General features: G+C 43.5%; 2 protein-coding genes across 2 annotated transcripts; one reads left to right on the plus strand and one right to left on the minus strand.

Annotated features, from left to right (window-relative positions):
- Positions 1-40,221: 40,221 nt before the first annotated feature.
- cramp1 (cramped chromatin regulator homolog 1) lies at positions 40,222-85,454 on the minus strand. The gene is made up of 20 exons (XM_038979895.1): positions 85,153-85,454; positions 84,410-84,780; positions 81,434-81,639; positions 67,891-68,044; positions 67,343-67,426; positions 66,938-66,986; positions 65,135-65,220; positions 64,753-64,876; positions 61,978-62,059; positions 60,567-61,718; positions 59,929-60,103; positions 59,557-59,720; positions 55,858-55,932; positions 55,655-55,736; positions 55,247-55,357; positions 51,533-51,702; positions 51,121-51,313; positions 50,833-50,997; positions 47,769-47,914; positions 40,222-43,205 (listed from the first exon to the last, which is right to left on the minus strand). Exons 1-20 carry the CDS (start codon positions 85,200-85,202, stop codon positions 43,092-43,094), a joined length of 3,753 nt encoding a protein of 1,250 aa, XP_038835823.1. The 5' UTR covers positions 85,203-85,454; the 3' UTR covers positions 40,222-43,091.
- A 2,584-nt stretch (positions 85,455-88,038) lies between these two features.
- Positions 88,039-98,403, plus strand: jpt2 (Jupiter microtubule associated homolog 2). The gene is made up of 5 exons (XM_038979908.1): positions 88,039-88,195; positions 92,600-92,748; positions 95,462-95,607; positions 95,728-95,776; positions 96,014-98,403. Exons 1-5 carry the CDS (start codon positions 88,140-88,142, stop codon positions 96,256-96,258), a joined length of 645 nt encoding a protein of 214 aa, XP_038835836.1. The 5' UTR covers positions 88,039-88,139; the 3' UTR covers positions 96,259-98,403.
- The last annotated feature ends 4,951 nt before the right edge of the window (positions 98,404-103,354 follow it).

Here is a 103,354-nt window from a genome sequence, read left to right on the forward strand (position 1 = left end):
TGCACAGAAGGACAAGTTGATCAATAGAATAGGTCAACTTTTGTACTATGGGGGATATTAGATTGACATAGGCTAGTGCTTTTGCTGTTTGTTAGAACTGTCCACATAAGATGAGTAGGCCTAACATCTTCAAAATGCTCCTCGGAATTCGATGAAGGACGCACGCTGTTGCATCCCCAATGTGTCTGTATTCACTTGTAGCCTACTGCAGTCGAGATGAGATGCCTGTGAGAAGGACCTGATCACATGAAGGGCATTGGCTAATAAGAATTGAGACATCTGAGAGAGCCATGTGAGTGAGAGGTGCTTCGGAGCAAGGCTGCTGTGAGAAGGGAATTCTAATTATTATATTCAGCCCATGGGCACAACAGCCACTTTGGCTGCAAAAGCCATGGGTTTTTTAGGGGGCATTATGGCCACACAAGGGGGAAGCCGCCAGGGAATTCAAGGCCTGTTGAGAATATTATCAAGTGCTTGTCAAATTGTGAATGAGAGACTGATGAAGTGTGTGCAGCCTGCACAAGAAACAATGCAGAGCTCATGCCTTTCATGCATATTTTTAAAAAATCATCATTAGAGGTACATCATGTAGCCTTAGAATGTATCAATATATAGCTCAATGTTTGTATCACAACTAAAGTTGCATAAATAACTGTTTCTCATAGCCGCATGTGCGCACTCCTTCGGAATTATTTTGGAGAAAATATACTTTATTTTATTCAGCTATGTTCAATTGTATTCTTCATACTATAAAATAGTGCCACAGAATTCTAAGCAAATCTTGTCTGTGCGGGATGTTCCCCAATGCTGGAAGTGGGGCCATGAGTAAAAACATTTGGGAAGCCCTGCTTTAAGGGTTATAAATTAAATACTCACCAAGAGGAAGGGCTTGCTCAAAGTTTTTATCGTCATTTATCTCCACTACAAGAGAGATATCGAAGAGGATATTTGTAACGTATACGCAGGGAGTCAGGAAGCAGGTGCAGAAGGTGAGTTTAATAATAAGAAACATGAAGATAATCAAAACAAGAGTAGCGTACTGAACGTTAACAAAACCAATACTGCCTGAAGACTGGGGCCTCCTGAGTGGCGCAGCGGTCTAAGGCACTGCATCACAGTGCTAGTGGTGCCACTACAGACCTGGGCGCATGCACGCTGACACGGTCGCTAGTTGTACGGTGTTTCCTCCGAAACATTGGTGCGGCTGGCTTCCGGGTAAAGCGAGCAGCGTGTCAAGAAGCAGTGCGGCTTGGCAGCGTCGTGTTTCGGATGAAGCATGGCTCTTGACCTTCACCTCTCACGAGTCCTGACTGTAACTACCAATAGGGGAGGAAAAAAAGGGAGAGTAATCAGGGTGATGATGAAGTCCAGGTATGCATAACAATGTGGAGCAGGTGTGCGCGCAATGTGGGTTGCCAGGACCGGTGGTTAGTAGACCGCTGAGCGCCAGAGCAGGAGTAGGCATGACAGTACCCCCCTCCTGACGTGCGGCTCGGAGCGGGCCGGTCCGGAAGACGTCCTGGATGATGATGGGATCCAGGATCTCGTCCACCGGGACCCAACAGTGCTCCTCTGGACCGTACCCCTCCCAGTCCACCAGGTACTGGAGCCGACCCCCACGACGTTGGGAGTCCAGAAGGGACCTGACAGCATAGGCGGGGCTCCCATCAATGTCCAGAGCAGGTGGAGGGGTGTTCAGGGGACGGCCCCAGCCAGGGGACCAGGAACCACCGGCCTGAGAAGGGAAACATGAAAAGAGGGTAAGATTCGGTACTTAGTGGGGAGTTGTAATCTATAGGTTACCTCGCTGACTCTCCGAAGGACCTTGAAGGGCCCCACAAACCGGGGGCTCAGCTTCCTTCTGACGGCGCGCTGGAGCCTCACATGGGCATAGTTCCAAACCTCCTCTGCACGCCTGAATCACTCGTCCACAGCAGAAGCGTCGGTCTGGCTCTGGGTCCACAGAGCCAGGGCAGGCTGGAAGAGGGTCAGCCCGGTGGAGGAGTGACGCAGTGAATTCTGTTCGTACTCCGCCCAGGGAAGGAACCGGGCCCACTCCCCCTGCAAGAGTCACTGCCAGGACCTAAGGAACCTCCCCGGCTCCTGGTTCATCCTATCCACCTGCCCGTTGGACTGACGCCGGTACACGGAAGTGAGGCTGACCGTGACCCCCAGCTTCTCCTTGAAGGCTTTTCATACCCGTGACGTGAATTGGGGGACACTATGACCTTCCTCCGGAAGACCTGCTGGAACAGTGCCTCAGTGACCCGGAGAGCGATAGGAAGACCAGAGAGAAGGATAAAAACAGCAGTATTTAGAGAATCTGTCCACAACAACCATAATAGTAGTGAAAGCATCAGAAGAGGGGAGATCAGTGACGAAATGAATGGACAGGCCAAGGACGCTGAGGCACGGGGAGGGGAAGGAGTTTCCCTGCTGGAGCGTGCCAGGGAGATTTAGTTTGGGCCCATACGGAGCAGGAGTTGACATAGCGAGTGATGTCCTGTGCCAAGTCGGGCCACCAGTACCAGATTGAATAGTGCAGGTGATACCTGGGTGTCCAGCGTCGAGAGATGTGTGCGCCCAGGTCAACAGCTGATCCCTTGTCCCTGTGGGAACGTAGGTGCGCTCTAGAGGACAGGTAGCAGGTGTGGGTTCTCTCTCCAGAGCCTGGCGTATGTCCACATATATGTCCCAAAGCATGGTGGCAACAACTCGGGAGGGCGGAATGATGGGTGCACTCAGAACAGGAACCTCTCCTGAATCATAGAGACGTGACAGGGTATCAGCTTTGATGTTCTTTGAACCTGGGTGATATTACAAGGTGAACTCAAATCTAATGAAGAAAAGGGCCCACCTTGCTTGAAGCGGGTTCAGCCGCCTCGCTGTCCGTATGTACTCCAGGTTCCGATGGTTGGTGAGGATGAGAAATGAGTCCTTAGCACCCTCCAGTCAGTGTCTCCACTCCTCTAATGCCAACTTCACAGCCAAGAGCTCCCAGTTGCAGACGTCATAGTTCCTCTCTGCAGGAGACAGTTTGAGTAGTGTGATGGAAAATGTTATGTTGGTGCTTTTCTATTAATACATTTCTGTGTTCTATGTTTGTGCTTTTCTAAAAACCCATTTCTCTGTTTATGCAAGTGACTGATTTAACGAATCCTCATTATCAGTATCTGCAATTTGGCAGTACGCCCAAAACCTTGTTTAGAGAAAGAGATATCTCAGTTTCAAGGTCTCAGCTTAGAGAGAATCCTTGTGAGATATTGGTCTGTCACATGCATGAAGCAAACATTAATTATGAATTAAGAATAATATGAATCATGCAAATATAACTTGTTAGTATATAAGGGGACTAACGGGACTGCCCCGTTAGAGCTTCTGATCAACATGTGTACATATGGTGCATTGAGTTGGTTGGAACCTCTCCAGTGCACTGACAATAAACAATGATTCATACAAGATTGACTTTGAGTGTCCCTGTGGAAGAATTTCCACAACAATTTGGTGTCAACGAACAGGATGATTGATTCTGCCTGCGGAGCTTTCCAGTGGAGGTCTGCGAGAAAAACTGGTGGCGCATTTTATGAAGCGTGAGGGAAATTTCTGTCTTACCAAAAGACGACGAGACCCACCCAGACCAGACCCTTACTGTGAGCTGCCCAGAAGGAGACACATAATCTGCGAACAATTGAGAGACGGCAACTGATTTCAGTAAGTCAATTTTGTTTGAATCTGTATAAAAATCAAAAATGATAAAAAATAAAATCAAGGCGAGTAACACCTAAAAATGTACCCATAATCTTATAGAGAGAAGGCTATTCACTAATTTTATGAGAAGACTAGAGCGAGGGCGTAACGGTACCATGGAAAGCCCCGCTGACCACTGTCTGTAGGCATTCATAAGAAATGTCTACGTGGTCTGCAGCCACTACAAATAACAGTGTTTTTGAATATGTGGTGTTATTAAATATGTACAGGAGATACATATGGAGCATAGCAAGTAACAAGAGAATCGTTGAAGATGCATATGGGTAATAAGTTAGATTACCAAGTGTGTTTGGGAATAGTACTAAGTGAATGTGGATGTGAAAGTTGTGTGATATGACATATTAAGCTGATTGAAATTTGGACAATACATTTTTTGAAATTAGTACTATTAAGATTGAAATTTGGATATTAAACTGATTGAAATTTGGATAACATTGAAATATGGCTTATTGAAAATCTGATAATAAGATTGAAATGTAGCTATAAATTACTGAGTGAATGAGAGCTGTCAGGAGACTAGCTCCGGTGTGAAAGAGGATTACTGAGTGGGTGAAAGAATGGATACCCCAGCCAGTTCTATGAGCTTAGTTTTTAGATCTATAACGTTATCTAGGGTTTCTGTCCACCACCGCCCATCGATCTACAGGTAGTGAGCACTGACAGGAGAAGCCATTGAGGGTAACAGCTGAGATGGGAAAGGGCTGAACAATGAAGTTCATTGATGCCCCCGGACACTGATATTTCCTTGAGAACATGATATGTGTACCTCTCGTGCAGCTACGTTGTGATTGTTGCTGCGGTGTAGATGTGAAAACCGAAAGATTTATAACGTTATACAGGGATTCTGTATGAAGACATGAAAGAAGTATTATTCCTGAATATGCTGTTAAAAAGAACTAGTGTAAATATCTAAACCCCTGTATGAAAAGAACACTAGTCTAAAGGAAAAATGTGTGATGTAACACAAATGTGTAATGGGTTACTAGAGATAAAATAACATAATATTGAGTATAATGGGTTATTATGATGATCTGATGAAGTAACAATTAAAAAAATTACAATATACAACTTGCACACCCACACGTAGATGTATGTAAATGGTGTAAAAAGTATTCTGAGGAATGGTCAGAGTTGTCACCTTTATGGATCATTTGAGAAAGATAAGGTTAAAGCATTGTATTGGACTTGACTTACCCCTAACCAATAAAACTATAAACACTTATGAGATTTCTTCCACCCTGTTAATACATTTTTAAATAACCCCCATACCCTGCTAAATAGAACCAATGATTTTCTTTATTCATCTACTCAACCGTTTAACTTGCTAGGTAGACTTACTATGTACAGAGCACCATGACATCTACAGTGAATACATATTGATCCCTCCAAAGCAGGATAATAGACATTTAATGAGTATTGAAGTAGAAAGTGAGAATCCAACAGAGATTGTTAATAATATAGAGTAACTTTTTGAAGGTATACTAAAATGAAAACAATGCCTTCCAATATGGAGAAAGTTATCATGTTTGTTTTGTTTTCAACCTTGCAATGGGGGAAAAGCAGAATGTTGTTTGAGAGTGATCCATGTGTATTAGTAGTAGTAGATTGAGAAGGTCTTGCTATTGGAAAGAAGGGAGTCCTGGTTGAAGGAAACAGATATGGAGACTAGTGAAATTAACAAAGTGAATAGTAATTGGTTTTCACATAGCATTCGAATAATGCAATATCTTAGTAATTGGAAGAAGATTGATATTAAATTAGAGGCCGCTCACTCTTCAAAGCTTGGTCCACTGCTCTCGTGTTTGTCATCTGTTGTTTGGGTTAGAAAAGCTTCCTGTGGAACAATAGATAACCACCAGTACACACTGAACTCAATCAGTGGGGAAATTTGGGACAGAGGTATGAATAATTCAATAAGACTTTTTTTAAATGTATTACTCAATTCCATAGTTTGGATAGCACCAGGGATTTAAGTAAGGAGGTAATGTCATCGAAAACAATAATCTGTTTCCATTATATGGAACTGTGTCCAGAATTTAAGTAGATCCAAGTAAATGTTTTTAATACCGAATATTGAGCTGATAAGTCAGCACTGACTTTGAAGGTCCTAGTAGATTTGCTCAACAGGTTTTATATTTTGACTAAGTTTATGTCCCTCGGACAGTTTGTACAGAATTGTATGTCAATGCAACAGGTCAAAATGACAATGATTACAAGAGAGGGTCTCTGGGATTGTTTACTTTAGAAGGTGCCTATTCAGCTTGACGGGACACTATCATCTGATGTGTCTGAAGTATATTTCTATATACGACTGATGGAATGTCCGCTACCAAGTTTTTTTTTTCATGTTTATCAATGATTATGTATCTCTCCCTTTGAAAGGATTTTTAAGCCAAGTGCCTTGGGAGAGCAGCTAAAGGTACCCGGATCCAGCTGTTAAGGGAGCTCCAAAATTAAGTAAGGCCTGGTCATTTTGTTTGTTTTTATTCTACAATTTTCACTATATACACGCCAGCAGCCACACACAACCCACCTGTTAAATAATATTTGTTATTGGTTAATACTCATTCATTGTGTGGGGTCTTTTTATTTTGGTTTTAGGAGGCTGTACACAAATTAAGTTTCTATTGCCAGAGTTTTGGGTGCACACATAAATTCTCTTGATTAGCGGCATTTTATTGCAAAGTCCATCCTCCTGGATGTTCATGACAAATCACAGATGAGAGAATTTATACAAAGGTACATTGTGCTCTCATGCAACAGACATCAACATTACATCGCAACAGGTTTCTGTCTCTTGGTCATTTACACAGAAATACTAATATAACAGACACTAGGTCATTCCCTCAAATGATTAAGTTCAGTGTTCATCTGCCATATGGGAGAGGAAAAGGAGATTAGGTCTCCCTGGCACCGACAGACAGGCACACAGACACCAATCATGGAATGGAATGTTGTCTTATCACCAAGCCATCGTAAATCTACTGTCAGTGTTAAAATCTCAGCGGCTCCTTTCAATTCACACAGACACAGAGTTCTATGAACACTATTCTGTTGCCTATTAGATATAACAGACAGTGTGAATGTACTAATATAGGGATACATTCTAATATAAAAGTAATGTGATTAACATAATGTTGTAATTCCATGACACAGTTTAGAGAGAAGAAACCTTGTGAGGTTCTGGTCTGTCACATATATGACCCAGGATTGGTCGTCACATGAGTGAAGCCAACTTTAATTATGAATGATGAATAAGCTAAATCATGCAAATATAACTTGTTAGTATATAAGGGAACTAACGGGACTGCCCCGTTAGAGTTCCTGATCGACATGTGTACATATGGTGCATTAAGTTGGTTGGAACCTCTCCAGCGTGATGACAAACAATGATTCATACAAGATTGACTTTGAGTGTCCCTGTGTATGACTTTACACGACAGTAGTATGCACATGGATAAAATTTCTGTGGGTTACCTTGACGTTGGGACAGCCCCCACACCCACTTCTGAAGCGTCCACCTCCACCACGAAGGGCAGTGTAGAATCTGGGTGTTTCAGCAACGGGGCGGAGGTGAAACGCCCCTTTAGTTTACGGAAGGCCTCGTCACCTGCAGGACCCCACACAAACTTACGGGGACCACCCTTGAGGAGAGGCGATGGAAGGAGTTGAGGGCCTTGTCGATTAAATTCCTGTGGCACCAGAGTCCACTAGAGCTGTAGAGACAACACGAGGGACAGCCAGCCAGTGAAATGGAAACCAAAAAGGGTTTGGCGGAAAGTGATGATGGAATACTCATGCATAACCCGGGAGACGGATGATCACGGGGCCGCCCCTCTGCCCTCGTGGACTCCGGGTTGGAAAGCACCGGACTTCGCTGAAGCATGTGCCCCTCCTGACCACAATAGGAACAGAGCCCCAGCTGTCTCCGACGACGACGCTCTGCCGCAGGGAGGTGTGTGGCCCCTACCTCCATGGGTTCAGGCTCTGTTTCAGGACAGCCAAAGGAGGAAGGCGAAAGAGGGGGTGCCGGCGCTCTCAAAGAAGATCGCCATGAACCTCTCATAGGAACCCAGCTCCTCCTCTCCCAGATAGCCGTAGCCCACTCCAAATCCCGTCCGGTCAGTCGGGAAATGACCGTGGCAACCTTGGACCTCTCTCGTGGTGGGGACTCCTATCTGATGGGCGAAATAGAGAGTGCACTGGAGTAGGAAGCCACGGAATTTCGATGGAGTCCCGTCATATTTGTCCAGGCAGGACAATAGGGCATGGGGGACTGGCTCGCTGGGACGGCTCGTGGTAGAGGATCCTCCACTAGTTGGAGAGGTGGTGGAGAACGCGGTGGACCTTATCCATTACCGTACCCAGTTGAGGCAGCTGGTCGTGGTGTTGACGGAGTAGGTGTTCCTGTTCGTCGACCATCTGGGAGAAATCCTTCTGCTGCTTCCATATCTTGTGAGGCAGTATTCTGTAACGTATATGGAGCCAGGAAGCAGGTGCAGAAGGTGAGTTTAATAATAAGAAACATGAAGATAATCAAAACAGGAGTAGCGTACTGAACGTAAACAAAACCAATACTGACTGAAGACTGAGGCTACTGAGGGCTAAATAAAGAGAGAGTAATCAGGGTGTTGATGAAGTCCAGGTGTGCGTAACAATGGGGACAGGTGTGCGCAATGATGGTTGCCAGGTGTGCTTAGTGTGGTTTGCCAGGACAGTGGTTAGTAGGATGGGAGTGGGAGTAGGCGTGACAATATTACAACAGTGTGCAGGTATTTAACTATTACTTTCATATAATATTTTGTTCCCTTTACCTGCATGGGTAATTGCTAGATGTGTAGATAAAATATGAACACATTTCATTACAAAACATAACACACTTACCCAGAGAAGCAACCTGTTCCACAGCAGTTACCAGGACAGGCTCTGCAACTTTGAAGATACAACCCTCGAGCACAATGTTCCTGTCGTAGAAAACTTTGAGGAGACAACCCTTGTTCCTCTCGGTAAGTGTTTGATTAAAATTTTAAATCCCCTCTATAGGGTCAGTCTTTTAGACTGACCTCAATTTTGAGTCTCATAGCAAAGGGTCTGAATACTTCTGTAAATACGATATTTCTGTTCTAAAAACTTGTTTCCGCTTCGTCATTATGGGATATTGTGTGTAGATTGCTGAGGAACGTATTTATTTTAATCAATTTTAGTATAAAGGTTGTAACGTAACAAAATTTGGGAAAAGTGGGGTCTAAATACTTTCCGAAGGAAAGCATAATGCAGTAGGGCTGAGCTCAGGGCAGTCATAGTTGCTATGTCCCTCCGTCCCCACTCAGGGAGACGGAGGCAACACCCAGCACAGCAATTCTGACCTCATTAGTTCGGGCAACAATAACTCGATAGTACATAGAAAAAGGTGATAGACGATGCCCAACTGGCTGAGGCTACTCCTCTAGTAGAATGCGTCACTACATCAGACGGCAGAGGCCGGCTGTCCAGCCGATATGCTATAGTAATAGTGTCCACAATCCAATGTGAGATTCTTTTTTATCAATAGGCTCTGGCCCAGAAGTATCTCACCATAGCAAACAAATAGCCGATCAGACTGTCGTATTGCCTGTGTCTGAGTAATGTAAGTGTCCAAGGCCCTGACCCGGGCAGAGCACACTTGGGGAAAAAACACCCAGCTCACCCGCAGCCATGGGAGGAGCATATACAGACAAATGTAAGGGCCGGTTCACATGTCTGTCAAAAAGGACCTTCGGCAAGAATGAGGGGTTAAGACTAGAGGTCGACCAATTAATCGGAATGGCCGATTTCATTTTTTTTTTTTACACCTTTATTTAATCTTTATTTAACTAGGCAAGTCAGTTAAGAACACATTCTTATTTTCAATGACGGCCTAGGAACGTTCTGCCTTCAGGGGCAGAACGACAGATTTTTAACCTTGTCAGCTCGGGGGATCCAATCTTGCAACCTTACAGTTAACTAGTCCAATGCTCTAACACTGATTACATTGCACTCCACGAGGAGCCTGCCTGTGCCGCGAATGCAGTAAGCTAAGGTAAATTGCTAGCTAGCGTTAAACTTGTCTTATAAAAAACAATCAATCAATGACTGTCATTGCTCCAATGTGTACTTAACCATAAACATCAATGCCTTTCTTAAAATCAATACACAAGTATATATTTTTAAACCTGCATATTTAGCTAAAAGAAATTCAGGTTAGCAGGCAATATTAACCAGGTGAAATTGTGTCATTTCTCTTGCATCCATTGCACGCAGAGTCAGGGTATATGCAACAGTTTGGGCCGCCTGGCTCTTTGCGAACTAATTTGTCAGAATTTTACGTAATTATACATAACATTGAAGGTTGTGCAATGTAACAGGAATATTTAGACTCATGGATGCCACCCGTTAGATAAAATACGGAACGGAATAAACGTTTTGTTTTCGAGGTGATAGTTTCCGGATTAGTCAAAGGTATATGGTTTAGAGAGAAATAGTCGACGCGTTATAATTCCTGTAAAAACTTGCGGCTGAACTTGAAAGGGGTTTCTTCGTTATTTTACCGTGCATGTCTTCCATAGAGAATGTCTTGATCTACTTCAAATAAGGTCTGTGTTTCGTGCAGGCTTAAACCGCCTCGGCGTTTTGATACCCGTGTAAATCTCACTAGGATAAGGTAACGTTTGTCAACATATTTTCATAAATCCACTCTACAAAAAAAATGATCTTCGCTTATATTTAGCCAATATTGATCAGAGTTACCTTGTCCTATGGATATCTACACAGTTATAAAATTGGCAAGGTGGTGTAAGCCTACACGAAACACAGACCTTATTTTAAGTGAATCTAAAAATATCCTATGGAATAAATGAAGGAACCCGCTTTTCAGATTTTGCTAGAAGGTGTCATGGCAATTATGACTCGCACTTTGGTCGTCAATTCTTACCATGCCCATTATTAAAATAGGATTTCCTGCATACAGAAATGACAGTTTTTGTTTTCAACATTCATCACAGGTAACTTAAACTCTATTTTTATTCAAACAGTTGAGAGTATTTGTCTCCTAAGCAGACTCTTCAGTATCATTGTCACTTCAGAGCTGTGTGTGTGTGTATTTATGTATTATATTAAGTTAAAATAAAAGTGTTCATTGTTCATTCAGTATTGTTGCAATTGTCATTATTACAAAAATGTGTGTGTGTGTATGATATATATATATATATATAAAAACATTTTTTTTTTAATAAATCGGACGATTAATCGGTATCGGCTTTTTTGCCCTCCAATAATCGGTATCGGCGTTGAAAAATCATAATCGGTCGACCTCTAGTTAAGACGAGGGTGACACTCCTCTTGTCTGGACCAATTCGGAAAAACATAAGGTGCTCACTGAAAAAGCATGTTACCTACACTCACCCTCTTAGTGTAGGTAACAGCCAACAGGAATGCCCCCTTCATGGATAGGTACTTTAACGTCATTGACTCTAGGGGCTCGAGGGCGGCTTAGCAAGCGCTGACAGCACCACGTTACCGTTTCAGTTCGGCACCGAGCAGGCCATCGCTGGACACAGACGTCGAACTCCATAAATTTGGAGAGCAATGAATGGCCACCCTTGGGTCCCTCTTGGCCTTGGTCATGGCATTCCAAGATGGTGGCTAAATACACTATCAATGTGGATGCCACTCGGCCTGCATCGAGCACTGACTGAAAACCGTAAAACCGTTTGCACAAATGGCTCTCAAACCAGGTACAGAAATGCCACACCACATTCAATATGACGCATTGGTGAAAAACATTGGCGCTCCGCAACGTGTTCACCAAATTGTCCTGAAGGCCTAGACTGGTCCGGGTTTGGATGCCACAGTGTCAGTGGTGGAAAAAGTACCCAACTGTCATACTTGAGTAAAAGTAAAGATACCTTAATAGAAAATTACTCAAGTAAAAGACACCCAGTAAAATTCTACTTGAGAAAAAGTCTAAAAGTATTTGGTTTAAAATATATCAAAAGTAAAAGCATAAATAATTTCACATTTCTTATATTAAGAAAACCAGATGGAACCATTTTCTTGTATTTTTTTTATTTACAGAAAGCCAGACCCCTTTACTTTTTCCACATTTGTGACTCCCAACCTGGATTTGGTCTTATGTAGCAAAATTTGAATTTTTTTTTTTTTTTTTTACATTGGATAAAAATAGAGACTCAGAGCTACAAAATGGTATATCATACACTGCATTTGAGGGAACAATGGGAAAGTAATTATGCTTTGAAAGTTGAACAATAGTTGTTGGTACAACTATTGGAGAGCCCTTTGTCTTGTGGTGGAATTATTGTAATCAAAAAGGAGAGACTTTTTAGATTTCTTCAAAACAATCAAACTTTATTATTTAATTACTGCAGTAATGGAGCTGGTCGGTAATCACCCCTGGAGGTGATCACTGAGAACTCAACGAGCGGATTTGAGCCACAGCCCTTTATAGCAAAGTCCATCCTCCTGGATGTTCATGACAACCAACAGATGTATGGAATGGGTCACAAGGTTAAGATTTGTATGAAATATACTTATAATTCACAGCAGACAGTATCTCATTGTGTAAAGACCAGAGTCTGACCCTGGAGTCATCTCTCCCTGGTACCATATAGAACAGAAACATTAACTCATGCTCTGGAATGCGATATCCCCAAAGACATTGTAAATCTCCTGTCAGTGTTCTCACAGAGGCCCACTTTCAGTTCACACAGACACAATAGAGTTATAAGAACAAACAAATACACCATGACAGCGCAATACACAAGGGGTGGAACAGTGGCAAAGGTACCCACAGGACAAACAGAATAATATTAGTCTGAGGAGAGATTAAATAGCATTAATACAACAAAAATTATTCTAAACACACCTCTAGTTTACAAAGTTAAACAGATGTATTTTTTCTTCATAATAAGCAGGAGTAATATTCTTAGATCAGAATGACAGCAGACTGTACTTCTATCCGTGTCACTAAAGACTAACAGAAACAAAAGACAAATTTAACTAGAATGGCTTATCTTTTCTCCCCAACCCACCAAGAGGTAACATGTAGATATACACATTTACTTTCAAAGCATACACACGAAACACACCATAGTAGCAATAAAAACAAAAAATAAACTGAGGTACACTTGCGACATGTACTGAGAGTAATATTGCTTGTACTGGCAACCACACAGAAGAGTTATTGCAGCATATATATCAATGAGTTTGTTTTTTTGTTGCATAAAACAACCATTTGACGCAATAAAAGTATTATAACAATCTTGCAATTTTGCTCTCACAGTCCACACCCATTCAACATTGTTCACACCCTCTTAAGCCTTAGCCCCACCCATCTCTTTAAGGGTTGATCCGAGCGTTCTGTACTAACTTGCCAGCTACTTCCAGACATCTGAGAGACAGAACAGCTCACTGAACATTACTCGCCCTAGCAGAGCTGGTTAGGCTGTTATGTTATACAGAGCGTTGGTGACTGCAACTGTGCTGTCTGATTGTCCGCACCCTGAACGCTCTGGCCAATAAGAAGAGTTGATCCGAAAGCTCTGACCTCACAACGACAGTCAAGCACCCAAGTTAACTGGCTAACATTGGCTAGCTACTTCCAGACAAATGAGGGAACACCCCACTCTGACCATTTTACTCACCCTAGCAGAGCTGGTTCAGGCTGTGTTCATGTTGGTAACTAACTGTGCTGCTGGCAACAATTTAATTACGCTTTGTAACTGACATTTACTGACACCGGACATATTCAACAGGTGTTGAGCATTTAAAAATGCAACAGTTATTCTGCGATCTGGCACACTAAGATGAGTCTTGTTAAGAAATGTAGCTAAATAGCTAGCTAGGTAAACAATTAATTCCAACGCATGATGTAACGTTAGTTAGCTAACAGTACACTAACTTGAAATTAAAATATTGTCAAAATTAGAAACGCGTAATATCTGAATATGTAGCTAGCTACACTATCTTACCCGTGGTCTGAAATTGGAGTAACGTTAGATAGCCAGAGCGAATTTACCAGCTAGTACGTCTCAACAGTTGCAGTGACATTCTATTGAAATGTAACAGTATAGCTTCCGTCCCTCTCCTCGCCCCTACCTGGGCTTGAACCAGGGACCCTCTGCACACATCAACAACTGACACCCACGAAGCATCGTTACCCATCGCGGCCCTTTGCAAGGGGAACAACTACTTCAAGGTCTCAGAGCGAGTGACGTCACCGATTGAAATGCTATTAGCGCACACCCTGCTAACTAGCTAGCCATTTCATATCGGTTACACTTGCATAGTGGACTCTTTTGTTAAGACATGTAGCTAGCTAGCTAGCTAAACAATGGACCATAATCCCAACTCATGACGTTACTACCCTGCATGAATCTGCAGGTAGCTAGCCAACCAGATTCAATGGCTATAACTAGTCAAACAAATGTTTATGAGATATGAAGATTAAGATCATACACATTACGTTAGCTATCAACCCAGCCAGCTAACGTTAGCTAGCTAACAGTACACTTGAAATGAAACCACTTTCTGTCAAAATTAGAAACGTGTAATATCTGAAAATGTAGCTAGCTAGACTCTTACCCATATACATCTTTGGACACGTCTCCTGTCTGAAGCCATGCATGGTTGCCCTTAGTTTGAAGATGTAATCCAGACAGGTGTTTTCTCCATCTCCTTAGCTATCATACTCGAATTCCACTGACTTCAAAACTCGGTTCTCCAGAAAGTGGAGAGCATACATATAACGTTAGCTAGCTAACAGTACACTTTAACTTGACATTAGGTTTATGGCAGTTTGACTACACGATACATTAAAAAAAGCTGCATTCGACATACTGACCAGCTCCAAAAGACAGATGCGCGCTATATGGCACACCAATCCAAACTCTTTTCTAGGCATGTCCAGCCCACTCATTGTCTTAGCCAATCATGGCTAGCGATAAGGTTGCTGTCCTTTTCTCTGGCTAAACCAACTAGGCTCATAATTTAACAATTTTATTCGTATTTACAGATGACATACAAGTTTGATATTAAAAGGCACATGAAAGTTCACATGTTCGAGAAGGCATTTCTGCCAAAAAGAAAACTAAAAAAAAAAAATCTAAATGCGTTAACGTTCAAATGGCTCTCCTGTGAAGTCATGACTTGCAACATATGCCTAGATTTTTCCTGAATTGGGTCACATTTTGTTACTTTAGTCTTATTTTAAAATGGATTACATAACAATAATCCTCAGCAATCTACACACAATACCCCATAATGACAAAGCGAAAACAGGCTTTTACTTTTTACGCTTTGCTTGTTTGATTGCCTTGTGGAGGGAATAGCTGCACGGTTTGTAATCTGTAATGTTTCCAGTCGCCTTGCCATGATTAAAAGCGGTGGTTCGCACTTTCAGTTTTGCGCGAATGCTGCCATCAATCCACGGTTTTTGGTTAGGAAAGGTTTTAATAGTTACAGGTATGACAGCTCCGATGCACTTGCTAATGAACTCGCTCACCGAACATATCCCAGTCCACGTGATCGAAGCAATCTTGAAGCGTGGAATCCGATTGGTCAGACCAGCGTTGGATAGACCTGAGCACGAGCGTTTCCTGTTTTAGTTTCTGTCTATAAGCAACAAAATGAAGTCATGGTCATATTTGCCAAAGGCAGGGCGGGGGAGGGCTTTGTATGCATCGCGGAATTTAGAGTAGCAATGATCCAGAATACTACCAGCTCATGTCGCGCATTAGATATGCTGATAGAATTTAGAAAGTCTTGTTCTCAGGTTAGCTTTGTTAAAATCCCCAGCTACAATACATGCAGTCTCCGGCCTGTTGGTAACCAGTTTATAATAGCAATAAGGCTCCTCAGGGGTTTGTGATATATGGCCAATATACCACAGCTAAGGGCTGTGTCCAGGCACTCTGCGCACCTCCTCTGGCCTTATTGCTTAATAAGACGTCAAAATGACGTTGTGTGCCCGTTGGGAGACAACCACTGATAAATATCCAACCAATTGTGCTCAGCCTCAGAGCTCGTGCACAACCTTTTCTGTTTGCATTTCAAAACACCCCTAATTAACCATATATGGTATATATTATCCCTTTAACCTGTGGGGAATATATAACGCCGTACCATAAAATACAACGGATCAACCAAAAAAAGCTAAGAAAAAAATACTTTCCCGAGACTGAAATAGGTGCTAGTGTCAGAGATTGAGTAGAACCAAAACATTTTATTTGGCTCGCTCTGTTTTGGCTTGCCCAGTAAAAAAAATTAATAAACATAGCTACAAAGAGGACCATTAGGACAATTCAAATTGCTTTAGCAATGGAAAATATACTACAGATGAGTAGGCAACACTGACCAATAAGCCATTCATCCTCAACAGCTCCGGCCTGTATAGGCCAACATTGCTGTTCTGCAGAGTGAACAAGTTGTGCATTCCACCAGGCCACCTTGAAACCACATTCAGCAGCGTATTTTACGCATCACAAACTACAGTATCACCTGCACATAAGGAGTGGAAGCCTTTTCTGTTCACATAGTTGAAATCGTTTTGGGATGGTTATTTTATGGCAATGTGGTTGGTGCTGTCTATTGCTCCGTTCGTATTTGGGAACAAATTGATGGCATCATGGCAAAGGAAAAACCCCTCAAGTTCAACCTGTTGCGTGATGGTGTATGGAAATTGTGTTACTGTTCATTTTGCTGATGACTGCATCCAAAATATTGGATCATCAAGTGCTGTGAGATGCAGATAGGCAAGCTCCTGCTGAAAAGTGTCCATTGACAGAAACCTGAGAGAGGATAGCACTAAGACGTGCACTGTAATGGCATGCATTTGCCTTTTTAAACTAGGTCTTCAATCCTCGCAAAAATAGTATATGATTGGTTTTGGGAAACGTGATCTGATGAGCCAATCTGTACTTTCTGCAGACAAAGTCCCACCTTTCTCTAAAATCTCACTCTCTGTATAATGCAGCGCATGCCAAATCTTCCGACAGAGCAACATCAGCCATCTCTCATTAAAATTCCCATTATCTCAGGCTTTTATAGCATTTCAACAATGGTTTCACCTTCACACTTAGGCCTACCTCAAATTTAACAAATTACCTATACTTTATATGGATTGTTATCGTAACAAATGCACTGATGTGGTCAAATTATATAGCATATATGTTGCATGAATTCACAATGGAGATACAATAAAATGTAAAAATGATTACTCAAACAATTTCACACATTTTCAACATATACTGAGTATTCCCAATATTCCTCGGGGCATGGACTCTACAAGGTGTGGAAAGTGTTCCACGGGAATGCTAGCCTATGTTCACTCTAATGCTTCCCACAGTTGTGTCAAATTGGCTGAATGTCCTTTGGGTGGCGATAGATGAGACAAACTGTTGAGCATGAAAATTCCAGCAGTGTTGCAGTTCCTGACACAAACCGGTGCGCCTGGCACCAACTACCATACCCTGTTCTAAGGCACTTAATTATTTTGTCTTGCCCATTCACCCTCTGAATGGCACACATACACAATCCATGTCTCAATTGTCTCAAGGCTTAAAAAACCTGTCTCCTACCCTTTATCTACACTGATCGAAGTGGATTTAACTGACATCAATAAAGGATCATAGCTTTCACCTGGATTAACCTAGTCAGTCTGTCATGCAAAGAGCAGGTGTTCTTGATGTTTTTTATTCTGTGTATTTTCCCCATTCTACACATCACAAGCAGTTCCCTTATTCCACCACTTGGCAGTGTACATACGCATGGTCATGGCTGTGCGTCAATTTATGCACACTCTCAAGCCAACGTTCATATTGATAAATCTCACACTTAGTTAATGCACAGATTTGTGCCTAAGCATGGTTAATAAATGAGGCTCAAGGTGCGTAATTGCGCAACGGAACAAAGACAGACAGGCTCGAGATGTAGCCTACAGCCTAAGTTAGAAGCATATGCATATTAGCCCATAATTCATAAGGTCAATATTAGGCTTAATACTGCAGCGAATATTTCCAGTCAATTTACACAGCGAAATAAAAAAAGTTGATCAGATAACGAATTCATAGGTAGCCTACACTGTGCACTCCTGAGGCTGCCCTGAGTGCGCTCCCTACCAAGCCCTGGGTACCAGATCGAAAAGCTACCTTATTGTTTCAGTTTTTTAGGGACAAAAAATGGAGCCTACACCTAGGCTACAACAACACAATGTAATGAATGTTATTGTTTTCAAGTGAGTACAAAACTCTAGTCTAGGCTGTAAACTGCAGTGAATAACCTATGTCGTTTGAATAACTGCTCAAAAGCCTGCCGTTTTTGAATGTATATTCATTTTGAAATAACTGCATCTAGCCTGCCTGATTGGGCAACCATTTACAGTTATGGTTTTTTTCTCTGCAATTTAGCATACAAGGTCCAGGCAGATTAGCAGGCCAGTAATATGGTGTATTTTTTCAGGATGTATCGGCTATGTCACGTCTACTCCCGCTCCCCCTCTCTGGCGCTCGACGTTTACTAATCACTGGCTCTGACAACCATCATTACGCACACCTGGCACCATCGTTACGCGCACCTGCGCATCATTATGAGACTCACCTGGACTTCATCACTTCACTGATTAACTCCTGTATATCTGTCACTCCCTTAGGTTCATTCCCCAGGCAGTATTGATTATGTTTCATGTCCAGACGCTACTCTTGTTTTGTATCGGTCCCTGTTCATTGTATTATTAAACAGCAGGAAATCAGCAGGAAATTCATCTCCCAGACGGTCGACGAACAGGGATACCTACTTCGCCAACACCACAACCAGCTGGAGCAACTGGGGATGGCTATGGAAGAGGTTCTTCAGTCTTCAACATCTCAAACATACCCAAGAGGTGTTGCCTTCAACTAGCGGAGGATACTCTGCCACCAGTCGATCCAGCGAGCCAGCACACCAGTCCATTCAGCAGTCCGCCCAGGTCAGCGATGCCTGTTTTGTCCCTCCCGGATAAATATGACGGAACCCCATCTAAATGCCATGGCTTCCTACTCCAGTGCTCCCTCTATTTTGCACACCAGATGGGAGTCCCCATCACCGAGAGGTACAGAGTTGCCACGGTTATTTCTCTGCTGACTGGGCGGGCGTTGGAGTTGGCAACGGAAGTCTGGGAGAGGAGGAGCTGGCTTTGTATGAGGGGGTCATGGCTCTGTTCAGAGGTATCTTCGATCATCCACTGGAGGGCAGAGAGGGGGGTGAGCGCCTACTCCAACTACAGCAGGATGACCAGACCACTGCCGAGTACGCGCTCACCTTCCAGACAGTAGCAGCATCCAGAGGATGGAATGAGCCGTACATTATTCAGAAGACTGCGCGAGGAGGTCCAGACGGAACTGGCATGTCGAGGCGACAACCTCTCTATGGACGCACACATTGAGATGGCCATCCGTCTGGATAACCTACTTCAGGAGCATCGGTACCCTCATCGCTTCTCTCCCTCCCTCAGTGAATACTGTATAAGAGCCTGAACCCATGGAGGTAGGGGACACACGCCTCCCCGCGGCGGAGCGACGCAGATGGAAACAGCTGGGTCTCTATTGTGGTCAAGGAGGGCACCAGCATCAGCAGTGTCTGATACGTGCCAACTCAGGATCCACAAGAGCAGAGGGACGGTCATGTGACCTTAAACCTCCTGGGGCAGGTGTGTATCCCATCTACATCACTTTCTGCCCAACCCTTTTTAGTGTCGATCACACTAGCAGACTGTCCTTCGTGTACTGTTTCTACAGTGCTAGTGAATTCTGGTGTCGCGAGGAACTTTATTGACCAGACCCTTGCCTCCTCTCTTAACATCACCTCATACCCGCTCTCCTCTCTGTTTCCGGTTCAAGCCCTTGATAATCGGCCACTAGGATCCAGGACCATCACACACATCACCACACCACTCACCCTCACCGTGGAGTCCATCCATCAGGAAAACATTCCCTTCATCATTAGTGCACCAGCTCACATGATCATCCTCGGCCTCCCATGGCTCCAACTCCATAACCCCACCATCTCATGGTCGAAGATGAAAATCAGACTGGGCAACCGAATGCCGGAGGACCTGCTTTCCCGTCCCCTGTGGTTCCACGTCAGTTGAGAGTCCTGTGGTTGCCTCTCAGCCCAACATACCGGAGGTATACCTGGACCTGCGGGAGCTATTTTCCAAAACCCGCACCACCTGTCTCCCTCCTCGTCGCCCCTGGGACTGTGCCATCGACCTGCTTGAAGGCTCTGCGCTCCATGCAGATGCATCTACCCTCTGTTGGTGGCTGAAACCAATGCCATGGGGGAGTACATCCATGAGGCGCTCCAACAAGGTTTCATCCGCACTTCCACCTCTCCTGCGTCTGCAGGCTTCTTCTTCGTGGCGAAGGATGGAGGATTACACCTTGTGTATTGATTACAGAGGACTGAATGAGATGACCACCAAGTACCGATACCTTCTCACGTTGGTGCCAGCAGCCATCGAACAGCTCTGCGGGGCCCGATTCTTTACCAAATTGGACCTGCGGAGTACATACAATCTCATCCGCATCCGGGAGGGGGGTGACTGTTAGACAGCTTTCAGCACAATGTCTGGTCACTACGAGTACTTAGTGATGCCTTTCGGCTTAGCCAATGCTCCGTCAGTGTTCCAGGCATTCGCCAACGAGGTGTTCCGGGACATGCTCGGATGCCAGGTGGTCGTGTATATCGACGACATCCTGGTCTACTCGGCTACCTTGAAGGATCGCATCGCTCATGTCCGAGTAGTCCTGGAACGCCTTCTGGCCAACCAACTATACAGTGGCAAGAAAAAGTATGTGAACCCTTTGGAAATACCTGGATTTCTGCATAAATTGGTCATCACTTTCTGATCTTCATCTAGGTCACAACAATAGACAAACACAGTCTGCTTAAACGAATAACACAAACGATTATGTGTTCATGTATTTATTGAACACACCGTGTAAACATTCACAGTGTAGGGTGGGAAAAGTATGTGAACCCTTGAATTTAATAACTGGTTGACCCTCCTTTGGCAGCAATAACCTCAACCAAATGTTTTCTGTAGTTGCGGATCAGACCTGCACAACGGTCAGGAGAAATGTTCTACCTTTCCTCTTCACAAAACTGTTTCAGTTCAGAAATATTCTTGGGATGTCTGGTGTGAACTGCTCTCGAGGTCATGCCACAGCATCTCAATCGGGTTGAGGTCAGGACTCTGACTGGGCCACTCCAAAGGCGTATTTTCTTCTGTTGAAGCCATTCTGTTGTTGATTTACTTCTGTGTTTTGGGTTGTTGTCCTGTTGCATCACCCAACTTCTGCTGAGCTTCATTTGGCGGACAGATAGCCTTACATTCTGCTGCAAAATGTCTTGATAAACATGGGAATTCATTTTTCCGTCGATGATAGCAAGCTGTCCAGGCCCTGAGGCAGCAAAGCAGCCCCAAACCGTGATGCTCCCTCCACCATACTTTACAGTTGGGATGAGGTCTTGATGTTGGTGTTCTGTGCCTTTTTTCTCCACACATAGTGTTGTGTGTTCCTTCCAAATAACTCAACTGTAGTTTCATCTGTCCACAGAATATTTTGCCAGTAGCCCTGTGGAACATCCAGCTGCACTTTTGCAAACCTCAGACGTTCAGCAATGGGGTTTTTTGGACAGCAGTGGCTTCTTCCGTGGTGTCCTCCCATGAACACCGTTCTTGTTTAGTGTTTTACGTATCATAGACTCGTCAGAGATGTTAGCATGTTCCAGAGATTTCTGTAAGTCTTTAGCTGACACTAGGATTCTTCTTAACCTCATTGAGCATTCTGCTCTATGCTCTGCAGTCATCTTTGCAGGACGGCCACTCCTAGTGAGAGTAGCAACAGTGCTGAACTTTCTCCATTTATAGACAATTTGTCTTACCATGGACTGATACTTTTGTAACCCTTTCCAGTTTTATGCAAGTCAACTATTCTTAATCTTAGGTCCTCTGAGATCTCTTTCGTTCGAGGCATGGTTCACATCAGGCAATGCCTCTTGTGAATAGCAAACTCGCATGTTGTGAGTTTTTTATAGGGCAAGGCAGCTCTAACCAACATCTCCAATTTCGTATCATTGATTGGACTCCAGATTTGCTGACTCCAATTAGCTTTTGGGGAAGTTCACATACTTTTCCCAACCTACACTGTGAATGTTTAAATTATGTATTCAATATAGACAAGACAAATTCAATAATTTGTGTTATTAGTTCAAGCACACCGTCTATTGTTGTGACTACTTAGATGTAGATCAGATCAAATTTGCTGACAAATTTATGCAGAAATCCAGGTAATTCCAAAGGGTTCACATACTTTTTCTTGCCACTCTACTTTATGTTGTGGCAGAAGAATCGGAATTAGTTGGATAACATAGATAATTAAGATGTCTTATCTGCAGACTTGTTATTAGAATGTATCCCTTCGGACTCTGGTGTTGGCAGTTGCACTTCTTCCCTCAGCTGGGGCTCAGTCACCTGGGGCCCAGAGGGGGGAGGTCAGGCTTGTCTTACACATGTCCCTGGTGCTATGCAGAATATCAGAAAGGGAAGAGGACAGGTGGGAACATTGTCTTCGTCTATTCTTAAAATGTGAAGGGATGATGTGATTAATGGGGAACCAATTACTTGTCTCCACAATGTCTGTGTGCCAGTCACTCCCTCCTTTGGCGTTGGGGGAGATAAGGTTTGAGACAACAGATGTGTGTGGTAGTGTCTGGAACCATTGTATGTCATCACTGATGTTGCTCATATCCCGGGATAGTGTATGACCTAGAGGCTCACTCCCCTCAGTGAGCTTGTCCAGGTGTGTGGTCAAGAAGGGGTTTTACTTGAGATGGGAGTATCTGGAGTTGACAATTGATTAATGCCATTGGATGAGTTAGTATTTTTGTGCTATGAAGTACCAGGAACGAGATCGGAACCTTGTCTTAGGGGCCAAACTGAACGATAATTTATAGCGAATGCTATCTGACTACGGGATACTCCTTTCTCATTTAAAAAGTCTCACCTTGTGACCCGTTCCAAACATCTGTGGTTTGTTATGTAGACTAGGGGGTGGATCTTTGCTATAAAAGATCTCAGTAGCCTTTGTGTTGTCGCTCTCAACGAATCATCTGAGGGTGATTCGTCGACCGGCCATCGCTATTGCAAAGCTCTCACTAATAAATATTCAGTTTAAGTATAACTCTGACTTGTGTGATTAGTTGTCTCTCCTCATTTGATAATAAAGAAATTAACCACCACATTGTCAAGGCAGAGAAGTGACAATTTCATCAGAAAGCTGTCTCCTTTCTAGGCTACCAGATCAGCCCGCAAGGAGTGGTGATGGACATTAAGGTAGATGCGGTCAGGTCATGGCCAGTCCCAACTACCATAAAGGGCTTACAACAGTTTTTGGTATTTGCCTCTCCTCTCTCATCAAGGGTGGTCCCCGTAGGTTGGGCTGGAGTCCAGCAGCTGACAAGGCCTTCCGCCTACTGAAGGGACGTTTCACCTTCGCCCCAATGCTCAAACATCCAGATCTTACACTACCCTTTCTGGTGGAGGTGGATGCTTCAGAGGTGGGCGTGGGGCTGTCCTGTCTCAACGACAAGGTAATTCACAAAAGATTTATCCTTGTGCGTATTACTCTAAGAAACTGTCTCCTGCAGAGGAATTATGACGTCGGCGATCGAGAGCTCCTGGCGGTGAAGTTGGCATTAGAGGAGTGGAGACACTGGCTGGAGGGTGCCAAGGACCCATTCATCATCTTCACCGACCATCGGAATCTGGTGAACATATGGACAGGACAGCGAGGTAGCTGAACCCGTGGCAAGCAAGTTTGGCCCTTTTTTCTTTACTAGATTTAACTTCACGCTGACCTATCGCCCAGGTTGAAAGAACACCAAAGCCGATGCCCTGTCCCATCTCTACGATTCGGGAGAGGTTCCTGTCCTTAATACACCTATAATTCCTTCCTCTCAAGGATTTTGGTGGTTGTGGATAGATTCTCCAATTCCTGTCGTTTTATCCCTCTCTCTGGTCTCCCTACTGCTCTCCAGGTCGCCGAGGCACTGTTCCAGCAGGTCTTTGGCATTATGGCCTTCCGGAGGACAGTCTCCGACCGTGTCCCCGAATTCATCACGGGTATGGAGAGCCTTCATGGAGAAGCTTGGGTTCACGGTCAGCCTCACTTCCGGGTATAGGTCTCAGTCTAACGGGCAGGTGGAGAGGATGAACCAGGAGCTGGGGAGGTTCCTGAGGAGGCACTGCCAGGACAGGCAGGGGGAGTGGGCCCGATTCCTTCCATGGGCGTAGTATTCCCAGAATTTGTTACGTTACTCCTCCACCGGGCTGACTCCCATCCAGTATGTTCTGGGTTATCAGCCGGCCCTGGCTCCGTGGACCCCGGGCCAGCCTGAAGCTCCTGCGGTGGATGAGTAGTTCAGGCACGCAGAAGTGTAGAGCGATACCCACGTGAGACTCCAGTGTGCCGTCCACCGTCAGAAGGAGCAGGCGGACCGCCACCGCAGTGAGACTCCCGTGTTCCATCCTGGTGATCGTGTCTGGCTCTCTACCAGGAACCTCCCACTCTGCCTGCCCTGCAAGAAGCTGAGCCCCCAGTTTGTGGGGCCGTTCAAGGTTCTCTAGAGGGTCAACTATAGATTACAGCTCCCCAGTGACTACCGTATCTTCTTTTCATGTCTCCCTTCTCAGGCCAGTGGTTCCTGGTCCCCTGGCTGAGGCTGTCCCCCATGACACCCCTCCGCCACACCTGGATGTCGAGGAAGGTCCTGCCTATGCCGTCAGATCCCTAATGGACTCCCAATGTTGTGGGGGTTGGCTCCAGTACCTGGTGGACTGGGAGGGGTAAAGTCCAAAGGAGCGGTGTTGGGTTCCGGTGGAGGACATTCTGGATTCCAACATCATCCGCGATTTCCACCTTCACCGTCCGGACCGGCCCGCTCCTCTCCAGCGTCATCCTGCGGCTAGAGCCGCGCGTCAGGGATTCTGTCACGTCTACTCCCGCTCCCTCTCCGGTACTCAACGTTGCTGGTTTAAACCATCATTACGCACACCTGGCACCATCGTTACGCGCACCTGCGCCTCATTGAGACTCACTTGGACGCCATCACTTCACTGATTACCTCCCCTATATCTGTCACTCCCTTATAATCAATACTGCCTGGGGAATGAACCTGTGTTTCATGTCCAGACGCTGCTCTTGTTTTGTATTGTTCCATGTTCATTGTATTATTAAACTTACCACCTGCTTCTCGACTCCCAGGGTCTCCATTACAGGCTAACAGAAACATGTTAATTCAGGGATTTCTGGTGGTGCACATATGAATTATGATAATGCGCAAGCACAGAGGAAGTTGTATCCATAATTTCCGCATTTGGCTTCCGTGTTTTAAAAGGGTTCGAAAATATAGTAGGTTCGCCAGCTTGTAGTCCTAAAACCCGGGAAATCTTTCAGCCATTCCTATGGCAAAAATACATTTGGGAAATGATTGGGTTTTCAGAATGCCAAAAATAAGGTCTGATAACACGCGCTCAGGAGATCATATACGTTTTGTTTTATGGGATAATATCAGTCAGTTATATCATGACCTTTATGAATTATGAAGCCTTTGTCCTTTTTTTCAAATTACATAAATGCTTCAAAATTCACTAAAAGTGATGTTAGCTGGTGAAGATTCTCATAGAATAAAACATATGATCTCATAAGCCTGTGTTTACCACGGACCTTATTTTCGACGTTTATACAAAAACACCATTAATTTCCGCATAGGCGTTGTACAAAGAACCATGGCGGAGTTAGTGCCTACAAAAAGACTGAGGTGGATGGGGTACCGACGAGCGGTTCTAGGAAGTGAATTCTCAATGCAATCCACCATTGTGATAATAAATATTAGCAAAAGCGGTATTACAGTGCAACGTAGACGTTCTATTTTCTACCGCGATTGCAAGACAATTCGTATGTTGATGTAGTTCCCATCGGTTATAAACATTTCAACCTCTGCTGAGACAGCGTGTTTTACCATCAGTTTCTAGTGCAAAGAGCACCAAAAACGACACTAACCACGAGCCTTGCGGATTTATGGTCCAATCACAGAGCAGATACAAGTCACGTGATCCGCAAGCGAACACAAGCATGTTCGCCAACAGATCAAATCAAATGTATTTATATAGCCCGTCTTACATCAGCTGATATATCAAAGTGCTGTACAGAAACCCAGCCTAAAACCCCAAACGGCAAGCAATGCAGGTGTAGAAGCACGTGCAGGTGTAGATCAAGTCACTTGCATCTGCTCTGTGACTGGACGACACAGGCCTCAATGCTGTATGGGATGAGTAGTTTGTTTGCCTCCTAACTCAGGTATGTACCTAGTCTTGTACCATAGATTTTTTTCCCCCTATATGTTTTTTTTAATGCAATTTCTAATCTTTTGAATGAATGGTTCACCCCAGAGATTTTTTTGGGGCCACGGCTGGAACCCCAACCAGAATGTTGTTGAAATGTGTATGCAAAAAATGTGTGCCCATGTCAGTTCTGAGCCCTAATGCTTGCAGTAGCAGAGCTAGGGAGTTGACCCCCCTCTGGTGCTGTAAGTAGCAAGCAAAGATATAAAATGTTCTTTCATCTGCAATTTCACCTTCTTTCATGACCATGTTTAGTCTAATATTTAATTTTTGCATGTAAATATGCTCAAAGGCTCACAATAGCCTCCCTAGTTTCTTTGTTTAGTTCTGGCTATACTCAAACCCTACACGCCAACCCTGAGCACTCCGTTCTGCCACCTCTGGTCTCTTGGTCCTCCCACCCCTATGGGAGGAGAGCTCCCACTCAGCCCAGTCCAAGCCCATCTTCCGCAAACATCTGAAACCCTACCTCTTCAAAGAGTATCTTAAATAATCCTACAGGAGCCCCCCTTCTCACCCCGACACCCCCACAAAAAGAATGTCCTTCATGAACACTCACACTTGACTTTTTCCCCCCTTACTAACTCTGACTTTGCTGATAGCTACTTAATGGAAAGATGTACTTACCATGACTGTGATATGTGGCTGTCCCTCCTAGCTATTTTAAGATGAATGCACTAAGTCGCTCTGGATAAGAGCGTCTGCTAAATGACTAAAATGTAAATGTATTTTATTCATCACGGCATTCAGTTCAATGGTATTCTGCCATGTGAATGAGTTAAATAAACTTGTTTAGGTGAACATTTGAGTCTTGGTGATCTGTCCTGTACAGGACGTTACTTGGTGCTGGACTGACAGGTCTACTTACGACTACAGCAACTGTAGGCTTTATATTTATATTATATAGCACAAAAAAGGTGTTCATAAGCACTAATGGTTGCTTCACAGAGCAACCTAGATCTAAAAACTGTATGGAGATGAACTATAAAGGTACGTTAATTTCGGTAGTCCCACAACCTACTCTTATATAAACAAATTGTTTGTTTATTTGCATCCCTAGATGATCACCGCTGGAATGACGCGCCGATGCTAGTATAGACTACTTTTCGTATGTTTCAGGAAACTCCCGACCTTTTGAATGAAGATGTTTAAGATCTTTTCTGACCACTATGTTCATTCCAAGCGTTCTGTGAAGATGCACTGCTGGTGTTACTATGTTAATGTTAGCATGTCCTTGTTTTTATATTTTGAAACTACAGCAATTAATAATCTGTACTTACATTCGTATAATGTTGTGTAGGTATTTATTTATTTTCCTGTCAACATTGTGTTTAATGTTAATCATTATTTTGTATACATTTTCATTATTTTGTTTATAATGTCAATAGTGCTGTCGTTTGGTCAAACCAGCTCAACCTGTCATTCTACACTGAACAAATATATAAACGCAACATGTAACAATTATAAAGATAATACTGAGTTACTGTTAATATAAAGAAATCAGTCAATTTAAATAAATTCATTAGGCCCTAATCTATGGATTTCGCATGACTGGGAATACAGATATGCATCTGTTGGTCACAGATATCTTAAACTGTTAGTATCTGGTGTGACCACCATTTGCCTCATGCAGCGCGACACATCTCCTTCGCATAGAATTGACCAGATCGTTGATTGTGGCCTGTGGAATGTTTTCCCACTGCTGGATATTTGCGGGAACTGGAACACGCTGTCGTACACGTCGATTCAGAGCATCCCAAACATGCTCAACGGGTGACATGTCTGTTAAGTATACAGGCCATGGAAGAACTGGGACATTTTCAGCTTCCAAGAATTGTGTACAGATCCTTTTGACATGGGCCGTGCATTATCATGCTGAAACATGAGGTGATGGCAGTGGATGAATGGCACGACAATGGGCCTCAGGATCCAGTCACAGTATCTCTGTGCATGCAAATTGCCATCGATAAAATGCAATTGTGTTCGTTGTCCGTAGCTTATGCCTGCCCATGCCATAACCCCACTGCCACCATGGGGCACTCTGTTCACAACGTTGGCTTCAGCAAACCCCTCGCCCACACTATCTGCCCGGTACAGTTGAAACCGGGATTTATCCATGAAGAGCAGCGTGCCAAAGGCCATCGAAGGTGAACATTTACCCACTGAAGTCGGTTACGACGCCGAACTGCAGTCAGGTCAAGACCCTGGTGAGGATGACGAGCACACAGATTAGCTTCCCTGAGGCGGTTTCTGACAGTTTATGCAGAAATTCTTGGGTTGTGCAAACCTACAGTTTCATCAGCTGTCCGAGTGCCTGGTCACAGACTATCCCACAGGTGAAGAACCTGGATGTGGAGGTCCTGGGCTGGCGTGGTTACACATGGTCTGTGGTTGTGAGGACGGTTGGACGTACTGCCAAATTCTCTTAAACGAGGTTGGAGGCGGCTTATGATAAACATTTACATTAAATTCTCTGGCAACAGCTCTGGTGGGCATTCCTGCAGTCAGCATGACAATTGCACGTTTTGGGTGCTCCCACTTCTCCAGGTCTGACGAAGTTGATGTGGTGGCCTTTGTTGGTGGAAGTTCTCTTTTTGCTCCGATCCTTCGACGATGTCGGCCAGTTCCCTCAAAACCTGACATCTGTGGCATTGTGTTGTGTGACAAAACTGCACATTTTAGAGTGGCCTTTTATTGTCCCCAGCACAAGGTGCACCTGTGTAATGATCATGCTGTTTAATCAGCTTCTTGATATGCCACACCTGTCAGGTGGATGGATTATCTTGGCAAATTAGAAATTCTCATTAACAGGGGACAATGCTCACAAAATTTGAGAGAAATAAGCTTTTTGTGCATATGGAACATTTCTGTGATCTTTTATTTCAGCTCGAGAAACATGGGACCACACTTTACATGTTGCATTTATATTTTTGCTCAGTATAAATAAGACCTAAGTCAGTGTGTCAAGTCAATGGCTGTGTCCGAAATCTTTGCCTATTACTCAAACTGCATACTAGTCGTACTATATACTATTTAGAACATTATGTTTAGTAAAAACGAATGCAGTAAACAACAAAAATTAGCATACTAGGCTCATCTTTTTGGTATAGCGCGTCCCCTCGGCTGATTATCAGCTGTTGTCAAACACACATGGGTCTCAAGACAATTCTCTTCCTCATTAGTGTGCAGCAATTCTACTAGATGAAAAGCCGAAATTAGTATGACATCCTAGCATTTAAAACATATGTTTTAGAAATTTCACATACTTTAGTTGTCCTGAGTTTGCACAGAACTCAGACCAATTTTTTATCCTGTATCTCTCGACACATTCACGAAAATAGTCCTGGCCTCTAAACCTTCCAGCTGTCTACTGGACACTATTCCAACTAAACTACTGAAAGAGCTACTTCCTGTGCTTGGCCAATAATAAACGTTTCCCTATCCTCCGGATGTGTAAAAATTGTAAAAGCTGTTGCTCAGCAATTCACTACCTTCCTGAAGACAAATAATGTATACGAAACGATCCAGTCTGGTTATGTACGCCATCATAGTACTGAGACCGCACTCGTGAAGGTGGTAAATTACCTTTTAATGATGTCAGACCAAGGCTCTGCATCTGTCCTCCTGCTCCTAGACCTTAATGCCACTTGACACATTCAAGTGGCACATTCTTTTGGAGAGATGGCAAACCCTAAATTGGTCTAGTTCTTGCCTGGTTTAGATCTGTCGGAAAGATATCAGTTCATCTCTGTGGATGGTTTATCCTCTGACAAATCATTGGTAAGTTTCTGTGTTTCTCACAGTTTCGTTCTAGGACCACTATTGTTTTCAATATACACTATATGCTACCTCTTGGTTATGTCATTCGGAAACACAATGTCAACTTTTACTGCTATCCAGACGACACACAGCTGTACATTTCTATGAAACATGGTGAAGCCCCAAAATTGCCTATGCTGGAAGCCTATGTTTCAGACAATGAAGTGGAAGGCGGCAAAGGTTTTTCTTTTAAACTCGGACAAAACTCGGACAAAACTACTAAGCGCAAAACAGAGATGCTAGCTACTACTCGGACAAAACAGAGATGCTAGCTCTAGGTCCCAAAAAACAAAGATCTGTTGTCAGATCTGACAATTAATCTCGATGGTAATACACTTGTCTCAAATAAAACTGTAGGACCTCGGCGTTACTCTGGACCCTGAACTCTCTTTTGACGAACACATCAAAAATATTTAAAGAGCATTTTTCCCCCATCTTTGTAACATTGCAAAAATCAGAAACTGTTTGTCAAAAAATTATGCAGAAAAGCTTTTGTCACTTCAAGATTAGACTACTGCAATGCTCTACTCTTCGGGTTACCCAGATAAGGCACTAAATAAAACTTCAACTAGTGCTAAATAGGGCTGCTAGAATCTTGACTGAAACCTACAAATTTGAACATATTGCTGGCCTCTCTACACTGGCTTCCTGTTAAGGGTAGGGCTCATTTCAAGGTTTTACTGCTAACCTACAAAGCATTACATGGACAAAGCATTACATGGCTCCTACCTACAGTATATCTCCGATTTGGTTCTGCCGTACATACTTACACCTACGGTCACGAAGCAGTCCTCTATTGTTCTTAGAATTTCTAAGCAAACAGCTGGAAGCAGGGCTTTCTACCATGGAGCTCAATTTTTATGGAATGGTCTGCCGATATATGTCAGAGACACAGACTGTCTCAACCTTTTAAGTCTTTACTGAAGACTCATCTCTTCAGTAGGTCCTATGATTGAGTGTAGTCTGGCCCAGGGGTACGAAGGTGAACAGCAAGGCACTGCAGTGACGACCACCCTTGCTGTCTCTGCCTGGCCCGCTCCCCTCTCTCCATTGGGATTCTCTGCCTCTGATCCTATTACGAAGGCTGAGTCAATGGCTCGCTCGTGCTCTCCCATGCCGTCTCTAGAAGGGGTGCATCACATCGTGCCAGGCTTTTTTCACTATACTCGACTTGAATGGGTTGAGTCACTGGCGTGAACTTCTTGTCCGGTTTTGGGGCTTGTGCGGTGGGGGGAGATCTTCATGGGCTATACTTGGCCATGTCTCAGGGTAGTAAGTTAGTGGTCTGTTGATATCCCTTTGATGGTGTGGGGGCTGTGCTTTGGCAAAGTGGGTGGGGTTATATCCTGCCTGGTTTGCCCTGTCCGGAGGTAACTTCAGACTGGGCCACAGTGTCCCCCCTCCTCTCAGTCTCCAGTAGACCTGTTGCACTCTCTATAACCACTAACGCTGGTGGTCATTTATGAACATCTGAACATCTTGAAGAAAAATCTGTGCTTAACGTTCATGTACTCTTATAATCTCCAACCAGCACAGCCAGAAGAGGACTGGCCACCCTTCAGAACCAGGTTTCTCTCTAGGTTTCATCCTTTCTAGGGAGGTTTTCCTAGGCACTGTCAAATCAATCAAATCAAATCAAATTTTATTTGTCACATACACATGGTTAGCAGATGTTAATGCGAGTGTAGCGAAATGCTTGTGCTTCTAGTTCCGACAATGCAGTAATAACCAACAAGTAATCTAACCTAACAATTCCACAACTACTACCTTATACACACAAGTGTAAAGGGATAAAGAATATGTACATAAAGATATATGAATGAGTGATGGTACAGAACGGCATAGGCAAGATGCAGTAGATGGTATAGAGTACAGTATATACATATGAGATGAGTAATGTAGGGTATGTAAACATAAAGTGGCATAGTTTAAAGTGGCTAGTGATACATGTATTACATAGAGATGGCAAGATGCAGTAGATGATATAGAGTACAGTATATACATATACATATGAGATGAGTAATGTAGGGTATGTAAACATTATATTAAGTGGCATTGTTTAAAGTGGCTAGTGGTACATTTTTACATAATTTCCATCAATTCCCATTATTAAAGTGGCTGGAGTTGAGTCAGTATGTTGGCAGCGGCCGCTAAATGTTAGTGGTGGCTGTTTAACAGTCTGATGGCCTTGAGGTAGAAGCTGTTTTTCAGTCTCTCGGTCCCTGCTTTGATGCACCTGTACTGACCTCGCCTTCTGGATGATAGCGGGGTGAACAGGCAATGGCTTGGGTGGTTGTTGTCCATGATGATCTTTATGGCCTTCCTGTGACATCGGGTGGTGTAGGTGTCCTGGAGGGCAGGTAGTTTGCCCCCGGTGATGCGTTGTGCAGACCTCACTACCCTCTGGAGAGCCTTACGGTTGTGGGCGGAGCAGTTGCCGTACCAGGCGGTGATACAGCCCGACAGGATGCTCTCGATTGTGCATCTGTAGAAGTTTGTGAGTGCTTTTGGTGACAAGCCGAATTTCTTCAGCCTCCTGAGGTTGAAGAGGCGCTGCTGCGCCTTCTTCACAACGCTGTCTGTGTGGGTGGACCAATTCAGTTTGTCCGTGATGTGTACACCGAGGAACTTAAAACTTTCCACCTTCTCCACTACTGACCCGTCGATGTGGATAGGGGGGTGCTCCCTCTGCTGTTTCCTGAAGTCCACAATCATCTCCTTTGTTTTGTTGACGTTGAGTGTGAGGTTATTTTCCTGACACCACACTCCGAGGGCCCTCACCTCCTCCCTGTAGGCCGTCTCGTCGTTGTTGGTAATCAAGCCTACCACTGTAGTGTCATCCGCAAACTTGATGATTGAGTTGGAGGCGTGCATGGCCACGCAGTCGTGGGTGAACAGGGAGTACAGGAGAGGGCTCAGAACGCACCCTTGTGGGGCCCCAGTGTTGAGGATCAGCGGGGTGGAGATGTTGTTACCTACCCTCACCACCTGGGGGCGGCCCGTCAGGAAGTCCAGGACCCAGTTGCACAGGGTGGGGTCGAGACCCAGGGTCTCGAGCTTGATGACGAGTTTGGAGGGTACTATGGTGTTAAATGCAGAGCTGTAGTCGATGAACAGCATTCTCACATAGGTATTCCTCTTGTCCAGATGGGTTAGGGCAGTGTGCAGTGTGGTTGCGATTGCGTCGTCTGTGGACCTATTGGGTCGGTAAGCAAATTGGAGTGGGTCTAGGGTGTCCGGTAGGGTGGAGGTGATATGGTCCTTGACTAGTCTCTCAAAGCACTTCATGATGACGGAAGTGAGTGCTACGGGGCGGTAGTCGTTTAGCTCAGTTACCTTAGCTTTCTTGGGAACAGGAACAATGGTTGCCCTCTTGAAGCATGTGGGAACAGCAGACTGGGATAAGGATTGATTGAATATGTCCGTAAACACACCAGCCAGCTGGTCTGCGCATGCTCTGAGGACGCGGCTGGGAATGCCGTCTGGGCCTGCAGCCTTGCGAGGGTTAACACGTTTAAATGTTTTACTCACCTCGGCTGCAGTGAAGGAGAGCCCGCAGGTTTTGGTAGCGGGCCGTGTCAGTGGCACTGTATTGTCCTCAAAGCGAGCAAAAAAGTTATTAAGCCTGTCTGGGAGCAAGACATCCTGGTCCGCGACGGGGCTGGTTTTCTTTTTGTAATCCGTGATTGACTGTAGACCCTGCCACATACCTCTTGTGTCTGAGCTGTTGAATTGCGACTCAATTTTGTCTCTGTACTGGGACTTAGCTAGTTTGATTGCCTTGCGGAGAGAATAGCTACACTGTTTGTATTCGGTCATGTTTCCGGTCACCTTGCTCTGGTTAAAAGCAGTGGTTCGCGCTTTCAGTTTCACGCGAATGCTGCCGTCAATCCACGGTTTCTGGTTTGGGAATGTTTTAATCGTTGCTGTGGGTACGACATCGTCAATGCACTTTCTAATGAACTCGCTCACCGAATCAGCATATTCGTCAATGTTGTTGTTGGACGCAATGCGGAACATATTCCAATCCGCGTGATCGAAGCAGTCTTGAAACGTGGAATCAGATTGGTCGGACCAGCGTTGAACAGACCTGAGCGAGGGAGCTTGTTGTTTTAGTTTCTGTTTGTAGGCTGGAAGCAACAAAATGGAGTCGTGGTCAGCTTTTCCGAAAGGAGGGCGAGGGAGGGCCTTATATGCGTCGCGGAAGTTAGTGTAGCAGTGATCCAAGGTTTTACCAGCCCTGGTAGCACAATCGATATGCTGATAGAATTTAGGGAGTTTTGTTTTCAGATTGGCCTTGTTAAAATCCCCAGCTACGATGAATGCAGCCTCAGGGTGTGTGGTTTCCAGTTTACAAAGAGTCAGATAAAGTTCTTTCAGGGCCATCGTTGTGTCTGCTTGGGGGGGAATATATACGGCTGTGATTATAATCGAAGAGAATTCCCTTGGTAGATAATGCGGTCGACATTTGATTGTGAGGAGTTCTAGATCAGGTGAACAGAATGACTTGAGTTCCTGTATGTTGTTATGATCACACCACGTCTCGTTAATCATAAGGCATACCCCCCCACCCCTCTTCTTACCAGAAAGATGTATGTTTCTGTCGGCGCGATGCGTGAAGAAACCAGCTGGCTGCACCGACTCCGTTAGCGTCTCTTGAGTTAGCCATGTTTCCGTGAAGCAGAGAACGTTACAATCTCTGATGTCCCTCTGGAATGTTACCTGTGCTCGGATTTCATCAACCTTATTGTCAAGAGACTGGACATTGGCGAGTAGTATGCTAGGGAGTGGAGCGCGATGTGCCCGTCTCCGAAGCCTGACCAGGAGACCGCTACGTTTGCCCCTTTTTCGGCGTCGCATAGGGTCGCCGGCTGGGATCAGATCCATTGTATTGGGTGGAAGGCAAAACACTGGATCCGTTTCGGGAAAGTCATATTCCTGGTTGGAACGATGGTGAGTTGACGTTGCTCTTATATTCAGTAGTTCCTCCCGACTGTATGTAATGAAACCTAAGATTACCTGGGGTACCAATGTAAGGAATAACACATAAAAAAACAAAATACTGCATATTTTCCAAGGAACGCGAAGCGAGGCGGCCATCTTGGTCGGCGCCGGAAGTAGAGAAGCTGTGCTTCTACTACTGCATTGCTTGCTCTTAGGGTTTTAGGTTGGTTTTCTGTATAAGCACTTTGACAACTACTGACGTAAAAAGGGCTTTATAAATACATTTCATTTGTTGATTGCTAATATACAACTTTTTTTACATACCCAAAATGCCTACGATTTAGAACGCAAGTACGGGTATTCGGACACAGCGGCAGCCGACTTCAACCGGGTAAACGCAGACACTCCATCCCTTTCCTCGCACCTCATTTGCCAGGATTGCATATTTTGCCATCTTGCGCTGGTATACCTCTTCGCACCTCTACTCGCAGCTTTTTCGCCATCTCTGCCGATATCATGATGTGTGGACGGAGAGTAGTGACAACAATGTCAGGGGGAAGCTTAGCCGTCTGTCCAGGTCAGCATGCATCTCCCACGTCCTGGCTTGTTCTAGGATGCCATCTTTCTTGGCTCTGCCTGCTCCCAGTTCTCCAAGCCTGACGAAGTTGATGTGGTGGCCTTTGTTGGTGGGTCATCTTTTTCCTCCTCTCCATCGAGGATATCGGCCAGTTACCTCAACTTGGTCATGCCTCCATCTGTTTTTTAACCTTTATTTAACTAGGCAAGTCAGTTAAGAACAAATTCTTATTTACAATGACGGCCTACACCGGCCAAAATCAGACGACGCTGGGCCAATTGTGCGCCGTCCTATGGGACTCCCAATCACGTCCTGGTGGTGATACAGTCTGGATTCGAACCAGGTTGTCTGTAGTGACGCCTCTAGCTGAGATGCAGTGCCTTAGACCACTGCGCCACTTGGGAGCCCTGTAGCGGCCTTGGGAGAGGGTGACAGGTTTGTTACAGAGGAGCCTCACTAAAAACCCTATGTATGTTAGTGGAGGATGGGAGCACGTCATTGACGGATCTTAACAGGAAGTGGATTCTGGCAGGCTTCATCCTACCTTGTCCAGGCTCACTGTGCTCCCAACCATACTGCTTTAGCCCTTTTCTGTTCCTCCCCCACTTTCCTGACTTCCTGCTGCCTCCTTTTGGTGATGTTGGCTTTGGCCCAGCATGTGGTTTGTGCTGTTCCAAAGCCCTGTCTTCCTTGGCAGATGTTCCCCACTATGTCACTGTGCTGCAGCCTGCTCTCGGACTGGTTGACGGCATTGGTGGCAGACCATTTTCCTTCCTGTTCTGACCTCAAACATGGCACCTTGTATCATCAGGTCTTTGGCAGAGGGTCTCAGCCAGCATGTTGGTATCTCTCCCTTCCTCCAAACATTCTGATCAGCTTCCATAGCCTGCATAGGAGTTTAGGGCACATTTTGTAGACCTTGTATGGAAATCCATTTGGACCAGGTGCCGATCTTGCTCTGGCCTTTTTCACCACGACTTCCCTCCATGTTGGAACTCAGGTTGGTCGATTGGTGAAATTCTCAGGCACGGCCCAAAAGGTTAGTTCCTTCCCTGGTCGGAGTATGTTTCTTTGAGGTAGGTACCCTTCTATCGCCACCTTAGTTGCCTGAAGATTGCCAGATCTCTCCCCTTCCAGTGTAAATTAAATTAAGTGGAAGGGGTTGGAGATAAACTTGGCCCTCTCCTTTGCTGTCTCCCGTCTCCTTGTTCTTGCCATTTCCGCATTCAGGAGTGACTTCACGGTTACTCTGTGTCCTGCAGCTCCTGTAGCGCTTTGCGTTGTGTGGCATCTGCCTCCCTGAAGCGCTTCACGAGTGACTGCAGTTCTTTGCAAAGCCTTAAAACCTCCACTTTCTGTCTGTTGGGTTGATTGTTGCCCGTTGCTCTCTTGGCTTCTTCGTTGTCAAATATTTCACTGCTCACCGCGGGCACAAGCTTGCACAAGCTTGAACAAGGAAGTGAGTGTCTTTTCCACATTTCCCACCAGTGTTGTTTCTAAGATGTTGTCCATGTCATCATCCAGCTGTTGCCAGGCTGCTTTGTTGTTAATCTGTGGCTGCTTTGTTGTTAATCTGTGGCCACTTGACATTCCTTGCTCTGGGTTCCACATTCTCTGGGGTCTCTGACTTTCTCCTCCTCTGAAGGCGTAACAGCCTCCAAGTTTTTCAGCTGCGTAGAAGTCTTCAGCACTGTGGTGCGTTTCCTGGCTGGAAACCTCCTGCGTCTCACCAGATACCAAGTCTGTGCACTGCTGCTTTGTTGGCTCAGGTCGGAACTTCGCCTTTGTTTAGTAGATTTGTAGTCCTTTTGTTCCTACAGTTTTATGCAGTGGCATCTTGTTCCACAAGCCTTGTCGTTAGTGTTATCCGTCCACGTAAACCCCTCTCGGAAGGCCCTGGGGGTATGGTTCCTTTTGGTTTGCTTGGGGTTGCCCCCTTGCAGAGGACTGTGGTGGGGTGCTAGCCCATCTCACCCCGCACTAGACTTTCCTATTACTCATCGGTCTCTCCAGCATCGCCATTCTCTAAAATGGATTGAATTGTTTTTCTCTCTCTCAATCTACACACAACACCCCCTAACGACAAGGAAAAAAACAGTTTAGAAATATTTGCACATTTATTACAAATAAACTGAAATATCACATTTACTTAAGTATTCAGACCATTTACGCAGTACTTTTTTGAATCACCTTTGGCAGCGATTACAGCCTTGAGTCTTCTTGGGTATGACGCTACAAGCATGGCACACCTGTATTTGGGGAGTTTCTCCCATTCTTCTCTGCAGAGCCTCTCAAGCTTTGTCAAGTTGGATGGGGAGCATCACTGCACAGCTATTTTCAGGTCTCTCCAGAGATGGTCGATTGAGTTCAAGTCCGGGACACTCAAGGACATTCAGAGACTTGACCTGTTGGAAGGTGAACCTTCACCCCAGTCTGAGGTCCTGCGTGCTCTGGAGCAAGTTCTCATCAAGGATCTCTGTTCTTTGCTCCGTTCATCTATTCCTCATTCTGACTAGTCTCCTAGTCCCTGCTGCTGAAAAACATCCCCACAGCATGATGCTGCCACCACCATGATTCACCGTAGGGATGGTGCAAGGTTTCCTCCAGAACGTGACGCTTGGCATTCAGGCCAGAGTTCAATCAAATAATAACAAATAATTTTGTTTCTCATGGACTGAGAGTCCTTTAGGTGCCCTTTGGCAAACTCCAAGCGGGCTGTCATGTGCCTTTTACTGAGGAGTGGCTTTTGTCTGCCCACTCTACCATAAAGGCATTATTGGTGGAGTGCAGCAGAGATGGGAGAAACTTCCAAAAGGACAACCATCTCCACAGAGGAACTCTGGAGCTCTGTCAGAGTGACCCTTGGGTTCTTGGTCACCTCTCTGTGCCTCGACACAATCCTGTCTCAGAGCTCTACGGACAATTCCTTTGACCTCATGGCTTGGTTTTTGCTCTGACATGCATTGTCAACTGTGTGACCTTGTATAGACAGGTGTATGCCTTTCCAAATAATTTCCAATCAATTGATATTTACCACAGCTGGACTCCAATCAAGTTGTAGAAACATCTTAAGGATGATCAATTGAAACAGGATGCACCTGAGCTAAATTGAGTCTCATAGCAAAGGGTGTGAATACTTATGTAATTTGTTATAAATTTGCAAAAATGTCTAAAAACCTGTTTTTGCTTTGTCATTATGGGGTATTGTGTAGATTGATGAGCAAAAAACAATTTAATACATTTTAGAATAAGGCTGTAATGTAACAAAATTTGGAAAAAGGTGTCTGAATACTTTCCGAATGCACTGTACGTGTAGAATGTCTCACCCATGTGGAAGCTAGGTGAATTGCAATACTTAGGCTGAATATAAACAACTTACAGCATTTTAGCAACTAGGTAATGTCAGGGCAATTTCTGCCATTGATGATTCTGCTTGTGAAATAACCACGCCTCTGAGTGACGCTGATGGAATAGAAAAGAGCGGGAGGCCTCATCTGTTGCCCTTCAGATGCACAGCCTTTGGAACGGAAAAAAAACTTGGTTGAGAGAGTAAAAGTCTCCCATTCAAATGTGTTCCGTTTCAAGTTGTGGGAACAAAGACATATGAATGCCACCAGGGGAAAGTCAAACAAAAGCCAAAGAGAAATATTTTGCTGAAATTAGCAAGAAGGCAGTCAGTTCAAAGACAGATCTTTGTCATTTATACCATGTACTTTTAATAATATTGAAGTACTAACTAACAAACAATGGAATGTTCCTCAGTCCCATCTTCAATTTTATTGACTGACTTTAAAAACGAGTGCCCCAACTCTGGTCACTAAAGATCCTATGGCACTTATTGCAAGAGTATGTCATGATATCAAACTGTATTCTTATCATGTAATACTGTGTATAAAAAAAAGTACCATGTACATTTGTCATTTAGCGGACGCTCTTATCCAGTGCGAGAGCATTCATTTCATACTGTATGTAATACTGTATGAACAATGTATAAAACAATATCAAACAGCATGGTGAAGAAGGAGCAACAGCACCTCGAACAACCTCAGGAAGCTGAAGAAATTCGGCTTGTCACCTAAAACACTCAAACTTTTACAGGTGCACAATCGAGAGCATCCTGTCGGGCTGTATCACTGCCTGGTTTGGCAACTGCACCACCGCAAGACTCTCCAGAGGGTAGTGAGGTCTGCACAACGCATCACCGGGGGAAAACTACCTGCTATTCCAAGGCACATCTAGAGCACCCGATGTCACAGGAAGGCCAAAAAGATAATCAAGAACAACAACCACCCGAGCCACTGCCTGTTCTCCCCGCTATCATCCAGAAGGCGAGGTCAGTACAGGTGCATCAAAGTTGGGACCGAGAGACTGAAAAACAGCTTCTATCTCAAGGCCATCAGACTGTTAAACAGCCATCACTAACAGAAAGGCTGTTGCCAACATAGACTCAAATCTCTTGCCACTTTAATAAATGGATCACTAGTCACTTTAAATAACGCCACTTTAATAAATGTTAACATATCCTACATTACTCATCTCATATTTATATACTGTATTCTATACCATCTACTGCATCTTGCATATGCCGCACAGCCATCACTCATCCATATATTTATATGTACATATTCTTATTCATCCCTTTACATTTGGGTGTATAAGGTAGTCATTGTGAATTTGTTAGATTGTTATATATTATTGCACTGTCGGAATTAGAAGCATAAGCATTTTGCTACACTCGCAATAACATCTGCTAACCATGTGTATGTGACCAATAAGATTTGATATCTAAAAACCACATGTAAAACTAATTAACTTTTGTCCTCTGAAGAACCTGGATGGGCTAATAATTACTATTATTTTTGTAATTGAGTATGTAATTGCACATTTCCATACAGCATTTCCCCCAAAAGGCTCAGATTTTTCTGTTTTCAACTATGCAGACCGGCATCTGTCTCACTGGGCCATGGCTCCGGCGGACCTGCTCTCACTTAGGGCCAAAGCCAGGCCACTTGTACTTTTTAGATTCACATAATAGCTAACTGTGAACTTAACACCTTCTCACGAAGCAAATGTTATGATTATGCAGAGGTTGTTGATTCTGCTCTTCACAAGTCCTCACCATCAGCCCTAGCTACATAAATACAATTTCCCTCGTATAACATAAGATTGTATATACTAGTGAGGACCTGAGCTCCGCCGTACCCCTTACACTGTAAAGAGCTTTGGGTGTCTAGAAATGTGCCATGTAAGTCGAATTATAATTATGAAAGTGTTTTGGCATATTCTATGCCTTTGTACAAATGGAAACTGGTACAAAATACCAAAAAGGTGGACTGCAAGGCTATGTTAAGTGGCTAAAACAAATCTAAAATCAAGATATCAATTTGTTTGTCTACATGCCATTTTAAAAATACAGATATTGAAGTAAACCTATTTTGGCTTAAGAAAAGTAACTATGAGTAAGGGAAAAAATGATAAGCTTGCAAGCGGACTTTGAATAAGACATCTGATTACCCTTTTGCATTTAGTTGGTTTTATTATAGCAAAAAAAAAAAAAACGAATCATTGATGGAACACTAGATAAAAGAAATGCATGGCTCTCGTCTCCCCCGCAAGCCGGTTGGCATACACACACACACCACCTCATCTGATTGGTCATTGCCCACGAACCATAAACCGGAATACATACAATATCACACTAACTCTGACATTGTGGCTAAAGTAACTAATGACGACGAATTTTGTATGGGCCCAATTTTTAAATCGTTTTTTTTTTATTAAACATGGTTAAACACTCCAATATTACTGCTGATATATTATGGTATTTGTCTGAAATTACAATGCAAAAATATTACATATAGCTCATTTTAAAACAAATTTCTCAACCGGTTTACAATAAATAGTCCAAATAAGAATAATTTACAGTATAATGTTACAAAAGCGCAGTGAATACTGGAACTGTTAAAGATTACATTTACACACAAAGAGAAAGGACTCCATGCCCCAATTTAAAAGACACCCGCTATAGAAGTCTTTAGACATAATCCACATTTGTAGCTTGAACATTTCTTTTAGTGTGTTAAATTAAATAAAAATCGGACATTTAGTATTTGAACATTGTGTCAATGTGATTACTCATATCAAAATCCTTAGCTGACATCTAGGCATTGGGTGTGTCCGAATTGGCAACCTATTCCCTACATAGCATACTCCTTTTGACCTTGGCCCTATAGGTTCTGGTCAAAAGCAGTGCACTATATAGGAAATAGGGTGCCATTTTGGACAGTTAGTCCTGGAAACAAGCTTCATCAGTTCTGACATTTGCTGCAATGTAGTCAGGCAGGAACTCGAGCGTAGTAATCTGATGCCGGACTGCATAGTCGATGATACAAACATTGGTTGATGCAACATCTCCAATTTAGTCATCCTGGAGCGTGACCATATTTCTGTGTCTAAAAACCCTCATAATATGATTGATCCTTTAGTCAGCTGGGGACCTCTAAAACACACCCCTCGACTGACAACCAACCAGGCATCATAGGATAGAGTGCTGTGGTGTTAAACAAAAGCACACACGGGTTGCATTCAGTAGGGCGCAACGTTACAAAACATTTTGCTACAGAAAACTGAAATGAGGTTTTAGGTAGTTTCAAAGCATTGGTTGAGAAGAAAAAACAGAGACTAACACAGATATGTTGCTGGGTGAGTTGGAGTAGATGTTCAAGTGGAGTGTCAAACTTTTTTGCATTGATATGGAGGGAGAGACACACGTATGCTTGGCCTGGGATACAAATTCATATCAGTTCCACTCATATGGCTTGTTCAGTTTCAACAGATTAAATTATTAAGTGGTGTTAGTTCATGTGGACGTATTAAACTGACAAGACGGAGAAGGACACGCAGTTCAGAAGTTCATCAGTAGTTATTTTTAAGTTTGTCTGACATTTACATTTTGCATTCAAATGTCTTCGGTTTGATATTTCTCAGAGGGAAGAGGGAGACAAGAGGACAAGGACAGACCCAGTCTTTTGTTCATATATGGCATTGTTTTTTTCTTTACATGAGGTTGTGTTTTGTAAACGGGTGGCTCGCTAGGCAGAACAGACAGAATGGTCCAAACAAACAAGCCAGCTGGAACCCATAAGAACCAGTTGAAATCAGTCAGAACTATCTGAAACTGTTTCCGAACCCATCAGAATCAGTTGAAATCGATTCCAAACCAATCAGAACCAGTTAAAACTGGTCCACAGGCCTTCAGAACCAGAGGAAACCATTTCAGAACCCATTAGAAACCATCAGAAAGAGTTTAAACCTGTTCCAGTTGGACTGTGCCAAGGTAGATCTGAGCGCTTCTTCTGTTCAGGCCAATGGCCTTGGTTATTGCACTTTCTTTCACAAACTATATAGGTGAAGGAGTGTCTCTCCACCCCCTACATCCTTGCACTTCTGAAGGAGTGGGAGGGGCAACTGACAGACAGATCCTAAACCCTGCCCCAGATTATTTCAAATTTATGAGGGTGTGAGGTGCGGCTCTGTGACAGCCAGCTCCTGTGCCAAATCGTTGAAGCGGGCGATGTAATCCACGCTGCTCTCACTCATCATGCAGGCCAGCTGGGTGTCTACCTGCAGGGATGAAGATAACCACATATTAGATAGTCACGGAATAACTGAAGAACATGCTTCCAGAGTATTGACAAGGGAGTGACCAACATTTGAATCTTGTTTTTGATAAATATGCCCAAAAATAATGAATTTGTTGTTGCTCTAAAAAAATACAATATAACGGATTCAAACTCAAAACAAGCTGCCCAGTGACACAAGCCTACCAGACGTTCTAAGTGACTTGCGCTCTTCGAGGCAAGCAACACTGAAGCATGTATGAGAGCACCAACTGTTCCGGACGACTGATCACACTCACCGTAGCCGATGTGAGTAAGACCTTTAAACAGGTCAACATTCACAAGGCCAGACGGATTGCCTGGACGTGTACTCCGAGCATGCGCTGACCAACTGGCAAGTGTCTTCACTGACATTTGCAACCTGTCCCTGGCTGAGTCTGTAATACCTATATGTTTCAAGCAGACCAAGGTAACCTGCCTAAATGACTACTGACCCGTAGCACTCATGCCGGTAGCCATGAAGTGCCATGAAAGGCTGGTCATGGCTCACAACACCATCATACCAGAAACCCTAGACCCACTCCAATTTGCAATCCGCCCCAACAGATCCACAGATGGCACAATCTCTATTGCACTTAACACTGCCCTTTCACACCCGGACAAAAGGAACACCTACTTGAGAACGCTGTTCATTGACTACAGCTCAGCGTTCAACACAATAGTGCCCTCAAAGCTCATCACTAAGCTAAGGACTCTGGGACTAAACACCTCCCTCTGGAACTGGATCCTGGACTTCCTGAAGGGTCGTGGTAAGGGTAGGCAACAACATCTGCCATGCCGATCCTTAACACGTGGGCCCCTCAGGGGTGGTGCTTAGTCCCCTCCTGCGCTCCCTGTTCACCCATGACTGCGTGGCCAAGCACACCTCCAACACCATCATTAAGCTTGCCTGCACCGGAAACAGCCTATAGGGAGGTGGTCAGAGACCTGGAAGTGTGGCAAAAACCTTTCCCTCAACGTGATCAAGACAAAAGGAGATGATCGTGGACTACAGGAAAAGGAGGTCGAGCACACCCCCATTCTCATCAATGGGGCTGTAGTGGAGCAGGTTGAGAGCTTCTGTCCACATCACCAACAAAACTATCATGGTCCAAACTAGGGCTGGGCGGTATACCGTATTTTTCTATATACCGTTATTGATGCACGGACCGGTTTGGATTTTTACTTTACCGTCTATAACGGCATTTGAATGTTTGGTTTGTTAAATGTGATACGGCGTGTGTAACGTCCATTTGTATAGTTTACGCCGCTACTTGACTCATCCCTCTCCGCTCTCTTCCCATGCCGCTTTCCACACAGACCTAGTCCCAACCCGTCACTCAAAGAGCGCATTTGTTGTCGCTTGACCACGAGACACTTTCGTTCAGTTTGCATGGTCAATGCAGCACATGCAACAATGTTGTTTCCAATTTGATCTTAATATAAATCCACAAGTGTTCTATAATTACAATATTAGTTCGTGTTAGCCACTAATGCTAATCGCTAGTTAGCTGGCTAGCTAACGAGCTAAGCTAACAAAAGTACTGAGAAGGGGCAAACGTAGCTAGCTAATACAGCCTGATACCAATGTTGGCGGAGGCCTAAATCAGCATGTTGTTTGTGTAACAGTATTTTCTAAATCAATGAGGAATAGGTGAAGCATGAATATGTTGGCTACATGAATAAAGATTTAATGTAGCCAAAGATTATAGGGTCCACGGAACATCACTTTGGATCCTACCCTGTCACATTAACTCGTCCATGGCATCTTCATTCGTTGTCATGTCAAACACTGCATTCAAAGTGCCCCCTATTATTTATATTCTAACTATAGAATTAGAATAAATATTCTATTTCCATGATTCCAAAAGTTCACCCAACTGTTTTGATCTAAAATCGCAACATTTGGTAAAATTAAGGCCTAGATTTTTTGCCCATATCGTGGCAATGATCTCAAATGAGTGCAGGAAATGCAGAAATTTATGGAAATGCAGGAAATGTTAGGTTGAAGTTGAATTGAGCAGTATAAAACAATCAGAATGTAGAAAGCCAGACTGAAATAAATAAATAAGTGTGTGTGTGGCCACACTTTTATTAAATCAAAAACATACCGTCAAATTTGAAAAATACCATATATGATATTATATTTTGGCAATATCGCCCAGCCCTAGTCCAAACACAACAAGACGGTTGTGAAGAGGGCACGACAACGCCTATTCCCCCTCAGGAGACTTCAAAGATTTGAAATGGGTCCTTGAGATCCTCAAAAAGTTATTCAGCTGCACCATTGAGAGCATCCTGACCGGTTGCATCCCCGCCTGGTATGGTAACTGCTAGACCTCTGACCGCAAGGCGCTACGAAGGGTAGTGCATACGGCCCAATACATCTCTGGGGCAAAGCTTCCTGCCACCTAGGACCTCTATACCAGGCGGTGTCAGAGGACGGCCATAAAAATTGCCAAAGACTCCAGCCACCCTAGTCAGACTGTTCTCTCTGCTCCTGCACGGCAAGCGGTACCGGAGCACCAAGTCTGGGTCCAAAAAGCTCCTTAACAGCTTCTACCCCCAAGCCATAAGTCTACTGAACAGCAACTCAAATGGTTTCCTGGACTATTTGCATTGACCCCACTTTTTTACGTTGCCACTACTCTATATTTATGATCTATTAACTAGTCACTTTACCCATCCCTACATGTACAGCACCAGTCAAAAGTTTGGACACACCTACTCATTCCGGGGTTCTTCTTTATTTTGACTCTTTTCTACATTGTAGAATAATAGTGAAGACATCAAAACTATGACACATATGGAATCATGTAATAACCCAAAGTGTTAACAAATCAAAACACATTTTATATTTGAGATTCTTCAAAAACAGCCGCCCTTTGTGTGATGACAGCTTTGCACACTCTTGGCATTCTCTCAACCAGCTTCATGAGGAATGCATTTCAATTAACAGGTGTGCCTTGTTAAAAGTTAATTTGTGGAATTTCTTTGAATTTCTTTTGTTTGAGCCAATCAGTTGTGTTGTGACAAGGTAGGGGTGGTATACAGAAGATAGGGCTATTTGGTAAAAGACCAAGTCCATATGGCAAGAACAGCTCAAATAAGCAAAGCGAAATGACAGTCCGTCATTACTTTAAGACAATGGTCAGTCAATGTGGAAAACTTCAGGAACTTTGAAAGTTTCTTCAAGTGCAGAAGCAAAAACCATCATGCGCTATGAGGAAACTGGCTCTCATGAGGATGACCACAGGAAAGGAACAGCCAGAGTTACCTCTGCTGCAAAGGACAAGTTCATTAGAGATTTACCAGCCTCAGAAATTACAGTCCAAATAAATGATTCAGAGTTCAACTAACAGACATCAACTGTTCAGAGGAGAACGCGTGAATCAGGCCTTCATGGTCAAATTCCTGCAAAGAATCCACTACTGAAGGACACCAATAAGAAGAAGACTTGCTTGGGCCAAGAAACACGATGGACATTAGACCAGTGGAAATCTGTCCTTTGGTCTGAGGAGTCCAAATTTGAGATTTTTGGTTCCAACCACCGTGTCTTTGTGAGACGCAGAGTAGGTGAACAGATGATCTCCGCATGTGCGGTTCCTATTGTGAAGCATGGAGGAGGTGGTGTGATGGTGCTTTGCTGGTGACACTGTTGGTCATTTATTTAGAATTCAAGGCACACTTAACCAGCAAGGCAACCACAGCATTCTGCAGCGATACGCCATACCAACTGGTTTGCGCTTAGTGGGACTATCATTTGTTTTTCAACAGGCCACTGACACAACACGCCTCCAGGCTGTGTAAGGGCTATTTGACCAAGGAGAGTGATGGAGTGCTGCATCAGATGACCTGGCCACCACAATAACCCGACCTCAACGCAACTGAGATGGTTTGGGATGAGTTGGACCGCAGAGTGAAGGAAAAGCAGCCTACAAGTGCTCAGCATGTGGGAACTCCTTCAAGACTGTTGGAAAAGCATTCCAGGTGAAGCTGGTTGAGAGAATGCCAAGAGAGTTCAAAGCTGTCATCAAGGCAAAGGGTGGCTATTTGAACAACCTGAAAAATATTTTGATTTGTTTAATACTTTTTTGGTTTCTACATGATTCAATATGTGTTATATCATAGTTTTGATGTCTTCACTATTATTCTACAATGTAGAAAAAAGTAAAAATAAAGAAAAACCTTGGAATGAGTACGTGTCAAACTTTTGACTGGTACTGTACACATACTACCTCGACTAACCTGTACCCCCTCACATTGACTCGGTACCCCCTGTATAAAGCCTCTTTCTTGTTATTTTATTGTTGCTCTTTTATTTTTTTACTTTAGTTTATTTAGTAAATATTTTTCTTAAAACTAGTGTTGGTTAAGGGCTTGTAAGTAAGCATTTCACGGTAAGGCTACACCTGTTGTATTTGGCGCATGTGACAAATACATTTGATTTAAACTGTAGAGAAACAAAAAGGTGAAAATCGTGCAAGGGAGGGATGTAGTAATATGCTTCCTACTGGGGTGGTCTTACCTCCGCTACGTCTGGCAGGCCGCGGGACTGAAAGGAATCATGGGAGTTGCAGTCCAGAAACCTGGGTCCGAGGAGGGCTGTCCCACTGGAGGGGCCGGAGGGGGTCAGGGAACTTCGTCTTCCCTTATCAGGGGACACCAGGCTCGCTGTTGGGGGGGGGGTGAGTTAAAATTGTTTGAAATTGAGACAACACAATTCAAAACAAATCTCAGTTGAGCTAATGCTTCTGGGCTCAGAGTAATCCTGCTTCAATTGGCTTCATCATCAGGTTCAGTTCAATAGAAAGTCATCATTGCCAGAGACTGGTGATAGTGGCTGCGTGTGCGTATATACTGTACGTGTGTGTTTGCATACATGCAGTTGAAGTCGGAAGTTTATACATACACCTTAGCCAAATACATTTTATCTCAGTTTTTCACAATTCCTGAAATTTAATCTTAGTAAAAATTGTCTGTTTTAGGTCAGTTAGGATCACCACTTAATTTTAAGAATGTGAAATGTCAGCATAATAGTAGAGAGAATGATTTATTTCAGCTTTTATTTCTATCATCACATTCCCAGTGGGTCAGAAGTTTACATACACTCAATTAGTATTTCCTTACAATCAAATGCCGACCGCATTATCTACCAAGAAAATTATCTTCGATTATAATCACAGTCATGTACATCTCCCCCCCAAGCAGACACCTCGACGGCCCTGAAAGAACTTCATTGGACTCTATGTAAACTGGAAACCATATATCCTGAGGCTGCATTTATTGTAGCTGGGGATTTTAACAAGGATAATCTGAAAACAAGGTTCCCTAAATTTTATCAGCATACCGAATGCGCGACCCGGGTTGGGAAAATTCTGGATCATTGTTACTAACTTCTGCGACGCATACAAAGCGGAAACGCCCATGCTCAGGTCTGGTCAACGCTGGTCCGACCAATCTGATTCCACAATTCAAGATTGCTTCGATCACGTGGACTGGGATATGTTCCAGGATAGCGTTGAACAACATTGATGTGCGTACACGCTGATTCGGTGAGTGAGTTTACTAGCAAGTGCATCGGTGATGTTGGTACAACAGCGACTATTAAAACCTTCCCCAACCAGAAAACAATGGATTGATGGCAGCATTTGCGCAAAACTGAAAGCGCGATCCACTGCTTTTAATCAGGGCAAGATGACCGGCAATCAAACAAGCTAAGCGTCAGTATAGAGACAAAGTAGAGTCGCAATTCAACGGCTCAGACACGAGAGGAATGTGGCAGGGTCTACAGTCAATCACGGACTACAAAAAGAAAACCAGCCCCGTCGCGGACCCCGACGTCTTGCTCCCAGACAAACTAAACAACTTCTTCGCTCGCTTTGAGGACAATACAGTGCCACCGACACAGCCCACTCCCAAAACCTGCAGACTCTCCTTCACCACAGCCAACATGAGTAAAACATTTTAACGTGTTAACCCTCGCAGGGCTGCCAGCCCAGATGGCATCCCTAGCTGTGTCCACAGAGCATGCGCAGACCAGCTGGCTGGTGTGTTTGCGGACATATTCAATCAATCCCTATCCCAGTCTGCTGTTCCCACATGCTTCAAGAGGGCCACCATTGTTCCTGTTCCCAAGAAAGCTAAGGTAACTGAGCTAAACAACTATCGCCCCGTAGCACTCACTTCTGTCATCATGAAGTGCTTTGAGAAACTAGTCAAGGATCATATCACCTCCACCCTACCTGACACCCTAGACCCACTACAATTTACTTACCGCCCCAATAGGTCCAGACGACGCAATCGCAATCACACTGCCCTAACCCATCTGGACAAGAGGAATATCTACGTAAGAATGCTGTTCATCGACTACAGCTCAGCATTTAGTGCCCTACAAACGTGTCATTATGCTTTGGACCCTGGGTCTCGACCCCGCCTTGTGCAACTGTGTCCTGGACTTTGACGGGCCACCCCCAGGTGGTGAGGGTAGGAAACAACATCTCCACCCAGCTGATCCTCAACACTGGGGCCCCACAAGGGTGCGTTCTCAGCCCTCTCCTGTACTCCCTGTTCACCCACGACCGCGTGGCCATGCACACCTCCAACTCAATCATCAAGTTTGACGATACTACAGTGGTAGGCTTGATTACCAACAACGACGAGACGGCCTACAGGGAGGAGGTGAGGGCCCTCGGAGTGTGGCGTCAGGAAAACAACCTCGCACTCAACATCAACAAAACAAAGGAGATTATCGTGGACTTCAGGAAACAGCAGAGGGAGCACCCCCCTATCCACATTGATGGGACAGTAGTGGAGAAGGTGGAAAGTTAAGTTCCTCGGCGTACACATCACGTACAAACTGAAATGGTCCACCCACAGACAGTGTGGTGAAGAAGGCGCAACAGCGTTTCCTCCAGCATCTTCACAAGGTCCCTTGCTGTTGTTCTGGGATTGATTTGCACTTTCACACCAAAGTATATTCATCTCTAGGAGACAGAACGTGTCTCCTTCCTGAGCGGTATGACGGCTGCGTGGACCCATGGTGGTTATACTTGCGTACTGTTGTTTGTACAGATGAACAAGGTACCTTCAGGCGTTTGGAAATTTCTCCCAAGGATGAACCAGACTTCTGGAGGTCTACAATGTTTCTGAGGTCTTGGCTGATTTCTTTTGATTTTCCCATGATGTCAAGCAAAGAGGCATGAAGGTAGGCCTTGAAATACATCCACAGGTACACCTCCAATTGACTCAAATTATGTCAATTAGCCTATCAGAAGCTTCTAAAGCCATGACATCATTTTCTGGAATGTTCCAAGCTGTTTAAAGGCACAGTCAACTTAGTGTATGTAAACTTCTAACCCACTGGAATTGTGATACAGTGAATTATAAGTGAAATAATCTGTAAACAATTATTGGAAAAATTACTTGTGTCATGCACAAAGCAGATGCCCTAACTGACTTGCCAAAACTAGTTTGTTAAAAAGAAATTTGTGGAGTGGTTGAAAAACAAGTTTTAATGACTCCAACCTAAGCGCATGTAAACTTCCGAATTCAACTGTACATACATATAAAAGTATGTGTGTCCGTCTTACATAGCAGGCAGCCAAATGAAGAGTCAGTGGAGTCGTTGGGGTACCACTGAGGGTCGTGGCTGGGGGAAGGGATCCAGCCTCTGGAGGGGCTGACTGAGGTACAGGGTAGGAGCTTAGAGCACTCACTACCATTCAGCTTGGCAGGAGAGAGGGATGCCTCATCACCTGAGAGCGAAAGAAAGCGACAGCACGTGAGAGATGTAAACAGATTCAGGCTACACTACAAAAACAGTACAAAATCCTATTTTTAGAAGCACACGCACCTCTAACAACGCCCCCTTCACTTACCGTAGTGTGCTGAGTTGATGGCCAGCTCAATGATTGAGTCACTGATGTGTGTTTGTGGCCCTCCAGGAGCCATGGCTTCCTCTGGGGGTCCTGGGAGAGAGATGTCCAGCAGAGAAGCCACGCTGGGCGGGGAGAGGAGCGAGTCACCTGCTACTCCTGGAGACGGAGGGGGGAGGCCGTTCTGCAGCAAAACCTGGTGGAGGGTTAGGGAAAGAATGATACAGGGTTAGAGAATTAATGTGTAAAAATATATGAAAATGTGTGCTCTTATTGGACAAGTTCCTGTAGCACCTCCCTTGTTCAAAACAGTGTCCAGCCTTTTGAACACAACCCAGGTAGAAATAGGGTCCATTGTCTTTTAGATCTCTACATATCACCGTTTCTCTTTCCCTTCTTTCAGCGTTCCACTCACCTCAGAGGAGGCCTGCTGGAGGAGCTGTGGCTGGGGAGGACCAGGACCAGCATACACCACTCCAGGGTGAGAGGTCCGGAGGGGCCTTCCGTCTGGACTGGGGGCCTCCAGCTCTCGACAGGGGCTGCCTGGGATGATGCCTGCTGATTTGGCTGCCAGGTCAATGGCACCTGGATGGAAAAACATAGAATCATCACCTGTTAAATTGTCAAGATTCCGAGTGCGCTAATTTCCATCATCAGTGGGCCTGGCCTAGATGGGCCTTAAAATAGATGGTCTAAAAAGGTGAAAGAGAAAAATAAAACATGACCAGGGCCTAAACCGAACACCCACCACCTGCCAAATTAGAGTAGATTTGGGCATTGGCGGGTAAGAGGTCTATTTCACCAGCCATGTTGGTGGGTGGACAGGGCTCTACAGTGCGAGAATCTCTCTCACATTTGTTAATGAAATAACCAAGTATGATCACATTTATTGCAATATACTCTACATGACCAAAGTATGTGAACACCTGCTCGTCAAACATATCATTCCCAATTCATGGACATTAATATGGAGTTGGTTCCCCCTTTGCGACTATAACAACCTCCACTCTTCTGGGAAAGCTTTCCACTAGATGTTGGAACATTGCTGAGGGGACTTTCTTCCACTCAGCCACAAAAGCATTTGTGAGGTTGTAGCGGTATTGTTAGAGACAGATAATGATTTTGTTCGGGCGCCAGGCAGGTATTAATTCTCCTGAAAGGAAAAGAGTAGGATCGAGAGAATACCACTACCAGACCCACACACATCAGCAGAAGAGACTGCCTAGAGTGTAGCCTGTTCGCCAGATATCTTTACTCTTCACTGGCTAAAACACACCATAGAAAACCCATGTCACAGCACAGGGGTAACCCCACCAATAATACCTCATACAATAATAATAATGGCAGAGCAATTGAACGGCAACTTCATAGAAACAATTTACAAGAAAGAACCCAGTCATCAACATTTGAGAATTTGCAATAATCTGTATTACCTCCCAGTGGAAGAGTGCAGAGGGTATGAATGTGGGTGTGTTCATAGACAAAACAAAGGCCTTAAAATGTCCAAAATCTTCTTGTCCACATTTCATTAGTAAACCACTTCAATACAGTTCAAATAACAATACACAGACTTGCAAGCAACCTCCCTTTTAACTAAAATGTCAACCCAAATACTTCTGGCATGGCAATAATAGTCCAGCGACAATGAACATCAACTGGAAGCGCATAGGAAAAATAGAAAGTCTGCTGCAGTGTAAAGCACTGGAACAATAGAGGGAAGAGAAAGAGAGAAAGCAAGAGAGATCTTAGCTGTTGACTTCAGGCTTGCAGTTGTACTGTCTGTCCGTCTGATGGTTTGTATGTCAAAGCTTAGCAACAATGTTGCTACTAATCCATGCGATCCATAACCGGTGCGGTCCCAAATGATAACAACCACGACCTAGAGCGGTCACACCGATGATTGAGCTAAACACTTTACAAACTAAACACGCTGAAAATAAACAAGACTTCTGCAGCATTGCACACACAATCAAACTGCAGTGCCAACCAAGAGCTACCACCCAGAGAGCCAGCAGAGCTGTCTTTATTTCCTCCTTCCTTACTGCTGATGCGCTCTTAAAGTGACAGCACACGGTGAAGGCTCCATGCAGGATTTCACCACAAGGTTGGGAACTGATGTTGGGCAATAAGGCCTGGCTCGCAGTCGGCGTTCCAATTCATCCCAAAGGTGTTCGGTGGGGTTGAGGTTAGGGCTCTGTGCAGGCCAGTCAAGTTCTTCCACACCGATCTCGACAAACCATTTCTGTAATGACCTCGCTTTCTGCGCGGGAGCATTGTCATGGTGAAACAGGAAACGGCCTTCTCCAAATTGTTGCCACAAAGTTGGAAGCACAGAATCATCCAGAATGTCATTGTATGCTGTAGCGTTAATATTTCCCTTCACTGGAACTAAGGTGCCTAGCTAAAACCATGAAAAACAGCCCCAGACCCTTATTCCTCCTCCACCAAACTACAGTTGGCACTATGCATTCGGGCAGGTAGTGTTCTCCTGGCATCATTGCTGATTCACCACCGCAAAGAACGCATTTCCACTGCGCCAGAGTTCAATGGCGGCAAGCTATACACCACTCCAGCCGACGCATGGCATTGCACATGGTAATCTTAGGTTTGTGTACGGCTGATTGGCCTTGGAAACCCATTTCATGAAGCTGCAGACAAACAGTTATTGTGAGGATGTTGCTTCCAGAGGCAGTTTGGAACTCGGAGTGTTTCAAACGAGGATAGACAATTTTTACGCACTACGCGCTTCAGCACTTCTGTAAATCAATCCCAGAACAGCAGCAAAGGACCTTGTGAAGATGCTGGAGGAAACAGGTACAAAAGTATCTACATCCACAGTAAAACGAGTCCTATATCGACATAACCTGAAAGGCCGCTCAGCAAGGAAGAAGCCACTGCTCCAAAACCACCATAAAAAGCCAGACTACGGTTTGCAACTGCACATCGGGACAAAGATCGTACTTTTTGGAGAAATGTCCTCTGATCTAATGAAACAAAAATATAACTGTTTGGCCATAATGACCATCGTTATGTTTGGAGGAAAAAGGGGGGGGCTTGCAAGCAGAAGAACATCATCCCAACCATGAAGCACGGGGGTGGCAGCATCATGTTGTGGGAGTGCTTTGCTGCAGGAGGGACTGGTGCACTTCACAATATAGATGGCATCATGAGGTAGGAAAATGATGTGGATATATTGAAGCAACATCTCAAGACATCAGTCAGGAAGTTAAAGCGTGGTTGAAAATGGGTCTTCCAAATGGATATTGACCCAAGCAAACTTCCACAGTTGTGGCAAAATGGCTTAAGGACAACTAAGTCAAGTAATTGGAGTGGACATCACAAAGCCCTGACCTCAATCCCATAGAAAATCTGTGGGCAGAACTGAAAAAGCGTGAGCGAGCAAGGAGGCCTAAAAACCTGACTCAGTTACACCAGCACTGTCGAGGAGGAATGTGCCAAAATTCACCCAACTTATTGTGGGAAGCTTGTGGAAGGCTACCCGAAAAGTTTTATTTAAAGGCAATGCTACCAAATACTAATTGAGTGTCTGTAAACTTCTGACCCACTGGGAATGTGATGAAAGAAATAAAAGCTGAAATAAATAATTCTCTCTACTATTATGCGGACATTTCACATTCTTAAAATAAAGTGGTGATCCTAACTGACCTAAGACAGGGAATTGTGAAAAACGGAGTTTAAATGTATTTGGCTAAGGTGTATGTCGCATGCATGCATATATATATATATATATATATATATATATATAAGTGTGAATAAACGCTGCAGTAGCTGGTTTCAAAGTATTTCTGACGTTTTGTTTCTTAGCTGGTAAATGAATCGCACAAAGTCAAAAAACTACGAATCCTGTATAGCGCAGCAGCACTGCTGCGCACAGGCATAAAGGTAGGTCTAAAGTCTACTCAAGTGAGACTTTGCCCTCGTGTTTCTTGGCTATTTAATAGTAATACATTTGTTTTAGAAACATCAAAGCATGCTCATCGGTTTTATTTTATAATTTTGGAAAGAAATCTGAGTAGCTGGTAGATTTTTTAAATCTACCTGCCACGGTGTCTGATGGACCAAAAAGTTAGTTTCAGGCCCTGAACAGGTAGAGAGAAGCGGTACGTACTGGAGAGCTGACTGGACATCCCAGGGCCAGAGGTAATGGGCGGAGTTCTGGGGAGGAGGGGACGGGTAGAGGGAGAGAGACGGGGCTGGATTGGCCGGAAGGAGCCTGTTCCTGAGGGGGGGACAGTAAGAAGAAAAAGTCAGTCAAGTCCAAACTATGGAGGTGAGTGTGGTTGAGTATTTCTAGCCCTGTTCAGATAGTTAGATAAAACATTTTTTGGCCCAAACACAGAATATTACTGCTCCCCAGTGCCTTTTATTCCTGCAGCATAATTACTAAAAAAATATGTTTTTCCGATACTTCAAACATTCCTACTTCCTTCCTGTGATTAGATAAGTAAAAGCATGTTTTCTAATTAATTTATATATTTTTAACTAGGTGTATGGGTTATGTTGACAGGTGGCATACCTGTGGCAGATGAGTTGGAGAGGATGGAGAAGGAGCAGACGTGTTGAGGAGTGTCTCCAGTGGTGCGGGGGAGCAGTGTTCTCTGAGGAGGAACAACAACAACAATTTCACATTAAAACATTCTGTTCAGATTTCAAGATGTCCTAAGAATAACTGTCAATTCAATAGGTGCACCAAACAATGGACTAAGATCAAAGACTTACCTGGACCACTAGGGGCTTTCGAAGTGGCCGGCTTCTGTTTTTCCTTTGTTTCGGCAAGAAAATGTCTGACTGCATCTGTAAGAGGCAGAGATGCAAATTGGTGAGGCCCCCCCCCAAAAATAAAAATAAATCTGAACTGCAAAGAAAAATGGGCCTTTTTCAGAATGAGGTTGTCGCAACACCAACATTTCCTAACGATATGATACCAGGCCAAGTATCACGATACCGAGTATAATCGTGACTGTAGAAAATAGCTGATTTGCGCATATCCAAAGGCCTACCTGTGATTGGGCAGGAGGAATGTAGTAAGGAATATAAAATGCATAATGATCTGCATTTTCATTGTGGCAGTAAGGGTTACACTCAGGTTAGGCCTATATGAAACCATCTTTAGTTTACAACTTTACACACATAGCCTACACTCTCTCACAATCATACCTCCCAACAGTTAGGCACCAAAAAGAACTTAACACCAGAAAAAAAGATAGATTTGATTCAGATTTAGCTTAGAATTACATTGATTAGGCCTATGCACCCTACCTTTGAAGCATCTCTTTGAGTAGGCTATCTATCCCTTTTCCATTTTTCTTGTACCATCCAAATGTGTGCATAGCCAAGGTACCATGTTGATATCTAACATTACTAAACAAGGTAATTTGTTATCAAACCAAACACTTGCGGCCCACAAGTAGTTTAAAAAGGGCCCACAACATGGTTTATAAAATGATGTAACATGTGCACCAATTCACGGTAGAAAAGGGTTTGGGCTAGAAACTTGTGGTATTAACTGTTGAAGACACAAGCGTGACGGTCACTGTACTCAGTTTTTCCTCTATGGCAGTGGCACTCAGAGGCTGCATGACATTGAAGTCTGACTGGCCTGCTTATTCTTACAGGCAAAATAAAGAGTCAGATCCATAAATATTTGGACATTGACCAAGTTATTATTGTAGCTGTCTACCACAGCATATTTGAATTGAAATTAAATTATGAATATGAGCTGAAAGTGCAGAATTACAGCTTTAATTTGACTGTATTTACATCCAAATCAGGTGAATGGTGTAGGAATTACAGCACTTTTTATATGTGGTCATCCCCTTTTTAAGGGACCAAAAGTAATTGGATAATTGGCTGCTCAGCTGTTCCATGGCCAGGTGTGTGTTATTCCCTCATTAGTTAATTTACAAGTAAGCAGATAACAGGTCTAGAGTTGATTTCAAGTGTGGCATTTGCCTTTAGAATCTGTTGCTGTTAATATTGAGATATGAAGTCCAAAGAGCATGCACTGCCAGTAAAGACCGCAAAATCATTAGGTGTGACCAAAACTATTTGGTACATTCTAAAAAAGAAAACACACTGGTGAGCTCAGGAACACCAAAAGGACAGGAAGGCCACGGAAAACAACTGTAGTGGATGACAGAATAATTATTTCCCTGGTGAAGAAAAACCACTTCACAACAGGTGGCCAGATCAAGAACACCCTCTAGGAGGTAGGCGTATCTGTGTCAAAGTCAACAGCCAAGACTTCACCAGAGTAAATACAGAGGGTTTACCACAAGATGTAAACCATTGCTACGCCTCAAAAACACGAAGACCAGTTTAGAGTTTGCCAAGATAAAAAAAAAAAAACGTATCTATGAAACATGGTGGAGGTAGTGTTATGGCGTGGGCATGTATGGCTGCCAATGGAACTGGCTACCTTGTATTTATATTGATGATGTGACTGCTGGCAAAAGCAGCAGGATGAATTCTGAAGTGTTTAGGGTTATATTATCTGTTCAGATTCAGCCAAATGCTTCAAAACTCATTGGACGGCGCTTCACAGTGCAGATAAACAATGACCTGAAGCATACCGCGAAAGCAACCCAACACCTTTTTAAGGCAAAGAAGTGGAATGTTCTGCAATGGCTAAGTCAATCACCTGACCTGAATCCAATTGAGCATGCATTTCACTTGCTGAAGGTAAAACACCTCAAGAACAAGCAGGAACTGAAGACAGCTGCAGTAAAGGCCTGGCAAAGCATCACCAGGGAAGAACCCCAGCATCTGGTGATATCTATGGGTTCCAGACCTCAGGCAGTCATTGACTGCAAAGGATGTATGATCATGTTAATTGCCCAATTACTTCTGAGCCACTATAATTGGTGGGTTACGTAAAAAAATGGTTGTAATTCCGACACTTGATTTTTTTTTTTTACACAAAACCCTTAAATTAAAGATGAAAGTCAACACTTAAATCACATCTTGATTGTTTCCTTTGAAATCCATTTTGGGGGCGTACAGAGCCAAAATTATGGAAATTGTGTCACTGTCCAAATACTTATGGACCTGACTGTACGTATGCACTTCACTTATGTAGCGAGCTGCTCCAATGATTAAACAAATGTAACATAAATCCCATCACTGTTTGCAAGACCCAGTTCGCCATCACAGTAAATAACATTTGAAAACTGATGGAGATGCGCCGAAAGAACGGATAGAGAGAAGCAGCTGAGTAAGCTAATGGCTGGTTAGGGGATGTGGCTGGCTGCTCACAGCTGTCACACGTGATATTGGATGAACAGTGGGAGAATCTCAGTTGCACACTCCTCGCATCCTCCCCTTCTCAAAACCCATTGGATGAGATAGCCAGATGTCTCTCCTAGGGCTGGGCAGTATACGGTATTTTACTATATTCCGGTATTGATGCACGGATCGGTTTGGGTTTTTACTTTACCTTCTATAACGGTATTTGAATGTTTAGTTTGTTAAATGTGATATGCTGTGTGTAACATCCATTTTATAGTTTACACCGCTTCTTGCGTCATCCCTCTCCACATGCCGCGTTCCACACAGACCTAGCCCTGCCCCGTCACTTAAGGAGCGCATTTGTTGTTGCATGACCACGAAGCTCTGTCAGGTTGGATGGGGAGCTTCGCTGCATAGGTATTTTTAGGTCTCTCCAGAGATGTTCGATCGGGCTCAAGTCCGGGCACTGGCTGGGCCACTGAAGGACATTCAGAAACTTGTCCTGAAGCCACTCCTACGTTGTCTTGGCTGTGTGCTTAGGGTCATTGTCCTGTTGGAAAGTGAACTTTCGCCCCAGTATTGGGGACATTCAATGCTGCAGACATTGTTTAGTACCCTTCCCCACAATCCTGTCTCGGAGCTCTATGGACAATTCCTTCGACCTCATGACTAGGTTTTTGCTCTGACATGCACTGTCAACTGTGGGAGCTTATATAGACAGGTGTGTGCCTTTCCAAATCATGTCCAATCAATTGAATTTACCACAGGTTGACTCCAATCAAGTGGTAGAAACATCAAGGACAATCAATGGAAACAGGACGCACCTGAGCAAAAATAGCAAACTGTTCGAATAAGGAATTTCTGTTTTAAATTTTTTAATACATTTGCAAGAATTTCCAAAAGCCTGTTTTTGCTTTGTCCTTATGGGGTATTGTGTGTAGATTGATGATAAAAAAAAATAATGTAAATGTATTCCATTTTAGAATAAGGCTGTAACATAATTTGGTAAAAGTCAAGCGGTCTGAATACTTTCCGAATGCACTATATCGAAAAATCTCCAAAAGTGACGAGTTTGCATCCCTGAAGAGGGAAAATAAAATGATTGGAAGGGATGAAGAGATATGGAGAGTCCAGCTTGTTTATTTTTCTGAGACAGACAAAATATGGAGAGAGTATGCAAAATGTCCTTACGCTGATGGAGTCGAGCTGTTGTCGGAAGGCGAGCTCGGCCTCCTTGTTGGGAGAGAACATGCGGGAGTGTCGGGAGCTGTTGGGGGGCAGGGTGGTGGGAACGGCAAACACCCCACCATCTGAGTCCCCCCCAGACACCAGCAGAGACCGCGGGAGGTTACGACCTGAGGGGTTCAAAACCAAGGTTACAGTTAATTAGTATTGGTGTATATGAGATGTCATACAAAGATACAGGTAAAAGACAAACACTACTTCAAGAATTGGTCCTCTGACCTAAAACTTTGGAGTTACTGAAGAACATTCGATAAGTGTATGTTGTGTGTGTGTGTGTGTGTGTACGCATTTGCTTGTGAGAGGAGTTTGGTAAGCTACCGGAGGATCCAGTGTTTGGTAACATCAGCTTTGTCGCTCGGACCCCCAGGGGCTGCGGTCGTCCACAGTTGGGGCTCCGTACCCCCACAGCCGTGGCCTTGCCTGGGGGGGTGGGGGACTGTTCCTCCTGGGATGGCTTTACCGGAGACGTGGCTGTGGAGCACAGCTCTGGGGCCTGAAGGAGAGGGGAGAGAGCATTAGAAGAAAACAAAATGACTTAAGGCTATTAAATTGCATAATCTGTTTACAAAGTCTCCTACAAAGTGTCTGCATTCCAATTCTCTACCCTTCTCCAGAAGTGTGCACTCGTTCCCTCCCCCTCATGCATTTAAATGTTTGGTCTAAGCATGGCTAGAGGGCGTTTCCACCATAATCCTCACACCAAAGACTTAGATGTCGATTATGGCAGCCCCCCACACCTCTCTGATTCAGAAGGGTTGGGTTAAATGCGAAAGACACATTTCAGTTGAATGCATTCAGTTGTACAACTGACTAGGTATCCCCCTTTCCCTTTCCAGTCGATTGCTTTTAAATCCATGAGGGAGAGTGCAGGAGTGCACACTTCGGACAAAGTGTAGAGAATTCGAATGTGGCCAGTGGCTATGAAGAATTTGCCTCAATAGGCGGTGTTGACTCACAGGTTTGGGGTTGACCTCTGATGACACCAGCCGGAGCAGACAGCGCAGGACGCGGTGGGTGGAGGGCGGGGGCAGGGGGTGTGGTGACTGTAGCTGTGGGCATGTCTGCCCTGGTCCCTGTAGCCCCTCGTCCCCCAGCTCCGGGACTGCAACAGCAGCCGGCTGCCACTCGTACTCCAGCTGCAGTTTCCCAGGTTTCCCCAGCATCAGGTACAGCTCTGCCAGAGTCACGTTGCTGTCTGACCCCCGCGAGCTCCAGCCCTCATCACAGATCCGCTGGGCCGACCGACCACAGGACACCGGGGTTGGTGTGCTGCCTCCTCCTCCACCAACCCCACCAGACTCTTCCTTTCCTGGGGCTGCTGCGCTACCCTGCCCCTGGTCTGGAGGGACGTCCTCCACCTGTCGCGGTGCCGGTGGAGGTGTGGTGGGAACCAGGGGGTCCAACAGGGGGAGGGAGTTCCTCTCTGGAGAGGCACTGTCACTGCCGTTAACCCCTGTGGTCCGCTCTTCAAACCTGTACGGAACAGTTGCAGAGCAAGAACTGCCCCCCTGGTCCTGAGAATTGGAGTCCCCATCTCCTCCCTTGGCCCCCAAGGCCTCCCCTACCCCTAGTCCTCCCCCCAGCCCCTTCTCCCGTTCCACCTGCCCCACGGCTACACCACCCTCCTGTTTCTGAGTCATAGACAACAGCAGCGAAGACGAAGAAGGAGGAAGTGGAGGTACAGGAGATGTTATCTGGTTCAGATTCTTGTGCTCTGGCCCTGCTCCCCCTCCCAACGTTCCTCCTTCAGGTGTGGATATGGGGGTCTCTCCCCCTACACGTCGAGCATCCCCAACACCACGTCCAGGTTTGGCCACGCCCCCACGGGGGAGGAGGAGGAGCGGGGCTCCCTGGATGCCCAGAATCTGGGCGGTGGGGATCAGCTCCTTGGGGCCAGGCCGGGGCTTGCCACTCTCCTGCCAGTGGACAGTGCAGGAGGCCTTGGAGTGGACCACACGGGCTACGCTGGGCAGGGGGGTCAAGGTGCTGGTCTCAGCTGGGTATAGGAACAGGTCCTCCTTGTCTGCTCTACAGGGGAGAGCAGGGCTGCCGTTACCACTGTGCTGCTGGGTTCCCCCTAACGCCTCGCGCTCCTGCAGGCTCTTCAGCTGAACACAGTACGGTCAAGGAGGGTCAGCAGAGATGTCAAACAAAAACAAGAATTGAGCATCAACTTGGCTAAATATTATCTGTTGATCTCTTGAAATACTATGGATCAGCTCATTTGAGACTTTTTACCAGCTGGTTGTGTCTGGTGCTAATTTCATGTGATTCTATACTCAACCAGACAAAAAAAATAATCAGTTAGGTTGTGGTCTAAGTGCTATAAGATGGACATGACATAAATGTTGTGATGTGGAAGGATACGATCCGCTGGTCCTGGACGGCCCACTTCTGTTTCAGGAACTCAATCAGGCTGGACACCTTCCTATGCAGCTCCACCACCATCCTACATCACCACACAGAAGAACAAACAATGTTAGAAAATACTTAATTTCTCAGCAAAGACAGCTCCTGTAGACAACACACACCTCAAACACTGACAGGGGCATGTTCAGCAGGACACAACCTAGCAAAACCCAACATGATAATGACAATATGCTTCATATAATGGACGTTATGTTTAGGGATCCAAACAATCAGGGTTGGGTGTCCCAGAAGCATAAAGATTGTTATGCCCATCTTGATAAAAAAAAAAATCTATTATTTATTCAAGGAAAACCCATTGAGACCAGGCTCTCATTCTCAAGGGTGCCCTGATCACGGTAATACAACAATCAAATGCAATGTGAAAGGAAAAAGCAATCAATACAAATGTAAAATTAAAATATAGCACAACCAAATTTGGGAAAAAGATACATTTAGCGCCGTCACGTATTACCGCCACACCAGCGGTCACAGGTCATGACCACAGTCAAATTCCACATGACCGTTTAGTCACGGTAATTAGGCTTCTCAAAGCTCTGATGCCGCATTAGTAACCTACCAAACTTGCTAACTGCTTGGTATTCAGCACAGTTGTCCCTCTAATCACTCTGACATCAATGCAAAATCAAATCACTTAATGAGAGTCTATGCTCATGTTGAGCAATATTTCTATAGGCTATGCAATTGCGTGAGAAAACAGAGTTTTGATAACCTCTATTAAAAAGAGGATACCATTACTTTCTATAGGCTAGGCCTACTATATTTATTTATTTATTAATTGTTCTAATAGTAAGCACATTGCTTCTCTTTACAACAGGAGTATAGCCTACCTCGTGGCATGAAAATGAACCACAGGAAAAGCATCACTATTCACAGCATTCACTATTTAACTGCATAGATGACATAAATTTTTTCCCCCTGCCCCAAGACAGGTGCATGATAATAGCCCATTCTAAATCAAAACAAATTTCACACATATAATTTAGTATATGTAAAGACAAGATTAAATTAAGAATAGTCTGATGGGTGGCAATATTATCACTTGTGAATGATGCGATGTGTGTGCAGTAAAGCAAGAAACAGCACGCCTTAAAAAAGAAAAAAAAGAAATCATTTCAACTCATAGTCGCACACATCATGTAGCCTAGCCCATTAGGCATATATGTTTGTGTCACAATTTAAGTGGACAAATAACTTAAAATTAAGAATAGTTACCCGCTTCACAATGGGTGTTTAGCCTAACTGGCATACATACACGCAGCACGTGAGTATCAAGTTTGGGGAAGATAATTTTCAAAATAGAAATGCACCTTTATGCATGTAATGCTTTTATTATAATTGCATTTGTGGTGATTTTTGAGAATGTCGTTTTCCCGCTAATTGATTGCATTTTGGAACATTCACGCTTACAGCCTACTGCAATGTGCACATATAATGTGAAGAAATAGCCTAATAGTTTATCAACATTTTAAGCTAAATGTTCTGATCTGTTGCGTCAGCCTCATTGCTTTTTTGAAGCTAGTGGTTGTATTAATTTGGGATCTATCGCATCCCACAACTTTCCCAGATTATGTTTGAAATACTTATTTATCGCACAGAATAGGTAAACTTTTGTACTATAGGGGATAGTAGATTGACATAGGCTGGTGCTTTTGCTGTTCGTTAGGACCAACTCATCTTGTTGGCTGACGAAAAGTAAATGTGGACAGTTCTTCCAACATCTTCAATATGCGCCTCGGAATTCGATAAGGACGCGCGCAGTTGCGTCCCCGACGAGTCGTTCTTCACTTGTAGCCTGTGAGAAGGACCCGATCACGTGACTGGCATTGACGAATAAGAATTTAGATATGAGAGGTGCTTCGGAGCACGAAGCCGGGAGAAGGGAATTATAATTATTATTTTCAGGCCAAGGGCACAACGACCACTGGCCAAAAAAGGTATGTCTTTTTTTAGGGGGCATTACGGCCACAAAAAGGGGATGCCGCCGGGAAATTTGAGGCACTATCAAGTGCTTGTCAAATTGTGAATGAGAGACTGATCAAGCGTATTCAGCCGGCGCAAAAAAACTAAGCAGAGCTCATGCCTTTTATGCAATTGTTTTTCAAATCATTAGTCGCATCATCATTAGAATGTATTAAAAATCAAAACATATAGCAGGACTTGTTTCTTTGTTAACAGCTCAACACAATAGCTGCATGTACACACCCTCCTATCGTTTGGAGAAAATATCCTTTTGATTTTATTTAGCTACGTTAAGCTGTACTCTTCATACTATAAAACAAAACAACGCCATGGATTTCATCAGTATGTTTCTTCGACGTTAAGTGTTGATCAATCCAAATGCCCAGACATGTATAGGCGGGAATCCGATCTACGCGAGAAACACTCAATGAAAAAATATGTAGTCCATCTGAAAGACTTAGAGAACATGCATTTAGTCTAGCCCGCATTATGTACAAGTTTTAAACCAACCAGTGCTTGTTGTAAGGCAACAAAGTCAGATTGCAGCTCAACACAACATCTACAGTTGGGGCAACAGCATGCATAACAGTATCGTCTGCATACAGATTAATATCACACGTTTCAACACAGTTTTATTTATATAAATATTCAAAGAGAACTGGTCCAATACTGACCTTGCGGTACACCTTTCGTATACAGGAAGATGTCACAAAAAAATATTCAGAAATGCCTTTATAGTCAGTTGACACTGACCTGAGGCGGGGATTATGGGCAAGACTCTGGACACGGGCCCAGGAGTGGTTGCTACGCGGCTGCAGCTCCACGGCAACCTTCAGAGGTAGACGCACAGGCTTCTGGTCTTCTTCATCACTCACTCCTAGAGAGAGTGAGTGAGAGGGAGGTGTAAAGGAAAGACGAATAAAATGTGTTCTCTCCGGTCCTAAGATGATCAGCATCATGACCACCACCACCATCACTTACTCTCCCCTACTCATACCGCCCCCTTCCCGAGTAATGCCATGAAAATCCATCCCCTCCTGCCCACATGCATGACTCAACGTCCCCATTCATACACTTCCTCCCTCTTCCTGCTGTGTGAGTGTCTGTCAATGTGTGTTTGTGCGTGTACACTCACCATCTGGGTCACATAGCCTCTTGAGCGCACGGCACATGGGAGCTTTAATGCGCAGGTTCCTGCCTTTAGAACGCACCGTGGTGGCCCTGGGAGAATAGAGCAGAAACATGAGATAATCGCAACAACAAAAAACTACACCAAAATGACAATTACACAATATCAACTATCTACACTGAACAAAAACTCAACATGTAAAGTGTTGATAATTCATCCACCTGACATGTGTGAAATATCAAGAAGCTGATTAAACAGCATGATCATTACACAGGTGCACCTTGTGCTGGGGGACAATAAAAGTCCACTAAAATGTCCAGTTCAGTCACAACAAAATGCCACAGATGTCTCAAGTTTTGAGGGAGTGTGCAGTTGGCATGCTGACTTCAGGAATGTCCACCAGAGCGGTTGCCAGAAACGTTAATGTTCATTTCTTTACCATAAGCTGCCTCCGTCATTTTAGAGAATTTGACAGTAAGGAAATCAGTTAATTTAAATAAATAAATTAGGCCCTAATCTATAGATTTCACATGCCTGGGCATGGGTGCAGCCATTGGTGGGCCTGCATAGGCCCACCCACTTGGGAGACAGGCCCAGCCAACGCAAGTGAAGAAGCAGGATGTGGAGGTTCTGGGCTGTCCTGATTACATGTAGTCTGCAGTTTTGAGGCCGGTTGGACATACTGCCAAATTCAATAAAACGAAGTTGGAGGCAGCTTATGGTAGAGAAATGAACATTCAATTCTCTGCCAACAGCTCTGGTGGACATTCCTGCAGTCAGCATGCCAATTGCAAGCTCCCTCAACTTCAGACATCTGTGGCATTGTGTTGTGTGACAAATCTGCACAACTTAGTGGCCTTTTCTTGACCCCAGCACAAGGTGCACCTGTGTAATAATCATGACGTTTAATCAGCTACTTGATATGCCACACCTGTCAGGTGGATGGATTATCTTGGCAAAGGAGAAAAGCTCAACTTTCCGCACAAAAATTTAGAGAAATACGGGGGGGTTTTTTGTATATGGAACATTTCTGGGATCTTTTATTTCAGCCCATGAAACCAACGCTTTACATGTTGTGTTTATATATTTTTTCAGTATATAGCCACACCGTACAGTTTATTAGCTAATCATGTTCACGAAAATGGCTCGATGCTACAGACAGTGAGTCATGTGGCCGTGGTTTGCTATATAAAGCAGGCAGACAGGCATCAAGTTACTGTTTGAACATTAAAATGGGAAAAGCGAGTGACATAAGCGACTGAGCGTGGTATGATCGTCTGTGCCAGGCACGCCGGATCCAGTATCTCAGAAAAGGCAGCCCTCATGGGCTTGTCATGCACGACAGTTTCCAGAGTTTCCCGAGAATGGTGGGACAAAAAACATTGACAGTGCCAGTCCCGATTCACGATTATTGTTGCATCATGCTGATGGCACAGTAAGGATTGGGAATCCATGGACCCATTCTTCCTGGTGTCAACAATACAGATTGGTGGCGGCAATGTACCGCCGTGCAATTTGTAGCAACTGCGCGATGCCATAGCATCAAAATGGACCAACATCCCTGTGGAACTTTTCCGACTTGTAGAACCCATGCCCCGAAGAATTCAAGCTGTTCTAGAGGCAAAGGAGGTACCGACCAGGTACTAGATGGGTGTACAGAATAAACGGGTGTATATAATGGTATATTTCAAATGTATAAACGATTTATAAACAAATCAACTACTTATAACCCTAAAGTCTTGGAGAAAACAGGTGGTATATTTCATAAAGCTGTGGTTACATTGTTATCATTTTTGGTCTCAGTCTTACCCCTGTTGGATGAGCTCGTTAAGCTTGGCCACGTTCTTATCGTCCATCACTATGAACAACAACAGAGTTAGAAAAGCTAGAGTGCGTACCTCCTTGCTCTTGCTTTGTGAAGGCAACACAAACATTAACATATCTAAAAATGTCTTCCAACAGGAGGTAGAAAAGCTATCTATCTTTGGACACAAGATTAACACAGACATAGTAACATTAATAACATAACATCCTTCATGACCTTCGCCACACTTAACTGTCCCTCATGAACCCGGCCCTGTCCAGCGCAACACTTAAATCAGCTCCATTGTGGCCAATCAGCCCCAGAAACAGAGCCAGACTGAGGCCAGTGTCAAACACACCATCCCAGACACAGACAGCCCCCCCACCACACACACACCCTGCTTGACTTACATCCTCCAACCTTCTTCCGGAGTTCAGCGTAGCAGATGAGACCATACAGCTCCTGAGAAGACTTCTTCAGCACACGGGAGTACACTATGGGACAGGAGGAACTGAGCATGTTATGGGATAAAAGTGAAAAGAAAACAACTGCAGCACACCAGTGATCTTGGGTGCTCCACAACCAATTTAAAGACGGGTCTCACACTGATGGTAAGATCAAAAGACAGTTTCGCTCTTGCACATTTAATGAGTTGGTTGCAGGTGTGTGTGTGTATCAAACATAATAGGATTCAAAAGAAGAAATGAAGGCAGATTGCAAACAACCTGCTTTATATGAAGACCAGTTGGCATTCTCAAGTTAAACTTTGCATACAGGTCGCAGGTAAAGTTTCACACTGATTTTGAAGGTCAATGTTTTAGTCAACAAACCGAAACACAGGCATAAAAAAAGAAAATAAGACTGTGTAAACAAGCAAGAGGTGAGTGGAGATTTCTATTTGAGAAATACGGAGAGAAGAGAGCGAAACAGAGAGACCGAGAGAGACAAGCTAGCTTACCGTTGGCGAAGTCGATGTGCTTGGAAATCTTGTGCCAGGTGCGGTAGTAGAAGTGTCGGACTTGTTCTTTGTTCTTCACCATGCTGGCTGGCTTCCCCTTCTTCTTATGCTTCAAAGCTATGTTCGTCTGGATCGCCTCAAAGTCCTTCCCATGCTACAGAGCCCAGCGAGAGAGAGCGAGACAGACACTATTAGAGATATGGAAGTTATGTTGCAGCAGGGGGCACTCTTCCCTCTGGTCTATGGGAAAACCCAGGACATAGTCTCGGTGGTCATTAAAAACCCCATGGCACTTACTGTAAGAGCAGGGGTGTTAACCCTTGTGTCCTGGCTAAATTCCCAACCTGGCCCCTTTCAAATCATGGCCACCTAATCATGCACTTGATTTCCAATTGGCATACAACACTCCTAACCTTTCCACCACAATAACTGATTTGTGGTGAGTGTTCCCGTCACAAAATCGTTGCAGTGTTACATGTGGTGGAACAGGTGTTTCCCCCCTTATAATGATAAGCACTGAGCACCTACTGTAGGTGGAAAGCTGCTTTATAAATGCAATCAATTATTATTAGTGGGGCTTGTGAAGAAACAGCCCCCACTTTAAATCTCCAACAAACGTCGACTTACTAGATATTGTAAGAATTATTTTGGACTTATAGTTATATTTTTTTATACAAAGCTACTCCTCTGACACTGTTTAAGCTAGAAACGGTGTTCAAACTTTAAAACGTGTAGACTAGTCTGGAATAGTTTGAGCTCTTTTAAAATATTAAAACTGCCATTTTTTGTCCTCCATCCACGTACGGGAATTACTCAGCATTCTGAAGGTTCCATTGTGATAGTCACTCCAAAAATTGCATTCTATTAACTGTAAACAAATGTAACTCGACACAAATCAGCTACTTTGACCACTTTCCCAACAACTAAGACAAAAAGCATCCTCTCCTCTGCTATTCTAATCTTAAAATCAAAAAATAATTATCTGCTACCGATCAAACTTAACAGCTGTTTAAAGGGAAACCTCGGGATTTTGGCAATGAGGCCCTTTATCTACTTCTCCAGAGTCAGATGAACTTGTGGATACCATTTGTATGTCTCTGCGTGCAGTTTGACTTTAGTGTTTGCATTTAGCCTGCATGTCATGGAACTTCTGAAAGTACAGACCCATCCTGCAAAAGGCGCAACGAACACTGAAAGGATGTTTCTATACATCTCCCACTCTTTGACCTGCGTCCACTCCGGATGCACACCCTCACAATTGGCCTTCAAACGAGTTACAACTCTGTCCACACGCACTGGTACGACACTCTTGGCTCCTCTTCCCGCCACTGTAGCCACATCAAAGTAAATGCACAAACTGCATTTTGAATGCCTTCAGGGACCAGCACCTGCAGATTAGCATAGAAAAATCCCCATATAAATCTGTAGGTTTAAGGTAGAGACATCAGGTTGTTTGCATTGGATGTCTCAAATCCTCCGCATCCGTTGATGTCGCACTTACGCATCTGCGGTGAAAGGTAAGAGCGGTGTTCGTCAGACCATGAGACATCTCAAATACCGGTCTTCTCACAAAATAGTCTGCAGGGTCCAAACGTTTATGACCCCTCTATGGAAAGACGAGACTCTCAAACACGTAAATGTCGGTTGTTTTGCTCTAGGAAGCCCAAAGGCCTCAAGAAACGAATGAAGATCCACCGGTACAAGTTGGGGAAAAAATTGGAATGGAAGTACAGTACCAGTCAAAAGGTTGGACACTCCTACTCATTCAAGGGTTTTTAGTCGTACCATTTTCTACAATGTAGAATAATAGTGAAGAAATCAAAACTATGAACACATGGAATCATGTAGTAACCAAAACATTTTTTTTTTAATCTAAATATATTTTATATAAGATTCTAAGTAGCCACCCTCTCCCATGATGACAGCTTTGCATTCTCTCAACCAGCTTCATGAGGTAGTCACCTGGAATGCATTTCAATCAACAGGTGTGCCTTGTTAAAAAGTAAATTCTTAATGTGTTTGAGCCAATCAGTTGTGTTGTGACAAGGTAGGGGTGGTATACAGAAGATATCCCTATTTGGTAAAAGACCAAGTCCATATTATGGCAAGAACAGCTCAAATAAGCAAAGAGAAACAACAGTCCATCATTGCTTTGAAAGTTCCTTCAAGTGCAGTCACAAAAACCATCAAGTGCCATGATGAAACCACAGGAAAGGAAGACCCAGAGTTACCTCTGCTGCAGATAAGTTCAATAGAGTTAACTGGACCTCAGATTGCAGCACAAATAAATATTTCACAGAGTTCAAGTAACAGACATCAACATCAATTGTTCAGAGGAGACTGCGTGAATCAGGCCTTCATGGTCGTACTGCTGTAAAGAAACCACTATTTAATAACACCAATATGAAGTGACTTGGGTCAAGAAACACAAGCAATGGACATTAGCTTGGTGGAAATATGGAGTGCTGCATCAGATGACCTGGCCTCCACAATAAGGCTGGGGCGATATGGCAAATAAAATACACATATACAGTGATAATTTTTCATTTGATAACGATAATTATCACGATATTAATCAAATAATGTTTACAAGGGTCATTTCTGCTTCAGAATAAGAATGCCTAAACAAACCAAAGGCTTTAATGTTTCGTATTTTATTTCACCAGTTATGGCCAGTATATAACAAGTTCTCTTTTACAACTGCAACCTGGCCAAGACAAAGCATAGCAGTGCGACAAAAACAGTTAAACAAATGTACAGTCAATAACACAAAAGAAAAATAGAAAAGCCTACGTACAGTGTGTGCAAATGTAGAAGAGTAGGGAGTTAGGCAATAAATAGCCCATAGAGGCAAAAATAATTACAATTTAGCATTAATACTGGAGTGATATATGTGCAGATGATGTGCAAGTAGAGATACAGGTGTGCAAAAAGAGCAAGAAATAATATGGGGATGAGGTAGTCGGGTGTGCCATTTACAGATTGGCTGTGTACAGGTACAGTGATCGGTAAGCTGCTCTGACAGCTGATGCTTAAAGTTAGTGAGGGAGATATGCATCTCCAGCTTTAGTGATTCTTGCAATTCGTTCCAGTCATTGGCAGCAGAGAACTGTAAGGAGAGGCGGCCAAAGGGAGTGTTTGCTGTGGGTATGACCAGTGCAATATACCTGCTGGAGCGCGTGCTACGGGTGGGTGTTGCTATGGTGACCAGTGAGCTGAGAAGTCTTTGCTAGGTAAAGCACCGCCTTATAGATGACCTGGAGCCAGTGGATTTGGCGACAAATATGAAGTGAGGACCAGCCAACGACAGCATAAAGGTAGCAGAGGTGGGTAGTATATGGAGCTTTGGTGACAAAACGGATGGCACTGTGATAGACTGCATCCAATTTCCTGAATAGAGTGTTGGAGGCTATTTTGTAAATGACATCGCCAAAGTCAAGGATCAGTAGGATAGTCAGTTTTACGAAGGTATGTTTAGCAGCGTGAGTGAAGGAGGCTTTGTTGCGAAATAGGAAGCCGATTCTAGATTTAATTTTGGATTGGAGATGCTTAATGTGAGTCTGGAAGGAGAGTTTACAGTCTAACCAGACACCTATTTGTAGTTGTCCACATATTCTAAGTCAGAACCGTCCAGGGTAGTGAGAGATGCTAGTCGGGCGGGAGAGAGCGGGCAGCAATCGGTTGAAGAGCATGCACTTCATTTCACTAGCATTTAAAAGCAGTTGGAGGCCACGGAAGGAGTGTTGTATGACGTTGAAGCACACTTGGAGGTTTGTTTGCACAGTGTCCAAAGAAGGGCCAGAAGTATACAGAATGTTATCGTCTGCATAGAGGTGGATCAGAGAATCACCAGCAGCAAGAACGACATCATTGATATATACAGAGAAAAGAGTCAGCCCGAGATTTACACCCTGTGGCACCCCCATACAGACCGCCAGAGGTCCGGACAACAGGCCCTCAGAGTTCAGTTAGTCAAATCGATCTGAGAAGCAGGTAGTCATTTGAGAAGCCAAGGCTATTGATTCTGCCGATGAGAATGCAGTGATTGACAGAGTCGTAAGCCTTGGCCAGGTTGATGAAGACGGCTGCACTGTACTTTCGTTTATCGATAGAGGTTATGATATTGTTTAGGACCTTGAGCGTGGCCGAGGTTCACCCATGACCAGCTCGAAATCCAGATGGCAGTGGAGAAGGAACGGTGGGATTCGAAATGGTCGGTGATCTGTTTGTTAACTTGGCTTTCGAAGATTTTAGAAAGGCAGGACAGGATGGATATACAGTTGAAGTCTGAAGATTACATACACTTAGGTTGGAGGCATTCAAATAAATTTTTCAACCACAACACAAATTTTTTGTTAACAAATTAAAGTTTTGACGAGTCGGTTAGGACATCTACTTTGTGCATCACACAAGTCATTTTACCAACAATTGTTAACAGACAGATTATTTCACTTATTTGTGAAATTGCATCACAATTCCAGTGGGTCAGAAGTTTACATACACTAAGTTGACTGTGCCTTTAAACAGCTTGGAATATTCCAGAAAATGTCATGGCTTTAGAAACTTCTGATTGACTCAAATGATGTCAATTAGCCTATTGGAGGTGTACCTGTATCTCAAGCCCTACTTCAAACACAGTGCCTCTTTGCTTGACCTAATGGGAAAATAAAAAAGAAATCAGCCAAGACTTCAGAAAAAAAGTTGTAGACCTCCACAAGTCTGGTTCATCCTTGGGAGCAATTTCCAAACGCCTGAAGGTACCACGTTCATCTGTACAAACAATAGTATGCATGTATAAACACCATGGGACCACGCAGCCGTCATACCGCTCAGGAAGGAGATGCGTTCTGTCTCCTAGAGATGAACGTACTTGGTGCGAAAAGTGCAAATCAATCCCAGAACAACAGCAAAGGACCTTGTGAAGATGCTGGAGGAAACAGGTACAAAAGTATCTATATCCACAGTAAAACGAGTCCTATATCGACATAACCTGAAAGGCTGCTCAGCAAGGAAGAAGCGACTGCTCCAAAACAGCCATAAAAAATGCCTGACTACGGTTTGCAACTGCACATGGGGACAAAGATCGTACTTTTTGGAGGAATGTCCTCTGGTCTGATCAAGCAAAAATAGAACTGTTTGGCCATAATGACCATCATTATGTTTGGAGGAAAAAGGGGGAGGCTTGCAAGCCAAATCACACCATCCCAACTGTGAAGCACAGGGGTGGCAGCATCATGTTGTGGGGGTGCTTTGCTGCAGGAGAGACTGGTGCACTTCACAAAATAGATGGCATCATATGGGAGGAAAAGTATGTGGATATATTGAAGCAACATCTCAAGACATCAGTCAGGAAGTTAAAGCTTGGTCGCAAATGGGTCTTCCAAATGGACAACGACCCCAAGCATACTTCCAAAGTTGTGGCAAAATGGCTTAAGGACAACAAGGTCAAGCTATTGAAGTGTTCATCACAAAGCCCTGACCTCAATCCTATAGAAAATGTGTGGGCAGAACTGAAAAACTTATGTGAGCAAGGAGGCCTACAAACCTGACTCAGTTACACCAGCTCTGTCAGGAGGAAGGGCCAGAATTCACCCAACTTATTGTGGGAGGCTTGTGGAAGGCTACCCAAAACATTTGACCCAAGTTAACTTCTTGACGCACGGATCCCTTTAGCGGGATCATTTTCGTAAAACAACCGCTGAATTGCAGAGCGCCAAATAATAATAAAAAATAATAATAATATTTATTTTCATGAAATCACAAGTGAAATATACCAAAACACAGCTTAGCTTGTTGTTAATCCACCTATCGTGTCAGATTTTGAAAATATGCGTTACAGCGAAAGCAATCCAAGCGTTTGTGATCACTAGACAAAACAGTAAGAACACCTAGCAGCCATGTAGAATGGTCACGAAAGCCAAAAAAGCAATAAAATGAATCGCTTATCTTTGATGATCTTCGGATGATTGCACTCACGAGACTCCCAGTTACACAATAAATGTTCCTTTTGTTCGATAAAGATTTGTTTTTTTATATCAAAATAACCTCCATTTGTTTGGCGCGTTATGTTCAGTATTCCACAGCAAGTCATCAAGGCTTGACGAAAATTCCATATAGTATACGTAAAGGTCGTAAAAACATGTCAAACGTTTTTAATAATCAATCCTCAGGTTGTTTTTAACATCAATAATATTTCAACCGGACTGTAAACTATTCAATACTGGAGAGAAAGAAAATGTCGAGGAACGAGTGTCTGGCGCAACAACTAATGGAGGGACATCCGCCTATCCACTGACACGTTTTGATAAATCTCGCTCATTTTTTCAAAATAAAAGCTTGAAACTATGTCTAAAGACTGTTCACACCCCGAGGAAGCCACAGGAAAAGGAATCTGGTTGATATCCCTTTAAAAATGGACGAAAGGCAGGCAATGGAAGAGTGATTTTTCAAAATAGAAGTCACTTCCGGGTTGGATTTCCTCCGGTTTTCGCCTGCAAAATCAGTTCTGTTATACTCACAGACAATATTTTGACAGTTTTGGAAACTTTAGAGTGTTTTCTATCCTACTCTGTCAATTATATGCATATTCTAGCATCTGGACCTGAGAAATAGGCAGCTTACAATGGGAACGTTATTTTTCCAAACATAAAAATTCTGCGGCTAATAATTTTAGAAAGATAGGGTCCAGATTGTCTAGCCCAGCTGATTTGTAGGGATCCAGATTTTGCAGCTCTTTCAGAACATCAGCTGATTGGATTTGGATGAAGGAGAAGCGGGGGGATTATCGTAGATTTAAAATCGGTAGTGACAGTGTTTCCTATCCTCAGTGCAGCGGGCAGCTGGGAGGAGGTGCTGTTATTCTCCATGGACTTTACAGTGACCCAAAACTTTTTGGAATTTGTGCTACAGGAAGCAAAATTCTGTTTGAAAAAGCTAGCCTTTGCTTTCCTAACTGACTGAGTATATTGGTTCCTGACTTCCCTGAAGAGTTGCATATCGCGGGGGCTATTTGATGCTAAAGGAGAAGGCCACAGGATGTTTTTGTGCTGGTCAAGGGCAGTCAAGTCTGGGGTGAACCAAGGGCCATATCTGTTCTTAGTTTAAAAAAAATATATATATATATATATTGGGGCATGCTTATTTAAGATGGAGAGGAAAGCACTTTTGAAGAGCAACCAGACATCCTCTATTGATGGGATGAGGTCAATAAACTTCCAGGATACCCGCGCCAGGTCGGTTAGAAAGGCCTGCTCGCTGAAGTGTTTTAGGGAGCGTTTGACAGCGATGAGGGATGGTCGTTTAACAGCGGACCCATTACGCACCCAGGCAATGAGACAGTGATCGCAGAAAACCTGGTTGAAGAAAGCAGAGGTGAATTTAGAGCGCAAGGGGATCGGGATGATATCTATGGGGGTGCCCATGGTTACGGATTTAGGGTTGTACCTGGTAGGTTCCTTGAGAATTTGTGTGAGATTGAGGGCATCTATCTTAGATTATAGTACGGCTGAGGTGTTAAGCATGTCCCAGTTTAGGTCACCTAACAGTACGAACTCTGAAAATAGATGGGGGGGGGGGGGGGGGCGATCAATTCACATATGGTGTCCAGGGCACAGCTGGGGGCTGAAGGAGGTCTATAACAAGCAGCAACGCTAAGATACTTGTTTCTGGAAAGGTGGATTTAAAAAAAGTAGAAGCTCGAATTGTTTGGGCACAGACGTGGATAGTATGACAGAACTCTGCAGGCTCTCTCTACAATTGATTGCAACTCCGCCCCCTTTGGAAGTTCTATCTTGTCGGAAAATGTTCTAGTTAGAAATGTCAGGATTTTTGGTGGCCTTCCTAAGCCAGGATTCAGACACGGCTATGACATCCGGGTTGGCGGAGTGTGCTAAAACAGTGAATAAAACAAACTTAGGGAGGAGGCTTCTAATGTTAACATTTTTTCCCCTACTGTGTTATTGACTTGTTTATTGTTTACTCCATGTGTAACTCTGTGTTGTTGTCTGTTCACACTGCTATGCTTTATCTTGGCCAGGTCGCAGTTGTAAATGAGAACTTGTTCTCAACTAGCCTACCTGGTTAAATAAAGGTGAAAAAAAAAATAATAATAATTAAAAAACATGCATGAAACCAATGCTTTTACGGTTACAGAAGTCAACAAATGAGAGCGCCTGTGGACACACAGGGCCTGGGTTAACCTCTACATCACCAGAGGAACAGAGGAGGAGTAGGATAAGAGTACGGCTAAAGGCTAAAAGAACTGGTCGTCTAGTGGTTTCGGAACAGAGAGTAAAAGGCGGCAGGTATCTGGGCACGGAAGGATAGATTCAAGGCATAATGTACAGACAAGGGTATGGTAGGATGTGAGTACAGTGGAGGTTAGTTCTAGTTGTCTCTAGAAGCACCATTTAAGCTAGGTGCGGTCACCGCATGTGTGGGGGGTGGAACAACAGGGCTAGCTAAGGCATATTGAGCAGGGCTTGAGGCTCTACAGTGAAATAAGACAAAGATTACTAACCAAAACAGCAATAGACAAGGCATATTGACATTAGGGAGAGGCATGTGTAGCCGAGTAATCATAGGGTGATTCAGACCGCTAGCAGGCCGGGGCTAGCAGATGGGCCTCCGGGGGACGTTGCAACGGGGGAGCCTGTTGAAACCCCCTCGGACGGTAACGTCGGCAGTCCAGTCGTGATGGATCGGCGGGGGTCCGTGTTGGCAGCAAAGAGTCCAGGCCAATTGGCAAAAGAGGTAATTGAAGCCCAGGGATTATCTGATGGATTTCTTCAGTTAGCTGGGAGATGGGCCTAGCTCGAGGCTAACTGGCACTCGCTTCGGGACAGAGACATAAGCTAGGAGTAGCCACTCAGATAGCAGAAATCTGACACAGCGGTTGCATTAATAGCCTCTTTCAGCTAGGGGGCAGAATTTTTATGTTTGGAAAAATAACGTTCCCATTGTAAGCTGCCTATTTCTCAGGTCCAGATGCTAGAATATGCATATAATTGACAGAGTAGGATAGAAAACACTCTGAGTATAACAGAACTGATTTTGCAGGCGAAAACCTGAGGAAATCCAACCCAGAAGTGCCTTTTATTTGGAAAAATCCCTGTTCCGTTGCCTGCCCCTCCATTTAAAGGGGTATCAACCAGATTCCTTTTCCAACGGCTTCCTCAGGCTGTGACCAGGCTTTAGACATAGTTTCAAGCTTTTATTTTGAAAAAATGAGCGAGATTTTTCAAAACGAGTCAGGTGTCCTTTGATTAGTTCCTGGGCGCGAGAGATGTAGCTCGACATTTTCTTTCTCTGTAGTATTGAATAGGTTACCGTCCGGTTGAAATATTATCGATTATGTATGTTAAAAACAACCTGAGGATTGATTATAAAAAACGTTTGACATGTTTCTACGAACATTTCGGATACTTTTTGGAATTTGTCTGCCTTTCAGGACCGGAACGAGCCTGTGGTTTTCTGAACATGACGCGCAAACCAAATGGCGGTTTTTGGTTATAAAACAAATCTTTATAGAACAAAAATAACATTTATTGTGTAACTGGGAGTCTAGTGAGTGCAAACATCCGAAGATTATCAAAGGTAAGCGATTAATTTTATTGCTTTTCTGACTTTCGTGACCAAGCTAATTTGAGGCTAGCTGTTCTTACTGTTTTGTCTAGTGATTGATAAACTCACAAACGCTTGGATTGCTTTCGCTGTAAAGCATATTTTCCAAATCTGACACGATAGGTGGATTAACAACAAGTTACGCTGTGTTTTGGTATATTTCACTTGTGATTTCATGATTATAAATATTTTATTTTTATTTTGCGCTCTGCAATTCAGCGGTTGTTTACAAAAATGAGCCCGCTAAAGGGATCCGTGCGGCAGGAAGTTAAGGAGAAGTGGATTTAAAGTTCCATGCATAACACTTGTATCTTTTAGCAAGGTTTATTATGAGTATTTCTGTAAATTAATGTGGCTCTCTGCAAAATCACCGGGTGTTTTGGAAGCAAAACATTACTGACCATAACACGCCAATGTAAACTGAGATTTTTGGATATAAATATGAACTTTATCGAACAAAACATACATGTATTGTGTAACAAGAAGTCCTATGAGTGTCATCTGATGAAGATCAAAGGTTAGTGATTAATTTTCTCCATTTCTGCTTTTTGGGACTCCTCTCTTAGGCTGGAAAAATGGCTGTGTTTTTCTGTGACTAGGTGCTGACCTAACATAAATCGCATGGTATGCTTTCGTCGTAAAGCCTTTTTGAAATCGGACACTGTGGTGGGATTAACAACAAGTTTATCTTTAAAATTGTGTAAAATATGTGTATGTTTGAGGAATTGTAATTATGAGATTTCTGTTTGAATTTGGCACCCTGCACTGGCTGTTGTCATCGATCCCGTTAACGGGATCTCAGCCGTAAGAAGTTAACTTCTTGTCAATAGGGGGGCGCCATTTCGACTTTGTAAAAATTCGTTCCCAAATTAAACTGCCTCGTACTCAATTCTTGCTCGTACAATATGCATATTATTATTACTATTGGATAGAAAACACTCTAGTTTCTAAAACCGTTTGAATTATTTCTCTGAGTGAAACAGTACTCATTCTGCAGCACACTTCCTGTCAAGGAGTGAGATTTCTGAAATCGAGGTCTCTGTTCTAGGATCAGTTTATAAATTCCCATGTAAGCTATGGGGCTACATGCACTGCATACGCCTTCCTCTAGATGTCAGTAAGCGGTGAGAATTTGAATGGAGTGGATTGCACCATCTGGGGCACTATAAAAGCTTTTGGAACGGAAGGTCCGTTCTTTTCAACGGGGCGCCTGGCGCAGGAGGGACATCACAATGGCGTCCTGAAAAGCTTTCGTTTTAGCAGTTCTATATCTCCGGCTATGATTTAATTTGATTTTTGTCTTAAAAACTTCATACGGTAGTTAATTTACACCGACTTATAGCAGTTTATATCAGTTTATTGCGATTTTCTGGAATTTCTTTGTCACACGCTATCGCTAGTTGGACACCTCTCCGGCACATGGCTAGCGTTAGCTGCTATTTCTACAGGAGAAGAGGACATCTTTCAACCAAAAGACGATTGTTCTGGAGAAAGGACACCTTGCCCAAGATTCTGATGGAAGCTCGTCAAATAGTAAGAAGTCTTTATGCTGTTAATTCGTATTTATGTTGACAAATGTTAAACAATAATTCCGCCATGAATTTCGGTGCGGTCTCGCTTTAGCGCACGCTGTATGCGCAGTAACGTTAATTTTAAAAATCTAACACAGCGGTTGCATTAAGAACTAATGTATCTTTCATTTGCTGTCCAACCTGTATTTTTTAGTCAAGTTTATGAATAGCTATCGATTAGATTAGGTGCCTCTCCAAGATGGTGCCGGACAGATTGCTTGAAGTTTTGGCCACTAATCACATTGTATAACCACGATTTGTGCCGCTACATATGCACATTTACGAACAAACCCTATATGCATTGTGTAATATGATGTTACAGGACTGTCATCTGAGGAAGTTTATGAAGGTTAGTCAAATTATATATCTTTTGCTTGCTTGTTACGATCGCTAACCTTTGCTGCTGGTAAATGGTGTTGTGTTTCTGGCTATTGTGGTAAGCTAATATAATGCTATATTGTGTTTTCGCTGTAAAACACTTAGAAAATCTGAAATATTGGCTGGATTCACAAGATGTTTGTCTTTCATTGCTGTACGCTGTGTATTTTTCAGAAATGTTTTATGATGAGTATTTAGGTAATTCACGTTGCTCTCTGTAGTTATTCTAGTCGCTTTGGTGAGAGTTGTGATGGTGGCTGCAATGGTAAACTATGATTTATACCTGAAATATGCACATTTTTCTAACAAAACATATGCTATACAATAAATATGTTATCAGACTGTCATCTGATGAAGTTGTTTCTTGGTTAGTGGCTATTTATATCTTTATTTGGTCGAATGTGATAGCTACTGATGCAGTAAAAAAATGGTGGAGTAAAAAAAGTGGTGTCTTTTGCTAACGTGGTTAGCTAATAGATTTACATATTGTGTCTTCCCTGTAAAACATTAAAAAAAATCAGAAATGATGGCTGGATTCACAAGATGTGTATCTTTCATCTGGTGTCTTGGACTTGTGATTTAATGATATTTAGATGCTAGTATTTACTTGTGACGCTATGCTAGGCTATGCTAGTCAGCTTTTTTACTGATGGGGGTGCTCCCGGATCCGGGATTGGGAGGAATTAGAGGTTAAGTACTGCAATGCATCCCCTCCTCATGGACTGTGCCAGATTTGCCAGTTCCTGCTGTGAGATGTTACCCCACTCTTCCACCAAGGCGGCTGCAAGTTCCCAGACATTTCTGGGGGTGGTGGCCCTAGCCCTCACCCTCCGATCCAACAGGTCCCAAACGTGCTCAATGGGATTGAGATCCGGGCTCTTAGCTGGTTATGGCAGAACACTGACATTCCTGTCTTGCAGGAAATCACGCACAGAACGAGCAGTATGGCATTGTCATGCTGGAGGGTCATGTCAGGATGAGCCTGCAGGAAGGGTACCACATGAGGGAGGAGGATGTCTTCCCTGTAACGCACAGCGTTGAGATTGCCTGCAATGACAACAAGCTCAGTCCCATGACGCTGTGACACACTGCCCCAGGCCATGACAGACCCTCCAACTCGATCCCGCTCCAGAGTACAGGCCTCGGTGTAACGCTCATTCCTTCGACGATAAACACGAATTCGACCATCACCATTGGTGAGACAAAATCGCAACTCGTCAGTGAAGAGCAGTTTTTGCCAGTCCTGTCTGGTCTTTGGGTTTGTGCCCACAATGGGTTTGTGCCCATAGGCGACGTTGTTGCCGGTGATGTCTGGTGAGGACCTGCCTTACAACAGGCCTACAAGCCCTCAGTCCAGCCTCTCTCAGCCTATTGCGGACAGTCTGAGCACTGATGGAGGGATTGTGCGTTCCTGGTGTAACGCGGGCAGTTGTTGTTGCCATCCTGTACCTGTCCCGCAGGTGTGATGTTCAGATCCTGTGCAGGTGTTGTTACACGTGGTCTGCTACTGCAAGGACGATCAGCTGTCCATCCTGTCTCCCTGTAGCGCTCTCTTAAGCGTCTCACAGTACGGACATTGCAATTTATAGCCCTGGCCACATCTGCAGTCCTCATGGCTCCTTGCAGCATGCCCGAGGCACGTTCACGCAGGGACCCTTGGCATCTTTCTTTTGGTGTTTTTCCAGAGTCTGTAGAAAGGCCTCTTTAGTGTCCTAAGTTTTAATAACTGTGACCTTAAATGCCTACCGTCTAAGCTGTTAGTGTCTTAACGACCGTTCTACAGATGCATGTTCAGTAATTGTTTATGGTTCAATGAACAAGCTAGGGAAATGGTGTTTAAACCCTTTACAATGAAGATCTGTGAAGTTACTTGGATTTTTACGAATTATCTATGTAAAACAGGGTCCTGAAAAGGGGACATTTCTTTTTTTGCCGAGGTTATTTATATTTTGTACTACTCAAAGTTGACTTACGTCGTAAAGTCCTTCGAAGAAGCTGTTCTTGTCCTCTGCACTCCAGGACTCCCACTGTCTCCGGGGTCTCTTTTGGCTGCCCACAGGCTCCTCCTTGACCCCGGGCCCTTGGCCTCTAGGGGCCGCCTTACCCGAGGGCCCCATAGAGCCTGACGTGGAGCCGGACTGACCAGCCGACACTTGATGAGAGGGACCATTCTCTGACCCTGTGTGAAAAAGGGAAAGAAGGTGAGGAAAAGTACAATTAACAAAAATACAAATGCAACCAATCACATGCGCCGAATACAACAGATGTAGACCTTACCGTGAAATGCTGACTTACAAGCCCTTAACAAACAATGCAGTTAAGAAAAATAAGAGCTAAGAAAATATTTAGTAAATATAGTAAAAAAAATAAGAACATGCAGTTCCTATATGGAAATCAGTCAATTTAAATAAATTCCTTAGGCCCTAAATCGATGGATTTCACATGACTGGGAATACAGATGTGTGTCTGTTAGTCACAAATACCTTTAAAAAAGGTAGGGGGATGGATAAGAAAACCAGTCAGTATCTGGTGTGACCACTATTTCCTCATGCAGTGTGACATCTCCTTCGCATAGAGTTGATCAGGCTGTTGATTGTGGCCTGTGGAATGTTGTCCCATGTCTGGTGGGTGACATGTCTGGTGAGTATGTAGTCCATTTTCAGCTTCCAGGAATTGTGTACAGATCCTTGCGTCATGGGGTCTTGCATTATCAAGCTGAAACATTAGGTGATGTCAGCGTATGAAAGGCACAACAGGCCTCAAGATCTCATCACGGTATCTCTGTATTGAAATTGCCATCAATAAAATGCAATTGTGTTCGTTGTCTGTAGCTTACGCCTGCCCATATCACAACCCCACCATGGGGCACTCTGTTCACAGCGTTGACATCAGCAAACCGCTCACCCACATGATGCCATCCACACTGTCTGCCATCTGCCAGGTAGTTGAAACAGGGAATTATCCATGAAGAGCACACTTCTCCAGCGTGCCAGTGGCCATCGAATGGGAGCATTTGCCCACTGAAGTCAGTTACGACGCCGAACTTAGGTCATGTCTAGACCCTGGTGAGAACAACGAGCATGCAAGACAAGCTTCCCTGAGATGGTTTGTGACAGTTTATGCATGCTCAGTCGCCTCCTGTACTCTCTGGTCACTCATGACTGCATGGCCAGGCAGGACTCCAACACCCTCATCAAGTTTGCCGATGACACAACAGTGGTAGGCCTGATCACCGACAACGATGAGACAGCCTATAGGGAGGTCAGAGACCTGGCCGTGTGGTGCAAGGACAACAACCTCTCCCTCAACGTGATCAAGACAATGGAGATGATTGTGGACTACAGGAAGAGGACCGAGCACACCCCCATTCTCATCGACAGGGCTGTAGTGAAACAGGTTGAGCGCTTCAAGTTCCTTGGTGTCCACATCAACAAACTATCATGGTCCAAAACACACAAGACAGTCATGAAGAGGGCACGACAAAGCCTACTACCCTCAGGAGACTGAAAAGATTTGGCATGGGTCCTCAGATCCTCAAAAGGTTCTACAGCTGCACCATCGAGAGCATCCTGACTGGTTGCATCACCGCCTGGTATGGCAACTGCTCGGCCTCCGACCGCAAGGCACTACAGAGGGTAGTGCGTACGGCCCAGTACATCACTGGGGCCAAGCATCCTGCAATCTAGGACCTCTATACCAGGCAGTGCACCGTGTCAGAGGAAGGCCCTAAAAATTGCCAAAGACTCCAGCCACCCTAGTCATAGATTGTTCGCTCTACTACCGCACGGCAAGCAGTACCAGAGTGCCAAGTATAAGTCCTAAAGGCTTCTTAACAGCTTCTACCCCCAAACCACAAGACTACTGAACAGCTAATCAAAGGGCTACCCAGACCCCTCTTTTACGCTGCTACTCCTCTGTTTATTATCTATGCATAGTTACTAACACTACCAACATGTACATGTTACCTCAATTACCTGGTTCCCCAGCACATTGACTCTGTACCGGTACCCCGTGTATATAGCCTCACTTGTTATTTTATTGCTGCTGTTTAATTATTTGTGACTTTATTCTTTTAATTAACACTTATTTAAAAAATTGTAATAATACATCTTAAAAACTCTTACAGCATTGTTGGTTAAGGGCTAGTAGGTAAGCATTTCACTCTAAGGTCTACACCTGTTGTATTCGGCGCATGTGACAAATAAAATTTGATAGAGACCAATAGCTTAAAAAAAAAAAAAGTTAGAATGCCCGTTTTAGCACAAACAGTCAGAGTGAGGCCAGTGTGTCACATACATCATCGTCCTACAAAAACACACTACAGAGACCCTCCCCTCCTGTGGCTGAAGTGCTGGCAAAGTGAAGCAGCAGGAAAATAAGTCTGTTCCATTTGCCAGGCCTGCAACGAGGAGTGGAGCGAAGTTCCACAAAAACAACACTCAAGGCTGGCTTGGAGCAACACTAGCCTTCACCTCACAATGTGCAGGTCAGGAGGGACACAGACACAACCCAATCCTCAACAGAGTGAGCACTGCTTCTAAAAATAATATGTTGAGTCATAATTAGTACTGAGTTGAGTACTATTCATTCCAATCCCGCAAAATGAGGATTTAATAAAATATTAATTAAAATGCTGACAACTCATAAAGAGTTATCCTATATCAGCTCCCTCCCAATAATATGGGACGGCCTTGCAACTTGAATGCAGTTAATGGTGGTTTCCAGGCTCCTGCCTAGAAACAATTAAAGTCTCCGTTTTGTATAGATATTGCGTTTATGCTTGCACTATCCTGCATTCAAAACTGACCATATTCAACCATCATCAATGGATTAGCAAAAGTAGCTAAGTCCACTACCAACGGGGAGTAGAGGGATGGGGTACTCCTGTAACACAGACAAACAGGTGACCCCCCCCCCCCCCCCCAAGCACAAACACTTTCACAGCATACCTTTCGATTTTGCCCCGCTATGACCATTGATAGTTGGGGCGATGGAATCCTTCCGGATTCGTTTGCTCGGGGGTCGAACGCTGGATCTCAAAAAATGATGCTGGTCGTGACTCGGTGGGGTGGGTGTTGTCGAGGACGGGGGCTGTTGGCTCAAGCAAGGTCCAGATGGGTTCGATACGGAGGTGGTAATAACCGGTGCTGAACTGGAGCAGCCCGTAGTTGAAGGATTAAGAATTTCCACTTCGTCTCTCTTTGTACTACGCTCCTCGCTCCCCTGATCTCCGCTCTCCTCCTCGTCACAACCTTCAAGCTTTCTGCCCGAATTATTCGGGCCATCGACACCGATGCCGTCTCTCAGCCCAACTGTCATCCTGGCAAAACACAATCAACACACATGTTTGAAATGTAAAAGACATCACAACGTAAATCAACTTAAAAAAGACGACGTTCTCTTTCTCTCAACATGGCCGCCGCTGTTTGTTTCAAATCCCCTCTCACCGTCCCATCGAAACACGAAAATTGGGTCTGTCTTTTCATTAACATTTTGAAAGCCAAAATATGAATATACATTGCTCGTGTGTTTTTGTTAGTTATCTTAAACTTCTAACAGTTTACATGGTTTTATTTTTATCCGAAATTCAAATACGAGCGCCCCTGAGTTTAGCGCCCGCTGAAACGACAACGTAAAACCTTTCGATACATTCGACCTCTATTTAAAGTGCTTCTTTATCAGACAAGGTTACCCATTTTCATGCTCTTCGACAGCAGATGATGTCTTCTTTCTTTTCACCATCGACCCGACGGTTTTGGTATGCAACAGTATATAAAATTGGGCATATTCAAAGCACGAACAGGGTCTCGCCGCGACTGTCTTCACCTCGCTCAAGCTTCGACTGAATTGAACTCTCTGCGCAGCTCAACTGTTCACTATCTGAGTACCACAATATTACTCAATAATTTATTGCCTTAAACAAAGTGAATATTATCGGTATAGGCTGAAATATTTGACCAAAAATGTAACTATATAACATACTTTAAACGATCAAAGCAATCTGAATAATAAGCTAGCTGGTTTTAGTTTTTACTACAGCCACAAAAGAGCAGAGAACGCTCGCAGTCTCAACTTTGCTTATCACTACGTCATCATCACCAGAATTGTTTTCATCATTAAGATGTTCGACGACATTGTTAACTGCATCAAAAAGTTGTTTATGATATTAACTCAGTTTCAGAAAGCAACAACGGATACCTTATACATCATATTAAATAAAAGTACACTTGATGGAGAAACTAACCACAAGCATTCGAATCAATAGAATATTACGAGTGTTCAACTACAAGAATGTCATACCATACACATATAGATCAAACACTGTATTTAACGTCTCAATAATTTGCAAGTAACATATTACTTCTAAGATAATGACATGCACGGATACAGGTGTTTCATCCTTTTTATGATTCACCCATCTCCAAATATTTTGAGGGCAGAAACATTACTACTGTGCCTACAACTTTAAAACTGGCACGTCTCACACATACAATAATAATCACCCTTAATTATTTGAAATACATTCACATTAAGGGAAACAAGACAAACAATGTCGTATTACTGTGTCAGATGTGTTCTCTAATCATGATTGTCCAACCTAATGTGAGCAAACTCTTATCAAACTAAAAGTATAGCAGTAGCTAATTGATGTTTGATTGCTTTATTCTGTGGTTGCTATCCTCACCTCCTCAGATGATAAAAGCTGATTCTGTCTACTGGTTTATCTTTCCTCTTGTAACCCGTGTCATTTCCATAGGTACATTTTAGGAGGAGCGGGTTACACACTCCAAAAAGCAGCTGCACGGGTGCTAGCTACTAGCTAACGTAAGATAGCAAAGTCTTTTGGCCACGTTTGCTAGCGATGTGCGGCCAAAACCCAGTCAACTAACGTTACTTGCTAGCAAACAAATAGTCTCAAGCACAAATTCACACGACATTATGCACATTATTGAATTCAGTTGTAGTGAGATATAGAATTTAAGCAATTCATAAATTACCTTTTCTTGACTTTAGTGTTCACGTCTTCATGAGAAAACGTTGCAAGCTAAACTAACTCCGATTGACAGTCCCTCTCTTGCACAAGCACGCCCACTCAACTCAAAAACAAACCTCCTGATTGGTCAGTTGAGGGAGAAAGACATATGATTGACATCCAAGAGCTCAAATTGTTGATGAGAAGGATGATGCAAATGAACCAATTGGATATCACAATCTACATACGTTGTTGAGTGAGCAGGGAGTTATTTTACATTCGCCCGGGTTAAACCAGGCCAAAACATGTGACGTCATCGGGCGAAAGCAGGGAGTGCCCTTCTCAAATCGAACAGTAATCTGCGCCACTCGGTCATTTTGACAAGGTGCATCGTCAAGAAATCCTAAAATAAACGTTTGAATTTTCTCGCTAGTTTTCATTGGGAAGGCAGATTAAACGTTTTTATCAAAAGCAATCACTTTCGCATTGGAACACCCCAAATCCATGGTTGCCATGGAGCCGTGAGGTCGCCAAGGCAGAAAGCTCTAAATATTGTACATATTTTAATCGTTGTAGGTGTTTTTTGACGGAATCTTTTTAAATCAACTTTTATTTTGCTAGCTATGTTTTGGTTGATTGATCCACAACAGTGCAAGACTGTCAAGTCAGTTATTTTACCAACTGTCCTGGCTTCTGACTTGTTTCCCCCCCTGCTCAACGGTTCATTTGGGCCTCAGTCAGAAGAGATGTGGACCCAGTGGGTGAGGATGGTGCGCATGGAGAATGGATTGGACACAGTATGTGACCTGTTGGACTTCCACCTGCCTCTGCTCTGTGGATGGCCGTGGAAGATCTTCCAGACAAAAGTGTCAATGGGCTCACTGAAATGTTTTGTTTTGTTGTTTTAAGAGCTACTTTGAGATTATTGCTGTAATTCAAAGCGCTATACAAATTACTACACGTGCTTAATTGAGCCGACTTCGCTGTCGCCGGACAGAGCCCGGAACCTGCCAGCCCAAGCCCGGGAGGCAGCCTGGTTCCAAATCGAATGCAATCAACGTTTTACCAGTCAGTGCATAACACGCCTACACGGGCACCCGGGTCAGATTAATCGAACCCCTTCATCTGCAAGTTTATGTATAGAAATGGGCCGTATACATATAATCTAGTCTAGATAGATAGATAGATGTATGTTCCCCGCCTAGAACCAACATAACATGATTTGATTTGACATGCGCCACCAATTTACTATCAAGTCAAGGGGCTTTATTGGCATGGGAAACATATGTTTACATTGCCAAAGCAAGTGAAAGACATAAAATAAACAAACGTTAAATGAACACTACATACCTGGAACCGTTTCAACTTTTAATGTTGGTTCGTTTTCCAGTTATGGAAATGCCGCTCAAAGTCCGGGCCATTCCAGGCGAGTAAAACCGCGTGCACCCAATTTGACAGACAGGCGAAAAGCCAAATCACAATGGAAAGAGGGCGTTATATCCTTAGTAATTTAACCAATCAAATTAGTCATACCTTTCGACTGATAATATTTTTGACCATTGAGGCTCTTCCCATTGCTGGCTCGTCCTATCGAGTGGGAGGGGGCTTTGCCCGGTTTCTGAAAGGCAACACGCACTCAACAAAACTTTTTTTTAAATCGAGCTAGCTACGACATCAATCTCCCCCACACGAAGACAGCTATCACAATGACTTCGACGAACATGTTTTCAGGACTCGATAATGGCGCAAAGCCAAGTTCAAGGTAACATGGAATTGCACCCACAGGTTTTATTTGCAGCAGGCAAAATTCAAGCAACTAGCTAATGTTAGCTATTATGTTTTTGAAAAGTACCGTATGTTCATTGGCCGCGAGCCCGCAAGCAATGTAGCTTGCTAGATGACACTGATGATAGTAACGTTAACTAGTTATAAGACAAGTTAGTGATACAATATTCCGTTTTGTCAGTACTTAACTTTTAGTTTGGTACAGGTACTTAGCTTCTATGGGCTTTGGTCCCGACGCAGCAGGGCGGGGTTTTTTGGGGGCTGCGGAAATGGAAGCTCGTGGAATCTTTTTTTTTTGTTGCAGCGTAGCCAGCTAATTTATATGACGCTCATTGTTCTCTGTTGCTTGCATTTTCAAAATGGGCACAGTCACCCACAACCCGTTTACAACAACCTATTTCTCAACAGTAAGGGTAATTGGGTATATTTCACTTTTTTTTTTGCTCTTTCAACTATGGTTGTCTAGCCCCACTGCGAACTTTTCAAGAACAGCCAGCTAACTGGCTAAATATGTGTTCTGTGACTGTGTTGAGTGGTATGATCAGCTACACAGCTAAATGTGACTTTTAAACAGTAACGTTACTTAAGTCAGTAGTCCTATGTAGCCTGCAGTCATACTGTGGTACAATTAGTAATAACTAGATTATTTGGTATTTAGCCACAGCTAATGTGGCCACAGACACCGTTAGTGGCCTGTCTTAACCCTCCTGTTGTGATCCGGTCGAATTGGACCGATTTACAAGTTTTCTCTCTGAAAAATGTAGTTAATTTAATCTGAGTGACAAAGTTCCATGACTTTGTCCACACAGCGCATCTGAACACACGAAATACATTTTGATGATTATCATTACATTTTGGGTGTTTTAATTTAACTTTTGTACACCTGTGGTGTTCCTGGTCAAAAATGAATGGGTGAGACTACAATTCGTGTATAAAATTGAGTAGAGGCACATGCCCATTCATCAGATGGACACACTTCCTCTCCCAGACTCCCACATTCATGCGTGTTTGAGCACACACACACACCTCACTCCCCTTCTTGGCTTTCATGGCAACCCCCACGGGAACCTTTACCCAATAGAATCTTTCCCCCACGGGAACCACACCTGTTGGTTTTCTCACAAACAATCGGAACAATGTTTCAATATTATAACTTTTCTCGCAGCTCTGATATATAAAGCTTTTTTGAGGCCTTGCTCACAATTCAATCTGTGGCAGCACAATGACCAAACAATATACTGTATTTGAGGCTCTTGATCATATCTTTGATCATGACACTGTTGAGGAGGAGAGAGTGGTTGTTAAACTTTGACACAAAGTAGTCTGTGATAAATAGCACAATATGTTTCATCTGAGTATTTGTTATAGTCAAAATTCTCCATACATTATGCTTCTTTTAACTCAAAAACAAGTCATATGAGCTCAGGTCAATGAGGCCTAAAGGCCATACATAGCAAATAGAAGTTCAAAACTTGTAATGTTCACAATAACTTAAGTTGATAAAGATTTAACACAACATTAGGTGATAATGTGTGTATTTTTATGGCTTTATGATCAGCTATAATGGGGCGGTCATTTTGGACCGGGGACACCGAATTATTTAACATGAAACTAACACAACAGGAAGGTTAAATAAGAAGTTGTGCATGCAGCATATTCGATTCCTATATTTTGCTATATGCACCTTTTCGTTATGGTACCTTCTCTATTATTTAAAAAAAAATATTATTTATTGAATATTCGAAACATACAATGTACTTGCAGTGAAGCCGCTCAATAACTACATCATACCAGTCATCCAACAGATTCCCATTCAGAGCGACACACAGACGCATCCAGGGTCAATGCCCTGCTCAAGGGCATGTTGACCGATCTACCACCAGGCCAAAGAACGTGAACCCGAACTCTCCAAGATCCCCCCCACAGTTCCCCAATAGCTGTCCCTCAACCATTTGAGACCCCTCCCACGGTCCACCCCCAGAAAGAAAATAATAAATAAAATACAATTAATTCCATTCCCCACCCCCCAAGAACCCCCCCCAACGCACCAACAACCAAGAGAATGAACTAAAGAGAAAAAAAGGAAAAGACAGAAGAAAACAGGACATTAAGGACAACTAAAATCATAACAGCAATGCCAACTTTATATGTTTGTGTGCATGTCTGGCGCTATTACATGTATGTGTGTTCTTGTATGTGTTTTATTTGAATGAGTGTGTGTGTGTATATGCATGTGTACAAACACCTGCACGGCATCAGCCTCAGGCAAACCGGCATTAGTTCTAAAAACACTGCCGCTTAGTGTCATTCAAATGTACTTTATATTGTTTTTTTTTTGTACTTTTATCTTTGACCATTCTATCTCTCACACAGCAACTCCACTCCCTCTTGTCTCCAATTCCACATACCAACCCTCAGCTTCCCTCAGCCCATCCCATCTATCTCTGCTGGCCACCCACTTTGGGTTTCTACGCAACACATATCTTTGAACTATGCTGTGATGTTTAACGTACAATCTATCTAATCGAATAGAATCCACAGATTGCGAGTTTAAGATAAATACTTTTACTAAGAGTATTAGTAATTGACTGACCCGGTCTCTCCAGATCTCCTAACAGTACTATTTCTAGGGTAAATTTTAGATCAATGCTATGCGTTTTCAGCCATTCCTGAACCTGAGACAAGAAACAGGCTACCCGAGGGCAATACCAAAATAAATGTTTTATTGATTCTGTATCCTCACAACAAAATCTGCAGAGCTTTGTTGATTTTATGCCCCAATATTCAACATTTTGTTGGTGGCAAGAATTCTATATAATAATTTTAGCTGAAAAGCACGAAGTCTTGAATCTTGCGTTGTTTTATATATCAACTCATACACCCTGTACCATGGAATCAGTACATCAACAATCTCTTCCCAACTATTTTGCGATCTGTATGGCACAGTTGTCAACATCCTGGTCCTCAAATGAAACTGGAATACTTTCCTATTTATGCTATTTTTATTCCTCTGCCAGTTTTGATCCTTTATATTGGGCAGACAGACCAGTTCCCTACCTCCTCCCGCTGCCACCCGCCTCCTCCATTTTTGGGGCAATGCTGTAATCAATTGATTGTACTCTTGGATTGAGCAGACCTTTCCATACAATTCTGTTAACTCCATGAAGGACAACTCTACCATTCCAATTTACAATATCATTTAAGAACAAAATACCCTTTTCAAACACCTTTCCCATAAATACAGGTATTTTATCAACCAGCACATTTGAGTTCAGCCATAATATTTGTAATATTTGTTCTATCTTTTCAGGGGGGTGAAATTGAAACTGTAGCCAGCTCTGCAATGCTTGTTTGAAAAAGAGAGATACTTTGAAAAAGTATTATTTTCAATTAATTGAAAATGAGACATGGCAATCTGCACAAAGGCAAAAAGGCCTTTTTTTTTAAACAATGGATGAGCTTTTCTTAGTAATCTACTTGATAACCATTTAGGGTTCAAATAAAACTTTTGAATGAGTGAAGCTTTTAGAGAGCGGTTTAGTGCTTTTATATGTAATAATCTCAACCCACCCAATTCATATTCATTATATAGATAGGCACGTTTTATTTTGTCTGGTTTAGTGTCCCAGATAAAGCAAAATATTTTTTGCTCATATTTTTTGATTTGAAAAACGAATCATCAGTAGTAGGCAGCGCCATAAGTGAGTAAACTGAGATATGACTAAGGAGAGATAATCAGGGCAATTTTTCCATAAGTAGACAGGTATTTACCTCCTTCATGGTTGCAGGATCTTGTCTATTTTTACAAGTTTTCTACTGAAATACATTGTGGAGAGCTTATTTATATATTTTGTGATATGAATACTGAGTATGTCTACTTCACCATCAGCCCATTTTATAGGTAAATGAACACAAACTTGCAGTCCCAGCCGTAAAGGCTAACCGTATCGTGGAATCCTTAGCAACAAAACTTTAGTTCGGAATAAACCATTTTAATGATTTTTTAAAAATGTAAACAGTACAATGTCCTGTTGTGCGCTCTGATGTATGGTGACGTGTCTGGATCTGAAACGTCTCTATTAATTTCATTAACCCCAGGCACTGACTTCCTTTGTGTATGATGAATGCTGACTGTGGAGTTTGGCCTACAGGCTATATAGTTTACATCAGTGGTTCCCAACCAGGGGTACAAGGAAGCACTGGTGTATTTGTCCTATCCACAGGGGTTTCTTGCGAAGACTCATGAGACCATAGGCCTACTGATAAAGCACATGAGTGGGTACAGCGGGCAGAGCAAAATCCATTTGGTGGTACAGTAACCAAAACAGGTTGGGAACACTATTCTACGTGAACCAACATGATTCTGATGTTTTCTTTTCAGAGTCCTGCGTCCCCCGGGAGGTGGCTCCAGCGACCTGTTCGGTGGCTATGAGGAAGAAGCAGCTGCGTCGAGACGGCCCCACAAGATGGCCTCCAACCTTTTCGCCCCGCCAGAGCCCCAGGGTGTCATCAGACGAACCAACCCCCCAGGTGAGAAATAGAAGGCCCCTTACTGTGTATACAAATACCCTTTTCACACTACTGGGCTCAATTGATCCAAGCTGCTTTTCACGGGCCTGGTTATGCTTCCAAACAATGGGTGGCAGTCTGTTCTTTTAGTCCTTAATACAAAATAAAGTTTACGCAGCCACCATAGATGCTGGAACCATGATAGAAAGGACTATGTGAAAGGAAAATATCAGAGCCAGGAAAGTACAGTTCATGTCAGCACAATAGAGTGGAAAGGGAAGATTATTCCTACAAGTTGAGAGGGCCCCTGACTGGGCTCCCTGGTCCTGGAGCTGTCAGAGCCTTTTCAGGTCTATGTGGTGTGAAAACTGCCACTAAGGTGCTATGTTAGCCTTTTTTAGGTTCAGAAAAGGAGACATTGATGAGTGTGAACTTACTCACAATCTCTTCCCCAAAACCTGTTAGGATTGCATTGACGTGTGTATTGAAAAGGGCAACAGGTCAATTCTTATCTGGTCCCTTCAGTGTCACAAGACTCAACCAGCCAAATCAAATTTTATTTGTCACATACACGTGTGCCAGATGTTATTGCGGGAGTAGCGAAATGCTTGTGTTTCTAGCTCCAACACTGCAGTAATATCTATCCATTCACAACGATGCACACAAACTAAAAGTAAAAGAATAGAATTAAGGAATATATAAATATTAGGATGAGTAGTGGCATAGACCAAAATACAGAAGAATAGAATACAGTATATACATATGAGATGAATAAAGCAGAAATATGTAAATATCATTAAAGTGACTAGTTTTCCATCATTAAAGTGGCCAGTGATTTCAAGTCTATGTATATGGGGCAGCAGCCTCTAATTTGCAGGGATACGTAACCGGGTGGAAGCCGCCTAGTGATGGTTATTTAAGTCTGATGGCCTTGAAATGGAAGCTGTTTTTCAGTCTCTCGGTCCCAGCTTTGATGCACCTGTACTGACCTCGCCTTCTGGATGATAGCGGGGTGAACAGGCAGTGGCTTTGGTGGTTGTTGTCCTTGATGTTCTTTTTGGCCTTCCTGTGACATCGGGTGGTGTAGGTGTCCTGGAGGGCAGGTAGTTTGCCCCCGGTGATGTGTTGGGCAGACCGCTCCACCCTCTGGAGAGCCCTGTGGTTGTGGGCGGTGCAGTTGCCATACCAGGCTGTGATACAGCCCCACATAATGCTCTCAATTGTGCATCTGGAAAAATTTGAGTGTTTTAGGTGCCAAGCCAAATTTCTTCAGCCTCCTGGGGTTGAAGAGGCGCTGTTGCGTCTTTTTCACCACACTGTCTGTGTGGGTGGACCATTTCAGATTGTCAGTGATGTGTATGCCGAGGAACTACTCTAGCCTAGTATCGATCAGTGTTAGGCCCATTGTCATTCCATGCAGTGAAATAACAGCCCAGCCTATTCGGTGTTGAGTCCAGTGTAGGATTACACCCTGGCCAGTGTTTACGTTAGCCGGTAAATGCTGTCTTTTGCCTAAAAATAAATAAGTGAAAAGCCAATAAATTAAATGGTTGCCGGCCAAATTGTCAGATTTTTTATATTTTTTATCCATTGCAAAAAAATATTGATTATCCTCGTTTCTAGTGTTCACACCGAGGGGATTCTTTCTCCAAAACAGAGTATAGATGGCCTCAAGATCACACCTTCTTGAGGACAAAGTAACGAGGCTGATGCTCATCGCAAGCTGCTCCAAGGAGTTGGACAGTTTTGACTTCCCAACAGCAGCGGCTAACTTTGAGCAGGCCAAGGTCCGCTGCAAATGCAAGTAAATTAGATAGATTTTTTTTTTTCAGGCCCGGTCTTAGCAGTTCTGCTGCCGCTCTAGGCAAGATCTACATATGCTGTCGTATAGTATAAAGATTTGGAATGGATTGATAAACTAGAGTAATGATGTGTATCATGCACAGTTTGTGCATTTAAATTTAGCTTATTCAGTAGCACTTGGAAGCGAAACATCGTTACAGGCTAATTTCTATTCTGTTAAGATGAATTACAATAATCTAAATGTGATTTTGAGTACAGTTGGTGGACGCCCTAATGCGGTACACACTGGATGCATATGGATGTCCGGTAAATTAAAATATCTCCTGCAAAAATGTTCCTGGCGGAAACCGTGACCGAGATTTTCATTAGTTAAACGAAGTTTGGGCCACATGTAATCTAATGACATCACATGACTGGATCAATATGTCTATATTGAGGCCAAGGTTCAGAGATGGTTAAAGTAAAATGTTATCATGAGTTTCTATTGTTTCTCTGCACATCGAGCTGGTTGGCTTTCAGCCCTTCTGCCTCTGTGGTAGAATGGTCTAGAAATAATTGACTGCACACACCCATATTTTCAAATGTTACTGTGAAATGTATTGCCTCATGTCAGTCCAGGCTGTGCAACAAGCTCTTCACAATAACCATAGCTGTAGCATAGTGAGGGTAGGACTGAGCTTTGTGTGTGAATGTGGAGGTTTGTGGCCTGGTTCAATTTGGTTGGAGGGGGTATAGTCGTCATGTTGCAAGTAATGGTTCAGATAAGAGGTTTGAGTATTGAAAATGTGAAGAGATTTGACTTGTCTGTCTTTTCCTCAATGCCTTCAATAATGTTCACTTTTTAATGTAAGGGCGTAGACCGAGCCATTTCACCAGGTCAAATTCCTGATGAATGTAAAAAATAATATTTGACTCGCTGTCCTTAATGCAGGAGGTAAAAGCAGTGGGATATTTGGTTCTCCAGATGCCCCAGCTGAGCAACGGCGACCCGTACCCTCAGGCGGCAACACCAGCAACATATTCGGGGGGTTAGAGCGCGCCCCTCCCTCGGTCAAAGCCCATTCCAACAAGCCAAAGGTAATCCAGACCACCCTTTGTCCACCCCTTGTCTCTCCCATTCCAAATTACTAATGGTTATGGATTGCTAATTTACATGATGTGTAGGCTATATTGACATGTTATCCCTATTATTCCCAGGACAACATTTCTGTGGGTGAAAGTCCCATGCCCATACCCGAGCCCCCAGGTGAGTTTGACACTGATAATGGGTTATTGCTAACACTTTACAGCCCGCTGTCAACCAGGCAGTTGCTAGAAATTACTTGTTGACCGAGCTAATAGTAATGACCTAATAATTGCATAGTAATTAATTACACATCGGTTTCTTTAAGATGCATTGACACCAAGTCTAATGTACCAGGTAAATCTCGCTCGGTTTCTCATCTTTTTCTCTCTCTTATTCCTCTTTCCCTTTTGCTCTCAGCTCCTCTGCCAAAGGAGAGCCTGGCCAAGGAGGTGAAGGAAGAGAACGTTGCCTCCCCTCCCCCCACACCCACCAAAGTAGCAGTGGAGCCTGCATCTGCTCCCTCGGCCAAGAAGCCAGAGCCAGAGGCCTCCCTTAGTGAGCTCTCACTGAAGGACCACGAGCCCCACCTCGGCCCCCGCCCCCGCTCCCACAACAAGGTCCTTAACCCCCCAGGAGGGAAGTCTAGTGTGGTCTTCTACTGAACCAGCTCCTCCATCCCATCTCTATTCATGTATGCATCCCAAAAGGCACTCTATTCCCTATATAAATAAGTAACCCTTGTCCGAGCCAGAACGGATCTCTTGTTTCCGTAGCGTGAGGCTGCTTAATGTACAAGTACATCCCCTGGACAGGACGCTAGTTTATGGGCCCTGGTCAAAATTTGTGGACTGTATAGGAACAGGGTGCCATTTGGGGCACAACCTATGCCCACTATTATTCTCTGTTCTGTTAATTTTCCCTATTCACTCTGTCCTTCCCTCACTGTTAATTTTATTTTCTGTGGCTATCAAGCTGGAAGAAAATTCTCAACAATCATTTTTACAGGCTAAATTCCTGTCCAATCATTCAAAATGGTTACATTTCCGTTTCATTGCAAGGGTTCTATTTCTTGCTGTAAGTGTTTTTTTTATTACATGGTTTTGAATGTTGTGTTGATTACAAAGGCAGGGTGAGTTCATTTAGTCAGTTATACCAAAAACAATCACTGGCATCAAGGTTCCAGATGGAAATTCTAAATTCCATTTAGAATTCAGTGTATGACTCAGCAGTGTATTTGTGTTGGCATTGAGACCTCTGTTTGTTGCCCATGCACACGGTTGTCATAGTAAGCCCTTAAGTGATCACAATCACTCTTTACTGTCACTTTGTTGACAATAACACGTATCCCCTTTATCATGTTCATTCTGTCCTCCATTTCATCCCACTCCTTTTCTCTCGCTCCTCTAATAATCAAACCTATCTTGAGTCTCTGTCTGGAGCCAGAAGCAAACTTGTTCAGGGAGAAAAAAGCAAAAAATCGACTAACTAGTCAGTGCAAAGCGCTACAGGCAGTACCCATTATGTATTGCCCACCCCCAAAAGTTCTTGTTCTTCGGAATAAATTCCATTATGATTTTATATATCGCCCATGCAAATGGCCGAATGTATTGTATGTTGTGGTTGTTTCCTGCTCTGTTACCATTGCTTGCTGTTATCAGAGGATGGTGTCCACTCGGAGGCCTGTATGTTTTAAATTAAAACGGCTGCTGTACACATGTGAACTTTGGAATAGTACATGACCGGGCAAAATACGGGTGGGGACTTGAAAACCCTAAGTCACCCCTAGCCACCCACACACCGTACCACGTTCCAGGCTGCCTACGTAGCAGTTGCGCACCAAATCTTACAACACATGGATAAGCGATTTAATGTCAGTAACCAGTATGACTAGTTTCTCGTCAACGTATACACCTTTTAATTAGGACTTTGGTTCAGCATATATTAAGAGGGTGTTTGCTTCTGGCATAGCCCGGATAACAGATTCAACTGATTTTCATGCGAATAATTCCAAATCTGCATAAAAACAATATTTGGTTTTTCCCACGATGTTTCTATCAAATTGACTTGTGGATAAAAGATTGTGTGATGTCATACTGCACATAAACATTTATTTTGCTATTAAATTCCCATGTACTGAATAAAAAATAAGTTAAATGGGACCTACTTTACTCGCATAAAGGTTGGATGGAAACCTGGTTAATAACTGCATCAACCGACTGTAGATGGCGCGGTATTAAATCGATCATTGGTTTGTGTAGTGGGGCCGGTTTGCAGGCAGTCTGGAACGCAAAAGGTCTCCTGGTGCCACCTTAACCCCTGAGTGTTGGAGTGCCTGGCAGGCAAAGTTCACAGCAGAGGAAAAGCAAAAAGAACCTGTGTATTGCAATAAAACTTATTTTCTGACTGATGTCTTGTCTATTTTGCTGTTTTCAGGGCTTAGGTATTGGCTGTGTCAATATATTGATTAAATCATGGAATCGTGAATCATCACAATTTGCAATTTCAGCATAGTGTTAGTGCACACTAGCAAAGGTTTTGCAGCGAAAAACTAGTTATTGGATAAGTTCAGATAGTCCCTCCCCATGTTTCTTACTGGTGTTTAGTGAATACAACCCAGACGAATACGTTGGGATGGTTCATCTGTTAGCTTTTTGAAATAGGATATTGGCCGCACCCCTTATATTGTAGGCGTTGTCAATACTCTGAATGCAAGAAATGTCATGATTTGAAATTCCATTCACTTATTCTTTACAGTTATGTTCAATCAACCTTTAACAACTATAAAATTAAAGTGCTTTATCAATTTACATGTGATCATTTTTATTGCTGTGTTTATGGCTGCTGTATGCTAATTTCCCCCTTTGGTGGTTGCTAAAGTCTAATTTACCCTTGTGTGTAGTGTCAGGGCATGCTTTAATATTCTAAACAAACTAGGCCTTTATCACTAATATAATCACATGTATTTTTGCACCACACTTAGTGATGCCTTTTGTGTGGTTCTGCTCATGGCCATTGACTCCTGTTGGAGTAAGATGGTTCCTCTCACATGACACAAATGTCTCATGGAGCTACGCCAGCCACCCTCGTGAATAGAGGTAATCTAATACATCTGCCTGGCCTTAGGAATTTGGGCTGCTTTTAGATCAATTGAGAGAGTTTACATCTTATTTCCGTTTACTGTCAGTACCATTGTACATGTTTGGCATTATGGCATGACAAGGTGTTGCATGATGGCACAAACAGACAGGTATCCAGGCTAGCCACAAGGAGGTTATTTCCAACTTGGGCCACCAGAGGGTGCTGCTTTCCTTAACTACACTGCTTTAATAAAACCAGTACTTAACGAATGTGGCTGCACAAGTGGAAGAGGAAGGTGAGGACCGTCCTCAGTGAATTTAATAAAAATAGTGAAATTACACAGTTACAGTTAGCCTTTTTTTTAAATAAAACTATAATAAATATATTCACATGGCACCCAATGATTAAAACACACTTTTGCAATGGTCTACAATAGTACTCTGCAGGGTAGCTCCATGGTGTAGCTGGAGGACAGCTATCTTCTGTCTGCTGGGTACGTTGACTTCAGTACAAAACCTAGGACGCTCTTGGTTCTCACCCTCTTCCAAAGAAGGTTGGAGGACGTCCTCCAACCGATCAGAGCTCTTGCAGTATGAAATGACATGTTGTGGACCCAATCTTAATATATTAGAATGAATCTAATACTGAAAGCATAATCTACAGCTAGCTAGCACTGCAGTGCATAACATGTGAGTTGTTGACTCAGAGAAAGACGAGAGTTGAACGGTGTAATTTCTTCCAAAATTAAGGAGAAGTGGGACAGGGAGAGCTAGCTATATATATATATATATATATATATATATATATATATATATATAAATACTTTCACTTAGCTAGCTAGTTTAGCATACTCAAACACCTGGCTATGGCAATCAATACTGGAACTCCAAGTCAAGGTAAGCTTTTGGTTCTATTAGTTTATTACCACCGGGGTCCGCAGGTGTAATTGCTAAACAGCTTGATGATTTGTAGCGGCTTTACTAACACGTTAGTTCTAGTAGCTATGTTGACTATGAGGGGACAATGATGTTGGTTGTGTGTAGCAGTCATGATATTAACCTCTCAAGGGTACGTGAGACGGTAGTGTCCCACCTCTTCAACAGCCAGGGAAACTGCAGGGCGCCAAATTCAAAACAACAGAAATCCCATAATTTAAAATTCCTCAAACATACATGTATTTTACACCATTTTAAAGATACACTTGTTGTAAATCCAGCCACAGTGTCTGATTTCAAAAAGGCTTTACGGCGAAAGCAAACCAAACGATTGTTAGGTGAGTGCCTATTCACAGAATAATACAGCCATTTTTCCAGCCAATGAGAGGATTCACAAAAAGCAGAAATAGAGAGAATTAATCACTAACCTTTGATCTTCATCAGATGACACTCATAGGACCTCATGTAACACAATACATGTATGTTTTGTTCGGTAAAGTTCATATTTCATATCCAAAAATCTGAGTTTACATTGGCGCCTTACGTTGAAGTTCCAAAACATCCTTTGATTTTGCAGAGAGCCACATCAATTTACAGGAATACTCATAATAAACATTGCTAAAAGATACAACTGTTATGCATGGAATTTTAGATGCACTTCTCCTTAATGCAACCGCTGTGTCAGATTTCAAAAAAGCTTTACGGAAAAAGCAAACCATGCAATAATCTGAGTCGGCGCTCAGAGACCAATCAAGACACAAATATATCTGCCAAATTATGCAGTCAACAGAAACCAGAAATAACATTATAAACATTCACTTACCTTTGATGATCTTTATCAGAATGCACTCCCAGGAATCCCAGTTCCACAATAAATGTTTGTTTTGTTCGATAATGCCCATTTATGTCCAAATTCCTCCTTGTTGTTCTAGCGTTCAGTACACTTTCCAAACTCACGACGCGCGGGCAAGTCCAGCGGAAAGTACGGATGAAAAGTTAGTTATATTACAGTCCGTAGAAACATGACAAACGAAGTATTGAATCAATCTTTAGGATGTTTTTAACATAATTCTTCAATAATGTTCCAACCGGAGTATTCCATTGTCTTCAGAAGTGCGATGGAACAGAGCTCGCTCTCACGTGAACGCGCATGGTCAGCGCATGTTCAGGTCATGATAGACCTTACTCATTCCCCTCTCCTTCGGCCCCACTTCACAGTAGAAGCATCAGACAAGGTTCTAAAGACTGTTGACATCTAGTGGAAGCCTTAGGAAGTGCAACATTACCAATATCCCACTGTATCTTCAATAGGAGCTGAGTTGAAAGTCGACCAACCTCAGATTTCCCACTTCCTGGTTGGATTTTTTTCTCAGGTTTTTGCCTGCCTTAAGAGTTCTGTTATACTCACAGACATCATTCAAACAGTTTTAGAAACTTCAGAGTGTTTTCTATCCAAATCTACTAATATGCATATTCTAGCTTTTATGGCTTTGTAGCAGGCCGTTTACTCTGGGCATGCTTTTCATCCGGACGTGAAAATACTGCCCCCTACCCCAAAGAAGTTAAAGTTTAGCTTGGAAAGGTTTTTTCGCCTGGTCACAGACAGTCGCATGGTTGAGGTCACTGATAAGGGTGGAAAGCTGTGGATTGGTGCGCAATGGGGGCCGAGGTCAGGTCACATGAAGGGAGAAGGAGCAGTTTATTACCCACATCACTTAACTTCCTGCCTATCAACAAAGATGTAATGTTTAGAGAAAAGGAGTACTCTACCTAAAAGGGGGTATAAGTACTTGTGCTGGTGGGAATATGTCTTTGTCTTATGCAGCTCTGTGACCCAGTTGGTGAATAAACTTGGTTTGAGCTTTACTATTCGTCTGAGTTTTTACTCCGTTTATTTAGAACCTAACAAATGTTTCTTGAATGGAAGCAAACAGAACGAAACGGGGATAAACATACCTGAATTTGTCAAATAGAAACTCTCCTTTGCAACTATTGAACTAATGATTACACCCTGGCTCAGCTAGATGCAGGCAAGAGTGTGCAAGGCGGTATTGAATGTGTCACTGTCTGTCACCTTGATTACTCACAATTCTCTCGACCTGTGCACCTACGTTATAAACTTTCATTCATAGGCTAGGTTGGAGCAATCTCATGAAGGGTACAGGGAAAATGTTAGTATTATGTAGTAGCCTAAGCCTACCCCCCCCCCCCTTCCCCACTGGGCTGCACCCTCACTATTTCATAAATTATAATAATCATCAATCACTTAAATGTATTTATAAAGCCCTTTTTACATCAGCAAACAGTGCTTTTACAGTAACCCTGCGTAGACCCCAAAGAGCAATGGGAAGCGCAGTGGGCGGGAAAAGGGGAGGAACCTACACCGTAAACCCCAATTGTAATGCCATTACTCAACTTTTTTTCACCTGCAACGTGCATTCATAATGACGCCAGAGTTAGGAACAGTGTGAGGAGACTACCTAAGCCATTTACACTGGAACAACAATTTCAGTTACAGGTGCATAAAATATAATGATTGGATTAATTTAGAAAAATGTATGTTATTTGTTTTATGTAGCATAAGATTAATCGATCACTGACTTTTACTCAACTAGTATTTTTACTGGGTGACTTTTAAGTGAGGAATTTTGTATCAAAGCACACTTTCTCATTCAAATCAAGTCTCCAAAGCGGTAGATCTGTTCTGTGTGCTATTTCTATGCTTCCCGTTAAGTTTAGTGTTTGCTTCATTTACTTTTGGTTCTTTTATATTTTGGGTTATGGAAAATATATTTCACTGCAGTTTAGATGGTACAATGATTCTGTACACTATATGTGCTTTAACATAAACTGAAATTAGGCGAACTATTCGAATTTTTGCAACCAGGAAATGGCAGAGTGATTTCTGCATAGTGCTGATCGGTCTTTCTATAAACTAGGGTACCAGTGCGCATTTCTTGCAGTGGACATCTGTTTGGAGCTGTTAAAGTCATTTAATAGCATTTTTTCCTTCATGTGAATACATTAGGATATAAAGGGGGAACATAAATACATTCAATATAATGCATTAGTTGAATCAAAACCTATGTTTTAAACCCTTTCTCTTGCTTGGAGTCTATACAAAATTGGCAAAAATCATGACATTTCTTTCCTTACATTTATGATACTGCTGTTTGTCGTTAGAATTTTACAATTGAATTACTCATTGAACTTGATCCTGTAATATTCCTGGATATTGCTGTCTGACTTTTGTATGGAGATCTCGGAAGTGCACTGTAACATAACATTTCGTATCTTCCTATGTTATGGTGTGAACAGTTTTCATGGGCACACATGTCCAAAATAATGTATGGATTGCAAAATCGCATGTTTCTAACAGAAAGAGTAACTTTGACACGATTAATCACAAAAATCGATTCTGTCATTAAAGGGGTTCTTCAGTAATTATGCATAATAGTTGTTTGATGCGCATTTGATGCCTAGCTGTTTAGTTGCATGGGGAAATGTATTGAGCAACATCAGCTGATTCAGGAAAGGATTTTCTGAATGATAGTCAAGTGATAGAGTTGGTGTGATACTGCACGCAATTGAACAACGGCCAAAGTGCGGGAATTAATGTTCATCTGGACAAAACATTTGTGTCTGTTACTGTAGTCAAGATAATTAGCCTATGTCATGGACAACATTGTCAAGATTCCTGAGGTAACATTACGGTCCGTTTTTAAGTTTTGATCCTTTATTTTCC

Source organism: Salvelinus namaycush, chromosome 3 (assembly GCF_016432855.1).
Source record: "Salvelinus namaycush isolate Seneca chromosome 3, SaNama_1.0, whole genome shotgun sequence".
Taxonomy (NCBI): domain Eukaryota; kingdom Metazoa; phylum Chordata; class Actinopteri; order Salmoniformes; family Salmonidae; genus Salvelinus; species Salvelinus namaycush.

Coding starts and splice junctions, on each gene's coding strand:
- jpt2 (XM_038979908.1), top strand. CDS start 88,140: ATGACTTCGACGAACATGTTTTCAGGACTCGATAATGGCGCAAAGCCA. Junction 88,196..92,599: donor GGCGCAAAGCCAAGTTCAAG/GTAACATGGAAT, acceptor TTTTCTTTTCAG/AGTCCTGCGTCCCCCGGGAG. Junction 92,749..95,461: donor CAGACGAACCAACCCCCCAG/GTGAGAAATAGA, acceptor TCCTTAATGCAG/GAGGTAAAAGCAGTGGGATA.
- cramp1 (XM_038979895.1), bottom strand. CDS start 85,202: ATGGTGAAAAGAAAGAAGACATCATCTGCTGTCGAAGAGCATGAAAAT. Junction 55,358..55,654: donor CTCCAACTCATCTGCCACAG/GTATGCCACCTG, acceptor TCCCCCCCTCAG/GAACAGGCTCCTTCCGGCCA. Junction 50,998..51,120: donor CATCAACTCAGCACACTACG/GTAAGTGAAGGG, acceptor TTTCGCTCTCAG/GTGATGAGGCATCCCTCTCT.